We start from the raw sequence: 136903 nt of genomic DNA, 5'->3' as shown, positions 1-136903 counted from the left end.
TCTCTAGACTGCTGAGAAGGAACCTTATATAACAATAGGTAAAGAATACACCTGCAATCCAGGAAACTCAGGAGATGTGGGTTCAATCCCTGGGTCAGGAACATCCCCTGGATGAGGGCATGGTAACCTACACCAGTATTCTTGCCTGGGGAGTCCCATGGACAGAGGACCCTGGCAGGCTAGAGTCGGACACGATTCAGTGACTGAGCACTCACAGGCACACAATGATGGGAGTGACAGCCCCATCCCCTTCGCCATGTTCTATAGGCTACAAGAAAGTCACAAGTTCTACCGGCATTGAAAGTGAAAGTGAAGTTGCTCAGTCGTGTCCGACTCTTTGCGACCCCATGGACTGTAGCCTATCAGGCTCCTCTGTCCATGGGATTTTCCAGGCAAGAGTGCTGGAGTGGATTGCCATTTCCTTCTCCAGGGGATCTTCCCGACCCAGGAATCAAACCTGGGTCTTCCACATTGCAGGCAGATGCTTTACCATCTGAGCCACCAGGGAAGCCACCAGCATTGAGGGGATGGGATTATACAGGGGGGATGGGATTATACAGGGGTTATACTAGGGAGTGGAGATCATGGAGTCATCTAGGAATTCTGTCTACTCCACCGACCTCCAGGGGGCTCCACAGGGCTAGGGCAGGACAGTGTGGATTTTGAAGACTGAAAGACTTTTGCTTACCTCTGACTCTGTATATAACAAATCCCTTAGTCTTCCCTCTCTGATCCTCTTGTCAGTAGAATCCGAGACAGTGTGGTCTGTTGTAAGGTTAGAGGAAGTATTTGTAAAGGGAATGGGACTCAGAGAGTAGGAGGAATTGTTATGGAGAGCACAGGCCATTTCTCAGTCCATACGACCCATGGTTCCATGGATGGAGGATCCAAGTTTTATAGAAAGAACCACATGATAACATGCCTATGGGAAGAACTCACCATTATTGCAATGAACGGCTATAGGGATGGCTCGGCCCATAGGACCACAAGCTCAGGGGATTGCCTGCATCTCGACTACCTCATGCCCACTCCTTGCTTCCCTGTCTGTCTCAGCCCCGAGATCCTAGATCCCATCTTACAATTCTGGGCTTCTTCCCAGCCTGCTCTGAAAGCCCCTGTGGAGAGGAACAGAGCTTGGAGAGGCAGATCCAACCCCTAATCTTCTCCTTCCTGCTTCACCCAGTGTTTGAAATCCCAGGCATCTCAGTCAACACCAGCTACTCAGGACTGAGTGTAGACTCCATGGCTGCCATCTTCCAGACCAATGACACGAATGTCTAGTGGTTTGTAGGCTACACACAGGTGTCCAGCTCTGAACGCGTGACCATCTCTCCAACACTAAGACCCTCATCATCAAAAGGGTCAGGAGCAACGACTCACCACTGTAGTGTGGGATCCAAGTCTTGGGATCCAATGGGAGGGTCTATCTGACAGTGACCAGTCCATCCGAAGGTGACCTGTGAGTGTCTTGGGGTCATGGGAGGGAAGCCAAGCTGGTCTCAGGGTCTCCCACGGACATCATGACAAAACAGGCAGAGAGTGTGGCATGAGACACCGTGAAGACAGCTGTCCTGGTTTCAGATCCCAGTTCTGGCTGTTTGAAGCTTTGGACTTCAGAATTATCCTCACTGCTCACAACCCCGGTCCACTCAATTTAAACTGAGGGCCCTAATCCCTACTTCTCAGACAAGAAATACTATGAATGCACGCACATCTAACTTTTGTGTAAAGAAGGGACTGAGTGCATGCTCAGTTGCGTCATACTCTTTGCGACCCCATGGAATCCATGGGATTCTCCAGGAAAGACTGGAGTGGTTTATCATTCCCTTCTACAGGGGATCTTCCCAACCCAGAGATTGAACTTGGGTCTCCTGCATTGCAGGTGGATTCTTTACATTCTGAACCACCAAAGAAGCCTGTCTGCTTCTACTCTACACCTATTTTATTGTGACATGAAGGCCAGATAGCTGGCCTGTAGTAAGTCTCCATAACAGAAGACACTGTGATGACTCTCATTATTGTTGGCCCATCTGCCTTCATGGGGTGGGTCTGGGCATCCACTTGGGGCAGACTGGGGACACCCTTGGTAAGAGGGAGACTTCCTGTGGATTGAGAGGAGACAGGACCCCCAGCGATCAGAAGCATAGTCCAGGCATCCTGCCCTGTCTCTGCAGATGGACCCTCCTATGCAACAATCTTCAGCATGCCTGTTAACTACCAGGCATCCTGCCTGCTGAGATCAGCTCCCAAGTGAAGATGGAGTGTCTTTCTGATGGCAGACCGCAAATCAAGTACCACTGGATCCACAACATCTCTGTCCTGAGCTTCTCGGAGAAGAACATCACCCTCCCAAGTCTGACCTGGGACCAGATGGGCAGATACAGGTGCATCCTGGAGAACTCTGCCACCCACGAGATCTTGTATAATGAAGTCCAGGTCCAGGCCCACGTGCCCAGTGAGTGCAGCAGCTGCCCCTTGCTCTCTCCAAATCCCGTCACTCTCATGCCTCTGCTTAGGCAGTGCTTGTCATCATAAGTGCCCTCTTCATTGTGTGTTACCATCTTCACGATGGTCAGATGAAGCCCCCCCAACCTCCCAGGTCCAAGTCCAAACTGCCTCCTTTATGAGGTCCCCAGAGTCCTCAGGTCAGAGTTGGAGTGAATTCCAGGGATGCAGGATCAGCCAACACTGACTGAGCATTTACACTGCTGCTGCTAAGTCGCTTCAGTCGTGTCTGACTCTGTGCGACCCCATAGACGGCAGCCCACCAGGCTCCCCTGTCCCTGGGATTCTCCAGGCAAGAATACTGGAGTGGGTTGCCATTTCCTTCTCCAATGCATGAAGGTGAAAAGTGAAAGTGAAGTCGCTCAGTCCTGTCCAACTCTGAGCGACCCCATGGACTGCAGCCTACCGGGCTCCTCTGTCCATGGGATTTTCCAGGCAAGAGTACTGGAGTGGGGTACCATTGCCTTCTCTGAGCATTTACACTAGCAGCCACCATTCTAACCTGGGTGATTCTAACCTGGGTGACCCTCCAGTCTCCCTACAGTGTAAGTGACCATTATTAGCATCACCTCCACTGTACAGGCGAGAAAATGGAGCTGCAGAAATTTTGGATGCTTTGTTCAAGGCTCTAGTTCTAATAGGCAGAGGACGCAAGATTCAGACCCTGGCCGTCTGACCTCACAGCCTCTGCCCTCCACAGATCCGCGGGGCTGCTCTGAGATGAGGAAGCGGGAACACGCCAGGGCAGGTAGTGCGGAGGACGTGGGGAGCTGTCCATGGTGTGGCCTCTGGAGCAGGTTAGGAAGGCGTCTGCATGTAGGGGAGGCACCTATTCAGGGACCCCACGTCCGATCCTCTACACCACGGAGAGAGATAGGCAGGCTTGGGAGAGAGCAGGCATGCAGGGCCGTGAAGAGCAGGAGCTCTGGAGCTCAGTGACCCGAGATCAAATCCCAGCTCTGCCACTGCCGCTCTGCATGAACAGTGGCAGCTGCAGCACCTCTCTGAGCCCCAGTTTTCCCCTTTGCAGTTTGGTAGTGAGGGTTCTAGTCGATGGGGCTGCTGTGTGAGGGAAATCAGACGGCACGAGAAGCCGTCAGCCTGGCTCAGAATGACGTGAGTGGATGCTGAATGGGGGCTGGAGACATTTATTTCAGTCACTCCACACTATTTACTAAGCATCGAACGATACCATTTTTGTGTATGTATGATGCCTCATTTCATGCCACGTGACACCCACTGGACTCTGAAACTTCAAGGGAACAGAGGCTGGGCAAGTTCTTAAATCTCTATTTGTCCCCAGTGCTTAGCACGGTGCCAGGCACACAGTTGGAGCTCAGTGAATGAATCCCCGTGGAACAAGTTCATGACCCTGTGTAACCAGCACACCCTATACCCTGCTGCTCTCTCCCCCCAGCTTATGCTTTTCTGGAGGACTTACTGCTCCCCTCCATGACGTTGGACATCTTTTTGCTTTGTACTCCACTGTGCACTTCCCAGCTAGAATGCCAGCCCCATTAGGGCAGGAAGTTTGCTTTGTTCACTGCTGAGCCCCTAGTACCCGAAACAGTGCTGCTCACACATGGTAGGGGCTCGTGAGTCTCTGAGGAACAGATGTGTGGGTGAATGAAGGGATGAGTGAATGGCAGTCCTGACCTCCATGCCTCTTCTCCTCCTAGGGATTAGCCAAGACGTCACCATGCCAACACTCCTCCTGAACTTCCTCATGATGTGGTCAATCTTGGGCTATGTCCTCCTCTTTATACTCATCCTTCTGGGCCTCATCAGATGTTACTCCACCAGGTACCTATCACTCTGAGCCCAGGGTGGGACACTGACTGGGGACTGGGACTCTAAGACCAGCACACCCTTGAGAAGGGGAGGCAGACCAGAAGGGGAAGCAATCAGCCAGGAACAGGGCTGTCAGGGGTCATCTGGGCAAACAAATAGTTCTCAAGGAGCAGAGGTTTGTAGGGGAGAATAAGGGTCTGGGGTCAGCCACACCTCTAAACAGCGGTGAGATTTCCTCCAGTGACATCTTTTCAGCCCAGTTTGTTTGTGTTTACAGTGTAGATATTGAAGGTCAACCTAGAAGGGCAGGTGTGAGAATAACAGGGGTGCGTGCCAAATATCCTGCATGTATCTGGTCATGGTAGTCACTAGTTACCAAGAGAAGTTGGGCAAATGAGTGGCAGAGGTCAGTGGTGCAGGGGGAAGAGACTGGATGGAGATAATTAAAATCTAGGTTTGAAACTCAGCTTTGCCGCCAGCTGGATGGGTGACCTTGAGCAGATCATTCCTCCTCTCACGTCCTCCCAGCCCCTCTTGGAGGATGTGAAGAGTCGCACTGCCCTGGAGGGTGATGTGGGGATTAGACACACATTGTGGAGGATGAAGGGATTGGCATTAGTTATACGAACAGAGTGGAGCAAAGATTTCCATTCTCAGCACTATAAACATTTGGGGTCTGACAATCATTTCAGTGGGGCTTCCCTGGTGGCTCAGCAGTAAAGAATCTGCCTGGCAATGCAGGAGACTCAGGTTCGATCCTTGGGTTGGGAAGATCCCCTGGAGAAGGAACTGGCAGCCCAGTCCAGTGCTCTTGCCTGGGAAGTCCCAAGGATGGAGGAGCCTGGTGGGCTACAGTCCATAGTGTCGCAGAGTCAGACACGACTGAAGCAGCTTAGCATGGGTTCTGCGGCAGGCTAGGCAGGCAGGTCAGTGATGTGAGTCGGCTGTAGGTGAAGCAGGCACTGATCAGGCAGGGGATGGACTGAGAGCAAGAGAACAGCCATTCTGAGTGGCCAGACCATACAATCCACCATCCCATGACCCATGGCGTCTTCCTCCAAGAACTTAAGACCTCAGATACATTAAAAGTATGGGGGGAAAGCTATCTAATCACAAAGGCAAAAAAATCAATAAAAGTGTGGGGACTTTTGATGTAGAAGTCAAGCCTCTAGATTCATCACCTCCTACTCCTGGGGTTCCTTCAGGATGTGCGGGCTTGGAAAGAAGCAGTGACCTCTCATCCACCCATGACTCTCCTATATTCTTACAGTTTCCTGTGGATCCCAGATTTGACTTCTTCCCTAATTTCTCTCCATAGGGCAAATCGGTCTGTATGACTGTCCACCTCAGACATGGAGGACACGACCTTATGGGCAAGGAGGTGAGAGGTGAGTGAGAGACCCCATAGAGACGAGCTGGGCTGGAAGGGGCCCAGGGACTGGCTGGAACGGACAGTCAAGCAAAGGACTCAGGCCAGTCACTCTGGGATTGGAGGTGGAGGCTCCTATAGAAAGTCTACAGTGCGCTCCTAGGACTGGGTGGTGGGAGGGTGGGGAACCCCAGGAGCACATGGCTACTGACCACTCTATCTGCCAATCAGAATCAGCCAATGGGATGTAGACTGGGGCGGGGCTCTAATTCCCACGCCTCCTCCCCACAGTAAATAGGATTCCAACTTTTCCACTTCCTTAACCTGACCCTGTGGGACCATCAGAGAGGCTGCAAATATGCCCCATCTCAGCATCGCCAGTGACAGAGAGACGGAACCATCTACATATGTCCAACAGTCGAGAATTGCTTAAACGGGGCACAGCGCATGTCAGGTGAATCTGTCATGGTTAGAAACTTCGCTGGGCAACGAGACTCACTGGTGTGCAAAATGTTCAAACTTGATGCTGAGTTAGAAACGCACAATACAGACCACGTATTAGCTAGTGGATATGGATAAAATTTTACAGTTTGTATGACTGTCTCCACAGTTTTACATACGTATGTATGCATGATGTACATATAGATCTGTGCAAAAATTGAGGAAAATGCTAACTATCAGCAGTTCTGTCTCAGTTTCCTTCTTTGCACTTTACTGTATATTCTGAGTGCGGTTTTCTTCATCACAAAGTATATAATTTGTTCTCATAGTTAGAAAAGACAACCCAATACTTCGGCAGAAACCAACACAATTCTGCAAAGCAATTATCCTTCAGTTAAAAAAAATATTTAAAAAAAAATCTGAAAAAAAAAAAAGAAAAAAAAAATCTGAAAAAAAGAGAAAATATAACCCAATAAATTTAAAACATCATGGAGTTAGTTCAGACCCCATAATGCCATTTCTGAAACTTTTTTCTGAACTTTCTTCATGGGTGTGTCCAAAAATATATAAGCAATTTTGTTCATCACCATGGCAGTTAGAATGAAAGGAAGGCAAGGGGAACAAGGAGGGAGGGAGGAAGAAAGAGATCAGCTAAATCTCCAACAGAGTTTCCCAGCCCATCCTGGTCCTTCTTATGAGATAGAGAGGTTCCAGGTCAGCCTATTAACAACTATAGAGTTACAAGCTACCTGGTTGGAAGCAACATTTGCAGGAAGATCAGAATATTCTTTCAAATCTGAGGCTGATTGTGATAGTCCTGAATAGGTTCATCAGGTTTTTCTGTGCAAGCCTGAATTTTGTCCAATCAACAGGCTTTGGAAAAACCCTAGAAAGCACATGATAAAGTCATCTAGTGATTGCCCAACCCTGATTGTACAATAAATCAGTTGGCTGGTCTCTGGGTTCCTAGAGACCTCTCAGGCGTTTGCCAGCTAGTGGCTTTCACTCTGGTGCTGGAATCACTGGCAAGTCTTCACTGATAAGCATATGAACTAACTGATAAGTTGGAGAAACCAGGGTAATAAGTTAGTCTGACTCTATTAAAGGGTGTCCACTTAGAGCAAAACACAGAGCATCTAAGTTTTATTCAGGGTCTTCCTGAGGACTGTAGCCTGGGAGACAGCTCTGAGGAACTGCTCCAAAAAGGAAGGGGTGAAGCCAGTGTGTATTTGAATTTGGGGGCTGGGAAAAATGTGTCATCAAGCATACATCTTGGTAACTGATCACAGCTCATCACAAAGAACAGATATACCAAGTTAATGATTTTAGTGCTTTTCTTTTTTTGCATATGACTGATGCAGAATTCCTCTTGCCTGGAGAATCCCATGGATGGAGGAGCCTGGAAGGCTTCAGTCCATGGTGTCGCTGAGGGTTGGACATGGCTGAGCGACTTCACTTTCACTTTTCCCTTTCATGCATTGGAGAAGGAAATGGCAACCCACTCCAGTGTTCTTGCCTGGAGAGTCCCAGGGACAGGGGAGCCTGGCGGGCTGCCGTCTATGGGGTTGCACAGGGTCGGACACGACTGAAGCAACTTAGCAGCAGCAGATGCAGAAGTCATCAGTCAGAATTTATGAAATTCATCACCAGAATTCATGAAATTCTTCTTGAGTCATGCATATGCAGGCCTGATTATCCAAATCACAGAGTGCTTCATCCTGTTTTTTCATCCCTAAATCCTCTCAGGGTTCACTGTTGCTGGGAGATTGAAGCAGGTAGTGACTGAACCCTTGTACAACAAGGTGATGAGTGAGCTGTTTGTTCTCTTTTTGTTCTCAGGTGGTCCAATTCAGTTTTAAGAAAAGTCAGTTGGGGATATAAAAAATTCCTCATAATGATTATTGACATTCTAAATTGCCATGGGTCCACGGTCCTTCCTTTCGGGTATCAAGTCCTAAAGATAATCACCCACCCAGCAGAGTGTCTCTTCCCCAGCCCCTCCCACCTTGCAGTTCAGAGTCCATCCCTGAGCAGGAAGTGGGTGGAGACCACATCTGGGGCCTGAGAGGACACAGGTCTGTAAAAGGGCACAGGAGGTGGCTGGGTCCCTAGAGAGATCCCTCCAGCAGGAGGACCGGAGCAGCTCATGGACCTTTCCAGACCCAGGTGCAGACTCCGGAGGGAACTGGTCCTTGTGGGTAAGACAGTGGGGCTAGCAGGATGCAGGTGGGGTAGAAGGGAGTGACCCAGGACCCCAGCAGAACTCTCATGAATTCACACACCTGGGCATGGCTTGCCCAAGACACACACACACACACACACAGAGGTAGCATTCCTCTCTACCCACCACAAGGCATGATGAAATTGAACCCCAACACACAATTCCCAGCAACCACTTCCTCTGGGTTCACCTCCTCTGACCTGATCCCCTCACTGCCTCTCTGGCAGGACCCCTCCCAATCCCTCACTTTCCCCCAAAACACTCTGCTTCTTCCTGATACTGACCACTCTCATGTTGCCCTGGTGGCCACATATACTGTCCTTCAAAACCTCTAGGGCCCACACCTGGAACCCTGGAGCAGGGGGTCTCAGCTGTCTTTGCCTCCTCCATGGAGGCAAGGCTTAGGGTTCCTATAGCAGCAGACACCTGCCCCCCCACTTAGGAGATAACAGATACACACCCCCAATGGTGTTTGTGCCACTGAACTTAAGTGGTAAATTAAAGACAGTGTAGATCCTCTTGGGGGAGTTTAATCCCCCCAGATAACCATTCTGAGCCCTCCTGCTGGGCTCCACCCTGATCTCTGGGGAGCTGGGGACACAGAAGTGAGTCAACAAGGAAGATGGACATGGGGAGGAGAGAGCAGGGATCAGGGTGCTAGAAGTGAGGAAGAGTATGTGTGGTGGGTCAAGAAGAGCTATGTGTGTGACTGGGGTACACAGTCTGGATGCTGTGTCTTCTGATGAATGAATGAAGGTGGTAAAGTAGGGTGGATGTGACTCAAAAAGAGCCTACCTTGGGTCCTAGAGACCAGTTCTCTCTACGTGTTTCACAAGCTATGCTAAGGGTTGAACCTATAGTGAGAACACTGGGGAGCCATGGAAGATACATGAGCAGAGGGAGAGCAGGGTCACCTATGAGGCTTCACAAGGATCCACAAAACTGACCTGTGAGGATGGGCTGGAGTTCAGGGAGGAGGCCAGCCTGGAACAGGACGATAAAAGAATGGACCAGGGCAGGGGCTGAGGTGACGGAGAGCGGGGGAACAGACTGCCAAGTCCTTCAGGAGCTAGAAGCCCTTGACCCATTTTCTAAGGTCTCTGTGGATCATGATCTGCAGTGTAAACCTGTGTGCGTGTATGTATGTGTGTGTGTCTTTTTCTGTTTGTCTTCCTCAGCCAGTCTGCTGGCCTGTGGGATCCGCCAGGCCTCCAGCCAAATCTACATCGCCCCGGATTCACTCATCGGAGTGGAAAGATATTCAAGCTCACTGGCCATTGAGAACGCCCCTGAAGATGTTCAGGAATACAGCTGGCACCGGGGTGCAAATGACACTGAGGAAAATCTGATTATCAGCTACAACGCCACATCTCATTCCAGGCGGGATGGGCCCATGTACAGTGGCCGGGAAAGTGTGTCCATTAGAGGTACCCTGAGGATCTGGAGGTCACAGTTAAATGACACGGGGAATTACACAGTGAGGGTGGACACCATCAATGACACCCAGAGAGCAACTGGCTGGTTCAAGATTCTAGGTGAGTTAGCAGCGGCCCCACCACCCAACTGCAGCTGAGTTGGACTGGAGGTTTAGGGAATGGTGTCCCTTGAAGCTCACACTGTCCTGTCTCCACCCACCTCCAGATGACACTGGGAACCTTGGTGGATGGTAGCCCAGCGTCTCCCCAGAAATGGGACCCTCACTACCTTCAAGGGCTCCAGGTTCCCTCTCAGTGTATTAGTTATCTCCTGCTGCGTGACAAAGAGCCTCAAACTTAGTAGCTTAAAAGAACACCACTTCTTTGAGTCAGAAGTTCTGATGTGGCTCAGCCATTTCCAGCGCTGAGACTCACAGGGTGTTGGCTGGGGCTGTGTTCTTACATGTGACTCTGTCTACAGGATTTCACAACCTGGCTCTTTGCCTCTTCAAGGCCAACAAAAATTTCTCTGTCTAGAGAGGAGTCTAATACAACAAAGCTAATAATGGAAATGACAGACAGCCCATCACCTTAGCCATATTCAATAGGCTACAACAAAGTCAGGAGCTCCACTCGCATTGAGGGGATGGGATTATAGAGGCGTTATACCATGGAGTGGAGATCATGGGGCCATCTTGGAATTCTGTCTACTCCAGTGAGATCCTGGTGCTCCACAGGGCTAGGGAAGGACAGTGTGGATTTTGAAGGCTGGGAGAACTTAGTTCACCTCTGACTCTTTATATACCATGTCACCTTTTGAGCCTCGGTTTTCTCATGTGTAAAATGGCAGTATTATGCATAGTTGTGGTCTGTCTTAAGGTTAGAGGCAGAAATTTGTAAAAAGAATGGGAAAAGTTAATGGGAGGAATTGTTATGGAGAACAAACACCGTCGGTTACTTTGAGTTCTATCTGCACTTCCTTTGATGGGGGTGTCCTGATTTGGGGGTTCAGAAGCAACCATCAGGCCACTGGACAATAGTAAGAACTCATGGTTATTGTAATGGAGCCATAGAGATGGCTCAGAGCATTGGAAGACAGGTCAGTAGAGAACCCTCATTTCGACTGCCTTGTGCCCACCCCTGCTTCTCTGTCCCTCTCAGCCCCAGGGATGCTCTCTTGCCAGGATCCTAGATCCTATCTTAGAATTCTGGGCTTCTCCCCTCAACATACCCTGAAATCCCCATTGGAGAGGAGCAGAGTGTGGGGAGACAGATCCAACCCCTAACCTTCTCCTCCCTGCTTCACCCAGAGTTGGAAATCCCGCAAATCTCGGTCAACACCACCTCCGTCATAGATGGCGAGGATGCGGTGGCTGCCACTTGCTACACCAATGACGGCCACGTGCAGTGGTATGTGAATCACGCACCGGTGTCCAGCAAGTACCGGATGACCATCTCCCCGGACAACAAGACCCTCGTCATCCGAATGTTCAGCCGCTTCGACTCACCACTTCAGTGCGGGATAGAAATTCTCCCAGAGCTCATTCAGAAAAGTGACCTCGTCTATGTGACAGTGGCCTGTGAGTGTTCTGGGGTCGTGAGAGTGAAGCTGTGGTGGGGCTCTGGGTTTTCCCACAGCATAGCAATAAAACCAGCAGAACTGGAGAGAGCAACATGAGCTGCCTTGCAGACAGCTGCCCTGGGTTCGAATCCCAGGTTTGACTATTTAACCCTTAGGCTTCAGAACCCTACTGGCTGCTCAGAACCCTGGTCTCCACTCAGTTTAAAATGGGGCCTTAATCCCTACCTCTCAAGTTAGAAATAGTGTCAATTTGTGACACCTGTCCCTTGTGTCATGAGGGGACTGCTTACAACCAATTGTTTGAAACATCATTTTATTGATTTGTTTTTGGCTGTGCTGGGTCTTCACTGCTTCGTGCAGGCTTTTCTGTAGTTGCATCGAGCGGGCGCTGCTCTTTGCTGTGGTAGCTTCTCCTGTTGCTGAACACGAGCTCTAGGGTGGGCGGGCGTCAGTAGTTGCGCCTCCCAGGCTCTAGAGTGCAGGCTCAATAGTTGTGGGCTCGGGCTTAATTGCTCTGAGGCTTGTGGGATCCTCCCTGATCGGGGATGGACCCCACGTCTCCTGCTTTGGCAGGTGGATTCTTTACCACTGAGCCACCAGGGAATCCCCTACAACCATTTCTTAAAACGACATTTCATTTCTTAATTTTTCAAAACCCAACTGTTCACGAGTCTTCAAATTCAGCTCACTGATCATTTTATTCAGTTCTTCTAAATTTAATAAAATCACATTCACTTTTGCTGTTACTGAGATGGGACTGATCATACTCCCCTAAAGAGTTTGGTTTTCAAACTAAATTATGCATTTTATAGACATTCTGTTAAAATCCTCTGCTGCCCATCAACACAAGTTGGTATCCCACTAAGACCTGCTCAAATTTTCAAACAAGTCTTGTAAATCCAAGATACTGAACTTAGAAAGGCAGTGAAACTCAGATTCTTTGAAACATTCCAGGACTGTTCACACTGATTCAACTCTTTCATCTCTAAGTCTAGCGTCGTCATCACATTTAAATCTGGAACCACTCTTGTAGTGTCTCAGATTCCCTAAACTGAGAGCTGTGGACAAAGGGGTCATCATTTCTGACCTTCCCACACTGCTCACTGGCCAGAGGTTCAGAACCAAAGCCAAAGACACAGGGGCTGCAAGTGTTCAGGGAAATTCCTCCCAGGTCATAAGGGTACTTGCCTGGTCCTTTTGTAGGTCAACAGGGGACTCGTGAATCCCTAAACCTCTCCTCTGAGCCTCGTTATCCTCAGGCATGAAATGGATCAAGAGTGGCTGTGGTCACATGGGTTGGGTGGGAATTAACTGAGTGTGTGAATGTGTGACATGTTTAAAACAGTGCCCAGAGTGCAGTAGGTGTGATGCCTGCTTCTACTTTTATTTTCTATTTTATTACGAAGCGAAGGGCAGCCAGGGAGCTGGGCTGTAGTACCTCTTGGCAACAGAAGATGCTACGGCTACTGTCATTGTCGTTGGCTCAGCTGCCCTGGCTGGGATGGGTCTGGGAGTCTGCTTGGGGTACAGAGCGGGGGCATCTGGGGGCTGGGGAGGACTTCGTGTGGACTGAGGGAAGGAGTCGGGACCCCCAGGTGTCAGAAGCATGGTTCCAGGGGTCCTGTTCTGTCTCTGCAGATGGGCCCTACAGTCTGCAGCTCAGCAGCAGTCCCACTGACTTCAGTGGCATCCTGTCTGCTGAGATTGGCTCCCAGGTGGAGATGGAGTGCATCTCCTATTCCAGACCAGAATCCCAGTACCGCTGGATCCACAATGGCTCCCTCCTGAGCTTCTCAGAGAAGAACATCACCCTCCCGAGTCTGACCTGGGACCAGATGGGCAGATACAGGTGCATCGCAGAGAACTCCGCCACCCAGCTGACCTTGTACGATGAAGTCCACATCCAGGCACCCTGTGAGTGCAGGAGAGGCCCGTCGCTCTCTCCAAATCTCCCCACTTCTATGCCTCTGCCTGGGGGATGCCTGCCATCAGAAATGTCCCCTTCACCGTGTGTTGCCATGCTCACAATAGTCAGATGAAGTCCCCTCAACCTCCCAAGTCCAAGTCCAAACTGCCTCCTTTATGAAGCTCCCAGAGTCCTCAGGTTAGAGTTGGAGTGAATTCCAGGGATGTAGGATCAGCCAGCACTGACTGAGCATTTACTCTAGCAGCTACCTTTCTAACCGGGGTGATTCTAACCTGGGTGACCCTCCAATCTCCTTACAGAGAAAGTGACCATTATTAGCATCACCTCCACTCTACCGGTGAGCAAATCGAGCCACAGAGAGTTTGGGCGCTTTGTTCAAGGCTCCAGTTCTCATGGGCAGAGGATGCAGGATTCAAACCCTAGCCGTCTGACCTCACAGCCTCTGCCCTCCACAGATCTGCGGGGCTGCCCTGAGATGAGGAAGCAGGAACATGCCAGGGGAGGTGGTACGGGGGACGTGGGGAGCTGTCCATGGTGTGGCCTCTGGAGCAGGTTAGGAAGGAATCTGAACGTAGGGGAGGCACCTATTCAGGGACCCCACGTCCTATCCTCTACACTACGGAGAGAGATGGACAGGCTTGGGGAGAGAGTAGATATGCAGGGCAGTGAAGAGCAGGAGCTCTGGAGCCTAGTGACCTGAGATCAAATCCCAGCTCTGCCACTGCCCCTCTGCGTGAACAGGGGCCGCAGCGTCACCTCTCTGAGCCCCAATTTTCCCCTTTGCAGTTTGATAGTGAGGGTTCTAGTCGATGGGGTTGCTGCACGAGGGAAATCAGACGGCACGAGAAGCCGTCAGCCTGGCTCAGAATGACGTGAGTAGACGCTGAATGGGGGCTGGAGACATTTATTTCAGTTACCTCTCACTATTTACTAAGCATCGAACAGATACAACTTTTGCATATGAATGATGCTTCAATTCATGCCATTTGACATCCATTGGACTATTAAACTTCAGAAGGTCAGAGAGAGGCTGGACAAGCACTTTGATCATCGTTTGTCCCCAGTTTTTAACATGGTACCTGGCACACGGTTGGAGCTCAGTGAATGAATCCCTGTGGAATGAGTTCATGACCATTTTTATCCAGCACACCCTGCCCTGCCGCCCTCTGTCCCCTTACTTGGGCTCACGCGTTTCCAGAGCACTTCTCACTATCTGTGATGAAGTGGGATGTTTCTTTGCTTAATTGCTGACTGCTCCACTTCCCAGCTAGAATGTCAGCCCCATCAAGTGAAGAAGTTTCTTTTGTTCACTGCTGAGCCCCTAGCACCCAGAACAGTGCTTCCCACATAGAAGAAGGTGCTGAGAAATCGTCGAAGAGCAGATGTGTGAGCGTACAAAGGGATGAGCAAATGATGCTCTTGACCTCTATGTATCTTCTCTTCCTAGGGCGCCAGCCTGTTGTCAGCAGAAGTTTCACCATCTCAGGCTCCTTGTTGGTGTTTCTTATCATATTCACAGTTCTGGGCTTCACCCACTTCCTTATGGTCCTAATCCGTGCCCTGTTCAGACATTACTCTACCAGGTAGGTACCTATTGCATTGGACCCAGGGTGGGACACTGGCCGGGGGCTCAAACTCAAGGGACAGCACATCCTTGAGAGGGGAAGCAGAGCCAGAATGGGGAAGGGACCAACCAGGAACTGAGTATTCAGGGATCATCTGGGCAAACAAATAGATAACAAGGACATGAGGCTCCATCTGCTCACCGGTAAAGTGGAGGTGATGAAAGGACTGATGCTGAAGCTGAAGCTCCAATACTTTGGTCTCCTGAGGCGAAAAGCCGACTCATTGGAAAAGACCCCGATGCTGGGGAAGATCGAGGGCAGGAGGAGAAGGGGGAGACAGAGGATGAGGTGGTTGCATAGCATCACCAACTAGGTGGACATGAGTTTGAGTAAACTCCAGGATATAGTGAAGGACAGGGGGGCCTGGCATGCTGCAGTCCATGGGATCGCAGAGTCAGACACAATGTAGCAACTAAGCAGCAACAATAACAACAAAGTGGAGGTGATGCTGATAACAATCACTTACTCTGTGCCGAGACTGATAGTGTAACCCTGGTTACAGTGCTAGGCGCTGGCATGGAGGAAGTGCTCAGAAAATGTGAGCTCTCCTTATCTCCCTGGAATTTACCCCAACTCTGATCTTAGGACTCTAGGGGCTTCATAAAAAGAGGCAGTTTAGACTTGAACCTAGGAAGTTGTGTGACTTTGGGCAAGTGACTGCCCAGGAACCTCTGCAAACACCTGTTCTTTCAGCCACAAAATATATCTTATGTATCTGTTTGGTGAGTTCAGGACAATTTCTATACATGATCTACCATAGTGCCTGGCATAAAACAGGTGTGAAATTCATCATCATCAATAATCAAGCTAGGTAGTACCTATACCTTTTCCAGGAACACCCTGTCTGTTTTCCCTCTCCCCTGCCCCACAGCATTGCTCTCTAGCAACCTTAAGACCTCAGAAATATTAAACTGTATAAATGTTGGAGACACTCATTGTAAGGGGTAAGCCCCCAGATTCCTTATCTCTCTTAGGAGTACAGGGCCTTGGAAAGAAGAAGCTGACCCCTCATCTACCCAGGACTCTCACAGTTTCCTAAGGATCCCAGATCTGACTTCTTCCCTAATTTCTCTCCATAGGGCAAATTGGTCTATATGACTGTCTGCCTCAGACCTGGAGAATAAAACCGGACAAGCAAGGAGGTGAGGCGGGAGTGAGAGTCCCCATAGGGACGGGCTAAGCTGGAAGGGGCCCAGGGACTGCCTGGAGGGGACAGTCAAGCAAGGGACTCGGGCCAGTCCCGCTGGGACTGGAGGTGGAGGCTCCCAGAGAACGTCTACAGTCTGCTCCTAGGACCGGGTGGTGGGAGGGTGGGGAACTCCAGGAGCACATGGCCACAGACCACTCCATCTGCCAATCAGAACCAGCCAATGGGATGCAGACTGGGGCGGGGCATGCGCAGAGCTCGGGGTTCTAATTCCCACGCCTCTTCCCCACCAGTAAATTGGATTCCAACTTCTCTACTTCCTTAACCAGACCCTGTGGGACCATTAGAGAGGCTGCAAAGATGCCCCATCTCAGCATCCCCAGTGACAGAGAGATGGAACCACAGCGCATGTCGGGTGAATGTCATGGTTAGAAACTGCTGGGCAACGAGACTCACTGGTGTGCGGAATGTTCACAACTTGATGCCGAGTTAGAAACGCACAATACAGACCTGCATCTGATAAGACCATGTTGTGAAAAGTAGAGATTAGTTAATTGATATAGGTACAATATTACAGTATGTGTACACACACACACACACACACACACACACACATATGCTATATATATCCAGTGAGATGGTTGGATGGCATCGTCGACTCAATGGACATGAGTTTGCACAAACTCCGAGAGATAGTTAAAGACAAGGGAGCCTGGCGTGCTGCAGTCCATGGCACAGAGTGGGACATGACTTAGCAAGTGAACAACGATGACAATATCCACATATAGATATACCATATGTATCTCCATATATATATAAATATCTGTGCACAAATTGTAGAAACTGTTAACTCTTAATGGTGCTATCTCAATTTCCCTTTTTGCACTTTACTGCATGCTCTGAAGTGGTTTTTTTTTTTTTCCTTCCCAAAGTGTATATGTTGTTTTCATATTTAGTATAAGAACCAATAAAATTAAAACAACATACGGTTTATGGAGACCTCATAATGCCATTTCTGGAACTTCTTGAGCTCTCTTCATGCACGTGTCCAAAAGTATCGAAGTAAATTTGCTCCCCATAACAGAATAGAAAGAAGGGAGGGAGGGAGAAAGAAAAAGATCTCCTGGCCAGATCTATGGGAGTGTGGAGACCCAGCTGAGCCTCTGTGGTTGTTGCTGCTCTCAGGAAATACCTGACTGTTTGAAGGTTCGTGAAGCAGTTAGGGCCATTTCTGGACACAAGGCAGTCTCCTGGGCCCATTGCTTAAGACCTCTTTTTCCATCTTGGGGTCCTCTAGCCTTCGTCTCCTCATCTGTATCTGCCTGTCCCCAAGTTACTAGGTCATTCACTGCTGTTTCTTCAATAAAAATCAAAAGTCCTCATGGGAGGTTATTTCGTGCAAACACACGGCCAAGGGATCTGCTGGTTGCCTGACCCAACAACAGCCCATGAGGAAGAGACCCTCAGAACCCTGGAGGGGCGTGAGTCCCAATGCTGCCCTGAGTAGCTGGGTGACCCCGAGGCAGCCGCCTAACCTTTCTGAGCCTGGTTCCTCATCTCCATAACCTGAGTGACACTTTGCATTCCTCAGGATCCTTCAGCACACCTGGCACAGAGCCTCACACCAGCCAGGTGCTTGGCAAAGGTCCCAGGAAGCCATATGTGTGTCTGATTGTTTTTTAGAAGAAAGCTACTGTCAGACTCCACCGCCCAGCTGGGACCCAGCAAGGGCACAGACGACCTTCCACACCCCAGTTCATTCCCCAGCTTGATTCAGAAGTGACAACACCTCTGGGAATTTTGAATTAATGCCTGGTCTCAACTGGGGAGTGGGAGGTAGTTATAAATTCTGCTGTTCAAACCCGGAAGGCATCCTGGGTGGGGCTGGACAGTGGCCAAGCCATGTCACATAAACAGGGACCTTCCTCTGGGAGGAGCAATGAGGTTTGTTTTTTTTTTCCATCATGAGTGCAGGAAGGGAGAAGGAAAAGAGTGAGCGGGGCTTTCTGTCTGTCACTGCCTGGATCCACCCACCGGGCACAGGTCATTCCAGGATTGCAGCTGAGAGGCTCAGAAAAAACTGGGAGAGTTGTTATGAAGAGTGATTCAGGAGAAGGAGGCAACAGGGATCCCAGTCCTTGTTAGGAGAGAATCGGGACTGTGAGCTGCCCTGAGAAATTCTTCCGGATGTAAATTGTCAAGATTTGAGATGGAAATGTCTTCCCCTGTGCCAGGCTCCCAGCTCCCTCCCCTGTGGAGTCCTATTGGAAAGAAGTGCCTGCTATTGCATCTTGGTGCCATGTCTGTATGCTCTCCCTACACATCCCAACCCCTTTTTTGTGGCCTCTGTGCTCCATTATTTAACCACCATTGTTGTTGTTTCGGAGAAGGCAATGGCACCCCACTCCAGTACTCTTGCCTGGAAAATCCCATGGATGGAGGAGCCTGGTGGGCTTCAGTCCATGGGGCCGCAAAGACTTGGACATGACTGAGCGACTTGACTTTCACTTTTCACTTTCATGCATTGGAGAAGGAAATGGCAACCCACTCCAGTGTTCTTGCCTGGAGAATCCCAGGGATGGGGGAGCCTGGTGGGCTGCCGTCTCTGGGGTCACACAGAGTGGGACACGACTGAAGTGACTTAGCAATGTTGTTGTTTAGTCACTAAGTCGTGTCCAACACTTTTGCACCCCCATGGACTGCAGCCTGTCATATCTATGCATTAAGATGCATTAGATTCACAGGTATTTCCAAAAATCACCTGATGTGAATAATAAAAAACTAAACACATCCCTCATAGGCTTCCCTCATAGCTCAGTCGGTAAAGAATCTGCCTGTGTGTGATGCATGAGACCCTGGTTCAATTCCTGGGTTGGGAAGATCCACTGGAGAAGGAAAAGGCTACCCACTTCAGTATTCTGGCCTGGAGAATTCCATGGACTATACAGTCCATGGGGTCGCAAAGAGTTGGACATGACTGAACGACTTTCAGTTTCACGATACAGATTTCCCTGTAGCTCAAACGGTAAAGAATCTGCCTGCAATGCAGAAGACCGGAATTTGTTCCTTGGGTTGGGAAATTCCTCTGGAGAAGGGAATGGCAATCCATTCCAGTATTCTTGCCTGGAGAGTTCCATGGACAGAGAAGCCTGGTGAGCTACAGAGTCTGTGAGGTCACAAAGAGTTGGACACGACTGAGCGACTAACACAAACGCATCCCAAGTTAACCATTGCGTATTCCCATTGACAGAGATGGGCACGTGTTCTACGTCTGTATCTAAACCTATATCTCCATTAAAAAAAGTCAAATCACTCTATTGTACACTTGAAACTGATATAATATTGGAAGTCAATTGTGTGTGCTCAGCTGTATCCGACTCTTTGTAGCCCCGCGGACAGTAGTCCACCAGGCTCCTCTGTCCACAGAATTTTCCAGGCAAGAATACTGGAGGGGGTTGGCATTTCCTTCTCCAGTGGATCACGTTTTGTCAGAACTCTTCACTATGACTTGGGTCCGTCTTGGGTGGCCCTGAGCTATGGCTCATAGCTTCATTGAGTTATGCAAGCCCCTTCACCAGGACAAGGCTGCGATCCATGAAGGAGGAATTTCTGATACTACACATTAATTTTACCTATTCCTGAGCTTCATATCAATGGAATTGTAAGGTATGTATTCTTTTGCATCTGGTTTCTTTCATTCAACATGTATTCAAAATTCATTCTCGTTACACGTGTTGTTGTTGTTTTTGAGGACTAGTATTCCATTGTTTGGATATACCATACTTTGGTTATCCATTCTCTTCTAGTATTTGGGTTATTTCCACATTTAGGCCGTTATAAATAATGCTGCTATAAACAGTCACATTTAAGTGTTTGTGTGGCTATTTGCTTTTATCCTTCCAGAGTAAATTTCTAGGAGTAGAATTGCTGGGTCATAGGATGGATGCATTATGCGTAACTGTACACAAAACTGCCGCATCATCTTCCAAAGCAGTTGCACTATTTACATTCCACCCCAGAAATGTGTGGCTTCCCAGGTGGTGCAGTCATCAAGAACCCTCCTGCCAAGGCAGGAAACGCGGGTTCAATCCCTGGTTTGGGAAGATCTCGGGAGTAGGAAATGGCAACCTACTCCAATGTTCTTGCTTGGAAAATTCTACGGCCAGAGGAACCTTGTGGGCTACAGTCCATGGGGTCACAGAGAGTCTGACACGACTGAGAGTCTGAGCACACTCAGAAATGTACAAGAGTTCCAGCTCCTCCACATCCCCTCTAACATTTGGTATGCTTAGGTTTTAAAACTTTAGCCACTCTAAGAGTTGTGATAGAACATCTATTGTGATTACAATTTTCATTTCTCTGGCATCTTTTCAGCACTTTTTCACGTGTCATTTGGATCTCTTCTCTTACAAAAAAATATATATTTTTTTCCCAGCTTAAAAATTAGGTTGTCATTGGTATAAAAAGTAAAATTCAACTGAGCAGATTTAAATATCTAATTAGATATTTGCTTATTCATGAATCAGGCAACATCTCACTGAACAAGTAGAAAGATGTACAAAATGGAAGTCTTTTATATCGGAAGGGTGCAGGGACCAGGGAAGAATGAATTACCTCATCTTTCTTTGGGAGATAGAGATCTATATCGAACATCATCTCACTAGTGCTGACCAGAAAATTACAAGCTGACTGATTAAAGGTCACATCCTTGGGAGGCTGAAATTGCAATTAGGTTAGATAATAAGTGTTGTTTGCTGATATGGGGCTTAGCAGGTATGACTCCATTTGGGGCCCAACTTCTTTTTTGAAAACATCAGTTTATCAACTAGTAAGAATTCTTTATATATAAGTTCAACCTGTCTTTCAGGGATCTCTTGATAGATAGAAGATATAGATAGATAGATATGATTTTCTCCTACCTTATAGCTTCCCTTTTATATTATCAATTCTGTCTTTGATGAACAGAAGTGTTTAATGAAGTCTAATTTATGTATTTTTATGCTTAGTATTTTGGATGTCCTTTAAGAATTCTTTGCACATCCATAGATATTTTTCTAAGTTTTCTTCTAGAGTAATGCTGTCCAAAAGAAATAGAATGCAAGCCATGTATGTAATTTTAAAAGTCTTGATAGCCCCCATAGAAAAACAACTTGGTGAAATTACTTTTAAATTTTATTCATTTATTATTTTTGGCTACACTGAGTCTTCGTTGCTGCATGCAGGCTTTTTCTAGTTGCTGTGAGCGGGGGCTACTCTTCTCTGCTCTGCGTAGGATTCTCATTGTGGTGGCTTCTCTTGTTGCAAAGCATGGGTTCTAGGGTGCGGGGGCTTCCGTAGTTGTGGCTCGAGGGCTCTAGAGACTCAGGAGTTGTGGTGCATGGGTTTAGTTACCCCACAGCATGTGGGATCTTAGTTTCCCAAGAGGAAATCTTAGTTTCCCGAGGGATCAAACCCATGTCCCCAGCATTGGCAGGAGGACTCCTAACCACTGGACCACCAAGCTGCTAAGTCACTTCAGTCGTGTCCGACTCTGTGCGACCCCAGAGACGGCAGCCCACCAGGCTCCCCCATCCCTGGGATTCTCCAGGCAAGAACACTGGAGTGGGTTGCCATTTCCTTCTCCAATGCATGAAAGTGAAAAGTGAAAGTGAAGTCGCTCAGTTGTGTCTGACTCTTAGCGAGCCCATGGACTGCAGCCTACCAGGCTCCTCCATCCATGGGATTCTCCAGGCAAGAATACTGGAGTGGGGTGCCATTGCCACCAAGGAAGTCTGAAATTACTTTAAATTGTATTATATTTAATCCACCATATCAAAAATATTTAAACATGGCATTGTCAACAAAAAAATTCACAATGTGAGAGTTGTGAGTTAAGCTTTATTCAGGTCAAAATGAGGACTATAGCCCCAGAGACAGCCTTTCTAGGTCTAAGAAACTGCTCCAAAGAGATAGGGCAAAATGTGAGTATATATGTAACTTAGGAACATGCAAGCAAGCATTTTTTTTTTTGCCACTTCATTTATTTTTTTAATTAATCAGATATTTTTTTTTGAAGAAGGTTTCTGCTTGCCTCGTGAAGGTTATTGCTAGTCACGAGGAGCAGACATCACCAGGAAGGAATTGAGTGCTTTTCTAGACATAAGGAGATGCATGAATTGGGCTCATAAAATCATCTCCTGAAAATATCTAACTGTCTGAAGACCTGTCCTGCCAGTTTTTCCCACAACACAGATACCTCATTCCTGATCTCCACCCTGAACTCTTTTCAGGGGGTAACAAAGGTCAGCAGCTACAGCAGCTCAGGATTTGATCTTTGTCGAGGTAGATGGCAAGTGCCAATTTGTAGGGGACAGAATCAATATTATAAAGTATGAATGAGACTCTCCTTCAGAAATAGGGGTTGGGGTAAAACAGGAGGGGGGCCCAAGGGAGGTGATGGACCAAAGCCTGAGGTTGTCTGGGGGTCACACCTCAAACCCCGCTTTTAATCCCTCCGTCTCCCCATCTCCTCACCAGCCCTAAGCCACACACCCCACATCCTTATTTCTGGGATGCTGGAGCCCGGCTGCCCCGGGAACCTGACCTGCTCTGTGCCCTGGGTCTGTGAGGTGGGCACACCCCCCATCTTCTCCTGGACATCAGTTGCTGCCACCTCCCTGGGCCCCAGGACCCCCCTCTCGTTGGTGTTCACCCCATGGCACCAAGCTCCCGTCAGGTGACCTCGCCTGGAGCCGAAGTGAGCACAGCGAGGATTGTCCACCTCAATGTGTCCTGTGAGAGCTGGGCCAGGACGCCCAGGTCCCTGACAGGGTCTAGAGGGCAGCCATTACCCATAACTGGGGGTCACAGGCCTCGAACATCAGGTCCCAGAATTTGGCCTGGGAGGGGGTCAGGAGGATCCCTGCCCTATCCTTTCCCCATTTATGCAGCTCCTGAGGGCACAGGGCCCACGTCCACTGAGGCCTCACTACTGACACAGGTCCTCCATGTCTCTCTGTCACAGACTTTCCACTGAACTTGACCATGACCATTGTCCAGGAAAATGGCACAGGTAGGAAGGAGGACTCTCCCAGGCTGTGGGAAAGGGCTGCTTCCAGCCCAGGGCCCCACCTCAGTGATCCAAGACCCTCTTGTGGATGAACCCAGTAGTCCCTCCCCCTTCTCTGCCCCCATGACCACTGTGCCATCCAAGAAACAGAATGCTGATGGCCCCTTGGGATCTCCTTCTTGTTTCTCTTCCCCACTGCACACCCACTTCCCTCAATAAGCCCCAAGTGGAAAAAAAGGGCAAGTGTTAGCTCAGCTGTGTCCAACTCTTTCCCACCCCATGGACTGTAGCCACCAGGCTCTTCTGTCCATGGGATTCTCCAGGCGAGAATACTGGAGTGGGTTGCCATGCCCTTTTCCAGAGGTTCTTCCCGACCCAGGGATTGAACCAACATCTCCTGCATTGCAGGCAGATTCTTTACCTGATTTCTGAGCCACTAGGAAAGTCCCAATAAGCCCCTAGCCTCCCTTTAATGCCAACTGGTTCCTTGCTTTTCTCTGTAGTTTTATCATCTGAGCGTGCTGCCTTTGGTACTAAGCTTTGCACTTGTCTTTGTGTGTGTGTGTGTGTTACATTTATGTTTATTAAAAACTGTTACAAACAAACAAAGCCTGTACAAAAAACTTTAACATCCACCCCTGTGAAACAGCAAGCTTCAGCAACATTATCGCTTAGGACTTCACATTCCTCTGCCTTGGCCTCATAGTCTTCCTCTGTCACGTATCTGTCTTCCTGCCCCACTACTTTGAAATAGTAGTCTTGAGAGACATTATCGCCTAGGACCCCCTCTTCCTCTGCCTCGGCCTCGGCCTCTTCCTGCAACAGCTTCCCTTTTCTTAGACTTCACCTTTGGTTCCTCATCCACGAGTAGTGTATCCAGAGGTAAGCTGTCTGGCAGAATAAAATACTGAATGTTATTTCCTCGAATACTCAGTGGTTCCAGCTGTACAGGTTCTCTGTTCTTCAGGGTCATTTTGACTGCTTTAAGATGTGTATTCATACTGACATCTACACCTGTGATTGTTCCATGGACCTGTGTTCCATTCTTTAATTCAATGGTTACAGTTTTGTGACTCAATTTCATCAAAAATCTCACGTGCTTCATCCTAGCAGCGCCATCACCCTTTTGGCCCGATAGTACATGAAATCCGACCACCGAGAGCAGAGGTTGGACGTATGAATGGCCGGAAACACTTACTCTCAGGGCCTGCACTTGTTTTTCTTAAGACTTGATATAAAAAGAAAAAAAAATGCATCTGTTTTCTTCCATTCAGCTTCATGCATCTGCCCATCTTATACCCCTCACCCCTCTTGTGGAACCATTACCCATAGCCTGGGGTAGGGTCGGTGCTGTGATCACTGAGAAGGGAAGGTGCAGGGTATATGCATACATGGGCATGCCCACACCATCATCAACTCTTGCCTTTTCAGCTGATATCTTATCTTGCAGCCCCATCCCCTTCTTTGACCCCTTTTGTCCTGACCAACTCACTGTCTCCTAGCAGGGGCAGTTATAATATCTCAGTGCTCAGAAGGGCTGTTTCCCATGGTCCCTAATTTGCAAACAAAAACAGAAGAATCAGAGAAGAGACAGAGGGAAGTCATGGAGAATCCAGTGGTGGGTGAAAGAGGAACTTTTGACCACAAGCCATCAGAGTTTAGGAGGACTTTTAACCCCACTTATTCAATTTGCTGAAGAAGACACTGAGGTCCAGAGCGGGCAATTGCACAGGAAGTCAGTTCATCAGTTGACAGCTTAGGGTTCACTGGGCTGGGTGATAGGAAGTGTATGTTAATATGAGAGGGAAGAATTGTCAACTCTTACCATGAGGTGAGGGAAGAAATTTCATTCATTCATCAACCATCTACACTGTACCTTTAGGTTTTTAGTAAAGATTCAACCCTTGCCCTTGAGAAAAGCAACATCTGGTTGGGAGACAGATCATCCGACAATTCCAATGAGACAGGGAAAGTGCCTGTGGTGGGGAAACAAAGGTATGTGATGGGTGGGGCTCTTGCTTCTCTGGACTAAAGGGTGAGTTCTCAGAGAGGAATAGGCCAAGCAGACATATTGGGGACATTCAGGGTCTCACAAGTGATGTGAGGTCTGCAGATGACCCTGGACTCTCAGGTACCATGTTCCCAATCCCACTCACTCTCCCACTGTGCTGGGGATCCTCCACCAGCTACCAAGCTCTGGGCTCTGTCTGTGACCAACCCCACCTCTGCAACCCTTGGGTTCTCTCTGGTTTCTGGGGATCCCTAGGAAACGGCAATGCCACTATCTGTGGTGCTGATTCGGAGTTGATTGGTGACTCGGAATGTCTGCAGGCTTGGGGAGGGGGAGGGGAGGTTGAGGTTGACCACAAAGAACAAGGACCCTCGGTCTGGATTCAGGAGGGTCAACAATATGTCAGACGTGCCGGGAAGGGCCCAGGTCTACCCGAGAGGAGGGACTCCAGGGAAAAGAAGATCTCTATTCGTCTTCCTTGACCTTCTGGCCACCCTCAGGAATGTTCTTCGGAAAACGCTAGGCTGTTGACACACTGGTCCAAGCACTGGGTAAGGTGAAAGCTTTGTTCTATCGCTTAACATATATGATCCCATTTCATTTTCTGAATATGCCTGACAGAAAGGGCTAATCCCCCTCATCAAATAGAGGGAGCAGTTGACAGACAGATGAGTAGCTGTAGGTACTAGTCTCCAAAGAGCTCCAAACAATCCCACCACTTCCTTAAGGCAAAATAGTAATAAACTTATTACACAGTGAAATTTATTACGTCTTCCTCTTGAATCTGGATTGAGCTCATTACTGCTTTTACCAATAAAACGTGAAGGACGAGATTCACACGGCTGCGACCCGAACTCAAAGGGCAAAAATAACGTGCTCTATGAAAGAAAGTGAAGGTGAAGTCGCTCAGTCGTGTCCGACTCTTTGCGACCCCATGGACTGTAGCCTACCAGGCTCCTCCGTCCATGGGATTTCCCTAGCAAGAATTCTGGAGTGGGTTGCCATTTCCTTTTCCAGTGCATCTTCCCCACCCAGGGATTGAAACCGGATCTCCCGCATTGTAGGCAGACGCTTTACTGTCTGAGCCACCAGGGAAGTCCAATGTGCTCTATAATCCTTCTAAAAGCCTATCGTAATCCCACAAAAGCAGATAATCCGAATGCAGCCACTTTGCCTTTCAAGCGTCCGGCACGGTGACAGCTCACTACCCTAGTTAACTGTACGCGCTCGCCGTCCCTTGCCCATGCGCAGGCGCAGAAGGAAACAGCGCAGTGGATTTTGGGAGTAGCAGGCAGATTGAAATAAGGGGCCGCAGGGACTGCTGGGAGTTGTAGGCCGAGGGCCTCAGTAACCACCGCTGCTTCAGGTGGAGCCGTCGCGTGGGGCTATGGGAGCCGTAGGCAAGACAGCGCCCAAACCCTTGTGGGAGTCGTAGTTTCGGAGCCACTTCCGTACAGGAATTCCGCGTGTTAGGCAGTTTGGACGATCCAGCACCGCATTCTACTGAGGTGAGTTATTTCCTCCCAGAGCTGGTCGGCCCCTGAGCGCCGGCTCTTTGTTGCGATGCCGTGCGAAGGTTGAGGAACTCTCCGGGAGTGATAACATTCGCCTCTGACGTCCCAATGCTTGTATTCCCAGAGGCCTACTGACCGGAATCCTCACTGTGGGCTCTGCGGTCCAGCTTGTCTCTGGCCCGCCCACCCCTCTCCCCCGCGTGGGCTCGGGGAAATTTCCCTGCCCTCACCCCTAACTGGATACTTCCAGGAGGTCCCTACACTGTCCTGAAACCTGTCTTGATATAATGATGTTACTTACACACTACCCATCATTCTGACAAAGCTGCGATCCCGAGGCATGGCACTTGGGGTCTGGGCCCCGCCTTCTGGGGGCGCTTATTCCCTCAGCATACAGATCTTTACTGAGCCCCGATCCTTTGCCAAATCCCTTGCAAGGCAGGGGGAGTCAGTGGTGGCTGAGGCAGACCCTGTCCCTCCCTGCCTGTAGTGAGCTCATGTGACAGGGGAAGGGAGACAGGCCTGTCACCATGAAGGGTAGCATTGTGAGCCGGTTGGGATGGAGGCATACAAGGGGCTCTGCGACCCCAGAGGGGGCGCCTGAGCCAGCCTGGGGTCTATAAAATCTTCGAGGGGAAGATGCTTAATACACGTTTCAAATGTGACGTGTCCAAATGGAATTCTAGTCAGCCTCCTCAACTAAATGTTCCCATCATCCTCCCAAGGTGCTCAGGCCCAAGCCTCCAAATCATTCTTCATTCCTCTCTTTTTTCATGACCCCACCCCAATCCAAGTCTTGTGCAAGTCCTACAGACCCTACCTTCAAAACAGACCCCAAACCCCACCTTTTCTTGTCATCGCCACTGCCAGCACCCCAGTCCACGCCAACATCATCTCACTGACTATCACCATAGCCTCCTCTCTGGCCTCCCTGCCTGCCACAGTCTGTTCCCCATACAGCAGCCAAAGGGAAACTTTTAAAACCTAAGTCAGATCATTTGCCTCCTTTGCACAGAACCCTCCCATGACTCCCATCTCTCTCAGAATTAAAATTAAAGCTGTTTCATGGCCTATGAGCCACTGAAAATCTGCAGACTCATTTCCTGGCGGGGTCTACCTCATTCAGGAGGCAGGTTTCTGGGCCCTAGTGACTGTAGATTTAGGGGGAGAAGAGAGATGAGTCCACAGTAACTTTATGTCCTGTCCTACGGAGGAGCTGGGTGGAGATGTGGTACTCTCAGCAAGCAGGGAACAGCTGGGCAAGAACAGGTTTCTCTGTGGGGAGCAGGGGACTGGTCAGTTTGGGTACCTAGGATTCTGGAGAACTGGTGGGTATCTTCAATGGGACATTTGAAGGACGAGCCTGATGGACATCGTGATTCAGTCACCCACAAGGAAAACGAGTTGGGCAGGACCTGGGAACCATGAAGGTGCCTCTCCAAAAGAGGCTGAGCAGGAGGCAAACGAGGAGAGCGAGGGAGAATCAAGCCAGAGGCAGGGGTGAGGTGAGATGCATGGGAGGATGTAGAGAAGACCCTGGACAGTTTTGTGGACAATTTCGCGTGTAGAGGAGGGGAGGGGAGGGAGACCAAGGAGGAGCCTCCTGCAGTATCCAGGAGAGAGACATGGTTCAGACCAGGGTCGCAGCTGTGGAGATGCTAAGGAGTGCTGGGCTTCTGGGTCTGTTTTGAAGTTACAAACAGGATTTGCTCCGTTCTAGTTGGATGTATGGGGTTTGAGGTTTGAGGACATGCCCCAGGTACATTCTCAGTGGGGCATTTGGAGGAAAGGTTGAGACCTTACACTGCAATTTGGAATCACCTACAGGGAGAGTTAAGAGGGATGGAGAAAGCAGCCCAGTGTCCTGGGACACAAAGCTCCTGCCCTGAGTAGCTGGAGGGACAGAGCTCAGAGAAGCAGGTTTGGGAAGGGGAATCAGGAATCTGGGTTCTGCGATGCCTGTCAGACAGCTGAGTTGCATTGGCACCTAACTGGTGTTATAGACAGTAAGCATGCAAGTCACATAAAATGATTCCACACTATATGGGAAATCCTGGAAACAGGATGAACTGCTCAGAAGCTACTGCACTATGATAGTCCAGCCCGGAGATGATGGTGCCCTGGAGGGGAGGGACTCAGTCTGGTGGGTTCTTATGGGTTCCCCTAGCAGGTGGATCCAAGAAAAGAGGGAATTGTGGCTGGGTGGGGAGGAATGAGGCGGGGGGAACAGAAGGAGTCAAAGATGGGCTGATCCATCTCTTGATAAGGCCACAGAAGCTTGCAGGAGATTCTGAGATGACTGCCTTGCCTTTCAGAGGATACAATCGGGACCCATTCCTAGAGACAGCATCCCACCCCCACCAAAGTGAAATTCAGTTGGTCTTTCCTGTTTATCCCCCTTACCCTAACAGAACTGCTGGCAGTCCCCTTGCCTCCTTCTGTTCTTAGATCACTGACCCTTCCCAAGCTCTCTGAGCAGCCCTGGAAGCCCAGGTCAGTGACCTGTCCTTCTGATTAGGGTTGTAAGAGGGGTGGCTTCCCCGGAGACTGTGAAACGGGTCCTTAATATGCACCTCCATCCCTCCAAACAGAATCCAACCTAACTTGCCTCTCTCTCCCCTCCACCCTTCACCCCCAACCAGCTACTTCTCTCTCCTTGGTGTGTAATGGGTGTAATCCAAGAAGCCTTCCTGGAGGCACTAGCCTCCTTAAACCTTCAAGGGTCAAACAGTTGACCCTTGAACAACATGAGTTTGAACTGCTCCACTGAGACTCAGACTTTTTTTTTTCCCCCAATAAATACATACAATACTACACCATCCGCAGTTTAGTTGAATCCTTGGACTTGGAACAGGGAAGATATGGAAGGCCGACTGCAAAGTTATGTGGAATTTGGTTGTACTCCCAATCCTCGCGTTGTTCAAGGGTCAACTGTATACATATAACCCTCCCTTACTCTGGAAGATGGAGAAGGAAATTGCCTGGAGAATCCCATGGACAGGAGCCTGGTAGGCTACTGTCCAAGGGGTTGCAAGAGTCGGACACGACTGAGCGACTAAACTACTAACTACTACAACTACTCTGGAAGAAGCCTACCTGGTCCCCACTATTCTCGGCAGGGACACTACCCTCTGTAAGTAACGACCCCCTCAATCCGGAATCCACGTGTAACCCGCCTCCCCTCTCCACCCATCCAGGAGAAGCCGACCCCTCCCGCCTCTCCAGGACCCCACGATGCCCGCCCCGCAGTGCGCCTCTTGCCACAAGGCACGCGCCGCCCTCCGCCGTCCACGCTCGGGCCAGGCGCTGTGCGGCGCCTGCTTCTGCGCCGCCTTCGAGGCCGAGGTGCTGCACACGGTGGTCGCGGGCCGCCTGCTGCCGCCTGGCGCCGTGGTAGCTGTGGGCGCCTCGGGCGGCAAGGACTCCACGGTGCTGGCGCACGTGCTGCGTGAGCTGGCCCCGCGCCTGGGCATCTCGCTGCACCTCGTGGCGGTGGACGAGGGCATCGGCGGCTACCGGGACGCGGCGCTGGCGGCCGTGCAGCGGCAGGCAGCGCGCTGGGAGCTTCCGCTCACCGTGGTGGCCTACGCGGACCTCTTCGGGGGCTGGACGATGGACGCTGTGGCCCGCAGCACGGCTGGCTCCGGCCGCAGCCGCGCCTGTTGCACCTTCTGCGGGGTGCTGCGGCGCCGCGCGCTGGAGGAAGGGGCGCACCTCGTGGGAGCCACGCACGTTGTGACCGGTGAGCGCAGGCGCGACCCAGAGGGGGCATGGTGGAAGGGGCGCATGCGCAGGATAGGGCACCGTAAGGGCGCTGCAGTGCGTGCCCAAGTGGTAATGGAGACTATGAATAGCCTAAAGGAAAGCACCGAACACGGAGAAGGGGATATGCGCATGCTCCAGCATGGGGTCTGAAAGTACAGGTTACTGCCAGGGTGGTGGGGGCGGGAGGAAACAGGATGGGCTGGGCATTACAAAAACTTTGGGTCTTGGCCGCTCTCTTGGTCTGCACAGCTTGGCAAGGAGGGTGGGAGGTGGGAGAAGCGAGTGGCAGGAGTTAGTTTCTGGGTATTAGGTCTTTGAGTCTTTACTTATCTTTAATCATCTCTAATACTCTTGGTCTCATGGCCCCCAGCTGTCTCTCTTCAGAATCCATCTCTATCGCTGGAAAGTATCTCTCTGCCTCGTAACTTCTTTTTCTTGTTGGCACCTCTTCTTTTCCATAACTCTCTTTTCTTCTCTCGCTCTCATCCATTCCTTCAACAAACAACCACCGGGTTTCTGCCAGCTCCAAGCTGTTATTAATATATAGAGTACGCACTACACACATTTATATTATATATGCTCACATCCTCATCGGGCTATGGCTGAGAATACAGTGATGCCCAGGATAGACCTAAGCCCGCACCTTTGCACAGTCCAAATATAAAATGATAAACGATCATAAATGCTACTGGGAAAAATTACATGGAGCAAAAAGAGGACCTTATGGTGTGGAGAGAGGGGATAGGGAGGGCTTTTGAGATCCGGGGGCTCTGGGTGAGGAGGTGAAGAGGAGAGATGTTTGAGGAGGGTGGAGGTTGTTCCAGGCAGAGGGAACCATCTGTTCCCAGGCCAGTCTGAGGGGCCCCAGGAAGACCTGAGCAGTGGGAGGAGTTCAGATCCACTTTCCCCTTTTGATGGTGAGGCGTTAACATCTGATCCTTTGAGCAATGGGGAAATGGGTGGGCCTGACAAAGGCTCTGAAAAGCACAGTAGGGCAGGGGTGAGGCACCTGGGTTGGAGAGGCAAGGGCAGAGCAAAGAAGATGAGCCTGGAGGGTGGCAGCTGCGGGTGGTCCAGGCGAGAGACCATGGTTGGGAGAATCAGTGCTTTTTTTTTTTTTAATGCTGTGTAAATATTCCCTTACTTTCTCCCTGGTCCCTCTAAACAAAGATAACACAAAAACATTGCAGTCTATGCCATCAAAGGCACTTGTGTCAACAACTATGAGTTTTCTATGGCTGCTGTAACAAATCACCACAAATTGAGTGGCTTAAAACAACACAAATGAAAAAAAAAACAAACAAAAAAACAAAAAACCAAAAGTATTAGGTTGCAGTTCTGGAGATTAAAGTTCAGGCAGAAGTCTCACTGGTTGGCATTCCTCTGAAGAATCTACTGGCAAGTCCATTTTCTTGCCTCTTCCAGTTTTTAGAGGCTACCTCTTGGAGGCCTCCTTCCTCCAGCTTCAAAGCCAGCAGCTGAGTACTCATCTTGCATCGTCTGACCTTGCTTGTGTTCCCACATCTTCCATCCTGACTCTTTCACTTTAAGGACCCCTGTCATTACCCTGGGGCCCACTTGGCTCAGCTAGGTTGCTCTCCCTATATTAAGATCAGCTGATTAGTAACCCTCATTCTATATGCAACCTTTATCTCTTTCACCATGGGACCCAATATATTTTCCGGCTGAGGGCATGGGGGACTCTGCTCACTACAGCAGTCCTCTTTCCCATCTCCATTAAATGACTTCCGTGTAGTCTGAAGTACATTTTTGTTGTTCGGGGGGTGTCTTCTGGGCTTGTGGGATCTTGGTTCTCCAACTAAGGATTGAACCTGGTCTCTCAGCATCCAAAGCACAGGGTCCTAACTACTGGACCACCAGGGAATTAATTCCCTTAAGTACACTTTTAATTGAGACTGAAATGACAGTCTTCCTGACCCAGGGATCAAACCCAGGTCTCACGCACTGCATGCAGATTCTTTACCTTCTGTGCCACCAGGGAGGAGGCTCTGAAATGATAGTTGTAGCCTAAAGGACTTTCACTTGCTAGCAGAGGGCCTGGTCTGCGATAAGTGGGGGGTAAGTGAGGCACCCCGCGTTGCTCCACGGGAGCCTGGGTGCGTCACCCTCTCGTTTCTCGCCGGGTCCCCCAGCAGCCTCCTGCAGGCTGCCCCGCGGTGCCCCGGGGTCTCCTCCCGCGGCCCCGTCGGCCCCGGCCCCCTCCTCACGGCTCCCGTCTCCCCTCCCTCAGGACACAACGCGGACGACATGGCGGAGACGGTGCTCATGAACTTCCTGCGGGGCGACGCGGGCCGGCTGGCGCGGGGCGGGGGCCTGGGCTCCCCGGGCGAGGGGGGCGCCCTGCCGCGCTGCCGCCCGCTGCAGCTGGCGTCGCAGAAGGAGGTGGTGCTGTACGCGCACTTCCGCCGCCTCGACTACTTCTCCGAGGAGTGCGTGTACGCGCCCGAGGCCTTCCGCGGCCACGCACGCGACCTGCTCAAGATGCTGGAGGCGGCGCGGCCGTCGGCGGTGCTGGACCTGGTACACTCGGCCGAGCGCCTGGCGCTGGCCCCAGCTGCGCGGCCCCCGCCGCCCGGCGCCTGCTCCCGCTGCGGGGCGCTGGCCAGCCGCGCGCTCTGCCAGGCCTGCGCGCTCCTGGACGGCCTGAACCGCGGCCGGCCCCGCCTGGCCATCGGCAAGGGCCGCCGGGGGCTGGACGAGGAGGGGCCGCCGCGGGAGCCGCAGCCGTCCCGACCGCCGACTTCCGAGGCGGTCCCCGACTTCTAGAGACTCCAGTTCCCCGCGGGGATCCGGCGCCGTGGGGGCGCGGGGCCGCCTATAAATGACATGGAATGAACCCGAGTTACCTGAGCCCGGGCTTCGTGTGCAGCTGGGAGAGAGACGGAACCTGTTACCTGCGATCCTGCAGACGCTGGGGCTCTGGGCTCCTGGGCCTGGGGACTGGGGACTGCTGGGTCTCAGAGAGGGGAGCACTAAACGACCTTCCATTCCTGAGTGAGTGGGAATTAGGGGGCTGCTTGCCTGTACCTCTGTGGGATTCTGGACGTGCTCAGATAGCCCTAACCCTTCTCGATCACCTACTGCCCGCCTGATGATCGTGTTTGCCTGTAGTGGGATAAGCACAACCACGCAGCTGGATGGACATGTCAGTTACAGCACTCATGGTGTTTCTGTGTGAGCACTGCGTGTACTACAGGCGCTGGGCCATCTCATTTCACCCGCACCACAATCTCATTGGCTGTAGCCCGAGGCCCATAACTGGCCTGGGGTCACCTCTCTGGAGCCCCACCTGGGGCTCTTCAAGACGGTGGAATTAGCCCTTATCCCCACTACCACCTGAATCTCTGATGGATGAAGAGCAACTGGGGCGGCTCTCCAGACTTCAGATTCTAGAGGCATAGCTGGGTGAGCTTGGGTCAGTGACTTAACCTCTCAAATCTTCCGTTTGCTCCGCTGAAAATGGAATCAAGGCCTCCCACCAAAGCACTGTTGTGAATGTTTGATAAAGCGCTCAATAAATGTGTCAGACTTGGCTGTTCACACTAAGGTTTGGCCACCAGGGGGCGCTCGATTTGGGGGTTTCTGCCCTGCCAATCCAGACAGGTGTGAGGCTCACAAACTGCTTGCCTGACTCCTGAGGAGGCTTGGTGTCCTCAGTCCCACCTCCAAGCTTTGCTGGGCTGCTCCTTTGTTAGAAATGCCCTCCTTTCCCACCTTCCTGCTCACATCCTCCAGGGGCCTCCTGGAAGCGTTCCTGAATCTCTCCTCCCACCCTGCCCAGCCCAGGACATTGGGAGTCTCCCAAACCCCAGCTGCTGGGTCCTGTCCTCTGGCCATCCACACTCTTTGGGTCTCTCTTTTCCTATTTAGATTGGGCTGGAGGGCCGGGAACAGATGCTTGGAGTCCCTTGTGAATTAATCGAGCATTAGGTTAATTATTCGTTCAACAAACATGTATTGAGCACTTCATCTGTGGCCCATGTGCCAAGGGCTAGGAATACTGCAGTGAGCAAAAGACAAAATCCCCGGCTGCCATGAGGTTCACAGTCTGGGAGAAACAGACAATAAGTCAATGAATATATAATGTCAGATAGTGATTAACACAACAAATAAAAATAAAGCAGGATTAGAGAGAGAGAGTGAGCACCAGTGTCCATAGGGGTCAGGGCATGGCCTCTTTGAGGAGGGTTTGAGCAGAGACCTGAGTGAAGCAAAGGAGTGAATCATAAAGCTATCGGGACTTTCCTGGTGGTCCAGTGGTTAAGAATCTGCCTTGCAATGCAGGAGACATGAGTTCAATCCCTCATGTGGAAACTAAGATCTCACATGTCAGGGGGCAACTAAACCACTCTCCCCCACCCACACCGCAACTACTGAGCCCACCCTCCACAACTAGAGAGTCTTTGGGCTGCAACAAAAGATCCTGAGCTAACTAAGACTGAAGGCAGCCAAAAAAAAAAAAAAAAAAAAAAAATCATAAAGCCATCTTGGGAAAGAACTTTCCAGGCAGAAGGAACTGCTGATACAAGAGCCCAAGGGTGGGAATAAAGTTGATAAGTCCAGGAAACAACAGCCAGGTGGTGTGGCCAGAGCAGAGCAGGCAGGGAGGAGAATAGCAAGAGTTGAGATGCGGTGGTAGCCAGGGTGGATCCTGCAAGGTCTCACTTAGGCAGGAGCCCATTTCCCAGTTCTAGTTTGCCAGGCCCTTGTGGAGCACTCCTTCCTTGCGTTAAGTTCAGTGATAGGATAGACTGTGTTTTGATCCCTAATTTTACAAATGGTGAATTTTGGGCTCAGAGATGTGAAGTAACTTCCCAAGGTCACAAAGCCGTAAATCAGTGAAGAAGCTGGGGCTATTCACCCTTTTTGCTGTGCCGCCTGCTGGAAGCCAGGGGACTTGGGCCCTTGCTGCAGATCAGCCACTGATTCACCTTGTGGTTTTGGGCAAGGGACTTTTCTTTAATCGAGTTACCCCCTTCACATCAGGAGGTGGGTGGTTGATTAGACTTCTGTTGTAGTTTAGAACAACACTAACCAACAGAAATATATTAATAATATGAGCCATATATGTAATTTAAAGATTTTGTGTAGCCATATTTTTAAGGAGGGGAGGAAACAGGTGAAATGTTAATAATATATTTTATTACGGTGTATTAAAAAGTAGAGACATCACTTTGCTGACATAGGTCCATAGAGTCAAAGCTATGGTTTTTCCAGTGGTCATGTATGGATGTGAGAGTTGGACCATAAAGAAGGCTGAGCACTGAAGAACTGATATTTTTGATCTGTGGTGTTGGAGACTCTTGAGAGTCCCTTGGACTGCAAGATCAAACCAGTCCATCCTAAAGGAAATCAGTCCTGAATATTCATTGGACGGTCTGGTGCTGAAGCTGAAGCTCCAATACTATGCCCACATGATGTAAAGAGCTGACTCACTGGAAAAGACCCTGATGCTGGAAAAGATTGAGGGCAGGAGGAAAAGGGGGGTGACAGAGGATGAGATGGTTGGATGGTATCACCAGCTCAATGGACATGAGTTTGAGCAAAGTCTGGGAGATGGTGATAGACAGGGAGGCCTGGTGTGATGCAGTCCACGTGGTCACAAAGAGTCAGACATGACTTAGCAACTGAACAACAACAACAGATATCCAAAATATTACTATTTTAATGTATCAGTTCAGTCACTCAATCGTGTCCGACTCTTTGCGACCCCATGGACTGCAATACGCCAGACCTCCCTGTCCATCACCAGCTCCTGGAGTCTGTGATGCCATCCAACCATCTCATCCTCTGTCGTCCCCTTCTCCTCCCGCCATCAGGGTCTTTTCAGATGAGTCAGTTCTTCACATCAGGTGGCCAAAGTATTGAAGTTTAACCTTCAGCATCAGTCCTTCCAATGAAGGGAAGGACTGTCCAAGGGATTCTCAAGATTCTTCTCCAACACCACAGTTCCAAAGCATTAATTCTTCGGTGCTCAGCTTTCTTTATGGTCCAACTCTCACATCCGTACATGACTACTAGAAAAACCATAGCCTTGACTAGATGGACCTTTGTTGGCAAAGGAGTGTCTCTGCTTTTTAATATGCTATCTAGGTGGGTCATAACTTTTCTTCCAAGGAGCAAGCATCTTTCGATTTCATGGCTGCAGTTACCATCTGCAGTGATTTTGGAGCCCCCAAAAATAAAGTCTGCCACTGTTTCCCCATCTATTTGCCATAAAGTGATGGGACCATATTGAGGTCTTTTAATGGACCGGAACCTGGTGGTCCAGAGTTGACCGATAAGAAAGTAAAGGAGAAAGAAAAAGGCTGATATTCCTTGGTTTACACAGAAAGCCAATAAAGCCCGTGCACGGGGCTTTATTGTTCATGGAGGCCTCAGGTGCCCTCTTGATGGGGTGAAGGCACAGAGCGCCTTCTCGAGAGGGTCTCAGAAGCCCAGGCAGGAAAGTGAACTCAGAGAGCCTCTGTGCTCCAGAGGATCAGCCTGAGAGAGAGAGAGAGAGAGAGAGAGAGAGAGAGAAAGACATGGGGACCAGAGCTCTGATGGAGCAAAGGTGTTTTAATCAACATGGTGTGGGCATATATACTGTAGTCATTCTCAGCAAAGATAAAGATTAAAATTCCAGACTCACAAAACATAGGCAATCCATATTAAAGAGAGAGAGAGTTGTAAATAATCACTTTTACCATATGGTTCATAAAATGGAAGAGGGTACTTATCACCGTATAGAAAAACTAACGAAGGAAATGCCTGGATTCCTCAGTACCGCCCCCCCCCCAATTCCTGAATATTCAGGAATTAATAAAGAACAGAGAATTCCTGACAGATCCAAAACAGCACACAGGAAGCCTCCTGTTGAAAGCTTCCTGACAGGACCAGATGCCATGATCTTAGTTTTCTGAATGTTAAGTTTTAAGCCAACTTTTTCAGTCTCCTCTTTCACTTTCATCAAGAGGCTCTTTAGTTCTTCTTCGCTTTCTGCCATAAAGGGTGGTGTCATCTGCATATCTGAGGTTATTGATATTTCTCCCAGCAATCTTGATTCCAGCTTTTGCTTCTTCCAGCCCAGCGTTTCTCATGATGTACTCTGCATATAAGTTAAATAAGCAGGGTGACAATATACAGCCTTGACGTACTCCTTTTCCTATTTGGAACCAGTCTGTTTTTCTATGTCCAGTTCTAACTGTTGCTTCCTGACCTGCACACAGATTTCTCAGGAGGCAGATCAGGTGATCTGGTATTCCCATCTCTTGAAGAATTTTCCACAGTTTGTTGTGATCCACACAAAGGCTTTGGCATAGTCAATAAAGCAGAAGTAAATGTTTTTCTGGAACTCTCTTGCTTTTTCGATGATCCAACAGATGTTGGCAATTTGATCTCTGGTTCCTCTGCCTTTTCTAAATCCAGCTTGATATCTGGAAGTTCACCTGGCTGGGAGAATTCTGAGCGTTACTTTACTAGCGTGTGAAATGAGTGCAATTGTGCCATAATTTGAGCATTCTTTGGTATTGCCTTTCTTTGGGATTTGAATGGAAACTGACCTTTTCCGGTCCTGTGGCCACTGCTGAGTTTTCCAAATTTGCTGGCATATTGAGTGCAGCACTTTCACAAGATTCGAAATAGCTCAACTGGAATTCCATCACCCCCACTAGCTCTGTTCCTAGCGATAGTTCCTAAGGCCCACTTGACTTCGCATTCCAGGATGTCTGGCTCTAGGTGAGTAATCATACCATTGTGATTATCTGGGTCGTGAAGATCTTTTTTGTATAGTTCTTCTGTGTATTCTTGCCACCTCTTCTTAATATCCTCTGCTTCTGTTAGGTCCACACCATTTCTGTCCTTTATTGTACCCATCTTTGCATGAAATGTTTCCTTGGTATCTCCAATTTTCTTGAAGAGCTCTCTAGTCTTTCCCATTCTGTTGTTTTCGTCTGTTTCTTTGCATTGATCGCTGAGGAAGGCTTTCTTATCTCTCTTTGCTGTTCTTTGGAACTCTGCATTCAAATGGGTATATGTTTCCTTTTCTCCTGTGCCTTTAGCGTCTCTTCACAGCTATTTGTAAGGCCTCCTCAGACAACCATTTTGCCTTTTTACATTTCTTTTTCTTGGGGATGGTCTTGATCCCTGCCTCCTGTACAATGTCACGAACAGTCCATCTCCATTGAGACTCAACCACAGTTCTGTCGCCAGTGGGACCAGAGGGCCTCGAGGAGCTGAGGAAGACGCTGTTCTCAGCTCCAGCCATAAGAGGTCACTATGACCACACCGTGCGTCCGTGGCCGGCACCTTAGAACAGATCTGTTTCCTTCCCCTCCGCCTTGGTGAACTCTGCTGTCTCCTCCTCCCTCTCCTCGCCTGCCCCCTCCCCGCCACACACACACACACACACACACACACACACACACACACACACACCGGTCCCTCTGGCCCCAGCCAGCCTGGATCCAAGGGTGAGAGAAACAGTCTGGCAGAAACCTGAAGGTCCCATATGAACACTGGAAAAATTCCATGACCTGAAGACATGTGTCTGTCCATCCATCCATTCATTCTGTAAATATTTATGGATCACTCAATTTGTGACAGCAATGAACTAAACAAAAGCCTGCCCTCACGGGAGAGGCCCAAAAAGGAAGCAAATAAGTAGAATATGTAGCATTTCAGATGGTGATAAATTTATGGATCGATCATGTCAAACATTTAAGTAGGGTGGACGGGGAAGACCTCTGGTAGCTGCGAAACCATACGTGCAATCTCCAAGGGAAAGACTGAGGGCAGGAGGAGAAGGGGAAGACAGAGGATGAGATGGCTGGATGGCATCACCGACTCAATGGACATGAGTTTGAGTAAACTCCAGGAGTTGGTGATGGACAGGGAGGCCTGGCGTGCTGCGGTTCATGGGGTCGCAAAGAGTCAGACATGACTGAGCAACTAAACTGAACTGATGGTCGATATATCTATGTGTATACATGATATTGATAATAGAACAGCAACAACAGTATGGACGACTTTCTACATAATTACTGTTTTAAGCATTTTATATAAGTGGAACCATTTCTATATCTCTGACTCTATAAACATACATAGATACAATGGATAGATATATAGATATAATGGATCTAATGGATAGATATAGGTATAGATAGGTATGAATATATCTAGATATAGGTATGAATATATCTCTACGTATCATTATATAAAATTATATGCACCCCCCCCCAAAAAAAAAGCTCCAAGGGAGGCAGGGGAGTGGTGGAGGCAGGTGAGCAGAGGAGAGATGAAGGAGGGGCCAGGTCCCAGGGAGCCACGGAGATTTGGGAACAGAGGAGTGATAAGGATCATCCTTTATTCAGGAGACAAACATCTGCCCAGGCACCTCGCAGGAGCCGGGCCCTGCAGGGGGTTCGTGGGGATACAGCTGAGTCAGCCCCAGTCCCTGCCCTCCACGGGCTCCCTGTCTGATGGGGGGAGGCGGTGCGCACCGACTCTGGCAAATCAAGACCCAGAGGGATAGGCGTCAAGGCGGAGATCAGTAAGGGCCCAGGGGAGCCCAGAGGTGGGGCGGCTAACTCAGCGTGGGGCGTCGCAGAATGCTTTCTGAAAGAGGTAGTGTTTAAACCAGGATCCAGATGAGTAAGAATGAGCACGGGAAAAGGGTGGGAGGGGGACGACTGCACTGTAGCAGAGAAAACAGCCGGTGGAAAGGCCCGCAGGCTAGGGTGCACCATGAACCCCTGAGCCCCGGCGGAGGAATGGCTGCTTCTGGTGCCAGACGCCTGGAGAGGGGCCGATGGGGGTGGGCGGCGACCCCCCCACCCCTCAGGGTCAGAATGCCGTTGCACAAGGCAGAAGGGCTTAGAGCTGACAAGGCTTGTTCAAAAAGAGCCTTCTGGGGACTTCCCTGGTGGTCCAGTGGGTTAAGACGGTGCTTCCTAGGCAGAGGGGCGCAGGTTCATTCCCTGGTTGGGGAACAAGGATCCCACCTGCCTCAGGTCAGGGCCAAGACAAAAAAAAAAAAATTTTTTTTTAAGGCCTTCTGTGGCTGCCTCTAGGAGGACTGTGGCAAAGGAAGATACTTAAAAGCAAGAAAGCCAGGAAGAAGCCAAAACCATGAGGTGGGGATGGTGGGAACAGATATGAGGGCTATGTAAGAAGCCTGGAAATCCTGCTCAAGTCTAAGGTGTTGTTTTATAAGCCTAAGAGCTCCTGCATAACCGCTCCATGCACACCCCCCACCAAAAAAAAAAAACAAACAACCCTGTAAATACAAGAGAAGTTTCTCCTAAACAGAAATAAAGATGTTTGCCACTTAGGCAGATGGCAGTGGTGACCACAGGAGAGTCTTGCTGAGAGAGAAATCCGTGGTAAACATGGAGGGCGGGGCACGGGTGTTGCTGAGACAAGAAGCCCCAGTCACCGAGGAGCGGGGCTTTTCTGAGGTCTATGGCCTTGGAGAAGGCTGTGCTGTGTGCTACCACCCCAGGCACTGTAGCCCGCCAGGCTCCTCCGTCCATGGGGATTCTCCAGGCCAGAATACTGGAGTGGGTTGCCATGCCCTCCTCCAGGGGATCTTCCCAACCCAGGGATCGAACCCAGGTCTCCCACATTGCAGGTGGATTCCCTACAGTCTGAGCCACCAGGGAAGCCCAAGAATACTGGAGTGGGTAGCCTAACCCTTCTTCAGAGGATCTTCACGAGGAATGAAACTGGGGTCTCCTGCATGGCAGGCAGATCGTTTACCAGCTAGCCTACCAGGGAAGACCTTGGAGAGGCAGCTCCTACATAAACATCAGGGGTCCTTTATACTTATTGAATGTCTGGGAAAGGACCCAAGTTGATGAGCCAGAAATCCCCATGCCCTAGGGTACCACGACCTGGAGTCAGAAGCATTCTTTCCTGCAAGGATGGGGCCCAATCTCAGAAAGATGGGCTTCCCCATCTTCCCCACTGTGTGTGCTCTCTCAGGACTGCGTAACTGGAGACCACTGTCAGGTCTGAAGATGTAGAGGCATTGGGGGCAGAGATTCTGGAGAGAAGTCTCTCAATGCCCTTAATCTCATCCAGCCTGTTTTCACAGAGCCACTGCACATGCCAGGGATCAGAGTGGGCTCTAAGAATTCAGCTGTGAACTTGTTAGACAGGGTCCCTGCCTTCATGAAGCCTTGGTCTGAATGAGAGAAATGTTCCTTCAGTCCATAAAAGTTTGCTGAACACATACTAAGTGCCAGGGAAAAGAAGCAGAGAAAGCAGGCAAACCCCCCTTCCCTGTCAGAGTTGGCACTCAAACTGTGGGAGACAGACTACACAGAAAAGGAAGTAAATAAAAGATGAGGGACATTGGACCGTGATAAATGCCATAGAGAAGAAAACAAGAGCAACAATAAATAAGGCAGCAAACACAGAAGGCCATCATAGATTAAAATGAGGAAAAGAAAGCAGCAAGGGGCTGAGACAGAAACCAGAAGGGAACGTCAACTCCAGAGAAAGTGACCGTGGGCAGAGGGATGGGAAGTGTGTCCCAGGTGGAGGGAACAGCAAAGCCAGGCAGTGAGGTGGGGGGCCCTGTACCATGTCAGGAAAGTCAAAGAAGCCCAGGGGGCCCTGAGGCACAGGGCATGGTAGAATGGTGAGGCTGGAGAGACGGACAGAAAGCCAGACAATAGAGTGCCTTGGAAGTGTTGAGGTTTTATTATAACTGCAGTGGGAAATCACAGATGGGTTTTAAGCAGATTCTAACATGATACCATTTTATATTTTAAGAACGCACTGCCTGCCAAGTGGAGAATGGACTTAGTGTGGGGTGGGCGTGGGGGGGAGGTGGAAACAGGGTTCAAATTTGGAAGCAGGGAGACGAGTTTGGAGGCTATGGCACCTGTCCAGGTGAGAGATAAGGGTAGCCTGGACGAGGGTGAGTGAGAGGAAGTCAGTGGGTGGGTTTGATGTCTATTTTGGCGCTAAGGTGACAGGAATTGCCAAAGTGGGAAGTGGGAGTGAGGGCGGGATCAAGGACCACTCCCAGCTTTTGAAGGAAGCAATCGGGGAGAGGGTGGTGTCGTCACCTACAGATGGAAACAAGTGCTTGATGATGGAGACGGGAGAGGGAGGCGGGGCAGAGATATTCGCTGGTTGACAGAGCATCAGGGGCGCCCAGGCATGCACACAGAAGCAGCCTGGCACATAGCAGATACAGGTGCTGACTCAGAGCCATCTAAGGGATTATCCAGAGAGACTTTGGGTAATCTTAGGGACATGTGAGGTCAGCAGCAGAGGACTATGGAGCCAGACAGGCTGGGGTTCGAGTCCCAGCTCCACCTCTTGCTTGTTGGGCAATTGACCTTCTTTTCTCTCAGTTTCCTCATCTGTAGAATGGGAGTGATTATATGCATCTCTAGGGCTGGTGCAGGGGATAAGTGAGATGTGGCGCTTGGATGGCACTAGAGAAACTGTCAACCAAAAGCTGATGGGGGACAGAAGGCAAAGGTGAGGGACTGGCTCGTTTGTCTGTTTGGTAGCATGCAGATCTTAGAAGGATTGATGCTGAAGCTCCAATACTTTGGCCACCTGATTCAAAGAGGCGACTCATTGGAAAAGACCCTGATGCTGGAAAGATTGAGGGCAGGAGGAAAAGGGAGCGGCAGAGGATGAGATGGTTGGATGGTATCACTGACCCAATGGACATGAGTTTGAGTAAACTCCGGGAGCTGGTGAAGGACAGGGAAGCCTGGCAGGCTGCAGTCCATGGGGTCACAAAGAGTGGGACACGACTTGGTGACTGAACAAGAAGATCTTAGTTCCCTGAACCAGGATCAAACCCATGCCCCCTGAAATCAAAGAGTTAAGTCCTAACCACTGGACCACCAGGGAAGTCCCAAGGTCGATTTGCACATTCCAGACCATTCTCTGCAGGCACTCTCTGGGGCTGTACCAGGAGATAAGGATGCAGCTGAGAACTCCTTGCCCATGCGGCACGGAGACAGATTTGGAGACTGAATGTCATAGCGTTTAACAGCCAGATGACCCAAATTCTGACCCCAGCTAACGCCATTTGCACAAGGGACTTCTGTCTGAGAACCCGGTTTCCTCATCTCTCACATCATCCTAACACTAACCCTAACCCCAACTTCATACAGCTCCTGCAAGAATTAAAGGTGACAACGTGGGCAAAGTCCTAGACAACCTGCCAGATTTGTAGTTATAAGTGGAGGTCAAGACAGGCATTTGCTGACAGGGAGTCAGGAGCCCCGCTGGAGAGAGGACTCTCGCCCCACGGGGTTTCACAGTCTCCGGAGGCGGCCAGAGTCTACCTCCCCCATCACTTATTCCCAAGGTCACACCCTGGCCTCTATCTGCATCCAGAGGACCTCCACCTCTAAAAACCCACAAAATCCCACATCCCACTCCCTGACCACAGCCTCCGTCCCATGCTTCCAGAGCTCAGCAGGACCTGTTTGTCCACCTCCAAGACACCCCAACCGCTCCACCAACGGAGCCCCTTCTGTCTGCGCCTCCTTTACACTCACAGTCCGCCCTCATAACGCCACCCCCACCACCCCGCCCCTCTACTGTCTTAATCTCCCCTCTCTCAGCATCCCTCCTCCCAATCACCCAGCCCTGCACTTTGCTGGAGGCAAACGGAACAAGAGCCATCCAGCTGCTCAGAAGAGGCCGCTGTTAAATTCCTGGTCGCCAATCTTACCTGGGAACCTACCCGCCACCCTTACCTCCCCAAGCAGGTGCCCCCTGGAGACGGGATGAGCAGGCCCTAGCCTCCCGGCCACCTGACCCCCACCCCTTCCTGCTTCCTTCCCGAACAATGGGAGAGGCGTCCTTCCTTCCGTCTGGAGCTAATCCCCGCGCCGGGGCGGCTCACCCTCCGCCCCTGCGTTCTCAGGCATCCGGCTCCCTGCGGTGGGGAAGAGCCCGCCGCCTGGGTTCGGACGACGGTGCCACCGTTCCGCTTGGCGTAACCGTGGACGGGCTACTCCCCTTCCCCACCTGCGTGCGGAGGATAATAAGAGCACCTTTCTCATGAGGCCGTGGGAAGGGTTCGGCGAGGTAATTGACGAAACGCGTTAAAACAGCGTTGGACACACAAGTAAGGGCTCAGATGAAACTGACGCTCAAATCACGGAGACAATAGTGAGGGTTCACAGGGTCGGGGAGCCCAGTGCGCCGCGCCTTCCGGGGCTTACCCGCTGATTGACCTTGGACGGGCCACTCCCCACTCCCCCAGCCTCCTTCCTCAGGCTGTAAACCCGGCTCAGGATAGCACCTAGCCCAGGGAAGGTGGACTTTCCACGGTCTCACTGCACTCATTCCCTTCTCTTCTCTCCCCTGGCTCAGCTTCTCCAGCTACACTGGCCTTCTTGCTGGTCCCCAGGCACATCAGATCCCTTACACCCCAGAACCTTTGCAGGTGAGGCCATCCCCCCACAGGGTCTCCCCACTCCCATGTCCCTCCCCTTTAGGTCTTTGCTTAAAGAGTGCCTTCCCCCTGACCTCCTCCCTGCTTTCTTTTTTTAAGATTTTTTTTTTTTTTTGAAGTGGACCATTTTTGAAGTCTTTATTGAATTTGTTACAATATTGTTTCTGTTTTCTGTTTTTGTTTTTTGCCTGTGTGGCATGTGGGATCTTAGCTCTAACCTGACCAGGGATCGAACCCCTGCTCCCTACAGATAGTGGTGAAGTCTTAACCACTAGACCACCAGGGAAGTCCCCTCCCTGCTTTCTTCTTCTTAGCACTCATGACTTGTGATATTATATATTATATTTAACTTTCTTTTGCTTCCAGGGTTTAAATATCAGTGAGGCAGAGATCTCTGTCTACTTTGTTTATTGCCATATCCTCAGCCCTTAGAAGGCTTCCCTGATAGCTCAGCTGGAAAAGAATTCACCTGCAATGTAGGAGACCCCAGTTCGATTCCTGGGTCTGGAAGATCCACTGGAGAAGGGATAGGATACCCACTCCATTCTTGGGCTTCCCTTGTGGCTCAGCTGGTAAAGAATCCGCCCGCAAATGTGGGAGACCTGGGTTCTTTCCCTGGGTTGGGAAGATCCCCTGGAGAAGGGAAAGGCTACCCACTCCAGTATTCTGGCCTGGAGAATTCCATGGACTATATAGTCCTTGGGGTCTCAAAGAGTTGAACACACTTTCCACTTTCCAGCACTTAGAACCGTGACTGATATATAGTAGGTACTCAAGAAAAACTTATTGAAGGGAAGGAGGGAGAGGAAGAAAGGGAGATAGGAAGGTGGGGGCAGGGAAGGAGGAATGAAAGAAACTAACCCACATTAAGAAAGTTACCTGGGATCTCCCAGACCAGGGATCGATCCAGTGTCCCCTGCATTGCAAGGTGGATTCTTAACCACTGGACCACCAGGAAATCCCACATGCCATGGAGCAACTAAGCCCGCGTGCCACAACTGTTGAGTCTGTGCTGTAGACCGTGGGAACTGCAGCTACTGAGCCCACCACGTGCCTAGAGCCCGTGCTCCGCAACGAGAGAAGCCACCGCAATGAGAAGCCCATGCACTGCAGCAAAAACCCAGCACGGCCAAAAAATGCAAAAAATACAAATACAATTTTAGGGACAAATACTTGTCCCTAAAATGTCGATAACCTGAGCCCAAAATAACTCTTAAAAAATAGTTACCTGGATACACAAAATGTGGCCTATCCATACAAAGATGTATGATCCAGCCTTTAAAAGGAAGGAGAAAAGAAAAAGAAAGGAAGACTTCCCTGGTGGTCCAGTGGTTAAGGATCCACCTGCCAGTGCAGGTGACACGGGTTCGATCCCTCGTCCGGGAAGATTCCACACGCCACAGAGCAACTAAGCCCATGCACCACAACCCCTGAAACCCGTGCTCGGCAATAAGAGAAACCACCACAATGAGAAGCCCACGCACCACAATGAGAAGCCCACGCACCACAACTAGAGAGGAGCCCCCACTCATCACAACTAGAGAAAGCCCACGTGCAGCACTGAAGACCCAGCACTGCCAAAAAGAAAAAAGGAAGGAAATTCGGATGCGTTACAGCATGTCACGTGAACCTTGAGGACATTATGCTCACTGAAATGTGAAATACCTATTTCAGAGTCAAATTCATAGAGACAGAAAGTAGAATGGAGTCTACCAGGGCCGGGGGCAGGGAGGATGGGGAGCTGGTGTTTCATGAGGACAGACATGCAGTCCGAGAAGATGAAAAGGTTTTGGAGACAGATGATGGTAATGGTTGTACAACCAAGTGAAAGGATTTCTGCCACTGGACTGTACACTTAGTGATGTAATGAGGACTTTCCTGGTGGTCCAGTGGTTGAGAATCTACCTTGCAGTGTAGGGCACCCGGGTTCGATCCCTGGCCGGGGACGTAAGGTGCCACATGCCACAAGGCCAAAAGAAAAAACAAGAAACAAAGTTCCCAGTCCCAGTGGCCACCTCGCTGGGTCCAACCCTCGTGCCACTCTCTTCTTAAAATTCATCTCAACTTCCCTGACGCCATCCTCTCCTGGTTTCCTTCTTAGCTCTTCCATTTCTCCTTCTCAGCCCTTCGCCCCCTAAGCTGAGGATCTTCCTTGGGGTCTTGAGCAGACGCCCCGGGTCTTTTCACTCTATTCAGTCTCCCCATGTGAGTGGGACAGTGCTCTGGTTTCCAGCACCTTCCGTCGGTGCTAGCGACCCCCACTGCTGTCTCTAACGAGACAGCTCCCTTAAGAGGCAGCCCAGATCTGCAGTGAGGACCCTAAGGGCTCTTCTCTCCGCTGCTCAGAATCACTGGGGGATCACTTCTCCTTCTAGCACTCTGAGCTCTGCACCGTCCTCCCATCTGAAGAGCTCTACTCAGAGCTGCTCTCCTCACTCCGTCCATCCCCCTGGTGAACTCCTACTCATCTGCAGTGCCCAACTTAGAAAGCCCACCCTCTGGGAGCCCTTTCCCTACTCCTGGGGCTTCATCAGAACCTTCAATAGTCCCCTCCATCCAATCAGGACACACATCACACCGGACTGAGTTTCCCGTTACGTCTTTGACCTTTCCTGCCAGACTGTGAGCTCCCAGAAGGCAAGGACTGTGGCCGTATGTCCAGTCATTCACTCATCAAATATTTTTTGAGGACCCCGATAATGGGTGGAGTGGGAGCAAGGCAGCCAAGAACGGAGTGTGGCTGGAAGGGAAAGAATAACCTGGCAGCAACGCTGAGGGGGCGAGGGGCTGTGATAGGTGGGGGATGAGCTGGTTAACAGAGCCCTATTTGTGGCCACATCCCCAGCACTTTTGTCCTGGGCTCCCTGGGTTTCACTGAGGCCTTCTGCTTAAGCCGAGTATTCTTTCTAGGAAGAGATCTCGGGTTTATCTTCCAGCTCAGCAGAGGATCCCTGTGAGTCCTTCAAATTACAGCCTTCTGGGACCTCCCTGGCAGTACAGCAATGAAGAATCCGCCTGCCAATGCTGAGGACAGGGGTCCAATCCCTGGGTTGGGAAGATTCCCTGAAGGAGGGCGCAGCAACCCACTCCAGTATTCTTGCCTAAAGAATGCTGAGGACAAAGGAGCCTGGTGAGCTACAGTCCATGGGGCCACCAAGAGTCAGACACAACTGAGCACGTGTAAACGAGCTAGTGGGAAGCTGCTTTATAGCACAGGGAGCTCAGCTCAGTGCTCTGTGATGACCTAGAGGGGTGGGACGGGGGCGGGAGGGAAGCTCAAGAGAGAGGGGATATATTTATACATAAGGCTGACTCACGTTGTTATACAGGCAGAAACTAACACGCTGTAAAGCAATTATCCTCCAATTAAAAATAAATTATAAAATGGAATGTAAAACATTAAATAAAATTAAAATTAAAATAAATTATAAACAAAAACCTCCATGCTCTCGATGCAGGGAGGACAGGGGTTCAATCCCTGGTCGAGGAACTAAGATTCTGCATGCCAAAACAAAAACAAAATGCACTACAGCATCTGAGCCCTCCCAGAGCAGCTGCCTGTTCCACCCCCCACCCCATCCACCCCACCCATGCCTCCCCACTCCTCCCCACCCCTCCCCACCCCTCCCCACCACCACCTTGTCCACAGAGAATTCTTTCTTGGCAGAAGGGCTTCTATTTTTGCATTTCACCCTTCTGGTCTACCAGGGCCTGAACCAAGGTTTTCAGCCTGAAGTAGTGTGGCCTCTCTGAAAAGCCAGTTGAAGGGAAAACAGTTGAAGGGGGCACTGAGTGCCTCTGCAAGGGAGCGGGGGAGCAGCAGTCCAGGTGGAAAGGGGAGGAAAGTGGTATGGAAGCCAGACCCCCAGGAGAGGGGGCACTGGAGGGCAGTGGGGAGAGTGCAGACAGCTGACCTCCTGAGTCACCATGAGGTGGTCCAGACCTGGACTGACTGCCTTGAGACAAATTGCAGTCATTAGTGAATTTAAGAGGCTGGGGGAGGGGCTGCTGGTGGCGGGGCCCTGCCCAGCAGTTAGGATGGGTCCCCCAAACCCAGGCCCATCCCCCATCTCATCACTCTGTCTCTCCTGCTGTCCCTGAGTCTCTGTCCCCCTCTCCCTGGGTCTCTGTCCCAACTCTCTCTGGGTCCTTCTATCCCACTCTCCCTGACCTCTCTGCAGAGCCTGAGTTGGGAGGTACCTGTTCTGCCCTGACCCTTGCTCCCCTACCTTTCAGGACCTCAAGGACCACAGAACGTGTGGGAGACAGGACAGCCAGAACCTTGGTGCCCCCGGCACCTCCTGCCTCCTGCCAGCTCCCAGCCCCACCCCTTGCCCCCCCGTGTCCCTCTGCAGCTGTCATCTCTCATCCCTGCCTCCCCGTCTCCCCTTTTTCTCAAGTGCCCCCTGTGGCCTCCGCTCCCTCTCCCTCTCTCCCGTCCTCCGCCTGGTTTCTCCTCGGGATCTCTGCATGCTTCCTCGTCCTCTCTGGGTCTCCTCCTGTCATCTCTGCTGCCATCCCTCATGTGTGTGTTTGGAGGGTGGGGCACCTCTGCTTCCTTTCTCTCTGTGTGCTTTTTCCTCCTTCTCTTTGCCTGTTTCTGTTCTGTCTTCCCCTCCTTCCTTCTGTTTCTCTGCTTCTGTCTCTCACTCTTCCCACACTCATCTCTCCGTGAATCCCCGTCCCTGCGCCCCGCCCCCACCCATCTTGTCTTTTTCTGTCTGCCTCCTCCTTCCTGTCTCTAGTCTCCATCTCCCTAAATTCTCTCCACCTCTCACACGTCTTTCTGGCCCGTATTCCTCTCCCTCTTCCTCTTCCTTCCTATTACTACTTCTCTCACATTTCCTCACCTCTCTCTGCTGCCCGGGCAGCCTCTCTCTACCTCTGTCCCTCTGTCTCCCGGCCCCTCCCAGCACCTTCACCCGAGTCCCCCACCCCACACCACCCCGTCCACCCTGCCCCAGAGTTCCCCCTCCCTGGGTTCCTCCCAGATTATAACACCTTCCCCCGCCAGGTAGGCAGGTTCTCGTGAACGAATTGTGGCTGCTTCTCCGGCCAGAGAGGATATGGGAGGAGATGGGACAGGGATCCTGGAGTAGGAAATAGGCAATTAAAAAAAAAAAAAGAAAAAAAACCTCAGAAGGGTGGAGGAAGGAGCAGGGCCAGCTACTCAGACCAGGGATAAAAGGCCTCGGTGAGTGACAAGGAAGCCAGATGCCACCCCCACTCCACCAGACAGGAGACATCAAGGCAAGCCCTGAGCCTTTCTCAGTATCCTCTCCAGCCACCAAGGAGGCCCTCCACCCCACCCTGGCCCAGACCCTGCCCTTCTGGTCTCTGACCTCTATTCTGTCCCCCAATCCATGTCCCTAAGGGTCTCAGTCTCTAAGAGGCTCTCTCACCTATAACCTTTAGGTCTCTTGAAGCTTCCTTGGCCCTCACATTCTCTCTGCATTTGCCAGGATCCAGCCACCAGCTCTCAGAATGTTCTTCATGCTGATGGCTCTTCAGATCTTGGCTCTAGGTAAGACTGGGTGGGGGTGGAGCTGGACTCTGAGAAGAGACCGGGAGATGGGGAAGGGCCCTGGGGACCTGAGATGCTCACCTGGCAAAAAGGGGTGGGAGTAGTCTGGGGACCATGGTTGAGGAGCATGCTAGAGGAAGGCCCAGGTTCTAAGGGGTGGAGGTGTTGGAGTATCGCAGGGTCCAGAGACTTGTAGGAGATAGTGAAGAGTCAGACACGACTGAGCAACTGAACAACAACATCAAGAGATAGTGAGAAATCAAGGGAGGAATCGAGCAAAACAATCAGGTCTTGACCGAGTCGTATGAGAAAGTACCAGCAGGACACTTGCTGACTGCGTTGTTCGCTAGTCGCTCAGTCGTGTCCGCCTCTTTGCGACCCCATGGACTGTAGCCTACTAGGCTCCTCTGTCCATGGGATTTCCCAGGCAAGAATACTAGACTGGGTTGCCATTTCATCCTCCAGGGGATCTTCCCAACCCAGGGATCGAACCTTTGTCTCCTAAATGACAGGCAGATTCTTTACCACTGAGTCACCTGGGAAGCCCTGTTGATTGTATTAGGGAAGAACTAAGTGACGGCAGCAATGATGATGGGGTGGTGGGCTCCTGGCTGGGGAGTGGTGTGTCATGCAGAGCGGGTGTAGGGAGAAAGGGGTAACCTGGGGGCCCTGAGTGATCCTGGGGGACCACACACAGAGTGAGAAGTCTGGGGAAGGGACAGGGAGCTCCCTGAAGGTGTTGGAGGATTGCTGAGCAGAGAAGTGGCATGTTGCATAAAGTGATCGTAGAAAGCATGCGTGGGAAAGCAGAGTCAGGGGCAGTAGTGTCAGGACTGTGGATGAGGTGGTTCTGGGGCCTCATAATAGATGCTATGGGGTGCCTGGGAGTGAGGGGGTGTCAGAAAACTCCCTGGTTGTGTCTGGACAATACTGTGGGCACTGTTGGGCGTATCTCATACATGGTGGGGTACGTAAAGATGGGTGGGTTAAGGATTAGGCAGCATAGGGGGGACTTGTGGGTTCCAGACATCCTAGAGAGCTAGGGGGAGGGCGGGAGAGCTTTTGTTTACCTGCTTCCCCCACTCTAGCTCACCCTTGCCTTCTCCTAGCCATGGCCCAGAACCAAGGGAATGAGAACAAGATAATCGGTGGCTACACATGCACCCAGGGCTCCCAACCGTGGCAGGCAGCCCTCCTGCAAGGCCCCCTGCGTCGTTTCCTCTGTGGAGGGTCCCTGCTGTCCAACCAGTGGGTCATCACCGCTGCTCACTGCGCCCGCCCGTGAGTGGTCCCTTCCTAATTCTTCTGCCAAGTGAATTCCAGAGTCTAGCCCTGTGTACAACCCAGGGTACTAGCTGGATCCTAGTTTGGGGTCTAGATAAGAGCCTAGAACCACAGACCCAGAACATGGAAGCCAGCCATAAATTGATCAGCAGTTTAGAAACCATGATCATGTGCTCAGTCGTTCGGTGGTGTCTGACTCTTTGGGTCTCCATGGACCGTAATCTGACAGGCTGCTCTATCCATGGGATTTCTCTAGGCAGGAATACTGGGGCGGGTTGCCATTTCCTCCTCCAGGAGATCTTCCCGATCCAGGGATCGAACCTGCATCTCATACACTGGCAGATGGATTCTTTACCACTGAGCCACCTGGGAAGCCGGTTGGAACCCATATACCAGCTTAGAGTCCTGCACATAATCTAGAACCTAACACAAAACCTGACATCCATCCAGAGGCCAAGCTCCACATAGAGACTAAGATTGGGAGTGGTGGTTGAATTCAGGACACAGCTACCTTCACTCAGGACCCCCTCTTAGAACACTGCCTAGAATCCAGAGTCAGGTTCAGAGCTCACCATCCAGCCATGAAATCTGGAAACCTGCTTGTAGCTCAGAGCATGGGATAAAGACAGAACCTGGAGCTTGTTCTAGATCCAACATTTAATCCAGAGTCTAGTCTATAGCTCTTCTTTGAGCAGCCTAGAACCCAGACCTCAACCTGCTCTCTCCATCCCAGAATGAAGACCATAATCTAAAGCTTCATAGAGAGCCCAGAGCCCTTCCCAGATTCTAGACCTAAACCTGGACCCCACACTAGAAGTCAAAGTCCAGACAAAAGCTCACCCAGTGCTCATGAACCGGATCTAATGCCATAAACCGAAGTTCAGTGTAGAACCGAGGTCCTAGAGTCTAGAACATAAAGCCCAGGATGGAACCAACACCTAGAACCTGGGATCCTGACCATAGTCTGGAGCTCCTTCTAGAACCTAGAGCCCAGCCTGAGGTCGAAGGCTCAGACCAGAATCTTGAACCAAGAATCCGGACTATCACCTGTAATTTGATCGAAAGCAGAACCCAACCTAATATCAAGAATGCAGGCTGATGTTTAGAACCCTGAGTCCAGCTGGACCACAGAACTCAAGCCACTGTCTACAACCCACGTCATAAACCAGAGCTTCATCAAGAACCCAGAACTCAACCTAGAAACTACAGCGCACACCAGTATCTAGAAAGTATGCTAGCATCTGATTTTAATCTAGAACGCAACTCCTAGCTTCGAGTCAAAAGTTTAGGTTGTCTAGAGCCCAAAGGCCAGGCTGGAGCTTCAGTGGAGCTTCCCTGGCGCCTACTCCAGAAGATCAATTTGATTTAGAGCCTAGAGCCACAGCTCAGAGCCTCACTTTAGAATACAGGGTATTGACCCAGGCGCATACCCTAGGGCAGAGCCAGCAAGCACAAACCTCAGAAGGCAGGGCACAGCCCACCAGGGGAAGGGGAGGATATAAGACTGGACCCAGAGAGAGTGTCCAGGCTGGGGGAAAGGGTCCAAGAATCCAGGAAACCCTCTGCCTGTGGTTAGAGGGAGGGTTGTGTGTGTGTGTGTGTGTGTGTGTGCGCGCGCTCACGCGCGCGCTCAGCAGGGTCCAGCTCTTTGTGAGCCTGGACTGTAGCCCGCCAGGCCCCTGTGTCCATGGGGATTCTCCAGGCAAGAATACTGGAGTGGGTTGCCATGCCCTCCTCCAGGGGATCTTCCCAACCCAGGGATGGAACCCGCGTCTCTGGTGTCTCGTGCCTTGGCAGGGTGATTCGTTACCACTGAGCCACCTGGGAAGCCCAGGGGGAGAGTTAACCTGGAGGAAAACTCATCCCCAGGGGAGGGAGCGGGGTCTCCAGCTCACATCCTGAGCAGCACTACCCTTGGGGGTCGCGGGCCAGGATACTTCAAGTTGCTCTGGGCAAGCACAACCTGAAGATCCCGGAGGCCACACAGCAGGTGCTGCGCGTGGTCCGTAAGGTGCCACACCCCCGGTACAACTCGAGGACCAACGACAACGACCTGATGCTGCTGCAGCTGGAGCGGCCCGCCCGGCTGGGGCCGAGGGTGCGGCCCATCTCCGTCGCCAGCTCCTGCCCCCGCGTGGGCTCCTCCTGCCTTGTGTCGGGCTGGGGCACCATCTCTAGTCCTGTTGGTGAGGGGCCCTACATCGGGAACGAGGGGCTGGCAGCTGGACCCCTGGGTCTGTGGGAGGAGGGGCTGGGAGTCTGGACCCCTGGGTCTGAGTCGGGAGGGTCTGGGGGTCAGGACTTCTGGGTCTGGGGGAGGAGGGTCTGGGGGCCTGGATCCTGGGTGTGGGGGAGGAGGGGCTGGGGGTCCGGACCCCTGGGTCTGCGGGAGGAGGGGTCGGGGGCTGGACCCCTGGGTCTGGGGGAGGAGGGGCCGGGGGCTGGACCCCTGGGTCTGCGGGAGGAGGGGCTGGGGGCCTGGATCCTGGGTGTGGGGGAGGAGGGGCTGGGGGTCCGGACCCCTGGGTCTGGGGGAGGAGGGGCTGGGGGCCTGGACCCCAGGGTCTGCGGGAGGAGGGGCCGGGAGCTGGACCCCTGGGTCTGTGGGAGGAGGGGCCAGAGGCTGGACCCCAGGGTCTGCGGGAGGAGGGGCCAGGGGCTGGACCCCTGGGTCTGTGGGAGGAGGGGCCAGAGGCTGGACCCCTGGGTCTGCGGGAGGAGGGGCTGGGGGTCAGGACTCCTGGGTCTGCAGGAGGAGGGTCTCAGGCCCTGAGTTCTGGGTCCTATTGGAAAGTAGACCTCATTTTAACACCTCAATGCCCCCCTAGCCAAGTACCCCAACTCTCTGCAATGTGTGAACATCAACATCTCCTCGGATCAGGAGTGTCGGCAGGCCTACTCTGGCGCCATCACCCCGGGCATGGTCTGTGCAGGGGTTCCCCAAGGCGGAAAGGACTCCTGTCAGGTGAGCCCCAGGGAGAAAGCCTGGGGAGGGGGCTTGTTCCAGGCTGGGACTTAGGTACAAGAGGACCTCAGGAGCAGGAAGATCAGGGGAGGCCCCCCTCCCACCCTCAGAGATCGAGAAAGGTTGTCACAGCCAGGCTGTCTCCTAGCTGCTCACCCTTGGGTATGGACCTAACCTTCCGGGTTTCAGTTTCCTCACCTGTCCCATGGGGGCAGCAGGACTGGGTGGCATGGGATGAGCTCGTCCATGGCAAGAGTGCAGAGCTCTAATTGCTGCTGTCACTGCCGTCTTTACATATGGGGCCCTAGAAAGCTGTGCTCAGTGTCTGGAGGTCTTAATCCATCCCTGAGCAATGGCTCCAGAGACACGCGGTGTGGAAACACACATGCAGTTTTCTAGATGTAGAGCTAAGGTGAAGAGGAGCCCAAGAGACACACGGGACAAGGGACCCCAAGCCCCAGGGGCTGAGATCTCCAGGGGTCTCAGCCCACCCCCCACATCTTTGCCTCTTGGGTTCCCCACGGCCAGGGGTCTGGCCGTCGGTCCACGGATGTCTCCATCTCTGCCTCTCCCCATCAGGGTGACTCCGGGGGACCCCTGGTGTGCGGAGGGCAGCTCCAGGGCCTCGTGTCCTGGGGGATGGAGCACTGTGCCCAGCCTGGTTACCCCGGCGTCTACACCAACCTGTGCAAATATCACACCTGGATCCAGGGAACCATACGGAGAAGATCATAGCCGGCGGGACAGAACATCACCTGCCCACATGCTCCCCAGACCTTGCCCTTCCCACTCAAGACCCAGGGACCCTAGCCCCCAGGTCCTCCTCCCTCAGACCCCCAGCATCCTGATCCTGACCCCTGGCTCAGAACTCCCCTCTCCCAGAGCAGTTCCTTCAGGGGTTCTCTCTGCACCCCTACCTCCTCCCCGTTATCCAGGGTACCCCAAGACACCAGAGCAGGAGCATGAACACAAAGGCATTGAACTGGCACCGCATTCCAAAGAAGACAATTTTCAAGGCTCTCAGTGTCTCTAAAAACCAGATAAATGCTACTAATAAATTTTTAACAATCCTACAACAAGGACCTACTGTATATCACAGGGGACTCTGCTCAATGTTATGCGGCACCTGGATGGGAGGGGAGTTTGAGAGAGAGAGAATACATGTATATAGTAAGGCTGTGTCCCTTTGCTGTTCATCTGAAATTATCACAACATTGTTGTTAATCGTCTATGCCTGCGTGTTTAGCCGCTCAGTCACGTCCAGTTCTTTGCGATCCTTTGGGCTGTAGCCCTCCAGGCTCCTCTGTCCAGGGGATTCTCCAGGCAAGAATACTGGAATGGGTTGCCATTTCTCCTCCAGGGAATCTTCCCAACCCAGGGATCGAACCCAAGTCTCCTGCATTGGCAGGTGGATTCTTTACTCGCAGAGCCACCAGGGAAGCCCTAACTGGCTATACCCCAATACAAAATAAACAGCTTAAAGAACGTTTTTAACAATCTTAAATTCCATTCACCCATTCATTTAATGCACTCAACAGAGACATGCATAGAGGTCCGATCACGGCCAGCCAGGAGCTGTGTCCCAAGGAGCATGGTGTCCCCCGGGGGGTCCGCCCCCTCGCCATCCACCGTACCTGGTGTGCTGGAAGAAAACACCCCAGCCTTGCAGTGTGACCCCCTGAGCAGGACCACCCCTCTCCCAGCCTCTTCTCGGGGTCCTATGAGTAGGGACTGCTGAGGCCCAGGACAGGCAGGGCAAAGCCCGACCTTGTTTTCCTGGGAAAACACGGTGCAAATGAAGAGGTCCTCTTTTTCCTAATCAGATGTTAGGTGAGGAGAGTTAAGTTCATCACACCCTTGAGTTCAGGTCCTGCACTCGTTTTATTTACTTATTTCTAGTTGTCACCCCTGACTCCAGATACCCTCCTTTACCACAGGCACCAGCCCAGTTGGCCTGCGATAACATGCCTCCTTGGCACACGTCGGTTGTCACAACGTGTTGCTTCTAATTTGTACAACATCACTGTGTTACAAATCTCATTCTCTTTCTTATTTTCATTCAAGAACCTCTATTTACTGGGCACCTACTATGCGCTGGGCATGGTTCTAGGTACTGGAAGTAGGCCCACGAACAAGCCAGACAAATGTAAACACTTCTCATCACAGAGCTTGCATCCTAGCAGGAGGTGCCAGACAAGAAACAGTAAACTTCATTTGAAGGCAGAGAGTCTCTAGGAACAAAAAGGTCATTAAACCTGGGCTGGGTGGCAGGCCCTGTATGCACGCCAGAGCCAGCTCATACCAGCCCATAAGAGCCTCTTGGCAAATTTTCAGGGATTTGGAGCACCGGTTGCTCAACATAGCCATAATATAAAATTAAATTACAGAAACTTGCAATTAAATAATGTACGCTTTTGAAAAGTCAGTACTCAAAACTCAATTCCTAATTATCATTGCTGGTATCTATGCTTCGAGGCTGTTTATGCCTGTCATGTTACGTCTGTAACGGTGAGCATCTGGACATGTGTGCGTACCAAGTCACTTCAGGTGTGTCTGACTCTTTGCGACCCCATGGACTGTAGCCTGCCAGGCTCCTCTGTCCATGGGATTTCCCAGGCAAGAATACTGGAGTGGGTTGCCATGCCTTTCTCCAGGGGATCTTCCTGATCCAGGGATCAAACCTGCATTTCTTCTGTCTCCTGCTTTAGCAGGCAGGTTCTTTACCACTAGTGCCACCTGGGAAGCCCCAAGCAACTGGGCAGCCCTTCCCGATTCCATCTCCATCTTCTCGAGGTTCTGTGCTTGGATACTGCAGAACTCAGATACAGGGGAAGCCTGTGTGGCCACATGTGTCCAGCTGCTCGGCCGTGGAGGACAACCCAGGATCAGAGAGTTCTGAGGGGGCAGCCTGGGACCTGCCTGGCTACAACAGCTCATAAGACTGCTGGGGGAGAATAGAGTCAATACTTTACAAAAACTGTAAAGGCAGCATAACCTTTAAAATTGTGAATCAGGACTTCCCTGGAGGTGCAGTGGATAAGAATCTGCCTGCTGATGCAAGGGACACAGGTTTGATCCCTGGTCCAGGAAGATTCCCCATGCTGGAGGGCGACTAAGCCCATGTACCACAACCACTGAAGTCCGAGTGCCTAGAGCCTATGCTAGGCAACAAGAGAAGCCACTGAAATGAGAAGCACGGGCACCAAAACGAAGAGGAGGTCCCACTCGGCTGCAACTAGGGAAAAGCCCTCTCAGCAACGGAGACCCAGCACAGCTAAAAATAAATATTGAAAAAGAAAGAAGTCAGAGTCTTGGACTCCATCCCAGACCAACTGAACCAGAATCTGCATTATAAGAAGATCCCCCGCCCGAGCCACCAACCCCCACCTCCACCCCGTCCCGCAGTCCAGGGGATTCAATGCTTATTAGTTTGAGAAGCACCACTCTTGGTATACACCCGCCGCATTCAATGACCCAGTTCCCCAGTGATGGACACCCAGGCTATTGACCGCTGTGGGGCAGGCCCCTTATATATCTACAAGAAGGCTTCTCTGGAATACTCACCAAAGCAGGATCACTGGACCAAAAGTCTTACTCTTCATCGATTTCACCAAGTACTGGTAAGCTTTTGCTCAGATAAGGATTCATATCTCACCACACCCTCAAAAATGCCTGCAGCTCATTCACTCATCCAGCAAATAGTCATTGAATCTTATTATGTGCCAGTTACTGCTGTAGGAACAAAGCACACAACACCGTTGCCCTCAGGGAACTCACTTCTGGAGGAGGGGCAAACAAGGGGCAGATAAATAAGTAAAACACAAAACATTGGGAATTCCCTGGTGGTCCAATGGCTAGGACCCAGCACTTTCAATGCCAGGGCCCAGGTTCCATCCCTAGTTCTGGAAGTAAGTTTCCACAAACCTCATTGTAGGCAGATGCTTTACCGTCTGAGCCACCAGGGAAGTACCTCCAGGGAAGTATATATATATTACGGATGGGAGTAAATGCTTTGGAGAAAAGTAAGGCAGAGTAGGCAGAGTAAGGTAGAGTTAGCTTCCCTGGTGGCTCAGAGAGTTAAGAATCTGCTTGCAGTGCGGGAGACATGGGTTCAATCCCTGAGTCAAGAAGATCCTCTGGAGAAGGAAATGGCAACCCACTCCAGCGTTCTTGCCTGGAGAATTCCACGGACAGAGGAGCCTGGCGGGCTACAGTCCATGGGATCGCAAGGACTGGGACACAACTGAGCCACTAACACTTTCACTTTCAAGGCAGAGTGAGGGGATAGAGATGCAAAGAATGTCAGAGGAGGGTTATAATTGTAAGTGGGTCATGCACTGAGTGGTTAATTCAGCAGGACTGTTGTTTACCTTACAAAGAAAAGTTTGGCCCTTGCCCATTCTCTGGAAGATAACCTGTAAGCCCTTGGAGTATTCTGCCTAATAACAGTGTCTTTCTTTACCCAGGGGCCTTGGGCCACGACAGATAGTCTATCTCAATAAGGTGATTCGTGGTGGAGGTCTGGGGGCGTGCTGGACCTGCAGGGGAGCTGAAGACTAAAGCTAGCAGCGCAGGCAGATAGCCACGTGCCTACGGACCAACACCCAGTAAAAGCAACCTAGACACCAAAGCCCAGGGGGCTCTCCGGGGGGGCCATACTCTGTACGTGTTATCACACATTGGTGTTGGGCAATGTAAGCACCGTCTATACGACCCCAGGGGAGAAGGCGGTTGGAAGCACAGGCCTGGTCAGCCCTCGACCTAGCCCCGTGCGCCATTTTGTCTCACTGGAATAAACCAACATCCTGAGTAGAGGAGCTTTTCCGAGCTCTGTGAGCCCTCCTTAGTGATTCCCGGACCTCGTCTCAGGGATCTCCAGCTACAGCAATGAAGGAAGTCTTCACGGAAGATGGCAAGAAGGGAAGAACTCAGGCAGACATCTGGTGGGGAAGAGGGCTCCGGGAGTGAGAACTGAACTACTGAAGTTCTTTTCTGTTATTTATTATTTTTGGCTGCACTGGGTCTTCACTGCTGCGCACGGGCTTTCTCTAGCTGTGATCAGCGGGCTCCTCATTGCAGTGGCTTCTCTTGTTGTGGCAGAATGGACTATAGTGTGTACAGGCTTCAGTCGTTGTGGCCCACGGGCTTAGTCGCTCCACGGCATGTGGAATCATCCCAGACCAGGGATCAAACCCACGTCCCCAGCGTTGGCTGGCAGATTCTCAACCACTGGATCACCAGGGAAGGCAGTAACTACTAAGGTTCTGAGATGGGATTGTGCATGGCATGGGAAGGGTGGGAGAAGAGGAAGGGGTAAGTGATATCAGAGGACTATTGGGAGCAGAGGTTCCAGAGCCTTCTTGGCCACCATGAGGACACCTTCACTCTGAATGAGGCGGGAGGCACTGCAGGCTGTTCAGAAGAGGAGCGACCTGCCCTGACTTACATCTTTAAAGGGTCACACTGGCGGCTGTGTGCGATAAACAGAGAGTAGGCAGACAGGGATGAGAGCATGGAGACCAGATAAGAAAGTTGTGACAATCCCAGTGAGAGATGAGGGTGGCTGGGAGGGACTGGGGTGGCGAGGATGAAAAGTGTTGAGAAATGGTCTCGATTCCTGATCTGTTTCGGAGTGGGCAGGGTTTGGTAGCAAAACAGATGTGTGGCACGCGAGAAAAGAAATTCAAGGGCGAGACTGAGGTCGGGGCGGAGGGGTGGAACGGATGAAGAGACTCTTTACTGAGAAGACCAGGACTCTAAAAGGAGCTCATCTGGAACGAGAGAGGGGTGGAGGTCAGGAGCTTGGTTTTGAAGGTGTATTTGTTGAGTAGGCAGTTGGACGTGAAGTGGGGAATTTAAGAGTCAGATCTGGCTGGAGACATGAAAAGTGGGAGTCGTCAGCGTGTCGATGGTATTTAAAGCCACGATGAGATCACCAAGGGAGTGAGCGTAGACAGAGGGAAAGAAGAGGGCCAGATGCTTGATCATGTAGAGGTTCACAAGAAATAAACAGCACCAGGCACGGAGGAGAAGCAGTCAATGAGTTAAGAGAAGGGCCAGGAGAGGGTAGTGTCTCAGAAGTCGAGGAAAGACTTCAAAGGAGCAGGAAGTGATCCACTCGTTAAGTGCAGCCGATGCATCAAGTAAGGTGAACCCCAAAGAGCCAGCCACTGGCTTCAGTAACACAGATATCACTGGTGTCCGTCAAAGGGGCACAGTTGGTAAAGTTTAGCAGGGGAGGAAGCCTGCAGGGAGTGGGCTTAAGAGAACAGGAGAAGAGAAATGCCAGGCAGGACATGTAGCCAACGTTTTGGAGACTTGCAGTCAAGGGGAGCCAAAACTGGGAGGAGAGCAAGAAGGCTGAGAGCAGGCTGTTTAAAAAAAAAAAAAAAATCTTTTCCATGGAACATGGGAGAAATTGTAGTATGTTCATATGATAATGGGGAAGGAAAAAAATTGATGATGTCAGTGAGGGAGCAGAGAACTGCTGGCTGGAACAGTGTCCTCAAGGAGGTGAGAGGGGATGGGGTACCTGGCGCCAGTGGAGGGGTCTGTCTTAGAAGGGGGTGAAGATTGCTCATCTATAGAAATGGGAGAGGAAGTGGAGGATGTGGGCACAGAAGCAGGTAGATGGCAAGACTGACACTTCTAGTTTCTGCTGTTTCGATGGATGAAAAGTGGTATTTTGTTGCTGGGGAGAAAGATGGCGACCAGGGCCAACATCCTTAATAACACGGATCCAGCTCTAAAGAAAGAATTCACGTGAATTCACTGAATTTCTTGGGCATCTTTCTCTCCGAAAGCCCAAGTCTGGTTTCTCCGCAGGCGCCTCTCCGTCTTTTTCCCTCTTAAATGTCTTGCCGGTTTTTTTTTGTCTCTCCTTGCATTTCCTCTACCTGCCCTCTCCCATCCACCTTGTTTTTCTATCTCTGTGTATTCTCCGCGTCCTTCTCTGTCTCCCCTTCCCTTAGCGTTTGCACCGGGGCCTCTGCTCCAGGCCTGGGTGTGGGGCCAACTTTCTCGCTCCAGCCAGCACTTCCAACCAGAACTTCCAGTTCCTGCTTGACAAAGAATCCCATTTTGAAGCCAAGCTAGGGTGGGGCACCCCCCACCCCCACCCCAGGAACCTTGGGCTGCCTCCATCGCCAGATTTACTTACATAACAAGTCACGTTTGTGGCCTTTGGTTCATATCAAACTCTGGTCTAAGCATCTTCAAACATCATTAACTCATTTACTCCTTCTCTATGAGGCAGGTGCTACTGAGAGCACCATTTTACAAATGGGACCCTGAGTCAGAGTGGCCGAGTCTCTTGAACTCAGCTCTGAACCACCAGGAACACTCTGTTTTTGTCCTTTCCCTTTCTTTCTCTGATCCATGAGACCCCCCTGGATTCAGTCTAATTGGTACGTGCCTGTCAGCAGCTCACTGCCCTCCGTGGGCTCTGGTTCATCCCGTGAGGGGGTGGAATACTCCTAGTCCTTAGTGGGGTCCATGACCTCACTTCAGCAAGAGTCAGCCAGTCATAAGCCCTAATGTCAGTGTTGACCTGGTACTCACCCCTCAGCAAATACCAAAACCAGCCACCCCTACTCTAAGTTCCAGCCCTTCCCAAGTGAGAGGCTTTTTCTGGAAATGTGAACCCAGGCCACCAGAGGGCACAAGTACCCCGACTTCCCACGCAAGCCTGTCACCTCACTTAACCCCACATCTTCCCTCCTGGCACTCACCCTGAACCCAAACTGATTGGAAAAGAGTGAACTCGGGGACTTCCCTGGTCGGTCCAGTGGTTAAGACTCTGTGCTTCCAATGCAGGGGATGCAGGTTTGATCCCTGGTCAGGGAACTCAGATCCCAGTGCAACAACAAAAAAAAAGGGAGGGGGGCAGTGTTGCTGAACTCTGTCTCTACTCTGGGCCCAGTCCTGGGAGGTGGGCTAATTCCAAGGTGGGGAAGGACAGTGACCTCTGTCACCTTGAGCGGCATTCACAGCTACGACCCAGCCCACTCCCACCAAAACCTGATCCCAACACAGGCACGTCTAGTGCTCATTATCAGTGTCAACGCACAACACCAGCTCAACCGTATTTCAACACCTCCACATCCAAACACTCAGTCTTGGTCTCTTCTCCAGCCCCAACCCAACTGGACTCCATCCACAGCATTATTCCCAGACCCCTCCATTCTACAACTCAATCCTATCCCCTAAACCTACTCCAACCCCACCCTCACCCCAGGTCCATTCTCTTCCCCAAACTTGCCTGCTAGCATCAGATCCCCCCCACCCCCAACTACACCCCTTACCATCCTAAACATGACCACAAACTTTTCTTCCTTGTGTAGGGAAAATTTGTGAAATGCTTGAAGATGGACCCAATGATACCATCAATGGAACACTGGACGAGTTATGATTGGGTGGGGTCTCAGCTTCTTTTACTGTCTGAGCTACTTTACCACCCTGTGAATGATAAACAGTTGATAGCAGTGCAAATAATTCTCATCCATAACCGAGTAAATGACTTTTGTCTGGTGGAAGTACAATTCCCTCCCCTCCATATAGAATAGGGCTTCCCAGGTGGTTCAGTGGTAAAGAATCCGCCTGCCAATGCAGGAGACGCAGTTCCATCCCTGGGCCAGGAAGATCCCCTGGAGAAGGGAATGGCAACCCACTCCAGTGTTCTTGCCTGGGAAAGCCTGTGGACAGAGGAACCTGGTGGGCTATGGTCCACAGGGTGGCAGAAAGTTGGACACGACTTAGCGATTAGACAACAGCAACACAGGATAAGCCACTTTTGTATCTATTTGTTAGTTCGTTTCAGCACTTCTTATTGCCCAGATGTGTGTGGTTCTTTGTAACACCTTGCTAGCTCCATCACTTACTAATGAATCCAAATAACATCTTTGACATATGTTCATTTTATAGATGCAGGAGTGTCATGATTAGATCTTCTGTTTTTGTTTTTTTTTTTTTAACCTTTTAACACTAGATTTGACCCTTATATACAAACCTTTAATCTCTCAATATGGGTCACACCAGTTTTGAGATGAAGGCTTACTCCATCCATCTCAGTTCCTCATCCCCATGACACCACCGCTGTCTCTCTTTCCAGACCTCATCTGATCCCCATCCCTGGCTTTCTTTCAAATTCTGACTCCACCTTGGTCCTCTCTAATCCCTAATCCTGCCTCCTCCACCCCCTGGGATTAGCTCATGGGATCCACCCAGGCCCAGTTCCAGGAGACGCCTTCTCATTCCTCAAACACCTAAAAACACTGTCTCTTCCTCCTTCCTCTTCCCCCTCATCCGGCCCCCAGACGCCCCAGAGGTCTCTGATTCCTGCTTCTCCCTCCCCACCTACGCCCCGTGGACTGCCTCATCCCTGCTCCTAAAAGGCCACGTTTATCCAAAATGTTGCTTTCCCAGATCCAACCCCTGCCCACATCCAATCTAAGTTGACTTTCTATCCACCGACCTGAGGATTCCCTTCTTATGTCTGATTCGGAGAGAAGGGCAGGGTAAATTTCGGCATTCTTGTGTTTTCCAGAAGAAAAAGGGCTGGAGATGGAGTTGGAAGTGGCTGGAGATGAGGCTGAGAACTGGAACTTAGATGTGTTTAGCTTGACATGGAGAATTAAACTTGAGAACGGCTGTGGACGGGGATGGGTCTGAGGGATGGGCTGATGGTTAAGCGTGGAGAATGGTTAAAATTAGGTAGGGAGGTGGGAAGAGGATGGAAAATGGCCGGGAACTGATATATATTAAGAGTATGGGTAGGGTTGGGTAGGAGGGACTCCCCTGGTGGTCCAGTGGCAGAGGAACCTGGAAGCTTACACACAGTCCATGGGATCACAAAGAGCTGGACACGACTGAACAGCAACAAGGTTGGAGGGGAGATAAGAAAGTGGGATGGAAACTTGGGTTGATGTTGGAGAAGACCCCCCACCCCCACCCCAGGGGATTTAAGGTGGACCTGGAGAAGGAACTGGGCTCTTCCCTTCCCTCCCAGATGGGTCCTGCTGCCTGAAAGTTCACAGTGGGTTCAACTTGGGCGGAACCAGATCTGGGTCCTAGCTTGTCCTGGGAGCTCCGCCCCACTGAGAAGGGCCAAGCCCAGGCTGGGGGTGCCTGAAGACAGCCTGCTGAGCCATTGGGGGTGGAGAAGGGAAGGCCAGCAACAGGGAAACGATGAAGGCGCTGGGGGAGGGAGTTCAGGGGTTAAAAGCCATGGGTTGAGGCTGAAGTTGGAGGCAGCTGGCAGCAGAAGTCACGCGGGGCCCCAACCGAGGTAGGGTCCGCCTATGGCAGGGGCAGGAGCACTGGGAGGGAGGAGGGTTGGAGACAGCGGGAGACAGCTGAGTCAGGGAGATGGAGGCAGAGGCCAGAGGCAGGGTTCCAGACAGAAATTTGCAGAGGTTTGAGAGGTGAAGCGGACAGGGAGGCCTGGCGTGCTGCGATTCATGGGGTCACAAAGAGTCGGACACGACTGAGCGACTGAACTGAACTGAACTGAACTGAACTGAGAGGTGAAGCAGCAGAAAGATAAGATGCTCAGTTTTAGACCAGGGATCCGAGAGAGGAAAGGTGCCTGCAAAGGGTAGAGAGGGGCAGGAGAGTGCACAAGGATCCAGCTGGCTGGAGGGCTGGGGTGGAGGGACTGGCCACCCAGGGGGAAGGGCATCGAGAGAGCTGCAGAGAGAGCTGCAGCCCCTGGGAGGGATGTGCAAGCTGCCCCTCCCATCGCGTTACCGGGACCCCCACCCCACCCCCACACACACACCAAGAATGGAACTGGGAGATGGGGGGTCGGTGCAGCTTCCAAGGTCAAGGTTTTCAGAGTAAAGGAGAGGACACTCAAGACTGGGAAACCCGCAGAGCAGAGCAGGCAGGGAGTATCCAGAGGGTATGGAGTATCCAGAGATGGGGGATTCTGGCCCGCTCTTACTCCCTTTCAACTTCTCAGGCTCCGCCCGCCCTGCCCCCCACCACAAAGTCACCATGTGGCCCCTGGCCGCCGCGATCTCTTTCCTGACGGTGGCCTGGTCAGGAGGTAAGAATGCAAGGCGCCGGGGCGGAGGCGGAGGCGGGGTGGCCACTGCCAACAATGGTACGAGGCGGGAGCGGCAGGGAGCCGCAAGCTCCGCCTCCAGCCCGCTGGTGGGCGGGGCGGGGCGGGTCCCTGGGGTGCAGGCGTGATTCCTGCGTGTCCCTGCGTGACCTGGTGACCCAGCTGGGGTCAGTCCATGCTCCGCACCTACCCCAGACCTCTCCCTGGGGTATCCCGGTTCAGATGGGCTTGCCCTATTGTTAAGCCTTCTAGATCTTGCACACCAGCCCTCTCACTGACTGTCGTACTCTGTACCGGAAAGTCCATCCCCAAGACCTTCCCAAGTTCAAGAGTTAGAAGACATAGACAGGGGTTCAAATCCCGATGCCTGGGGTCACAGTGGGATGACTGAGTGAGCATGTGTATGAGTGTACACGCACACACACACACACACAGACAAACACACCCTGCTTTATCGGTAGTATTCTGTCTCTAGTCTCAGGCCTTTCCAGAACCTAGATTGTTCTTTAGTCCTTGATAATCATTACCGTGTTAGTTGCTCAGTCGTGTCTGACTCTTTGCAACCTCATAGACTGTAGCCTGCCAGGCTCCTCTGTCCATGGGATTTCTCCAGGCAAGAATACTGCAGTGGGTTAACATTCCCATCTCCAGGGGATCTTCCTGACCCAGGGATCCAACCCATGTCTCCTGCATCTTCTAACTGACAGGCAGATTCTTTCCTATCTGAGCCACCAGGAAGGAGACCCCAAACCTGATTCCACGCAGAGCTGGTCCCCAGATATTCCTCTTCTCCCATTTAAGTCCCCTTTCCCTGCCTTGGCAGGCGAGTTGTCTGGAAACCCCATTCATCCATTCATTCAACAGACAGCTGAGCAGCAGGCACCGTGCTAGGTGCTGTACAAGTAGACACAGTTGCTGTGTTCAGCACCCAGAACCTAGCAGAGATGGATGCTGGCATCATTCAGACAATTCCCCAAATAGTTAACACTGTGATGCAAGGTGATGGTTTCAAGGAGCCAACCTGGAAGCCCAGAGATGTGGTGGCGGTTCCTGGCCCAGAACCAGGGCCCCCAAAGGACTTGATGCCTGAGCTGGGACCTGAGGGAGGGGGTCCTCAGGCACCCATCACCACTCTTGGGCTGAAGGCAGGGTAGCTTCTGTCTTGTGGCGACACCCCTAGGACTCCCGTCTCCCCGCCTGGTGCCATGCCCTGAGCTAGGAGCTCCACATACATGTCCCCGCCTGGTGCCATGCCCCGAGCTAGGAGCTCCACATACGTGTCCCCGCCTGGTGCCATGCCCCGAGCTAGGAGCTCCACATGCGGGTCTTATGGAGCCCTCAACAGCCTGGTGAGGTAGGTGCACGGTAATTACTCCAGTTTCATAGCTGAAAAACCCAAGACTCTCAGACAGCAGGGTCCTGCCCCAAAGTCACCAGCAGTGCCTAAGTCAGGACCTTAATCCATGTTGCCCGCCCTGTCCTCCACACCCTGGACTTTATGCTCTGGTAAACCATCTCTGGAGTAGAGAATGGCAACCCCTGCCAGGACTCTTGCCTAGAGAATCCCATGTACAGAGGAGTCTGTCGAGCTACAATCCGCAGGGTCACGAAAGGGTTGAACACGACTGAAGGGATTTCGCACAAACCATCTTTATTTTCAACCTAATGGGCTTCATAAAGGCAACTTTTTTTTTTTTTACTTAGAGCATATTTGAAGTTAATATCACTATTCTAAGTGGAAAACAGCATCTTTTGCTATAAATAAAGGTAAAGGAAAAGGGCGACAGAAGATGAGATGTTTGGTGGCATTGCCGACTAAGTGAACACGAATCTGAGCAAACTCCGGGAGATAATGAAAGACAGGGAAGCTTGGCGTGCTGCAGTCCATGGGGTCGCAGAGTCAGACGGGACCTAGCGACTGAAGGACAACAATGGAAAAAAAAATCAGTTCTGCACAATGAACAAAAACAGTATTTATTGAATTGGACCAATATTGTTTTCAATTATAATATTTATTGAATTGCCTGTTGATGACAGGCAATTTCCCTTTATGACCTCCTTCAATAATAGGCAATTTCCCTTTCTGACGTCCCCCATAATAGGAAAGGCAGCTGGTTCTACTTAATTTGGGGGGTTGCCAGCCAAAGGCAACCTTCTGCTTCCTCCTGGTTTGAAAAGGTGACCTCAGCAAGACAAGAGAGATGTTAAAAGGATATGAGCGCCATCATGAAAACTTTCTCCTGTTAAAATCAGGTTTGAAAGAGAAGTGATGATGACTCAGTTTCTGAGGGTGCAATTAATAGCACTCCCTGCTCCCTGAGTGCTTGCTCCACACCAGGTCCTGTGTGTGTCTTGAATGTAGGATCTTATGGAACCTATGACTGTCCGATGAGAGACGAACTATAACTTTCCCTCCTTTACAGCAGAGAAAACTGAGACTAGTACCCAGCCAGGAAGTGGCACATTCAGGATTAGATGTCCTTTTATTTTTTTCAATTTCTTTGCTTATTTTATTTGTCTTGACTGTGCTGGGTCTTGGTTGGTGCACTGGGCTTTCCCCAGTTGTGGCGAGCAGGGGCTACGTTTCCTTGCGGTGCTCAGCTTTCTCAATGTGGTGGCATCTCGTTGCAGGGACTCTAGAGCATGCAGGCTTCAATGGTTGCAGTGCACAGGCTTAGTTACCCCTCAGCATGTGGGATCTCCCGGGACCAGGGATCAAACCTGTGTCGCCTATGTTGACAAGTGGATTCTTAACCACTGGGCCACCAGGGAAGCTCCAGGATTAGACCTTCTTTGTCTCTGTGTGGACTGCTGTGCGTCCAACCTGGGTCTCCTGTACTGCAGGCAGATTCTTTACCATCTGAGCCACCAGGAAAGTTCCCTTCACAGAGGTTATGAATGCTATTTAAGGTCATGAAGGCATTCAGCAAATGTGTTTAGAAAGGATGGAGGAATGGATGGATGGATACTGCCTAGGTAGGTAAGGTAGGCCCACCTCTACTCCTGGAAATCAATCCCTATGGTGGACCAAGACAGAAAATTCAGGTGGGAAGAAATCAGGCTTCTGCTTACATATCAGAAGCTTCCTCATTCCCCAAACCCTTCTTTTAATCTCCAGTGGAGGGTTTGGCGCTTCTAGAAAGAAGGGACATCAATCTCTTCGCCCCAGCTCATCTCCACTACGTAGAAAATGGCAATGCCCAGAGACCAATAAATGAATCATCAATTCCTGGCCACCCAGAGCAAAATTTTGACTCACTCCCCAAGCCCAAGAACCATAATGCCCAGCCTCCTTTCCCTGTGAACCCCAATTCTCTAACACGTTCTCTCCTCCACCAGGCATCTCTCAGGAGTACCCCAAGATTCTCAATGGGACCAATGGGACCAACAGGTTCCTCCCTGGTGGCTACACCTGTATCCCCCACTCTCAGCCCTGGCAGGCAGCCCTACAAGTGCAAGGGCGGCTGCTCTGCGGGGGAGTCCTGGTGCACCCCAAATGGGTCCTCACCGCAGCGCACTGTCTAAAGGAGTATGTGGGGCATGGGGGAGTGAGGGGTGGGGATGAGACTGTAACTGGCATGGTGCGTGGGTGGAGCAGAATTTGAAGATGAGGTTGGAGTTGGGTTGTGATGGGCATGGGGTGAGCATGAGGTTTGATGGAGATGTGGGGGTATGGGTATGGACAGGGAGTCCCAGCAGAGAACTTGGAGGGAACTGGAGTCAAGGATGTGGAAGCAGACACCTTTGGAAATAAGGAAGGGGGGTGGGGAAGGGTGAGACTGGGGATGGGAATGGAGACGAGCTCCTGGACCCCTCTGACCACCGGCTTCTTGCACCCACAGAGGGTACAGAGTGTACCTGGGCAAGCATGTCCTGGCACGTGTGGAGGCTGGGGAGCAGGTGAGGGAGGTGGCTCGAGCTATCCCCCACCCTCGGTACCAGAGCAGCCCCACCCACCTGAACCATGACCACGACATCATGCTTCTGGAACTGAAGTCCTCTGTGCAGCTCACCAGGCACATCCAGACCCTGCCCCTCTCCCACCATCACTGCCTGCCCCCTGGCACCTGCTGCCGGGTGTCTGGCTGGGGCACCACCACCAGCCCCCAGGGTACGCACCCGCACGGATGGCTGGCGGCCACACAGAACGGCTGGGGAGACTGGGGCAGAGACGGGAGGGCAGGTCAGAGCAGGAGTCTTTATAGATAAAACTAGATTATTAGACATGGGTTAAGTCATGAATCACATAGTGATATATAAAGGTATATATATCCTTCATGTAAATATAGAAGTGTAAATACGTAAAAATATAAATATGAAGTTATATAATGTCACATATAATGTATAGTTTTGTATATCCTTTATAGAATATATAAATGTAGCATATATAAATATATATAAACATAAATGTATATTTATAAAGAATATGCAAATGTGTGAATATATATCAAGTTATATTTATATTCTATATAAAGAATATATAAATATAATTGTATATATAAGGTTATATTTATATTCTATGTAAAGAATACTTAAATATATGTAAAGTTTTATTTATAAAGAATGTATAAATATAAATGTATAAGTATATATATAGTTATATTTATAGTACATATTTATAAAGAATATGCAAATCAATGTATAAATATATATAGCTATATATAATATGTCATATCATGTAAATGATTAGTTATATTTCCTTTATATAAATATGCATAAATTTACCAATACAGAGCTATAATTACATATGTTATATACCATATATAAAATTATGTTTCCTTTATATAAATATATATAAACTTATATGTAAAAATATATGTAATATATAGTATATGTACATATTTATTTGGATCATATTTATATGGATTGACATAGTAAAACATCTGTATATAAATATGTAAATTATAGAAATTAGATTTATTTCCTAAGCTATAAATGATATATTTATTTAAATACATTGTATTCAAATAACATATATTATACATAAGCATGTATTTAAATATATATGTATCATTTATAATTTAGAAACTAAATTTAATATATTGGTTATTAAGTATAATAAAATATAAATAAATACATCTTTTGGATATAAATATATATATATATGACTGTAAGTTGAGCTCTATAGCAGCAAGAGCCTTTTGCACCTCCTTAGCCATCCCTCGCTCTCCCCTCGTCTCATCTCCACATCTCTCTTCCCAGCGTGCCCCACCCTTCTTCCCACCACTCTTTCCTGCTCTCTTGCATCTCCTTCCGTCTCTCCTCTTCCCTGTGTTTTCCCCATCTCTGGTTCTCTCTCATCACTGCTGCCTTCCTGTCTCTTCCCACCACCTTCTCTCCATCTTTCTGCATCACTTTCTCCACCTCTGTCCTCACCTACCTCCCCACTTATATCTCTTGCTGAGATGTATTTATTTACCCCGTACCATTCCTCTCCATCTTTCTCTCTACTTCTCATCCTTTCTTCGAGCTGTCCCCCACCTTCTCTCCACATTTCTGTCTTCCATCACTTTACCCAAATACATATCCCATCTCTTCTCCCATTTTTGTCTTCCCATCGTTATTTTCTACAGACTTGCTGCCCATCCAACTTCCACCCCATGAACCTGTCCAGAATAGACATCCTTAGACCTTCCTCTCTCTCTCCTCCTCAGTGACTTACCCCCAAACCCTCCAATGTGCCAACATCGAGCTTCGCTCAGATGAAGAGTGTCGTCAAGCCTACCCGGGGAAGATCACACCCAACATGCTCTGTGCCGGCACAAAAGAGGGTGGCAAGGACTCCTGTGAGGTGAGGCCAAGGGGGTGGTGGGTTGCCACAAGCCAGGAGGTGGGGACTGATGCTTGGGGGGAAGGATTTGCTTCCAGCCTTGGGCAAACCAGTCTTTGCAATGTGAGATGTCTCTTAGCATAGAGGGTCAGGATAAAAAGAGGGTACCCACTGCTGGCAAACAGAATTCATCTTAAGCCTAGGCTTTGACTGGTAGTGGCTACCCAGATCCTTGTGTTGAGATATATAAATGTTGGATCTCCTTTGGTTGTGAGTGACAGAAACCCAACACAAACTAGCTTCAGCAAAACCTTGGCTTTTGTGACTGAAAAGTGCAGGATGTCTTGTTTCAGGCATGGGTGGATCCAGGTGCCCATATGATGTTTAAGAATCTCTCTAACTCTCAGCTCTTCTGTTTTGGTTTCATTCTCAGTTAAACTTTCCCCATGCCATATAGCATGTTGGCCCCAGCAGCTTTGGTCTTAAATCTTACCCTCTAAGGAACCATCTTTGAAAGAGAGAGGATCTCCTTTCCAACTGTGTACATAATCTCTGAGCGTGATTCTCTTACTAGGCTGACTTAGGATATCTGACCCTTGAACAACACGGGTTAGGACTGCATGGGTTCACTTATACATGAAGTTTATTTCAATAGTAAGTACTACAGTAAATACATGATTCAAGGCTGATTGAATCCGCAGATGCAGAACCTCAGACACTGAGGAACAGCATATATATAGAGGGCTAATTACAAGTTATAGGGGGAGTTTTATTGTGCACAGAGTCCGTGCCCTTAACCCTTGTGCCATTCAAGGGTCAGCTGTATTGTGTCTTGAGCCACCACTCTAGCCAGAGCTGTGGGGTTCTCTGATGGACCAAGTCTGAGTCATGTGACTAGCTGTGGGGGCAGACAGAGGCATAGACAAGTTGTATGGATTGTAAGTGGGAGAGAGGGCAGTCTCCAAATGAAGAAAATCAGGAGGCTGTCATCAAAATAAGGGGAAATGGGTACTACACAGGCAAAAAAAAAAAAAAAAAAAAAAAAAAACAAAAAAAAAAACAAAAAAACCCTATGCCCAAGAGAGGGGGGCTTCTTAAGATTGAGTTTTGGTTTCATGGGAAATGGTATGATAATGAAGTAGTAATATGAGCCTTATCAGTTAGTAATGTCTGCCCTGGGCCCAGAGGGAGAAGTGGCCCTTCAGGTGTATTGCATACCCTACCAGGAACACGGCTGGATTAACTCAATAGTAAGACGACACCAAGGAGCCGTAAAGTCGAAGCAGGGTTGAGAGGTGGGGAGGGGTAGCAGGTGAGATCTGGGGCCAGAGAACCAAGAACAGTGGTGTGAGGTAAGCCACCACCATTTTAATGGGACTGAAGAACAGAAAAACAGGGAGAGACACAGAAATGTCTGTCTGTTTCTCTGTCTCAGAGTTTATCTCTCTCTGTGTTCGTCAGCTTATCTCTGTTTCTCTCTCACACCCTCTCTCTGTATTCCTGTCTCTATCTCTGCCTCTATGTGTGTCTCTGCCTTTGTTTAGGACACCCCGCCTCTCTCTTTCTCCCACTTAGGGTGACTCCGGGGGTCCCCTGGTCTGTAATGGAACACTTCATGGCATCATCTCCTGGGGAGACTTCCCATGTGGGCAGCCCAACCGGCCTGGTGTCTACACCCGAGTTTCTCAGTATGTTCCATGGATCCAAGAAACAATTCAAAAGCGGAAAACTTGTAAACAGGAATGGACGAAGGGCCCACAATAAAAGTCGGGTTGGCGTTCCTGCCCCCTTACTCGGTTTGCCCAGCCCTTTCCTGTCCCTCCCAAAGCCTTCCACTTGCACCAGCAACCCATGTTCTCCAAACTTCCAATGCCAGCTGACACTGCATGTTTCAAAAGCATTCAGTCATTTTCAGCATCATGCTCTCCCAGACATTGCATCACTGAAACATCCCAGTCCCCTGAACGTCCCAAAGAAGACAACACTCCGGATGCCCCAACTGTTTCAACATAAACCTAGATCACCATCTGAATGTGCAATCTGTGGAACACTTGAATGCCTCTGTCTGCCCATCTCAACGATATTCTATGTTCTGTGAATGGAACTTCCTTGACAACATCCTATACCCCTTCAAGTATTTATTCACTGCCAATATTCTAGATCCGTCTATGTTTTGTACGCAAGAGAGTTCTAGACTCCCAAGACATTTCTTCCTGAAAATATTCTTTTGTCTGCAGCATCTTCTGCCCTGACAACATTATGTGCACCTCTGATTCGTCACAGCTAACGTTGGAGCCGCGTGATGGTTCGTTCATTCAAACGAACCTCGGGAAATTCCTGGAGACATTTCTGGGTCTCCCCAGTTGTCCTATTCCTACCTACATTCCATGTTCTACCAGTATTCCCTGTCTCTGAACCCCGGTGGGCATTCAATATCAACAGTGCTCTAAACTCTAGGGTGCTGGGGTTGACTGCTCCAAGAGGCCTCCGTGCTCCTTTGCTGCTGTTGTTGTTCAGTTGCTAAGTCTGTCCGACTCTTTGTGACCCCATGGACCGCAGCACACTAGACTCCTCTGTCCTTCACTATCTCCCTGAATTTGCGCATTTTCATGTCCGTTGAGTCAGTGATGCCATCCGAGCATCTCATCCCCTGCCCGCCCCCTTCTCCTCTTGCCTTCAATCTTTCCCAACATCAGGATCTTTTCCAGTGAGTCGGGCTCTTCACATCAGGTGGCCAGAGTACTGGAACTTCAGCTTCAGCATCAGTCCTTCCAGTGGATATTCAGGGTTGATTTCCTTGAGGATCAACTGGTTTGGTCTCCTGGCAGCTATTGTCCACCAAATCTTCTGTTCTTTTACCCACAATCCTTGTTCAGTACCCCGTGCTGTTACATCTTTGTCTATGACCCTCAAGTGCAGTGGTTAAATGCCCAAGTGGAAAGTATAACAAAGGCAAAGACCGTGAGGCAGGAGCCCACCTGATGTATTAGATTAGAGAAGAAGATGCAAAGGTTGGTGGGGAACGACTGCAATGGCCCAGGTGACAGCTGATGGTGCTTGGATCAAGGTGCCATCCTCGGAGGAGTTCAGGGATCAGATTTTAGATCTGTTTGAGGGGATTGTTACACAGCGTCTGTTGATTTCAGCCAGAGAATGTGAGAAAAAGAGGAGGATCGAGGGGGCAGGAGGGATAAATTAGGAGCTTGGGACTGATGTAAACACACTACTATATATAAAGTAGATAATCAACAAGGACCTACTGTATAGCACAGGGAAGTCTACTCAGTACTCTGTAATAACCTATATGGGAAAAGAATCTGAAAAAGAATGGATATATGTATATGTTTAACTGAATCACTTTGCTGTACACCAGAAACTATCTCAACATTGTAAATCAACTATACTCCAATATAAAATAAATTTTTTTTAATGTTCAACATTAAAAAAAAAAAAAGAGGAGGATCGAGGATGACTCCAAGACTCTGGCCTGAGCAACCAGAAGGATGGAGCTGCCATTTACTAAAATAGGAGGAAGCTGAAGCAACAGTTTTGCAGAGAAAGGCCAGGAGTTTTGGTTTCAAACTGTGTATCAGATAACTAAGCAGCCGTAAACTCTGCCCTCAGCGGTTTCACAGGAAATAACACAAAGTAAATAACTGCAAATGGTGATTGTTGTCGTTATTCAGTCGCTCAGTCGTATCCGACTCTTTGCGACCCCGTGGACTGTAGCCAGAGGCTCCTCTGTCCCTGGAATTTCCCAGGCAAGAATACTGGAGTGGATTGCCATTTCCTTTTGCAGGACATCTTCTGCCCAGGGATGGAACCCACGTCTCCTGCATCCTCGCATTGGCAGGCAGATTCTTTACTGCTGAGCCACAGCGGGGTTGGTGTGGGGGGAAGCCCACACTAGCAAAGGATATACAATAATAAAAAGCGATCACAAAGGATACGGAGTGACAGAAATACTAGCAAAAGATATACAATAATAAAGGTGATAGCAGAAGGAAATGAGGGCAAAAGGAAATAAAGAAGGAAAACAAAAGTGGAGGCTTGTACAGATCATTAACAATAATGTGCTACCAACGAATTCACTTTTCCCCATCCGAGGATGAAGAACCATCTCAGTGTATTAATAAAGTTAAAGAGAACATCATCTACTTCAGAGGACTCTTGAGAGGACTGATTTCATACGTGAAAGCACTCAGAACACATTCAGCACTCAGTACTGAATGAATGCTCCCTAAGTGGCAGCTGTCACGAGTATTATTGTTCTTATTATTGATGTCATTGTTATGGTGCGGTGTCTCCAAGAATCCAGCCCGGAGCAGGTCGCCTTGGGTGGCAGCTGCAGATCTGAGAACAGGAGGCGGCGGCCCAATCCTTCTAGCAGAACAGAAAATAATGACGTACCTGAGCAGGAGGCTCTGATTGCCAACAGGACTTTAATTCAAGAAGGCCAGCCAGGTGGCAGGCTGTTCGTACAGCCTGCCTCCCTTGCATATCCTGGGACTTTGTAACCTCTTGCCGACTCCTTCCTGTTTTGCCCCAGGGGGATTTTTAATAACAATGAGATCCTGTGCAAGAAGGAATTTGGAGGCATGTGGAGGAAGAGAGGAGGTGAAAAGATGGGTGGTGGGGAAGGGGGAGACCAAAGCAAAAAGAGAACAACACTTCTGTCATCAGTCCAGCAGATAACGCCCTCTCAGATCTTTCTCTCAAGGCCCCAGTTGGGGAAATATCAGCTCCCCCATTTTATAGCCGTGTGGACCTAAAGACAATCCAGCAGTGAGTCGAATCCCTCCAGACTGATGGAGACACCTTCCTGTATTTCTCCTCTGAGAACATCCCCAGGGACATTCCTTCCCATCCACCACCCCCCTCCTCGCCCCACCCCCACCCCGCAAGTCTGGAAGGATGCAGGTCCAGACCAAGCTGAGCCACTGCCCCACTTGTGAGGCCCTGTTTGGTTTCATTTTTTGCTAAATTAATTAATTGTTTGGCTGTACTTGGTCTTCGTTGCTGCACGGGCTTGTCTCTAGCTGTGCTGAGTGGAGGGGGCTACTCTCTGGCTGTGGCGAACCGGCTTCTCCCTGCAGTGGCTTCTCTTGTTGCGGGCCACAGACGCAAGGATGTGCAGGCTTCAGTAGGTATGTGCTCGGGATTAGTTGCCCCGCCACATGTGGGATCTACCCAGACCAGGGATCGAACTCATGTGCCCTGCATTGGCAGGCGGATTCTTAACCACTGGACCACCGGGGAAGTCTAGGTGAGGCCTTGTTTAAGGGACTAGGCTGGACTCACCAGGTGAATGGGAGCAATGGGCATATGAGCCCACAATTTCATCCTAACAAATTCAATGTTAAGATGAAAGAAGCAGATGGATTGTGACCGGGTTGAGGAGGTTGGACACTCAAGTCAGGCTTTTTGGAGGAAGGGAACACGCATGCGTGCTAAGTCACTTCAGCTGTGTCTGACTCGTTGCGACCCTCTGGACCGTAGCCCACCAGGCTCCTCTGTCCCTGAGGATTCTCCAGGCAAGAATACTGGAGTGGGTTGCCATTCCCTCCTCCAGGGGATCTTCCTGACCCAAGGATTGAACCTGAGTCTCTTATATCACCTGTATTGGCAGGTGGGGTTCTTAACCACTAGCCCCACCTGGGAAGCCCAGGAGGAAGGGATAATGAAGAATAATGTAGTTGCTCCCACAGAAATAGGATGGACTTCCTCATCCAAGGGTTGGTTCAGATGTCATGATTCATGATGCCGCACATGCACCAAAGGGTCATTTCCACCTCTGAGGGGTGACCACAGTTGGTACTGTGAGTGGGAGCCTAGCTAGGGCCACCACCTTGTCAACTGAAAAAAAAACACACAACCTTAAAGCTGAGAATTATGTTTTATTTGACAAACATACTGAGGACTTAGCCCCAGAAGACAGCCTCTCAGAGATCTCCAGGGGACTTTCCAAGAAATAAGGGAGGAGCCAGGATACACAGCAGTTTTTGCAACAAAAACCAGGTAGTTGAAGCATCAAAAGATTACTGTTAAATAAAGAAAAACAAACATCTCTAGTTAGTGAATTTCGTGCTTTTCTATGTATGTTGCTGTTTAGTCGCTAAGTTGTGTCCAACTCTTTGTAACCCCATAGACTGCAGCATGCCAGGCTTCCCTTCCCTTCACTGTCCCCTGGAGTTTGCTCATACTCATGTCTATAGAGTCGGTGGTGCCATCCAACCATCTCATCCTCTGTCGTCCTCTTCTCTTCCGGCCCGCAATCTTTCCCAGCATTAGGGTCTTTTCCAATGAGTCAGTTCTTTGCATCAGATGGCCAAAGTATTGTAGCTTCAGCTTCAGCATCAGTCTTTCCAATGATTATTCAGGGTTGATTTCCTTTAGGATTGACTGGTTTGATCACCTTGCTGTCCAAGGGACTCTCAAGAGTCTTCTCCAGTACCACAGTTCAAAGCATCAATTCTTCACCGCTCAGCCTCCTTCCCCTACCACTTGGGAAATTCCAAAAATTTTTAAAACCTCCATGACCAGAATCCAGGAGGAAAATCAAGTGCATACCAGGGACCCACAGGAGGGCTGTGAGCTGGACCAGAGAAGGCTCTAGATGTAGAAGGATCCCTCCAGGGCTTTCTGAGTGGTGGACTAGGTGGGGAGGGGCAGTCAGAGGCTGAGAATCCAGGTAGATGACTTGGGTGAGGGTCTAGGAGGAGGGAACAAGGCTAGTTGGGGCCAAGTTAGGGCTTGAGAGAATCAGAGACAAGAGGAACAGTGTGAGGAGGGGTAAGAAGGAGGACAGTGTCTGGATTCAGCCTAGTTAATCGGTAGGTGGTGGGGCCTCCTTGAGATAACCCAGGGGTAAGATGCAGAGCTCCTGGGGGACACAGAGGGAGATGGGCTGTGGGCATGCCCGAGGGCGACGGCTGCAGAGGGCCTGAGCTCGGGAGCCAGGTTTCAAAGATGCAGAGGAGGAAGTGTTCGAAGCCATCTTTGGGGAGGATGATGGCGCCAAAATCTTCCCTTTCTCTCCCTGCCGAAAAGACGGAAAAGAAAAACACAGAGTTCGGAGGGAATAGAAATGTGGCTTTAATCCTCAGCTGTTGGATGGGAGAACAAGTAGGCTTGCGCCTCAAGAACTGTGCCCTCCCACCCCCACCTTCCGTGAGGAATCTGGGGGATTCTGTAAGAGGAGGGCTCGCAGTTAGGGGTAGTGATGGGGAGCAAAGGTGGAAAGATCTTGTCTTCTTTCTCTTGCCTTGTTTCAGAAACAGTCATGGGCTGGCATCAGGCAGCCCAGTAATCGGGTGGTGATTGGGTCTGGCAGTCCTGTAGCCCACTGTGTTCTGTGCATTGTTCTTTCTGTAATGCAAAAACAGAAAAACTACAAGGGCTGGTCTGCGAAGAGAGTGAGAGAAAAGAAGCTGGGTTCCAGAGAGAAGAATCTGGGCAGGGGACCAGGTGGATGGTGGAGCCAACCACAAAGATGGAAAGTGTAGGGTCTGAGAACAGGTCGGTGAGGAGAGATGGCAAGGTAGGTTTAGCTTGTCTAGTGGGCTGTGGGATGCTCAGGAATAAAGCTGGGGAGAGACCTGAGAACCAACCTGCCCCAGGTGATGGGTGAAACTGTCAGCTGTACACACTCAGGGGCAGAGGGCACGGCTTAGGACAGAGCCCTGGGAACACCCTTGTTTGTACCAACACTGATGGAGGAAAAAGGTCCTATTCATGAGGGAGGCTGGGAAGGAGAGTCAGGAGTAGGAGGGAAACCAGAAATGCATGGTGTCCCAGAAGGAAGTCGGGAGAGGAGGTGCTGGCCGTGTTTTGAATCCTGCCCAAAGCTTGAGTAAGACGGGGACAGACAGGTGACCGTTGGATTGTGCAACATGGAAATCTCTGGAGACCCAAGAAAGACTGTGGCTGTGGGGTGCAAACAGTGAGTAGATCTCCATGGAAAAGTTTTGCAGGGAAGGATGGTAGAAAAACAAGGCAATGCCTGGGAGGGGGTGTGGCGCTATGGGTTCTGATTAAATTCTGTGACCCCAGCATCACCCAGCAGAGGATCAGGTAGGTACACAGGGCAACCGCAGAATGTCTGTTGAGTGAATCAATGAGACAGAAATAGAATGAGAGAGAGGTGTAAGGATGAACTGAAGACTGCAGAAAGATTCTGTCATCTGTCAGCTTTGAAAGTCCCTTCTTTATAAAAAGAAATAAATGGATAGGAGCAATCTTACTCATGTCTGCATTTAGCATACATGATATCCCATCCATCATTACTGAAAATTTTTTTCTTGATTTTTGGCTGTGCTGGGTCTTTGTTGTTGCTGTGTGTGGGCTTTCTCTAGTTGCAGCGAGCCGGGTTATACTCTCTAGTTGCAGAGCTCAGGCTTCTTATTGCGGAGGCTTCTCATGCTGCTGCAGAGCTTGGGCTATTGGGCTCGCAGGCTTCAGCAGTCAGGCACACGGACTTAGTTGCCCCGAGATATGTGGGATCTTCCCGGGCAAGGGATTGAACCCATGTCCCCTGGATTGGCAGACTGATTCTTAACTACTGGACCACCAGGAAAGTGCCCCCAAACATCTTTTTTGTTTGTGTACATTTTTTTCTTGAAGTGTTGCCGGAGTCCAGCCCCAGCAGGATCCGGGGTACCCTCAGGATGACGGCATAGGCGATAAGGAAAGTAAAAAGGGAAGAGAAAGAGGCTTGATCTTCCTTGGTTTACACAGAAAGCCAATAAAGCTCCTGTGTTCCAAGGAATCATCCTGAAAGAAGAACAGAGAGAGAAAAGGAGAGAAAAGAAAAAAAGAATGACACGGGGAGACCAAGCTTCAGTGAGCGAGGCCCATAACTTTATTTTGGAACTTTTATACCTTGACTTGTACATAGAGGGAAATGAAAGATACAAAGTCATACAGAGTCAGCCCAAACATTACATCTGTTTTGTCTTTATCGAAACCAGGATTTTTTCTGCATACCTTTCCCATAAACAATGTTGTGTACAATATCTTCTGGCCTTGGAGGCCTGTGGACATTTTATGACCCTTTTTTGATAAAGCCTGATCAGCCAGAAAACTTGTTTTCCCTTCAAGTGTTTCTTCTTTATTTCTCCCAGCCTCAGAAAGTACTAAACAGAGTTACATTCTCACGGAGCAAAGGTGCAGTGGGTCACAACAAAGAAAGAACCAATTAGCTCAAAGGTCTGATGTGGTTAATTCCAAGGCTGCTACATGTTTTTTTTAACATTCCAAATATGTTAACTGATGCACTCCCAGGTGCACAATGGATAAGGGATATGGGCACTTGGCAGCAAGCATTGGCCCTGTAATGAAGCCCTTTACCAGTACTATCTATTCTAATAATTTTTCATCCCTTAAAGGACTCTATGCTCATTAGGACTTTTAGAATGTTTTGGCTTCCCGTGCCTTTCAAGGTTGGGGAGTTGTGAACAATCATGTGTGTTAATTGCAAGAGTATGGATAAACCTGTCAGGCAAGCTAGAATGCCAACAGAGGGGTTAAAATAGAAATATTCCTTTCATGCCCTGGAGACTTATTAACTAAAGCCCTAAGTTGACTTTTTCCAGAGAAAGGTGGTCGGGGATAGCCCCCTGTTAATGACAGAAGAGTTGGTGAAAGGCACAAAATAGTAAGACAGACAGATTCTGGTTTTGGGGTAGATGCTCGAGCAGATCCAGGGGGTCCCCTGAGGCCTGATCCGCCTTTGCCTGTCAGGTTCTCTCTGCATGACCTTTGTCATGGGTGGGATCTCCCATGGTGGCTCCCGGCAAAGTGTGGTTTACATTGTTATGTTAGTTTGAAGTATACAGCAAAGTGATTCATATATATATATATATATATATATATATTCATATATACTTTTTCAGATTCTTATCCATTGTAGGTTATTACAAGATATTGAATATAGTTCCCTGTGCTATACAGCAGTCCTTGTTTGGGTTTTTTTTTCCTATTTTATATATAGTGGTGTGTTTATGTTAATCCCAAACTCCTAATTTATTTTCTCCCCTCCCATTCATCTTTTGTTGCCTTGTTTGATGACCCCAAGGGGAAGTGGTGGGTAAACATTTAGCTTCCTCCCAGACCCATTTTTCTGATGGGCAAATAGAGGACAAGACAAGAGAGTGTCCCATGGTCCCCAGTGAGTCACGAGAGGAGCTGAGGTTTCAACCCAGTCTGTACATTTCCATAAGCTCACCCTCTTTCTTTGAAACCCACAGCAACATCCACATGTATATTCCTTCAGTTAGTCATTCTTTCGTTCATTCGCATACTTGGGAAATGATTAACAATACAAGTTCTGGAGCCAGTCTGCTTGGGCTCTGACTCCAGCTTTGCCTCTTCTCAGCTGCGTGACTGTGAGCAAGCGACTTCATTCAGTTGCCTCAGTTTCCTCACCTATGGTGGTCTCCGTGCTCGGGGACGTCACCCCTGAGTTCTCCCTAAAAATGGGCTTCATAGTGAGCTTATGATGATGCCCAAGAGGAAAGTGTGAGGCACAGGGACTTGAGAGCTCTGGGGGGCTCCCTGGGAGAGGTGACAAAGGCTCTTGGTGCTTTTCTTGAAAGCAGGAGGTCTGTCCTCTTTGAGCCTCCAGCTACAGAAAGGAACTGGCTTTATGTGGAAGCCACAAGCTGCAAGTCTGTGTGTCAAAGAGAACTGCCAAGCACTCATTCCCCATCCCCACTCCCTGCAGCCCCAGGTGACCACTGAACCACTTTCCGTCTCCATCAGTTTGCCTTTTCTGGGCATTTCATATAAACGAGATCGTATGGTTTGTGGTCCTTTGTGACCGACTTCTTTCACTCTCCACAGTGTTATCAAGGTTTACCTATGTATGATGCTGGTTTAGTTGCTATGTTGTGTCTGACTCTTTGCAACCCCATGGACTGTACCCCGCCAGCCTCCTCTGTCCATGGGATTTTCCAGGCAAGAATACTGGAGTGGGTTGCCATTTCCTTCTCCAGGGTATCTTCCCCACTGAGGGATCTAATCTGGGTCTCCTGCATTGCAGGCGGATTCTTTACCAACTGAGCCACCAGGGAAGCCCTTCTCCATGTATAGCACACATCGGTACTTGTTCCTTTCATATTAATAGTTGAATATATAGTGGGCTTCCCAAGTGGTGCTAACCAGCCTGCCAATGCAGGAGATGTAAGAGACGCAGGTTCGATCCCTTGGTGGGGAAGATCCCCTGGAGGGAGACAGGGAAACCCACTCCAGTATTCTTTTTTTTTTTTTTTTTAAACTTTACAATATTGTATTGGTTTTGCCAAATATCAAAATGAATCCGCCACAGGTATACATGTGTTCCCCATCCTGAACCCTCCTCCCTCCTCCCTCCCCATACCATCCCTCTGGGTCGTCCCAGTGCACCAGCCCCAAGCATCCAGTATCGTGCATCGAACCTGGACTGGCGACTCGTTCCATATATGATATTTTACGTATTTCAATGCCATTCTCCCAAATCATCCCATCCTCTCCCTCTCCCACAGAGTCCAAAAGACTGTTCTATACATCAGTGTCTCTTTTGCTGTCTCGTATACAGGGTTATCATTACCATCTTTCTAAATTCCATATATATGCGTTAGTATACTGTATTGGTGTTTTTCTTTCTGGCTTACTTCACTCTGTATAATAGGCTCCAGTTTCATCCACCTCATTAGAACTGATTCAAATGTATTCTTTTTAATGGCTGAGTAATACTCCATTGTGTATATGTACCACAGCTTTCTTATCCATTCATCTGTTGATGGACATCTAGGTTGCTTCCATGTCCTGGCTATTATAAACAGTGCTGCGATGAACATTGGGGTACACGTGTCTCTTTCAATTCTGGTTTCCTCAGTGTGTATGCCCAGCAGTGGGATTACTTCCAGTATTCTTGCCTAGAGAATTCCATGGACAGAGGAGCCTGGTGGGCTACAGTCCATAGGGTCGCTAAGAGTCAGACATAATTGAAGTGACTTAACACCCATGAACCCCATAGTAGGGACAGACATTTTATTTGTCCATTCATCAGTGGATAGGCACCAGCTTAACAGGTAGAGGGTGTTCTTTGGGGGTGATGAAAATATTCTGGAATTAGATGGTGGTGAGGGTTGCAAAACATTCTGAGTACAGGAAAATTCACTGCATGGTCGACTTTAAACTGGTTCAAAGGCTGGATTTTTTAAAAGTATCTATTTATTTATTTGGCTATGTTGGGTCTTAGTTCCAGCACGCAGGATCTTTCATAGTGGGCTTAGTTCCTCTGAAGATTGTGGAATCTTAGTTCCCTGAACAGGGATCGAACCCATGTCTCCTGCATTGGGGACTGGACCACCACAGAAGTCCCCAAAAGCTAGATTTTATGTCATGTGAATTAAAAAAAAAAAAAGATGATGGCAGAAAGAGAATGAGAGAGAAGGACTCTGCCCTAAATCTCTTTCACCCTCCCCGTTTCCTATTCCATTTCTTTCTCAGTGGAAGTCCCCATGCAAAAAAATTTTCATGGAATTAGATAAATCGACCTGATATCATAAGACCTGTGCTCTGAAAGGCAGGAAAAGAATTGTTTGCGCATTTTAAGACTTCCATTAGAACCAGACTTCCTTGGATCCCGGTTTGGAAATTCCTCTGTCTCACCTATTTTGAAACCTCTTCCCTTTCCACCTCTTCTTTCTCGGGCTCTCTCTGCCCTCGGTTTCCCTGACTCTCATTTCCACCCTTCCCTGCACCTCTCGGAGGAAGAGTCCCAGGGATCCACCGCCCCAACCCTCCCTGAGGCTTGTCACTGGAGTCAGGATTAGAACTCGGCTCCCAGATGGCCGTGAGTCACTGGCTGCTGGCCGGTCTGGAGAGGAGGGGAGAAGGAGAGGGGCTGGGTCTTCCCTCCAGAGTCATCCGGGCCCCCTCCCCCCTCCACTCAACTGTAAATCTCAGTCAAGTGTCATTAGCCTAGAAGAGTTTCCCTGGGATTAGAGGGCACCCCACCCCATGACTTCCTTGTCCCCTTCCCTCAACCCGGAAAAACAGCATGGGCTGGGACAAAGAGAGTTAAAAGCTGTGTCAGCCGCTGGTCTGGGACAGACAGAAGGAGGGGGACAGGTGGACAGCATGACAGGTGGACCGCGGGAGCGTGGACTGGCAGGGTAGCTGGCAGATGAAAGGGCGAGCTGGTGGGTGGGCAGAGATAGCAGAGAGAGAGAGACAGACAGGCTGATTGCGACAGACACCTGGAGGAGTCGGCAAGCAGAGAGACCAGGTGAGGAGGAGGCAGGCAGACACCAGTGCTGGAGGCGGGGGTGACCCGTGGGGGGATGGCCACAGAGAAGGATGGGCGTGTGGACCGTCCCCTCCTCATGGAGTTGCTGGTGGAAGGGATGGGAATGGGAGGGTCCACTTGCCATCTCTGAGATGCTGCATCTTGTCCCCCCCAGAACCTGGAAGTGGTCCACCATGAGGGCCAGCATCTTTTTGCTCCTGTGTTTCGTTGGTGAGTTCCCCGGAGGGAAGGTGGGTGCCTCCCTCATGTGAATGCCGAGCACTGAGGAGGGGAGGGCGGCTGGCAGATCTATGCCTCCATTCATTTCCATCTCCCGGGGTCATGTGCCTCTCTCTCTTCCTCCGTCCTCCAGCCCATCTCCCCTCTGTCTCTCCCTGTCACCACATCTCTGTCCTTTCTGTCTCTGAATCTCTATTTCTCTCTGTCTTGAAGCATCTCTCTCCTCTCTCTTCCTCTCTGTGTCTCTGAGTGTTTCAGTGTGTCTCTCTCGGTGTATCATGGGTCTGTGTCTCCCTGCCTTTGGCCTGCCCCCCGGCCTCCACCATCTCAGTTTCTTGTTTCTTTCTCTTGCCTTTCTCTTGCCCATTCTGTGTCCCTCTTTTTTTTTTTCAAATTTATTTATTTGGCCACATCGGATCTTGGTTGCAGCACGTGGGATCTTCGTGGCTCATGCGGGATCGTTCATTGAGGCACGCAGACTACCTAGTTGTTGCTTGTGTGCACCAGAGCTGCGTGCCCCTCTTTCTATCTGATCCACAGTCTCTAAGCCTCTGACCCCTGTCTCTCTGCCCTGTGTCCCTGCCTCAGGGTTCAGCCACGAGGCCCAAGAGAAGATCACTAACGGCACAGAGTGCATCCCTCACTCTCAGCCTTGGCAGGTGGGGCTGTTTGAGGGCACCCGTCTGCGCTGTGGGGGGGTCCTCATTGATCGCAGGTGGGTTCTCACAGCTGCTCACTGCAGCGGCAGGTAAGCCCCCACCTGGGAGCCTCCCTACTTAGGGTGGTCAAAGGGAGTGTGATGGGGAGGGAAGGGGCTCACAGGAGTAAGGAGATGGTCCTGCAACAAGAGAGCCTGAGGTTAGACCGGAAGTAGAACTTCCTCACAATGGGCCTGGGGTGGACCTGGGTGGGGAGCTGTGGGGTGGAGGGCAGGGGTCTTGCAACCTGCCCACCCAGGCCCTACATTCCCTCATGGCTCATTTCCTTCCTACATGGTGTGTGTCACCAGTCCAGCGTTCCCTGGCCCAGTCTGAACCGTGGGCCCATGTCTGACCCAAACTCTCTGTGCAGTGTCAAAGGCTATATCCGGTACCTCTCTGGGCCTCAGTGGTCCCATCTGTAAAATGAGGGGATTGGGCTTTATAAGTCTGATGCTCTCAGATATGGATGGAGAGACAGAGAGATGTGGGGACAGGGAGGGACACCAGCAAGACAAACAGAACCTACTCATTATTTCCCCCTTCATTTGGCTGACAGTAGTGATGACCCAGGCCTTCTGCTGGGTGGGAGGAATGGGGCAGTGAACAGGACCAACGGATGCCCCTGCCTCCGTGGGCATCACCAGCTAAGAGAATCAGAAGCAGAAAGTGACACAGTGGCTTGGAGAGGACAAATAGGACGAACGCTAGAGAAGGAGAGACGGCAATGGAAATAGAGACCAAGAGATGGGAAGAGACAGAGAGAGTGAGAGCAAGGGAATGAAGGAGCAAGAGAACAGCCATCAAGATGCCGAGTGGTAGAGAGGGGCAGGGGGTCTGGGAGCCCTGGGACAGCCCACCACCACCCGCCATGCCCCCCTAGCAGGTACTGGGTGCGCCTGGGAGAACACAGCCTGAGCAAACTGGACTGGACGGAACAGATCCGACGCAGTGGCCTCTCGGTGACCCACCCCAGCTACCGAGGCAACCTGGGGAACCATGACAATGACCTCCGGCTTCTGCGACTGGGCACCCCTGTCCGGCTGACCACCAGCGTCCAGCCCCTGCCCCTGCCCACGACTTGTGCAACAGCTGGCACCGAGTGCCACATCTCAGGCTGGGGCACCACCAACCACCCATGGAGTTAAGGGGGTCCCGGGGTCAGGGGTCAGGAGGGACAGAGCTGGGGGTATAGGGTGAGAGGTCAAGGGTCTTGCCTTCTCAGAGGAAGGATGGGTAAATGGTCCCCTATCAGGATCATGCCCTGGGATCTGAGAATATGGTGCATCAAGGGCCTTGGGAGTCAAAGTGTTTCAGTGGTTGAATATAGAGTCGGAAGTCATGGGTCAGGGATGAGGTTAGAGGCAGAGAGATGTCAAGGGTCATCAGACTAGAGAAAAAGTCATAGATAATAGAATCTTGGGGTCATGGGTCATGGACTCTGGTGTTGGTCACTGTGGAGTTGAGGTCATGGGACCCAGATGTCGGCTGCAATCTGAGGATGGAAACTGGGGTTCCAGCAAGAGTCACCGGTCTGGGACTGGAAGCCATAGGGTTTGGTGTGTGGAGCCAAGGGTTAGAGGTCATGGAGTCTGGGGTCAAGTAAACTAGGATCAGAGGCCACTTTGGAGTAGGAACCAGTGGTTTACAGGATGCAGAGCTGAGGTCAGAGGTTAAGGTGAAGACAAGGAAGACAGAGACAGAGAGAAGACGTGAGGCCAAGGTGGGCTCAAAGGGTTATTTTAAAAGGTTGAAGGTCAAAGGTCACAGTAGCTGGGATTGAAGGAGAAGGTCAGGTCCGGAGTCACTGTAACTGAGTCACAGGCTAAAGGTCGGGGGGGACTGGGCCAATGAATGGAAATCAAGAGCCACTATGTAATCAAATCATCTGAAATTTAAAGGCCCAAGGATTGTCTTGGAGGTCACAGGGAGGGGGTGGAGGATAAACTTGTATCGGGCTTCCGTGAGGCCTCTTTGGGAGTGGGGGGGGTGGTGGCGGGATGAGGGAAGCACTGGGGGATCCTCCAGCATCCATCTTCCATCTCCAGGCCCGTTCCCAGACCGACTCCAGTGCCTCAGCCTCTCCATCGTCTCCAATGCCACCTGCCGGGCAGTGTTCCCAGGGAGAATCACTGACAACATGGTGTGTGCGGGCGGCAAAGCTGGGGAGGATGCCTGCCAGGTGAGCGACTTGCAGGCAACACCCAGGAAGGGAGGGAGGGGAGGGAGAACGGGGTGGGGTGGGGGTGGGGGGCAGAGAGGGCAAGTCAGGGGAACCGGAGAGAGAGAAGAGGTCAGAAAGAAGGAGAGGCACAGAAGGTGCCAGGGAGTGGAGGGCAGAGAGATGGAGCGCAGGTACAGAGCAGGAGAGATTTGGGGTGGGGCACAAAGGGAGGGAGAGCAAAAGGTAGCGGACATTCGGAGCTCAGGCAGGTGACCGCGTGTCTCTCCAGTCCTGAGTCTTCCCCATACCATCCATCCTCCTGTTGGTGCTGGCCCAGGTGAGAACGATTCCTGGATGGAGCAGGAGAGAGGGGCTGGAGGGCTCTCTCATCTCAATCCGGCTAGTTTGTCCTGTTGGTCCTCCAGCTAGAAGACTGCCCCTCCCTACTGGCCAGGGCCTCAGCCAGAGCCCTGGAGAGGACTCTTGAGATGTCCAGTCCTCTTTCTCTACCATTGGTCACTGGTACCGGTGTCCTCTTCCCTCATTGGTCAGGGCCCCAGCCATGTTCCTTGAGCCCGCATGGAGTCCCGCCCTCCCCCACTGGGATTGGTCATTGGTGCCCGTACTCTCTTCCTTCATTGGTCAGGGCTCAGCCATTGTCTTTGAGAGAACCCTCTGCCCTGGCATAGAGGCCCGCCCTCCTTCCCTGGGATTGGCTCCTAGGGACAACGTGTTCTTCTCTAGTCACTGTTGTCCTCTGGGAACGTGGCTATGCTTGTTTTCTCTGATGACAAGTCTTGGAGCCACCGTCCTCAAGGCCCAAGACATGGGTGAGGGGGCAGGAGGCAAACTGGAACAGGGTTTCCCCATGTTCATACCATGCTCCTTAACCTCTTGTCTTCCAGGGTGATTCCGGGGGTCCCCTGGTGTGTGGCGGGGTCCTTCAGGGTCTGGTGTCCTGGGGATCCGTGGGGCCTTGCGGACAAGAAGGCATCCCAGGGGTCTACACCAATGTTTGCAAATACGTGGACTGGATCCAGACGGTCATGAGGAGCAACTGACCTGCTGTCTGCATCGTCATACCTCAGCTTGGGGGCCACTCTGAGCGCCAACACCATCTCCATCGTCACCTCTAGCTCCCACTCTTCCTGAGCAGGGGATCTTCTTGGCAGAACTCCCAACTCCAGCCAGCCCTCCTAAGACCCACGGTTGAAGCGGAAGGAAGTGTGTGACTGTCTGGAATAAATAAACCTGGAGGAGGGGCTGTGTCTATTCGAATCCCTCTGCTGGTTGAGATTAGAGGGAGGGCTCATCAGTTACCCTCCCCATAGGTGCTGAAATAAAGATGAGAGAGGTTAAGGGTTTTCCCTCAGGAGCCTCACGTGAATGCACTAGAGAAAATTACATTAGAAATTAAGGCCATTTTTCTCCATCTGCCACAACAGGAACTTACAAGTTTAGAGCTTATAAACTTTTCAAAGGGCCATGAAGGACCTGACATGGGGCGGGGTGTGTGTGTGTGTGTGTGTGTGTGTGATGGGGGGGGGGGGGGGGCGGTGAGGGGACAAGGTTGTCAGCTCCAAAATACCAAATGAAAGCTGCCAGATCAAAATTCACTAGCATTTAATTAAATGTCTATAAAACATAACATTCTTCCCACAAGCCAGCTGCAACTTGGCTCAGCCGGAGTTGAGCATGTGTTATATTTAATGTGGGGTGCAGGTCTATTTTGATCTCTGTGATGATAGACAGGGGGTTTAGCCCTAGAAAGCAAGAGGACCCAGCCTTGGTCTTAAAATAGTTCTGCCCACCTCTTAGGGTCAGTCTTCATAACCTCTCCAGAAGTTAGAAAGAGAATTTCTTCTCCCCAATGAATGGAAGGGACACTTGAAATGGGAGAGGGAGAGGGGCGATCAGGACAGCCGTGGCAACATTTTGCTGGATGCCTGCTGTACCCGGCTCTCCCTGAGTCTTCATCCCAACCCCCTGAGGTAGGGCTGTCACCCCCACCTCACAGACGAAGAAACTGAGCCTCAGCCGGGTGGAGTCCTTCATCCCACGTCACTGTGGTAGGAAGAGGCAGTGCCCAGATTTGGGGCCAAGGCTGGCTGCTGTCAGAACCCAAGCCTATCCCCTAGTCTTGCTTCACATCTCATTAGGGGAGAGAGGAGGGCAAGACAGAGGGAGATCTAAGTGATAATAAACAAGCCTGCAGAAGTAGGGATCGGCACTTGAGTTTTGCAGAGGAGGAAGCTGAGCTGGCTCAGATTCCGGAAGTCATCGGACCTAGGTCACAGAGTGAGTAAGGGCCACAGCTGGCTCCCGAGGACCCTGGGAGAAGGGTGGGCAGGGAAGTGAAGCCCCAGAGGAGCCCTCGGAGTGGGGGGGGGGGGGTGCCCGCCCAGGGCGGATTTCCCTCTCCTGGGCCTGGAATCCCACAGGCCCCAACCTGCCTCCCCCACCCTCCTGCCTGCCCCTCCACCTGGCAGCAGCCCCACCTGTGTGATGCCCGAGTCCCCCCACCCCACTCCTTGGAACAGTGAAGGAAGGGGCCAGGGGGGAGGAGCAAGGACAGGAGACACAGACAGACTGGAAGAGGAGGAGGACTGAGAGGGATTTAGACATGGATGTGGGGAGAGACGAAAGGACAGGGATGGAGGGAGGCAGAGACGAGAGAGAGGCACAAAGAAAGATGGAAAGAATTACAGGAGACGTGCAGAGACTGGGAGGGAAAAACAGTGTTGGATAAAGAGAGAGAAAGGATCAGAAAGAAAAATGGCACACACACATACACACAGAGAATTATAGAAAAGTGGGAGAGATGAAGGCAGATTCACAGTGACTGGAAAGGAGCAGACAGACAGATGGGCGCAGGCGTGTGAGGGGACACAGATGCACAGAGCAGACAGACCTGGGGACGCAACAGTGGCAGGTGGGCAACACATCCAAGAGCCCGGGCCAGGCTGGGGCGTGCCCCCCGCACCCTGCCCGCCGGGTGCTAAGGCATGGCTGGGAGGCCAGTCATCCTGGGCCCGCCCTGGGCCACCCCCTGCCTGCTCACCTTCCTGGTGCCTCCCGCTCCAAGACCTGCTGCATCAGCCACACTGCTGCCCCCCGAGCCCCAGCCCCAGAGCCTGTGAGTCTGGTGGTGGGGTGGGAGGGCAGAGGGAAGGCGCCCTGCTGAGGGTAACAGGCCTCTGCCTGGCATCATTCCTCCTGCTCCGTCCTTCTCGGGGTGGAGGGATTGTGTCTGTCTGCCTTGATCTATGTCTCCAGCAGGCTGCCCCCCACCCCAATCTCAGTGTCCTCTGACCCCAGCTTCCATCACCTAGTCCAAGCCTCCACCCCCACCCCCACTGGCCAGTTGACCAGCTGCACTCTGCCCTGTCTAGCTGTTCTCCCAAGGGGCAGGGGTTCAGCAGGGGTGGGGGTCAGAATGCTGTCCCAGGCTGAGCTCCCTCTTACACCCCAGATAGCTCTGGGGTGGGTTCTGAATGGAGCCTGGTTCCCTTTATCCCCCCGTATCCAGCTGGCTGGGCCCTAAGTCTCAGGTGGGCAAGAAGGGCCTCTGAGGTCCCATGGCTGACTACACAGGGTCAGCCCATCCCTTGCCCTGGGCAAAGCCCTCCCCTAGCTTCTGGAGGTTCCAACTGGGATTGCATGCATATGTCCTCAGTCTCTCCAGTAGTGTCTGACTCTTTGCGACCCCGTGGACTGTAGCCCGTCAGGTTCCTCTGTCCATGGGATTTTTCAGGCAAGAATACTAGAGTGCGTTGCCATTTTCTTCTCTAGGGGATCTTCCCCACCCAGGGATGGAACCCAGTCTCCTGCATTGGCAGGCAGATTCTTTACCTCTGAGCCACTGGGGAAGCCCCCAACTGGGATTGGGCCCCTCCAAAGCCACCCTCCATAGTAGAGATTTATTTTTAAAATGTGGAGGTTGGGGTGCTGTGAGAACCAGGAAATTCCGCAAACCTGGCTGTTTCTCGCTGGGGGAGCAGGCGAGGGGGTGAGAGGGTCACAGACCAGCCCTCCATCTCCCCAGGAAGTGATGTGACTCCTTGCCCCTCTTGTCCCCAGAAGAACCTGGGGCCTGCCCCTCCCTGCTCCAGGCCATGATGACTCTGCAATTAATCATGTTTGCTCTGGTGACAGGTACGGTGGGGGTGGGGGTGGGGACGGGCAAGGGCCTCCCAAGTCTCTAGGATTCCCAGCCCTCTGTGTGTAGACACTGATGGAGCTGATATTAAAAATACAGAATAACAGGGCATCTGAAAGAGTAGATGAGTCATAATGAGTCCTGGATGCCCCCTGCCACCTAAAGGTGTATTCCCTTTAGAGCTAGAATAGGGAGAGGGCAAAGAGGGTCCCAGAGGAGGGGCTACTGGTATGGAAGGATTTCATTTAATACCCAGCCTGTCCACACAGTGCATCCTCCAGGATTATGATCCTCTTCCCCCCATTTCTGGAGTCCTCTCACGCCTGGGCCCCCTCTTTGGCTTCTCCACCCTCGTCTAGGGCACGTTGCGGGAGAGACCAGAATCATCAAGGGCTACGAGTGCCCCCCTCATTCTCAGCCCTGGCAGGTGGCTCTGTTCCAGAAGACGAGGCTGCTCTGCGGGGCCACGCTCATCGCCCCCAGATGGCTCCTGACGGCAGCCCACTGCCGCAAGCCGTGGGTGCGGGGGCCGGGGCGGGGCCGGGAGGGGAGGCGGCTGGAGATGGAGAGACGGGTGGAGAGGGCCTCGGGTGGGGACGGTGCGGTCAGGGATCGACGGTGGGATGGGCTGAGACTGAAGGTAGGAGGATGAAGGATTTCGGAAGCCGGGATGGCGCTGGGCTCTGGGGTCGGATGTCGGTTTGAGGATAAGGTCGTGGTGGGCGATGGGGACGAGGTTGGAGGTGGAGCCGCGCTTCCTCATTCTCTTCGTCTCTCCCCCTCCCCACCACGCCTCTCTCCATCTCCTGTGTCTCCCTCCCCTTCCATCTCTGACCGTAGCGTGTCTCCCACTTCAGCCGATACGTTGTTCACCTGGGAGCGCACAGCCTCCAGCGGCAGGATGGCTGTGAGCAGACGCGAACTGCCACCGAGTCCTTCCCCCACCCAGAATTCAACAACAGCCTCCCCAACAAAGACCACCGCAACGACATCATGCTGGTGAAGATGGTGACCCCGGCCCACCTCACCTGGGCCGTGCGACCCCTCACCGTGTCACCGCACTGTGTCCCCGCTGGTGCCAACTGCCTCATTTCCGGCTGGGGCACCATGTCCAGCCCCCAGTGTAGGGGCTCCAGAGGGGAACGTGATGGGGAGTGGGGGGGGGGGCACGGTGGTTATGATTGCGGAAGGACAGTGGGAACTAGAGGAACCTTCAAAGGCGAGAACTTGCAGTAATACAAGAGGCAGCGACCCGGGGGTGTCAATAGTGGGATAAGCCGAAAGGAAGCGTGGAAAAGTAGGGCTGAGGAGGGCAGAGACAAACGTTTGGGGCCTGGATTCAGCAGATCGGATGTGCAGTTTCAGATTTACGACCTGCAGAGCTGTAGGTCCTTAGGCAAGTGGCTTCTCTATAAGATGAGAATAATCACACCCACCTTCTAGGTCTAGATAAGAGATAATATTTATAGAGCAACTGACATAAAGAATTTTACTTAATGGCATTACTGTTACTGTCGTTACAAGCAGAGAGGTGAGTTGGCTGCAAGCAAGAAGGATGGGAGCTGGGTGCAGAGAAAGGGCCTTGGTTCTCTCCTGGGGTTAGAGGCAGCCCCGCAGAGAAGGGAAGGGGACCAGGGGTTCTCATTCTCTCTGCCCCCTCATGTCGTCTCTACAGTGCACCTGCCCCATACCTTGCGATGCGCCAACATCACCATCATCAAGCACAGGGAGTGTGAGGACGCCTACCCTGGCAACATCACAGACACCATGGTGTGTGCCAGTGTCCGCAAAGAGGGCAAGGACTCCTGCCAGGTCAGAGGGCAGGGCCTGGGTCTCTGACCACATTTCCATTTCCAACTCCCACCTCAGTTGCATCTTCATCAGCAACCAGAACCTTATTCCCCAACTTTCCCCGGCAACCCCCCAATCCCGCTCCACTCCTGGTTCCCATTTCTCACCTAAACACAATCTCCAGCTCTACTCCCATCCCCACCCCTATTTCCAGCCCCAACCATCCACAGATCATTCTTTCTCTAGTTGTGGACCGCAGGCTTAATTGCGTGTGGGATTTTAGTTTCCTGACCAGAGACTGAACTCACGTCCCCTACATTGGAAGGCTGATTCTTATCCACTGGACCACCAGGGAAGCCCCCCTAGTCAGTTTTCTATCCTATCTTTGTTCTCACCCGTAACTCTAACCTCATCCTCAATCCCACAGCCAATCCCATCTTCAATCTCCACCTCTCTTCCAACACCATCCCCACCTCCTCCCGAAGACCATGAACCTTTTCCCCTCTCACCTCCTTTCTAACTGTTTCTCTTTTCTCCATCTCCAGGGTGACTCTGGGGGCCCTCTGGTCTGTAACGGGTCTCTTCAAGGCATCATCTCCTGGGGCCAGGATCCATGTGCTGTCTCCAAAAAGCCTGGTGTTTACACAAAGGTCTGCAAATATGTGGACTGGATCCAGAAGACCATGAAGAACAATTAGCCAGGACCTGCTGATCACAGCCCAATCCCCTAATCCCTACTTGGGGCTGTGGTTTCCTGTTCATTCTATTAATAAGGAAACCTGAGCCAGGACCCCCTTCATGTACTTTGGAGGGGGGTGGGGGGCCTTCTTGACCACGAGAGATGCTGTTACTTAGTAATCAATGTGAGGTTTGGATTAGGAGACCTGGGTTCTATTCCTGCCTCATTGTAACTTGTGACTCTGGGAGTGAAAATAGCTAGCTGTCTGGTTCACTATTGTACCTCCAGCTGCAAACCCAATTCCTGGCACACACTAAGGTTTCAATAAATATTTACTAAAGGAATGAATCTTTTGAATGCTCCCTGTGTGACCCTGGTCTCAGGGCTTTTAAATATGTTGACCGACATAATCTTCACAAAACCGTACGAGGTTGGTGCTGTTATTATTACACCCATTTTGCAGATGAGGAAAACTAAGGCACAGAGATAGGAAGTTGCCTATTCACGGTCACACAGCCAGCAAGGAAGAGGAGCAAGGGATCATTTCTTAACAATACTGCCCTGATTAAGACTCCTTTCCTTACCTGTAAAATCGTGCGTGCAGAAGTATGCACACTACGTCTGTCAGCCTGCACACAGCTAAGACACAATAAAAGGAAGGGATCATTGTTTTCTTTCTAACCTTCATAATAGGTAGTTCATCAAGACCTGTGCAGGTCAATACAATAGCCCTAGCCACATGTGACTATTTAAAATTAAATTTAAATGGCCTAAAATCAGAAATGTAATCCTTGAGTCATACTCGTTGCATGTCAAAACCTCTGTAGCCACATGCGGCTGGTGGCTACCACCTTGGATAGCAAATACAGAGCCTCTCCATCACGGCCGAAAGTTCAATTGGATGGCACAAGAGCTGGACAAAACCTCTGGAATTAACCCACTTCTTGCTGGAGAAGATGCATCACAAATAGTCCAGAACTAGATCTCTCCTCACATTCTGCTCAGCTGGAAGGGGAGGTAGCTGGCAGGAAGAGTAAGAGCCCAGAGCTGGAACTGGGGCCTCTGGGTGGTTACCTGGACCTTGCTGTGTGACCTCCTGTGAGTCACTGCCCTCTCTGAGCCTCCCATTCCTCACCCGAAATGAGGGAGTTGGCTGAAGTGCCATGAGATGCCCCTTACAGCTTTCGGCCTCCTGTGACTCACGGGCCGGTGTGTCGCCTGGAGACACAGCTGGCAGGAAGGACGGGAAGTGACCGCACAGGATGCGGAACCTCCCCCTACACACAAGGACACTGCTCTGGCTGTGGACGGATGAGCACCCAAGCACAGAGCATCCCTCTGTGTCTGCACCTGCCTCTCTGTGTTTTCTTTTCCTTGTGTGTGTGTCTCTTGCTCCCACTCTTTTTCCTTCAATTTGTCTTATCTCTCTTTCCAGGTCAGCAGTCCGGCTTTTCCCATTACGTCACTATAAGTATGCATTTCCCTGTTTATTTATTTCCCCCTCTCTCTGCTTACAGTCATCTGTCTCCAACACTATGCCAGTGACCCCTGGGAAACTCCTGGGGATGTGGCCCCCCTCTCTTCTCACCTAAGAAGACTTCTGGGAACACCAGACCTGGGGAAACCCCACGAAATCCAAGTTTAGAAAGGGTGTTTCAGGCACTGGGAGAAGCCTGTATTCCCGGGCCCCTCCCAGAGCAGGAATCTGGGGCCCAGCCTCACCCACGGCATAATTAGAGAGAGGGAAAGGGAGTGGGTACCTCCCTGGAGGGAGGGTGGGGAAACAGGCTCTTCGGGGTTAAAAGGGGAGGCCTGCCCAGGGGTCCCTTGGCAGAGGAGTCCAGCGGCCCACACGGCAGGGCTTGAGGCACGTCTTCCCCTTTCCCCTCGACGGCTCCCAGGTGAGCGGCACGCTCCTCACCTTGGTGGGGGTGGGTCGCCAGAGCCCAGGTGGGCATCTTCGGATGGATGGCGGGTAGGAGACTTGTTGGAGACTCAGCTTCTTTATCCTCTTTATCCTCTGAGCCTCGAAGCTCCAGCCCGTTTATATGAAGGAGGGCAGGAACCCGAAGCGCCGAGAGGCTGGCACCCGGGCCAGACCGGGCCGGGAGGGCGCTGCCCTCGGGCGTGGGAAGGGGAGTGAGGGAGGATGCCAGAGGGGCATCATTAGGGTAATTGCGCCCATCACTGGCGGTTCAGGCCAGAATCGCCAGGCGACCCACCCCTGCGCCGGCCGGCCGCAGGTTAAACGGGTCCCCAGCGGTTGGGGTGGCCCAGGATGCGCGGACGGGCAGGCAAGGTGGGGGTCTCGGACCCGGCAAGTGTTTTGAACTGCCCCCGTCGCTGATCCTCCCCAGCATAGGTCCTGGCCATGACACACCCACATCTCCACCTCTCCGCCGCCTCCGGCGCTCAAGGCGGCCTGGGGAAGCTGCTGCTGCTGCCGCTACTGATGGCGCAATTCTGGGGTGAGGCGGGGAACGGGGCTTGGAGGGGGCCGCCGGGGAACGGGGCGGGCGGCGGGTGGGGGAAGGGGAGGCGATGGGAGAGTGGGCTGTTACCACCAAGCCTGCCGCGCACTTCTCCTCCCCTTGGGACCCCTAGCGCTCACCCACCGGTTCGGAAGGCCCGGCCCCAAGTCAGACCCGCCTCTCTTCTAACTCCGCCCTAGCTATCCCAACCCTCTTCACTCCGCTAGGATCAGTACCCCCCCGCCCCCCTCCCCCCGCCACACACACACACACACACTTTGTCCTCGCCTTTCCCTTCCCCGCCCCTTCTTACTCCGCTCTATTTTAATCCCAAGTCTTGTCTTTTCTTTTTTTTAAATATGTATTTATTTATTTGGCTGCGCCGGGTCTTAGTCGAAGCACACAGCTGCAACTTTTAGTTGGGGCATCTTTTTAGCTTCGACGTGTGGGATCTTTAGTCGCTGCCGGCGACCTCTTAGTTGAAGCCTGTGGAATATAGTTCCCTCCAGAGACTGAACGCCTACGCCCTCTGCATTGGGAGTGTGGAGTCTCAGCCACCAGACCAACAGGGGGCGGTCCCTATCCCAGCTCTTGCCTTGCAGTATTTTGCCCTCACCCCTTCTGCTAGCGCGGTAGCGTTACTCCGAACCCTAACTTTCACCCACCCAGCGCAGCGTTCTATCCCCGCCCTTCGCCACGCCACTATTAGCCACGGCCCCACACCCCCGCCTCCTCCCCTGTATTCCTGACCTTCCAGTACTCGGTTCAGTCCTCACTCCTCCAGAATTCAGCCTCTTAGGTCTCCTTGCAAGTGAAAGTGAAAGTGTCAGTCGCTCAGTCATGCACTATAGCCCGCCAGGCTCCTCTGTCCACGGGATTTCTCAGGCATGAATCCTGGACTGGGTTGCCATTGCTTCCTCCAGGGTATTTTCCCGACCCAGAGATCGAACGCGAGTCTCCTGCCTTGCAGGCAGATTCTTTTCTGTCTGAGCCACCAGGGGAAGCCTCTTAGGTCTCCTTTCCCCTCTCACGCCGTTCTCCGCCCACTTCCATTCGGTTGCTTCGGGACCCCCAATTCCCGCATACACCGTGGGGTTCAGGCTGTGCCCACCACCCCCCAAAAAGCCCCGTCCTATGGCCCCACTCGGATCCCAAACCCAGTGCTTGCCATACTGTCCTGCCTGCTCTAACCCCCACCTGCTTCTTTCTCCAGTCTCGGAGGCTCTGCTGCTCCCCGCAAACGACACAAGCTCCAACTTCGTGGCCTCCGGCGCCCCGTGCGCTCACGGCTCCCAGCCCTGGCAGGTGTCCCTCTTCAATGGCCTTTCGTTCCACTGCGCCGGCGTCCTGGTGGACAGGAGTTGGGTGCTCACCGCTGCACACTGCGGGAACAATAAGTAGGGGGAGCTCCTCTGGGGCGCTACGGGGGGCCTGGGGAGACGGGCCTCGGGGACCGGGCAGGAGGGCGGGAGCACGTGAGGGTATGGACCTGCCAGCTCCACCTGGGGGCAGTCCTCGAGGGCTTCCTGTACGAGGAGAGGTGGGGTTGTGCTGTGGCCACGAGGGGGCAGTGTGGTCTTTCTCAGCCTTTCTAGGCCCATCCAGAGTCACTGCCTAGCCGAATCTCTTAGGGTTCCATTTGTCTTGTTTTTGTTGTTCAATCGCTAAGTCATGTCAGACTCTTTGTGACCCCGTGGACTGCAGCATACCAGGCTTCCCTGTTCTTCACTATCTCCTGGAGTTTGCTCAAACTCATGTCCATTCAGTTGATGGTGCCATCCAACCATCTCATCCTCTGTTGCCCCTTTCTCCTCCTGTCCTCAATCTTTCCCAACATCAGGGTTTTCCATTTAGGTGTAGACAGTTGTGTGCAGCAGACAGAAGTTGGGGTCTAGTGTGATTAGGACTTTAAAAGAAGTTATTCACGTTGTGAGTCCTCACTGAAGGAGGAAGAAAAGAGTAGGTTTACCCCTGGAGACCCTCTGAGCTCAAATCCTGCAGAACTTAGGGACCCAAAACCTGTGATCACACCTCCCCATCCCCGCCACCTCAGGTCTCCAGCTCCCTTCTCCCCTACACACTGCTTCCTCAGACCTAGGAGTCCCAGCCCCCTCCACCATCAGACCCAAGAGTCTAGGCCTCCAGCCCCTTCTCCCTCAGACCCTGGAGTCTGCCAGCCCTCTCCCCTGCCAGGACCCGAGTCCACCCCGACCCCAGTGCCTGTACCCTCCTTCCCAGGGACTCAGGGTTCAGTCCCAGTCCCGATGAAGGTTTTGCCTCCTCTATGGCTCTTCCCTCCCCAGGCCCCTGTGGGCTCGAGTCGGGGATGACCACCTGCTGCTGCTGCAGGGCGAACAGCTGCGCCGGACCTCTCGTCCTATCGTCCACCCCAAGTACCAGCAGGGCTCGGGCCCCATCCTGCCAAGGCGCACGGACGAGCACGACCTCATGCTGCTGAAGCTCGGCAGGCCCGTGGTGCCGGGACCTCGAGTGCGGCCCCTGCGCCTGCCCTTCCGCTGCACACAGCCCGGGGACCAGTGCCAGATCGCCGGCTGGGCCACCACATCCTCTCGGAGAGGCAAGAGCCGGGGGTCCCAGGGTGGGGCCTGGATCTCGGGGAAGGAGTATGAGGGGCCGGGACTCCTGGACGGAGGAGAGGTTGGGACTCTGGGGCCTGGGAGGGGCACGGTCTGGGTGTCGGGACTCCTGGGGCCTGGGGTGTTGGGGGGCCGGGGCCCAGGGTTACCTGATGCTTTATCCCACCAGTGAAGTACAACAAGGGCCTGAGTTGCTCCAGGGTCACTATCCTGAGCCCTAAGGAGTGTGAAGTCTTCTATCCTGGCGTGATCACCAGCAACATGATGTGTGCAGGACTGGATCAGGGCCAGGACCCCTGCCAGGTACAGACTGGCCAGGGAGGGTCTCGGACTGGTGGGAGCAGGACAGGGAGGCTATGGAAAAACAGACACCCCCTACTCCCAGCCCAATTTCCTCCCCACGTCCAGCACTATCCCCAAGACTGCTACCCCAGCACTACCCCCAACATCAACTCCATGTTCAACTCTACTTCCTTGTGTCCACCTTCTCACGCCCAACCCTGTCTCCACCTCCACTCCCAAGCCCGTCTCCCCATCCTGTATGCGTTGCTCAGTCGTGTCTGACTGTGTGCGACCCCATGGGCCATAGCCCTCCAGGCTCCTCTGTCCATGCAATTTCCCAGGCAAGAATATTGGAGCCAGTTGCCATTTTCTTCTCCCAACCCCTTCCTACCCCATCCTAAACCACATCCCCATCCTCAAGCCATTCCTAAACGCCCGCGTGCCAAGTTGCTTCAGTCATGTCCGTCTCTTTGCAACCCTATGGATTGTAGCCCCCCTGGCTCCTCTGTCCGTGGGATTCTCATACCAGACTGGGTTGCCATGCCCTCCTCCAGGGGATCTTCCCAACCCAGGGATCGAACCCACATCTATGTCTCCTGCATTGGCAGGGGGGTTCTTTACCACTAGTGCCACCTGGGAAGCCCTCCTAAAGCCCGACCGCATCCTTCTCTCTAGAGCCTGCTCCATCCCTCACCTACCGTGAATGACAGTCTCAGCGCCATCCTATCTCCCAACTTCATCCCCACCCCATCCCACCTCAATCCAACCCCAACCTCAGCTTTATCCCAATCCAGCTCCAGGCCTACCTGACCCCTCCCTTCCTCATTAGTACCCGAAACCCCCAAGTGGCAGCCTTTCCGTTGGTGTATTTATTTGATCTCTCCTTCCTCCCACTCCCAGAGTGACTCTGGTGGCCCTCTGGTCTGTGACGAGACCCTGCAGGGCATCCTTTCGTGGGGCGTTTACCCCTGCGGCTCTGCCCAGCATCCAGCCGTCTACACTCAGATCTGCAAGTACCGCTCTTGGATAGAGAAGACCATCCGCTCCAATTGACGCAGGAGATACCCTGCAACTCCTTCTCCACCTGCCCTCTTCCTCCGACTTCCCCTCCTTCCTCCAGCTGGGCTGGGCTCTCCCCCTGCCCCACTCAAATTTCTGCCGCCCATGCACACCTGCTAACATCTCTCCTCTTTCCTCATACCCCTTGCCCACTGCTGCTCTTTGCCCGTGCTGAAGCTGAAATGCAAAAAGCGGTGGCCAAGTTTTGTTCATGAGAAATGAAGATGGTAGTCACTAGTCTCTGAGAGAAGTTATCCATCACCCACCGCTGCCTGCTGTGTGACCTTGGGCAAGCCAAGTACCTTCTCTGAGCCTCAGTTTAGCCTCACTTGGAAAGCCGGAACAATGAAGTGCTTACCTCATAAAACATGTCATGAGGAGACTATAACATGTGCATGTAGATTGTCATGGAAATTGCCACGTCAAGTATTAAAATGATGGGTGGTGAACTCTGACTAAATGGCACCAGGTCCTGGTGGGCATGTGTGTGATTTTTGTGACCTGGGGAGAAAAGCGCAGGGGAAGCCTCTAATCCTAACCACCCTTTGCATTCCCAGCCCCGTCCATCAGGACTGATGGGAGAATCGCATTTCTTTCTTCCTGTCAAGTTCTGTAGATCACCTCTTAACCACTTCCTTCTTCCCTCCCACTGTTTCCCATGTTGGGGTCCACCCAACACCTGTTCCTCCTGTCCCAGGAACTGGGCTGTCTCTGAGTCATCTGGTACCTTCCATGCCTTGCTAGGGCCACCAAAACTCAAGGGACCTCACCTTACAGGCATCTTAGCCTCTAAGACGAGAGGACCTCTCCCTACCTCAGTTGCTAAGTTTACGTGAAGAAACTCTCTGAAATTTAAGGGAAATGTTTCAGTTTCTTGGTTAGATCCATCCCCATCCAATTCCATCTCTACCACATCTCCATTCTCATTGGCCGATCTGACAACCAGACACTCCAACTCCATCTTCTCCCCTTACCTAAATTGGCTTTGAGCCTTTTGCCCTGAAAATTTGGGATGAAGGGGTTCTTGTCCTCTCCCTGAAACTGTTCTGGTGTAAATATTCCCATGCTAGGGGCTAAATGGGACTTCCCAGGTGGCGCTAGTAGTAAAGGATCCACCTGCCAAAGCAGGAAGATCCCCTGGAGGAGAAGATGGCAACCCACTCCAATATTCTTGCCTGGGAAATCCCACAGACAGAGGAGCCTGGCGCACTACAGTCTATGGGGCCACAGAGAGTCGGACATAACTGAGCACACAGAACAGGGGCTGTTATACACGGAATCCAAACAAAGCTAACAGAAGTCTGGGTGTCTCCTCCACTGAGCCTGGACTTTAGAGTGGTAACACAAGTGGAACACATGCACAATAGAAATTTTCTAACCTGCACAGGTTACTTTGTTTTCTCTTTCCAACATCAATTTATTGAGCACCAGTTGTATGGCAGGCTCACTGCTGCGTGCTGGGAACACAGTGGTGACCGAAAGGTCCCTGCCCCCCAACAGAGCCCATGGAAGACTGGGGCACAGCGTTTGAGCAGAGTCTACAGAGCTCTCTTCCACTGTTTCCTCACCCCTATTAGCACACCCAGGAAACGCCAGTGAGGCATATCAGCTGAGCTTATTATGCAAGAATCAGAGCGAAGTAGGTGGGAACTCAAAAACTCGATTCATTTTTAAAGGCAATTCACCCATTCCTTTAGTCACATCATAAGTGTTTATTGAGCTGTGTGCCATGCCAGGTCCTGGAGATGAATCAGACTAGGCTCTACCCTCAAGGAGCTGCTAGTCTGGTCCAGGAGACAGGCAAGCCTTACATTCTTGTCATTCAGGTCCCTATTCAAAGTCACTTCCTCAAGGAAGCCTTCCAGGATGTCCCTGGCTGAAAGCTTATCCCCACTGTACTCCTCCACACTGGTCACTAATCCATCACTCTGTTTATTTATTTTGCACACTTGTTATATCAAAAATGATCTCAGTATCTGTTTACTCCATAATGGTCTGTCTCCTTCCCCTCACCCAGTCAATTAGGGCAGGGACTCTGATTTATTCACTGTGGTTTTCTAAGCACCTAGTCTGATACCTGACACACAGAAGGCATTCAACACATTGCCAAATTAACAAATAACACAAAATGATCAATGCTGTAACAGAAGAAGGCCCAGGGTTTCCCAAGAGGGCCTGAAGACTCCTTCCGAAGGAATCAGGGAAGGCTTCTCAGATGAGGGGACATATGCATGGGGTTTTAAAGGATAAGTAGGAGTTCACCAGGTAGAGAAGGAAATATATTTCTGTAACTCACTGTGTGACTTGAGCAAAATTCTTGAGTGCTATCTCTAGCTCAGCTATTTCCACTGTGAAAGAGAGATTGGTTAGACTCTTGTGAGAATGTAGTGAGAAAACATACGTGAAATGTTGACCCAACTGCCAGCAAAGAGAAATTGTCCAAAAAAAAGCTAGCTATCAAAATATTCTATAAAGCAGTTACTATGGCATTTAGCACATAGTAGGTATTCAGTCTCTGGTCTCAAGGACCTCCCAGCCTGCAGAGGATATAAGGCAACTGCAGTCATGGATGATCTGTATTATGACGGAGGCAGCGCAGGGCTCTGTAGAAGGGGGACAGGCATGTTTATTGAATGCCTACCACTGCTGTGCTCCATACGTGTTAATCCTCCCACAACCCCAGTTATTACTGCTGCTTAGTAGATGGAGCAACTGAGAGAGGTTCAGTGACTTGCCCAAGATCACACACTTAATAATGACCAGCACTGAGGTTTGGACCCAAATGGTCCAGTTCCAGAGTCCATGCTCCAAACCACTACATCATGGTGAAGTATACACATTCAAGGGAGCCCAGACCCAGCTTGATAATCAGTCTTACAGCAACAGAAAGTAAAAGGGCCAGGGTGGAAGTGCCCAGTGTGGAAAAGATGTACTCTGCCTGGAGGAATCAGAGAAGACTTCCTGGAGGAGGGGGCATTTAGGTTGGGTTGTGAAGGATGAGTAGGAGTTCACTACTAACAAGGATATGGAGAAAGACATTCACTCACTCAATTAACATCTCCTGAGGCCTCCCATGAGCCCACCCCTGAACAGGGTGATGCGAGGAACACAGAGATGAGTCAGATCTGGGCTTGGCCCTCAAGGGACAGCTCATCTGGTGAGAAGGACGGATGGGGAGAGAGGCAGGGAAGATGGGGTGATATGAAGGACACTGGAAAGATGGAGATGGGTGGAAAAGAAACAAGACCATGTTCTCAGGACTTATCCAAGATCTGGTGGTATTAATGGGAAAAGTGCTGTACCAGCTAGGTTGGGCACCTGGATCCTTGGGGTGATAGAGATGTGGAAACGGAAGTAGGTTATGACAAGAATAGGTTAACCCAGATGGGATCATATTTCTCAACCTCCTGGGAGAGGCCTTTATCCTTGTGGGAAGGGGCCCAAGTCCCCGTGGCAGGGAGGGTTCTGTGGGTGTGCAGCTCCCTTTGTAGTCTCTGCCACGCCAGACAGCGTTTCTGTCTCTTTTTCTTTTTCTCACCTGCATCCTTCAGTGTCTTTGTCTCCCTGTTTTGTTTTTTTTTTTCCTTTCTCCCTCTTTCCCTACCTCATCCTGCCAGCTGGTTTGCCTTCTTTTCTCTGAGTCCTGATTCTTTCTCCCACTCCTAGTCTGATTCCCAGGAGGTCCTGCTAGGTAACACTCCAGCCTGCCCAGTGCGTTGGTCCTAGCCCACTGCAACTTCATTCAAAATGAACTTGCTTCCATGCTAGGACTCCGCCTTAGGGACCTTCCTCCTTTCTCTCTTCCTCCTCCAGGCCACAGAATATCCTGTAACCGGATGCTGCCACCCTGAAGTCAGGGTGAATCAGGGCTGCCCTTTCTGGAAAGCCCACCTGAGAAGGACAGCCTCACCCAGGGCTCCTCCCCCATTGCGCCAGATCCCTGATGCTGCCAGCCCCTGGCTCATCCTGATGAAGGGTCTACGGTGCGGTCTGCCTCCTCACGGCCCCCAGTGAGGGCCTCTGGGCTTCCCCCTCCTCCCTGGGACATGTCCCAACCCAGATTAATCATGGGGCGGCCCCAAGGAGGAAGACAGCATGGCTTACCATAAAGAAGCAGGGCCACTGAGCACAGGCTTGAAGATCCAGGCACCCCAGAGGCCATGTGGCTAGGATTCCTCTGTGCTCTGCTTTCGCTCCTGGAAGGTGAGGTTCCTGCCGTCATGTTCCCCTCCATGGCCCCCCCGGGACCCTTCCATCAGGCCCTTTGTCCAGAGTCTCTCCCCGAGCCCTCCCACCTGGCTCTCCGATAACCCTTCTGCCTCCCATCCTCACCCCAGGGCAGGGCTGGGCAGACACCCGAGCCATCGGGGCCAAGGAATGTCGCCCCAACTCGCAGCCCTGGCAGGCTGGGCTGTTCTACCTCACCCACCTCTTCTGCGGGGCGACCCTTATCAGTGACCGCTGGCTGCTTACAGCTGCCCACTGCCGCAAACGGTGAGTGACCCGGAGGGGGGCTGGAGGTCAGGAGAGAGAGGGCTGCGGACCTCTGTAGAGGAGGGAGGGAGCCATGGGCAGGAAGGGCCAAGCCTCCACTTCTGTTCCCCAAAGTTCAACTCCTAGAATGACAGAGAGCTGACTCTCTAAATTCTAGCATGCTAAAGAACCTGGTCCTCAGGGTGTAGATTTTGAAACTTTGAATCTTAGATGAGCTTCCCTGGTGGCTCACACGGTAAAGAATCTGCCTGCAAAGCAGGAGACCTGGTTCGATCCCTGGGTCGGGAAGATCCCCTGGAGAAGGGAAAGCAACCCACTCCAGTATTCTTGCCTGGAGAATTCCATAGACAGAGGACCTGGTGGGCTACAGTCCATGGGGTTGCAGAGTGGGAGATTACTGATCATCTTCACTCACTCAGACTCCTAGATGCCTAGACTTTGACCTGGAAAAATCCAGAGCTGTACATTCCTAAAATCTTGCATCCAGGAGATTTTACACTAATGTAAATAAGTAATTACATTAGTGATGTTGCCGAATTGGAGAAACGTAGATTCAGGGACAGGTAGAATCTGAGTATTCTAGAGCAGCACTATCCAATGGAAATAGAACCCTAACCATGTAGGAAAGTTTAAGTTTTCTATCAGACACACCAAAAAGGCAAAAAGAAAAAAAAAAGAGTACAATTAATTTTAATAATAGATTTAACTTACCATACTCAAAATGTTATTTCAACATGTAATCAATTTTAAATACTTATGAATGATATAGTTTAGTCTTTTTTTTTTAATACTAAGCCTTTGAAACCAGGCTTGCATTTTACAAGTATGTTGCATCTCCATTTGGACTAGTCGCATTTAAGTGCTCAATCACTGTGTCAGATAGCGCAACCCTAGGATCTTAGATTCAAAGTGTTCTAGCTAGGTTCATTGAGTAGGGAAGCTTATAGTCTGAATTACAGTGTCCTAGAATACTGTGGCGTGTAGAATTCTAGAATCTTGAACCAAGAGAATTCTAGAAACTTATGTTTATACATGTCTAGAATCTGGTGGATTTACTATTCCTGCATGCTATCATTCAAGATTTCTAAAATCCCCAAAGTGTTAACCAAGAGAATTCTAGAGTTTCAAATTATTTGAAACCTAAATTCTTACACTTCTAAAAATCAAAGATTTCTAGATTTCTATAATGATGAAATTCTAGTTTTACTATCCCAGAATATCAGAACCCTAGATTTTATGTCCTAGATTTAATTCAGATAATTTAAAAATCTTAGACTTTTTGATTCAGGGAAATCAAAAACATTAGAATCTCAAATTCTTAAGATACTAGAGCTTGAGCCTCATAGAATACTAAAATTGTGGGTTTCCAAGGTATTAGAACCTTAGAATTTTAGAATCTTAGATTCTGGGTATTCTAATAGAATTCTGGAATCTACCTGATGCAGAAATCCTTTTTATATTATCTGGGGAAAGGGGCCATGACTCCTGTTGGATATTTTCCCTCTAGAAACGAAGCATAGGGGCTACCCAGGCTGCTCTGTGAGAATTTCCCATCATACACCACTCCATGCTGGAGCCTCTTTAGCTCAGGCCTGTACATCAGGCTAGGAGAACAAGGGCCACATTTCAGTACCAAAGACAGAGGGGAGAAGCAGAAACATGGAGGTGCAGGAGATTCAGGAGCAGGGACAAGTCGGGGCTGCGGGGTGGGTTTGGGACTGACTTCCCAGACACAGAAACCAAGGCAACAGTGTGACAGAGAGGGAAAAGACAGAACTAACACCTTATGTTCCTCAAACCCTGAGTTCTCAGTCATTAGCCTGGTCCCTAATGTCAGAGGTCAGGGGTTGGGGGATGGACATGTAGACACGCTGAGCGTCCCTGGCTGTCCAGGGCATGAACCCAGAGCAGAGCAAGTGGGTTCTGCCACTGCAGGGAGAGGGTTTGAGACCAGATTTCAGGAAGAAGTGCATTGAGAGATGAGGGATGTAGCAGACAGGAAAAGTCTGAGGCCACAAATGAGCCTAGCTTGGGGATTTTCCATATCCCACCCTTTCCACATACACACACACGAAAACACAGAGCGCCACTCCCCACAGAAGCCACCAGACCTGTGCGTGCAGGTTGTGCGGCTGTTGTTGGGTGGTGGGCGGAGGCCTCGCCTGCCTCCATGGTTCCAGGGGACCCAGGTCACCACTGCGGCTCCAGGTGGGGCAGAGAGGAAGGTGGTTTACTTGACACGGGGCGAGGAAGAGGTGTCAGCTTTGGCGGAGAGCTACAAAGGTCGAGGCAAAGGGATGGAGTGGGAAGCAGGGCCCAGAGAGGGTGTGTGCCTTGCTCAAAGTCACGCAGCCCTGTGGGTCACAGACAGATGACCAGAGAGGGTGTGTGGCTTGCGGAGTCACACAGCATCCCGGTGGTCAGAATAAAGAAGATCAGGCCCAAGAAGACACTTCGCCTTCTCCCACCTTGACCTCTGACACCTGTCCAACAGGTATCTGTGGGTCCGCCTTGGGGAGCACCACCTCTGGAAATGGGAAGGTCCGGAGCAGCTGTTCCGGGCCACAGACTTCTTCCCTCACCCTGGGTTCAACCAGGACCTCACTGCCCAGGACCACAACAATGACATCATGTTGGTTCGTCTGCCCCGGAAGGCACATCTAGGCCCTGCCGTGCAGCCCCTCAACCTCAGCCAGACCTGCGTCTCCCCAGGCACCCAGTGCCTCATCTCAGGCTGGGGGGCCGTGTCTAGTCCTAAGGGTACAGCCTTGCCCACTGAAGACACCCTGATGTCTCATGCCAGGGGCTGAAGCCCCTCTCTGCCTCTGTCTCTGCTTTTCCATCTGTATGTTCTGTCTGTCTATCATCTGTCTATGCATCCATATATTTCATCAGATCTAAATGCTATGAATGATAAGATGCACCATTATCTTACAACCCACTAAGAATGAGAAAAAGAAAAACAGGTTTCAGGCATCCTTTTCTTACAAAATACACGGAAGTACCGATAGCTGAAAGGACATGTTTGCAATGTTTTTCACTTATCTTCTTTTTTAAAAAATTTTATTCCTTCTTATTTATTTTTGGTTTTTGTTGCTGTGCTAGGGCTTTCTCTAGTTGTGGCGAGCTGGGGCTCCTCTCTGGCAACCCACTCCAGTACTCTTGCCTGGAAAATCCCATGGACGGAGGAGCCTGGTAGGCTGCAGTCCATGGGTTCGCTAGGAGTCGGACATGACTGATCGACTTCACTTTCACTTTCATGCATTGGAGAAGGAAATGGCAACCCACTCCAGTGTTCTTGCCTGGAGAATCCCAGGGATGGAGGAGCCTGGTGGGCTGCAGTCTATGGGGTCGCTGAGGGTCGGACACGACTGAGCGACTTCACTTTCACCTTTCACTTTCATGCATTGGAGAAGGAAATGACAACCCACTCCAGTATTCTTGCCTGGAGAATCCCAGGGACGGAGGAGCTTGGTGGGCTGCTGTCTATGGGGTCGCACTTGTTGCAAAGAGTGCAGGCTCTGGGGTACATGGGTTCAATGACTGCAGTTCGCAGGCTCTAGAAAGCCAGCTCAGAAGTTGTAGTGCATGGGCTTAGTTGCCCCGGGACAAGTGGAATCTTCCCAGAGCAGGGATCAAACCTGCTTTCCCTGCTCTGGCAGATGGATTTATAACCCACTGGACCACCAGGGAAGTCCTTATCCATCCTTATATGACATCATTTACTGGAAGGCACATCTTGATTTCAGAGATGTTTACATGTGAAAATACGTGCATCTCAGAACTGAAATAAGGTCTATCTCACTCAGAGTCAGAAATCAGCACATCCATTAGTCAAATTTGGCTTGCCACAGCAGTAGTGGCTTTCAAAGGGCCGTGAAAATAAACAAAAACAAAAACGTCAGTTTGTGGCTGCCAACAGTTAAAACCTGAGTGATGTGATATAAAAGCCAAGTTTCTTGATTTGCTTGAAAAATTCAAAACTGACAATGCTGGGTCCATATTTCTAAAATAACGACCACTGTTAGGCAGAATTCGGCAGAATTCAGTGGAGGCTGTGCCCTTCAGACAACATGTGGGTTCTTTGGTTCACTGCATTTCTCCCCCAAGGACCGCTGTTTCCCTAGACAGTCCCTCCCCCACTTCCCCATCTCTAGTCTCTCCACGTCTTTGTCTCTGTCTCCATCGAGGGCCATCTCACTGCAAATGTCTCCTCCCCTTGATCTCACTACTTTCTCCCTGGATGTCTCTTGGTCTCTTTCTTTGTTAAAAAACTTTTTTTTGTTGTTGTTATATTTGTTTCTGTCACTGCATGTGGGCTTTTTCTGGTTTCAGAGAGTGGGGAGTTAGTTCCCCTGCGGTGTTCAGGTTTCTAATTGTGGTGGCTGATCCAGGCGACACACAGGCTTTAGAGCGTGTGGCCTTCAGGAGTTGCAGCATGGGGGATCTAGTTCTTTGCAGGGATCGAACCTGGGCCCCCTGCATTGGGAATGTGAAGTCTTAGCCAACTGGACCACCAGGGGATTCCCATCTCTAAGTCTGTTTCTCCGTATTTCTTCATTGCCTCCTCTGAGAATTCTCTTTCCCCTACAGTGGTCTCTATCTTCCAATCAAGGTCCCTCTTTTTCTCTGTGTGAGTTTTATACATATCTCTTCTCATCTCTTGGCTCTCTGAGTCTTTCTTTCTCTCTCTTCGGCCCTCTCCTCTTTGTCTCCATCTGTTTCTCCTCCACGCTGTGATTCTGTTGCTTTCTTACTTGTTCCTGTCTTGGAGAGTCTCGGGCTGTGGCGCGGTGGGTCCGCCTTCGGAAAGCGGGGGAGGGGGCGGTGCTGACTTGCGATGGAGACAGCTGCTGACCTTTCTCGACCTTCTTTCCCCACAGTGGAGTACCCACTGACGCTGCAGTGTGCCAACATCAGCATCCTGGAGCCCAGACTCTGCCGCCGGGCGTATCCAGGCCACATCTCCGACAGCATGCTCTGTGCGGGCCTGTGGGAGGGGGGCCGGGGCTCCTGCCAGGTGAGACGTGCTCTGAGAAGGACGGGGGTGGGCATCCTGCAGCAGCTCCGGGGTCCTGGGGGAGAAGGCAGTTGGAGCCCCAGACTTCCTAGAACAGAGCATGGAAAGATCTGGGATACCTGGGTCCTGGGAAAGGCGGTGGGGGGTGACCAGTCCTGCCAGGATTCCTGGACCTAAAAGAGGAGGGGACTGGGGGTTGGACTCTATGTCCTGGGAGAAGAGGGGTTAGGATCCACGATGCTAGGTCCTTGGGGGAGGTGGGGGCCATGAGATTTTACTCCTGCGTCTATGGCTTTCCCGGGTGGTTCAGCGTAAAGAATCTGCCTGCCAATGCAGGAGACACAGGAGACGTGGGTTCCATCCCTGGGTTGGGAAGATCCCCTGCAGGAGGAAATGGCAACCCGCTCCAGTATTCTTGCTGGGAAAATTCAATGGACAGAGGAGCCTGGCGGGCTACAGTCCATGGGGTGTCAAAGCGGTTGGATACGACTGAGGGAGGAGGGACTGGAGACCGGGACGCCTGGGTACTGGAGGAGAAGGGAACTGGAAGCTTCCTCGGAGGGAGCAAATGCCTTGTGTCAGGTCCTGAGTGGATCGGCCTAACAGTTTCTCTGCTCTTGTTCTGCGTGCAGGGTGACTCTGGGGGCCCCCTGGTTTGCAATGGGACCCTGGCCGGTGTGGTGTCCGGGGGCTCGGAACCCTGCTCCAGGCCCCGGCGCCCTGCCGTCTATACAAGTGTGTGCCACTACCTGGACTGGATTCAAGAAACCATGGAGGACAACTGAACCCTCGCGCCTTGGACGACCAGGATTGGAGGGTGGGGCAGGGCAGGTGGATTTGCAAGACTCCAGTCTCAATGGTCTAAGCCCCTGGCCTCTGCTGGCCTGGAGATGCCTTCTGGATATTCAAGTTCCCAGTTTCTGGATATTCAGACCTGGGGTTCCGCGTGAACTGTATAGCTGTCCCCCCAGTTGAAAGGAGCAGGGAGACACCTCTGCCCCTCTTGCCGCATCTCTGAGTCACCATGAACTGGCACCGCCCCCATTGAATAGCGTCCCCTGCGGTCTACCTTGGGAAAGACATCTACTAAATAGCTTCAGGTGCTTCCCTAGTGGCTCAGTGGTAGAGAATCCGCCTGCCAATGCAGGAGACGCGGGTTCGATTCCTGCTCTGGGAAGAAGAATCCCACGTGCCTGGGATTAACCAGAGTCCCGGAGCCACAACTACTGTGCCTGCGCTCTGGAGTCCAGGGACGGCAACTGCTGAGCCCACTGTGCCCGCCGCAGCTACAGAAGCTGGGGCACCGAGAGCCCGGGCTCCACAACAGGAGAAAAGCCCAGGCAGCAAGGAGAATCCAGCACAGCCCCAAATAAATAAGTTAATTAATAAATAGCGTCTCCCTCCAGAGCTTTGTCCAATGAGATTTCCCCTTATGGCCCCACCTCCTTCGTCAGCGACCCCGCCTTACTAGAGGGTCCCTTCCGCCACGTTGAACTCAGGCAGTGGGTCAGTCTCTGCCCACTCCCACCATCCTGCACCTTGGCCCCTTCCTGGGCATGTCCAGGGTGTTCATACTGGTGGGGACCTACCGAGAGGAGAGCAGTTGGGAGAGGCACTCAGTCCCCGCCGATCTAAGGGACAATTTTGCATTAAACGTGCGGAGTCCGGCCTTCCTTCTGCCAGTTTTGTAGGATAAAATATGGGCATCGCGTGGGCGATGGACGGCAGAGAGGGAAGACGGCCGCTGCGTTGCTATTCCCCATAAGCCCGGAGTTCAGTTCAGTTCAGTTGCTCAGTCATGTCGGACTCTTTGCGACCCCATGAATCGCAGCACGCCAGGCCTCCCTGTCCATCATCAACTCCTGGAGTTCACTCAAACTCATGTCCATCGAGTCGGTGACGCCATCCAGCCATCTCATCCTCTGTCGTCCCCTTCTCCTCCTGCCCCCAATCCTTCCCAGCATCAGGGTCTTTTCCAATGAGTCAACTCTTCGCGTGAGGTGGCCCAAGTATTGGAGTTTCAGCTTCAACATCAGTCCTTCCAATGAACACCCAGGACTGATCTCCTTTAGGATGGACTGGTTGGATCTCCTTGCAGTCCAAGGGACTCTCAAGAGTCTTCTCCAACACTACAGTTCAAAAGCATCAATTCTTCGGTGCTCAGCTTTCTTCACAGTCTAACTCTCACATCCATACATGACTACTGGAAAAACCATAGCCTTGACTAGACGGACCTTTGTTGGCAAAATAATGTCTCTGCTTTTTAATATGCTATCTAGGTTGGTCATAACTTTCCTTCCAAGAAGTAAGCGTCTTTTAATTTCATGGCTGCCCGGAGTAGGTCCTGCCTAAGTCTGGCTCCATCAGCCCTATTGCAGCAAGGCTCCTGAGCTCTGCTTGGGCCGGTCCCCACGCCCCCAGGGGAAGGGGAAACCAGGTCACAGCGCCTCCCAAACCTGCCTTCCCGGAATCTGGACCTCACAGGGGGCAGCCAGCAGGCGGGGCGCCCCGCCCTCAGAAGTTGGGACCCAGAAGACGGGCTTGTCTCCCATTCGGGTTATTGGCAGCACCCTCCTCCCACAAAAACCCAGGCTCCGAATTTCTCCTTCCAAAAAAATAACCTTAAGAATTCAGCCTCCAGCCCCTCCTCCCTCAGACCCAGGAGCCCAGGAGCCCAGGCCCCCAGCCCCTCCTCCCTCAGCTCCAGGAGACTGGGCACACATTCCTTTCTGTTTCAGACCCAGGAGTCACAGTACTAAGCTCCTTCCCTCCCAGACCTCAAGAGTTGGAGATTCCAGCCCCTCCTCCCTCAAGATTTCCCGTTTAGCCCCCCAGCCTCTCCTCAGCCATACCCAGGGTTCCAGTTCCTCGGTGCTCGCCGGCTCCAGGGTGGGAGGAGTTGAATCGGGAGGCGGGCCATTCCAGTTAAAAGGCTCCAGGATCTTGTACCAGGCACGCAGAGCTGAGGTACTGGGAGCTCTTCCTCTGGGTCCGAATCAGTAGGTGACCCCGCCCCCTCAATTCTGTAAGGTGAGATGCCAAAGTTCTCAGGCACAGGGTATCAGACCCCCGCCCCCTCCCCTAGAACCTCAGATCCCTTCCTCCTTGGAGATCCAGCAATCAGCACCCCAGCCCCATGCTTTAGACTTAGGAGTCTCAGCTTCCAGTTGGCTCTTCCTTCAGACCCAGGAGTCGGAGATCCTGACTCCCTCCTTCCTTGGAATGTGGGAATCCAACCCCTTGGGCTCCCAGCAACTCAGATTCAGCAATCTGGAGCCCCATCTCATTTTCCTTCAGACCCGAGACTGGGTCCTCAGCTCCTGCTTCCTGCAAGACCCAGAAGAATGGTTCAGGGTCTTGCTTCTCCCCACCCCAATCCCGAGATCACTAGGGTTTTGGTCTCCTCCTTCTGCCTCCGCTCAGCCCTGTCCTCTTGTCTCCCAGGCCCCACCATGGGACGTCCCTCACCTGCTGCAGTTTGGATCTGGATGCTCCTGCTCTTGCTGTTGGAATCCCAGGCAGGTGAGGGGGCCCAGAAGGCATCGGTGGAGCACGTGAGCCTGGGGGAACACTGTGATGGTGGCTACGTGGGTGCCTGTGGCGGCCTGTGGGGAGATGAGAAGTGCGAGATGACATGTGGGAGTTCCTGTGGGGTTTCCAGAGGGTGGAGGCCTGGTACACGTGGCAGCAGGTAGGAATGTGTTAGTTTCTGCTGGGTATTGCAGGAGCACACCAAAGCCAGCGGGGCTGCCTGCTGAAGGGCGCAGATATTCACGCGAGTCTGCGGGGCAGGTGCACGCAGGCTCAGGTGCGTGACTCCGTGTTTGGTGACTCATGGCCTTCCATGAGTGTACGTGTGCATCTGTGCAGCAGCATGTGCAAGCCGGGCGGCAGACGCCGGAGGAGGGTGTATGCGTGTGTATCCTTTTGAACCTACCGTGTTTTCCTGCCCCAAACTTCTCCCTCCTGCCTCCAGGACATGTGAGGGCACAAGAGAACAAGGTGCTGGAAGGGAAGGAGTGCAAGCCCCACTCTCAGCCGTGGCAGACGGCCTTGTTCCAGGGTGTCCGGCTCATCTGCGGGGGTGTTCTCATAGAGGACAACTGGGTTCTTACAGCAGCACATTGTCAAAAAAAGTGAGTGGATTCCTGCAGCGGAGGTGGTGGAGAAAGAGCGGGCTGGGGCTTTGCTTCAGGAGGGGCGAGCTGGGGAGCGGGTCTCTGAGAATGGAAGTCTGAGAGAAGAGGGGACCTGGGCCTCAGAGAGGAGGGCGCCGGGAGCCCGGATCCCTGCCTGGGTGCCCAACCACCCCCATCATCACAGGAAATACACGGTCCGCATGGGAGAGCACAGCCTGAAGAATAAGGATGAGTCAGAACAAGAGAGGGCCGTGGCTCGGTCCATCCCGCACCCCTGCTACAACAACAGCAAGAACGACCACAGCTACGACTTGATGCTCATTCAACTACGTGGTCGGGTATCCCTGGGGCCCAAAGTGAAGCCCATCAAGCTGGCGGATCACTGCCCTCAAGTTGGCCAGAAGTGCACCATCTCAGGCTGGGGCACTGTCACCAGCCCCCGAGGTAGTGGGAGGGAGAGGAGGAGCTGGTTGGCCCAGTGGACCCCAAGCCATTGGTGACGCTTTGCCTCTAGAGCAGATAAGGAAGGGAACGTGATTGTGAGGTTGACAGTCACGGGTAGTCCACGTTAGAAACCTTCAAGACCAGAATATTGATAGGCATGATGGGGAAAAAGGAAACAGATTGTTTAATAGGGCTCAGAAATGTGGATGGATGAATGAAGAGTGGATGAGTGAATGCATTCCTCCACCTTTAAGGTGGAGAGTTGTGAGATTTTCTGTTGTACAGAAAGTCAAAGTGTTCGTTGATAGTCCAGCCTGACTCTTTGTGACCCCATGGACTGTAGCCCGCCAGGCTCCTGTGTCCGTGGAATTCTCCAGGCAAGAATACTGGAGTGGGTAGCCATTCCCTTCTCCAGGGGATCTTTCTGACCCAGAGATTGAACCCGGGACTCCTGCATTGGCAGGCAGATTCTCTACTGTCTGAACCACCAGGGAAGCCCTATTTTGTTGTTTCGAGTTTTACGTAACCTTCACAACAGACTTGGGATACAGGGACTCAGTGGCCCAGGAAAACAGGCTCCCTCTTCTCCATCTTGAACCCAAGATTCTGGGCCCAGATCCTGCCACACCCAGGAGTCCGGGCCTTTTCTCCCCCAGGATACTCAGTCTAGATCCCCAGCTCCATCCTCTTTCTTGACTCAAGTCTGGACTCCACTGAGGTCCTCCCTCTGGGGCTTCAGAGTTCAGGGAGCCCTTTGCCCTGCTTCACAATGAAGAGATTGGGGCTCAGCTCAGAGGTGATGTGATTTGCTAGGAAAGCAAAAATCAGGATTCAGGTCCCTGCCTGTCTGACTCCTAAGAAAACAATGGGCTGCTATGGAAACCTACCTGCTCATGAATCAGGCAGGTCAGTTCAAACCATGGTTCTGCCCCTTTTCTCTGGACAAGTCCCTCCCCATCTCTTGACCTCAGTTTGCTCAGCTACAAAATGGGGATAATTATCCAATAGGTTTCTAAGCTCCACGAGGGCTCAGATTATATCTGTTTTCTGCATTGTATGTTCCTAGTGTTCAGGGTGGCGACCAGGATTTGTTGAAGGAATGCATGGATGAAGGAATGAATGACTCCCTCCTTCCAAGAGCTCATGTGAGGATTAAATGAGATTCTGGGCATATAGCTTCTGGTACCTAGGGGTACCAGGTAGAATTTTTCCCTCTGAAGTCTGTTTCTCAAAAGTTAATAAGAAAAACTAGTTCCACTGCCCATCATCTATTCAGCGCTTACTTTGTGAGCATCTGATATTCCTCAGGTATTGTACCATACAAAGCCTGTGGAGCTGGACGCTAGGTGGGGGGATAGACAATAAACAAATACATATAAAATGAAATATTAGGTGTAGCCAAGTGCTATAATGGAATATTATGGGGGGGTGAGAGGAAAGGGAGTGATGGAGATGTGGTGTTGTAGTTAGAATAATCAGGGAAGGCTTCTAGGAAGAGGTGATATTTGGAAGAAGTAGGACAGAGCTGAGATGGAGGACGTGGTGGTCTAGGAATGGGAAGCTTGGAAAGATTCAGAGGTGTCGCAGAGGGGCGCTTCCAGGTCCCCCAGTCACCCGATCCTTCATTTGAAAATGACCTCAGGGCAAGAAACAAACAGTAGGGTCCAAAGGTCCTTTTCTGGGTAGAGAAAAAGAAACAGCAGGGGCCGTGGCTTTGTTTCCTGTGATGAGAGGAGAACACGCCCTCCCGTGAGACGTCTCAGAAAGCCCTGTGCTGCTGTTGGGTGCACGGATGGGAGGTTAGATCCCGACAGGGATGGAGGGAAAGGATTGCTATCTCTGATCACTTACAACCTCTGCTCCCTCAGAGAATTTTCCTGACACTCTCAACTGCGCAGAAGTAAAAATCATTCCTCAGGATCAGTGTGAGAAAGCCTACCCAGGGCAAGTCACGGACAGCATGGTCTGTGCCAGCGACAGCAGTGGGGCTGACACGTGCCAGGTGAGCGCCTTCGGAAACTCTCTCTTTTATTTACTGATTTTTGGCTGTGCTGGGTCTCCGTGGCTTTGCTTGGGCTTTCTCCAGTTGCAGCGAACTGGGTGGGGTGTGTGTGTGTGTGTGGGGGGGGGGGGGTTCCTCTTCACTGAGGCGCGTGAGCCTCTCATTGCTCTCTTGTTGCCGAGCGCAGGCTTTAGGCGCGTGAACTCAGTAGTGTGGTGTCTGGGCTTAGTTCCTCTGCAGCATGTGGGATCTTCCCGGGCCAGGGAACAAACCCAAGTCCCCTGCATTTGCAGGCAGATTCTTATACACTGGGGCACCGGGGAAGTCCTGAAACGTCCTTCTTCCCTTGCTCGCCTTGCAGAGATGTGAGGCTTGGCAGTGGGGTGATCCCAAAGAGTCAGCACCCCTGTCTCTACAGAGTGGGAAGCGAGTTCAGAGGAGGCACACTCTCCCTGCAGGCCGCACAGTGCAGGAATCAGAATAATTGAATCGTCCTTGCTGTTTCTTTGGGAAGGCTTGCCAGCAGGGGGAAGGTGCAGGGAAGGGCAGGGGATTAAAGGGAGTGAGAAGCTAAGTCCTTGAGGGATAAGCTCCCTGCCCTCTTTCCTACCTGGAATTTGTGCTGACTTTCCTACTTTTCTCCGGGTCCTGACTGGGTTCCCTAGCATGGCTGCCTTCTCCTATGACTGGTTCCTTGGGGAGCAATGCTGTCTTCCCAACTGGCCAGAAGATGGCACCGTTGATTTCAGGGCTCCCTCAATGGGCTCCCCATCCTCAAGATGACACATCTTGGGCTTTGCCATTGATACGGCACTCTCTAGCCTACTGGCTTCAAGTTCAGTCCTCAGGGCTCCACTTGGATTTGTCCCCACCCCCTTTGCTAAGGATTGGTCCCTGAAGACAATGCTTCAATGCTCCCTTTCCTATTGGCCAGGAATAGAGTCATTCCCTTTCTTATTGGCCAAGAACAGAATCATTTCCATGAGTAGATCCTGCTATGGAAGCTAGTCTTTTCTGGATGATTCCTTAGAGACAATGTCTTCCCACATACTCCCCACCTTTTCCCCTTGGGTGTGTGTATATCCACAAGAACCTGGCTCCTTTCTCCTGTGTTTTGTAACCAGATGATCTCTTCCAGATTGGCCAGAAATTGTTGTTGTTACTGTTCAGTCGCTCAGCCATGTCCCACTCTTTGCGACCCCATGGACTGCAGCATGCCAGGCTCCCCTGTCCTTCACTATCTCCCAGAGTTTGCTCAAACTCATGTGTATTGAGTCGGTGATGCCATCCAACCATCTCATCCTCTATCGTCCCCTTCTGACGTCAGTCTTCCCCAGCATCAGGGTCTTTTCCAATGAGTCAGCTCTTCGCATCAGGTGGCCAAAATATGGAGGTGCTCAGTCTCCCCGATGCAATTGCTACTCTCTGCTCTCTGGATTGGACCCTCCAGAGAGCATTCTCTTCCACGTTGATCAGGATTGCCTCCATTGCCCTTAGACATCCTGTCTGTATCCCCACACATGGAAGCCCCACCCTTCTCTCTCACATTGGTCCCAGGATACAATGATCTTATGCCTGGGGAACCAATCATGTGACAGAGATGGTACAGATGCTGGTGTGTGTGTTTCCATTGGTTGCTCAGTCAGTCTGACTCTTTGTGATCCCATGGGTTGTCCGCCAGGCTCCTCTGTCCAGGGGATTCACCAGGCAAGCATGCTGGAGCTGGTAGCCATCCCCTTCTCCAGGGGATCTTCCAGACCCAGGAATTGAACCCAGGTCTCCTGCATTGTGGGAAGATTCTTTACCATCTGAGTCACCAGGGAAGCCCACGAAATGCTGGCAACAGCTGAGCAACTTAGGTGAAAATCTTCTATTCCCCCCTTCTAGGGAGATTCTGGGGGCCCGCTGGTGTGCAATGGCGTTCTCCACGGCATCACATCGTGGGGCTCAGACCCCTGTGGGCGGCCTGAGAAACCTGGTGTCTACAGCAAAGTCTGCCGCTCCCTGGACTGGATTAAGAAGACCATAGGCCGCAGGGGCTGATCCCAAGACAAGCTCTAAACCTCCCTCAATAAACTCACAGCATAAGCCTGGCTCCCTGCCTGTCTGTGCTTTGGCCCTCCTGGGAGGGGTGGAGGGGCAGAGGGTCTGCACCCCGGAGATGGAGAGATCAGAATCCCAATGGTCATTCTGCCCATCACCACTGTTCAAAATTGTTCCCCCCACCTCGCGTTGTTTTTTTTTTTTTTTTTTCTGGGAGGACTTGGAGAAATGGGAGGTTAGTTTCAGAGGATTTTCAGATGTCCAATGGACTGGCCTGCAAAAGACCATTAAAAGAGTTTCTGTTCATTTTTTCTGAGCAGCTAAACTTACTAAGCTCTGGGGGGAGATGCTGTTGTTGTTCAGTCGTTCAGTCTTGCCTGACTCTTTGCGACCCCGTGGAGTGGAGTATGCCATGCTCCCCTGTCCTTTGCTATCTCCTGGAATTTGCTCAAATTCATGTCCATTGAGTTGGTGATGCCATCCAACCATCTCATCCTCTGTCATCCCCTTCTCCTGTCCCCAATCTTTCCCAGTATCGGGGTCTTTTCCAGTGAGTCAGCTCTTCCCATTAGGAGGCCAAAGTACTGGAGCTTCAGTCCTTCCAATGAATATTCAGGACTGATTTCCTTTAGGATTGACTGGTTTGATCTCCTTGCAGTCCAAGGGACTGTCAAGAATCTTCTCCAACACCACAGCTTGAAAGCATCAATTCTTTGGTGCTCAGCCTTCTTTAGGGTCCAACTCTCACATCTGTACATGACTACTGGAAAAACCACAGCTCTGACTATGGGGAGATTTCTCCTTATAAACTGTGAGATATGCAGAGTAGAGTCCAGGAAATACATGAATAGCTAACATATGCACCCATGAGCATCCATGAGACTGAGGCAGCACAAAAGCTGGAAGGACCTATTTATGTCAAGGAGCTTTTGCATACAAGTGGCTGAGCCACAGTTCAAACTGGCTGTGTGCATAAAGGGGGATTGGCTGCTTTAGGTGCTTAGGAGGGCCCTGGAAATGATTCATAATATTAGAGGACATGACATGGATATCAGAGTCAAGTACCTGAGTTGACGTGTGTGTCTATGTGCTCGGTCACATCTGACTCTTTGTGACCCCATGGACTGTAACACCACCAGCCTCCTCTGTCCATGGACTATCTGTCGTGGGCTGTCATTTCCTACTCCAGGATATCTTTCCAACCTAGGGTTTGAACCCACGTCTTTTGCATCTCCTGCATTGGCAGGTGGATTCTTTACCACCAGCGCCACCTGGGAAGCCCACCTGAATTGGTGAGTTAAGTCAATCATCTCTCTGTCTCTCTGTGACAATTTCTCTGTCTCTCTCCCTGCTGTTTCTGTCTCTGTTTCTCTCTCATATGTGTGGACTGTTTCTCATCTTGGTTCATCTCTTTTCTTCTCCCGTGGATCTCATTTCAGCCTCTATAGACAAATGTCTTCACATTCAGGGAACATAGTAGCCTCAGACAGCCCCAGTTCAGCAAACCCAGCAGAAACAAAGATCTCTGTTCTTCCAACATCTTAATATGAATCCCAGGGAAGAACTCTGGTCCAGCTTGAACTGAGCCTACCCAATGGATCGATCATTATTTCTAGGGAGGAAACCATGATCTTGACTTAACTGGGCCATGTGTCTATACCAATGGGTGGGAGGGTTTTGGAAAACTATGATTGACGGTTTCACCAGAACTATATGCATGTGGGGGCAGCTTTCCAAAAGAAGTGGGGGCTGATGTTGAAAAAAGCGGGGAAGGGAATCCCAGAATTCAGAATCAATGGGCTTTCAGAACGTAAGAAGCTGAATCAGAAAGTTCCAGGATGACGATGTCTGGGATGCCTGAGGGCAAGGCACAGCTTCAGGACAGCGAGGTTCCAGTGCTCACGTGTGATGGTGAGCCGGACGATGAGTCTTCAGGCAGAAGACCAGGACATGAGTCTCAGGGCAAAGGAAGTATGGAACTGGGTGTCTGGGTGGGTCTGAAGAGCAGGACTAAGCACAAAGGGCACGCACAAGAGGGCCGGGATTTGGGGCTCTGGCCAACGTGGGGACGAGCATCGTGAAGAAGTCCATGGGGTTCCCAGTTCATTTTGAGCCAAGAGAGGTTCTGAGCATAGATGACGGTGTCCCAGAGAAATTTCCTTCTCAGACTGGGTCTGTGTGATGGTGATGGGTCATATGTGCTAAGTCACTCAGTCGTGTCCGACTCTTTTTGACCCCCTGGATGGTAGCCCACCAGGCTCCTCTGTCCACGGGATTCTCCAGGCGAGAATACTGGAGTGGGTTGTCATGCTCTCCTCCAGAGGACCTTCCTGACCCAGGGATCAAGCCTGTCTCTTCTGTCTCCTGTGTCAGCAGGCGGGTTCTTTACCACTAGCGCCACCTGGGATACCTTGGGCAATCAATCCTCAGCATTCCAATTCTGACCCTTCTGACTCCTTAGCTATTGCTTTTCCACAAGGATTCTAACTTTTTTTTTTTTTTCCCTTTGGTAGCACCTCATGGCATGTGGAACTTCCCCAACTGGGGATCGAGCCCACACCCCCTGCAGTGGAAGGGCAGAGTCTTAACCAGTGCACCACCAGGGAAGCCTCAGTCCTAACTTCATTTTTTTTTTTTTAATATATTATTTATTTGTTTGGCTGTGCTGGGTCTTCGTTCTGCATGGACTTTTCTCCAGTTGCGGCGAGCGGGGCTCCTCTCCAGGTGCGGTGCGCAGGCCTCTCTCTGCAGTGGCTTCTCTTGTTGGGAGCACAGGCTCTAGGCTCAAGGGCTTCAGTCAGCATGGCTCTTGGGCTGTAGAGGACAGGCTTGGGAGTCGTGCACATGGGCTTAGTTGCCACATGGTATGTGAGCTCTTCAGGGATCGAACCTGTGTCTCCCACATTGGCAGGCGGATTCTTCACCACTGAGCCGCCAGGGAAGCCCTCTAACTTCTTCTAAACCTCCCTTTTCTCATCTATAAAGTGGAGAAGACAGTCCTCGCTTGGACCCAGGAGAGGAACAGAGATGAGGGTCACAAGGCACCTGACACATCATACAGTAGGTACACAAGAAATAGACGCTGCTTCTTTCCCAGGAGGAAGGGGTAAAGCAGCACACAGGGACTCAGGGGTCAGTCCCTGGACCGGGAAGTCTCCACAAGCTGTGGGCAGCTTCCACAACCTCTGAGCCCACTCTCTAGCGTCTATGAGCCACAGATACTGAAGCCCAGGCACCTAGAACCTGTGCTCTGCAACAACAAACCTTTAGTATCTGTATTTTCTACCCTCAGATACCACGCTCCAAGCTTGGTCAGAATTCAAAGTGAAATCTATGTGTTGCCTTTTAAAATGTCTATAATTTGACCATATCCTTCATTAGTGCTAGAGGTGAATGAGAAGGTGGACTACCATCTTTTAATATGTTTCCTTGTTCTGTTTCCCATACAACATTTTAGAATATGAGTTAGGTGAGATTCAGGCTTATAATAAAGTAATTGCATTATTAAGAAACAAAAAACAAGACTGGTGTTAAGAATTATGTCAAAGTAAAGATTGTGCACGAAGTTCCTGGATTTCTCTTCAGCCTCCTCAGCATTCTGTGAAAAAGAGTGAGGTCTTTTCCTCTCTCTCTTGAGCAGTTGATCGTATCCAACCGTGTCTTCTCAGTGAATGGCAGCTCCATCCATCAAGCGAGAGACTTTGAAGTCTTAACATCTGTCTCCCTCTCCCCAGCTTCCATTTTATCCATTGCCAAGACCTGTTGATTCTTCTACATGCACCTTGAATCCCTCCACTTATTACCATCCCCACCTCCCAAATGGCTTATATCCAAGTCATCATCATTGCTCATCGAAACAATAACAATAGTTTTCTCATGTCTCCACACCCCCTTAAAATCCATCCTTCATGTAGCAGCCAGAGTGATTTGGAAAGTACAAATCCTGTTACATCACTCCATCCCTCTGCTTGACCATCTGCAGTGTTTTGGCTTCGTCCACCAGCCACTTCTCTCTCCAGTCCCAGGAAGGCTGCCATGCTTGCAAAACTTACACCCAGAGGGGGTGCTATCTAGAAGAAAGAAAAGAGAATTCTGCCAGTGTCTTTTTTTGAAAATAAGAAAGCCCCAGGGGTCTCCTCTTCACTCCTCATTGGCCAGACCTGCATCACATGTTCATTTCTAAACCAATCCCTGGTGGGTAGGATATGGTCTTCCTGCTTGGTGCAGTAAACTTCATAATCATAATGAGAATAAAAGATTATCCAAACAAAATTGGAGTTCTGATAGAAAGGCAGAAGGAGTGAATGCTTAAGTAGGCAACAGTAATGTCTATTGTGGGACAAACCTAGAGTCTGGTTAAGGGTCAGAATTGAGGTAAGATTTAGGCCCAGGGTTGAGGACCAGATCACATTTTGGGGGTCTGATTTAGAAGCTGGGGTCAATTCCACTTTTTAGGAATTGGCCTACAGGTATAATGGTTCCCATCTTACTCAAGGTAAGTGCCAAAGTCCTACACTGATTTTCAAGATCCTATGTCATCCGAGTCCTGTTACCTCATCACCTTGTCACCTGCCCTTGTGCTCCTGCTCATTCAGCTCCAGTCAAAGGGCTCCCTTGGACTTCTCTTGTGGCGCAGTGGATGAGAGTCCGCCTGTCAATGCAGGGGACACGGGTTCGATCCCTGGTCAGGGAAGGTTCCACGTGCCTAGGAGCCCACAACTTCTGAGCTCGCTCTGTAGAGCCCACGGGCCACCACTAGTGAAGCCCGCATGCCTAAAGCCTGGGCCGTGCAGCAAGAGAACCCACTGCAATGAGAAGCTGGAGCCCCGCAACAGAGAGCAGCCCCCATCCACCGCAGCTAGAGAAGGCCCTTGCACAGTCACGGAGACCCAGCACAGACAAAAAGAAATAAATGGAAATTTCCAAAAGGGCTCCCCTGCTAGAACATTCTATCCATGCCTCTTGCCTAACTTACCAGCCCATTTGCTCTGCCTAGAACTCACTCCCTCCAAGGAGCTACATGGACCCATCCAACAACTCCTTTAACATTTTGTTCAAATGTTATCTTCATGTGGAATCTTTCTAATAATACAACCCCAGGGGTCCCTAAGAGTGGGGGAAACCAGTATCTCCCTGTCCCTCTTCCCTGCTTTTATTTTTCTCTGCAGTATTTAACCAACATCTAACAAACAAAGCATACATTTTATATGCTTATTTTTGTATTCCCAGTCTCCACCCACTAGAACAAGAGCCTGTATGAAAGAATGCTGACCACAATGTCCCCAGGAGCCAGAATAATTTCTGGCACAAAACAGATGCTCAGTAAATATTTCTTGAATGAACATAATTAGCAAAGATGAATGTACAAGGAAGCGCAACCCAGCATTATTACAATTAAAACTATCCAAACATACTCTAATTTGAAACAGATTGCATAAATCATGATACAACTATAATATGGAATATTATTTTGCAACCCTTAAGAAGGTAGGGGAACCCATCTAAATATACTAAGAGGAAAAAAATCTTAAAGGTAATTTATAAAGAAAGGTGATATTAAGTAGATAATGTTAGTACAGACACTTTTTGTTATAAATACAGAGTATGTATAGAAATCTGGGTATAATATGAAAACACAGATGATATTGATAACAGTAAGCACTTATCAAGTTAGGAAAGAGCCTCTTCTTTTTAATTCATACCCTATATGAGTGTTAAATTAAAAAGAATCTGCCTGTAATTCAGGAGACGTGAGTTCGACGCCTAGGTCGGGAAGATCCCTGGAGAAAGGAATGGCAACCCACCGCAGTACCCTTGCCTGGAAAATCCCATGGACAGAGGAGCCTGGCGGGGGCTACAGTCCATGGGGTGGCAAAGAGTCAGACACGACTGAGCGACTAACACTATATGAGGTTGGGAATGGGTTCAGGTTCAAAGACGACTGCGTTCCAGCCTGAACGAATTCTCCCAAACTGGTGAGAATTAGGGTATAGCGTCTAGGGCATCCCTGAGAGGGAATGGGGGCAAGAAAATGGCCCCAGAGGAGGGCCCAGCCAGAGCCCATTTCCTGAGCCCCGCTGCCCCCTGAACTCCGCCCCCAGCCCTTGGGGCTGGAGCGTCTGGGTCCTCCCTTGGCAGCTGCACCCGGGATGCCGGCCCGAAGGTGCGGGGGTGAGAGGGTGGAGAGAGCCGAGTGCAAGCGCCTGGGCTGCCGCGGGGGTTCGAGATAACCGCGAAAGCTGTAGGGGGCGTCCCAGAGCCGGCCCCACCTGCACCCCAGGGCGCCGAGGGCGGGGGCGGGGTCGGACTCGGTATAAGACAGCCGCCGTGCGCCGGGCTGGAGACTCCTGGCTCCCAAGCGAGTCTGGCGCCCGGGTCGGATCTGACCTCCCTGAGCTGAGAAGGGGCTTCATCTACGGTAGGGGGAGACGGGGGAGAGGGGGCGGATGAGGCTGGCTGGACCCCTGACTCCTGTTCCTGAGGAGAGGGGACAGAGGAAAGCCTGGACGCCTGGTTCTGACCAGGGGCTGGAGGTCTGGAATTTGAGGTCTCAGGGGAAAAGGAACTAGGAATACAGATTGATGGATGGGGAGGGATGGGAGCCCAGATTCCTGGGGCCCCAGAGGAAGGGCGTCTGGGGGCCTGGAGTCCTGGGTCAGAAGGAGGAGGGGCTGGGGGTCCAGACTCCTGGGTCTGAGGGAGGAGGGGCTGGGGGCCAGGACTCCTGCTTCCCCAACTCTGTCTTTCTTAGCCGCACCACAAGAGACACCTCCCTGCCTGGCAGCCCCTGAGAGGCTCAGAGGGGTCACCATGACGACACCCTTGGTGATCCTGCTGCTGACCTTCGCCCTCGGATCTGCTGCACAGGAAGGTGGGGACCAGCCCGGGAGTTGGGGTGGGGGCTGCCCTCACCCCCAACCTCCCATCTTCAGCCCCGTTGACCCTCCTCAGGGGCTCCTCTCTCCAGGGTGTGCCTGCTCAGGGCCTCCCCTGGCTCCAGCAGCTTCCTCCTTTGGAAGACAAGACTCCTCTGCCTTCTGCCTCCTTCCTTCCTGCTTCCTTCTGCCTCCCGGGGTCTCTGTGTCCCCCAAACCCTGTCTCCGCACGCAGCGTCTCTCCCATCAGCTTTGGGGGTGGCCCCCCAGACAAGATGCTCCTCCTGGGTTTCTGAGCGGGCTGCCTCTGTCTCTCTCTGTCTCCATCTCTTGCTCTTTCTGCACTTTTCTCCTTTTCTGCCTGTCTCCTTGTCTGTCTGTCTGTCTCCATCTGTCTCCAAATCCCTCAGCAGCTGACTCAGTCTTCCTCTGAGGCTTGCTACCCACTTGTTCCTCCATGTCTCTGTCCAGACCAGGGCAACAAGAATGGGGAGAAGATTATTGATGGAGTCCCGTGTCCCAGAGGCTCCCAGCCCTGGCAGGTGGCCCTGCTCAAGGGCAGTCAGCTCCACTGCGGAGGCGTGCTGCTCAATGAGCAGTGGGTGCTCACTGCTGCCCACTGCAAGATGAAGTACGTGCAAGCACTTCCAGCCCTTCCTCTGGGTCCCTGTCCCCCTCTCTCTCTGGGTTCCCATCCCCCCCTCTCTCTGGGTCCTTGTCCCCCTCTCTCTGGTCCCCATCCCCCTCTCTCTGGTCCCTGTCCCCCTCTCTCTCTCTGGGTCCCCGTCCCCCTCTCTCTGGTCCCTGTCCCCCTCTCTCTGGGTCCCTGCCCCCCCCCCCATTTCACTCACAGCATTTCTCTGAACACTGTTGCCTCCTGCAGTGAGTACAACGTGCACATGGGCAGTGATCGGCTGGTGGGTGGCCAGAAGATCAAGGCCACGCGGTCCTTCCGCCACCCAGGATACTCCACACAGACCCACGCCAATGACCTCATGCTGGTGAAACTGAATGGCCGGGCCAAGCTGTCGTCCAGTGTGAAGAAAGTCAACCTGCCTTCCCGCTGCGACCCCCCCGGGACCATGTGCACTGTTTCTGGCTGGGGCACCACCACCAGTCCTGATGGTGAGGCCGCCTGGGAGACCCAGGGGCCCCAGACCCTGACCCTTCCTCCCCCAGACCCAGGATATCAGGAGTCAGCCCCTTTTTCATAATCTGAATGTGGAGTCCCTCCCCCCATCCCTCCTCCCCTCGTCCTTCAGGGTCTAGAATCCTGAACCCCCATCCTCTCCCCATCCGGACCCCAGCCCTCTGACTGACACCCCTCCCCATCCCGCAGTGACCTTTCCAGCAGAGCTCATGTGCACAGATGTCAAGCTCATCTCCCCACAAGACTGCAGGAAGGTTTATAAGGACTTGCTGGGAGACTCCATGCTCTGTGCTGGCATCCCTAACTCCAGAACCAACGCCTGCAACGTGAGACCCCCCTCCTCTCCCGCCCAGGGTCCCCGGCTGCTTCATCTGAGCACAGAGCCCCGGTTGTCCCCCTTCACCCAGAATCTCTGCACCTGACCTTGGTGCGGAGCCTTCCCTATCACCCCCGCACCCCCCGCCCCAGGCTCAGCTTTCCTAGCTCTTGCTACCCCATTCTCTGCTCACGTCAGTAGTGGGAGCCCAGTGTGGGCTGATGTGACCCTGAGGATGAGGCAGAAAAATGAACAGGAGGGTCTGAGGATGGGGAACCTGGGGGCTAAAGGGTAGGCATGTGTGGGCTTGGCTTCAAACACAAACTGTATTGATTTTTTAATTGACATCTTTGTTGAGTATCGCAACCCATGAACACAGTGCTGGTGAAACGTCATTCAGTCGTGTCTGACTCTTTGCAGCTCCATGGACTGTAACCCACCAGGCTCCTCTGTCCATGGGATTCTCCAGGCAAGATCACTGGAGTGGGTTGCCATTTTCTTGTCATAGGAATCTTCCTGACCCAGGGATCAAACCTAGGTGTCCTGCATTGCATGCGGATTCTTTACCAACTGAGTCACCAGTGAAGCCCCCAAGCACAAACTTTACAGGGGAAGAGGTGCCTAAAAAACTCAATAATCAAGATAAATCACATTCTAATGCAATATTTTTTGTCAATTCATGCAAAAGTCCACGATGAACAAAATATCATAATTTTCAATACAGAGGCCTCAGTCTTACTGAATTTCTCATCTACTTCAGGCTTCAATGAGTCTCAGCACAGCCTGGTACCTGACCTGACCCTTTATCTAAAATTGGGATACAGTGTTCATCATGAACTTTTTCATATTAAATTCAATTTTTAAGGTATTGCATTAAATGGTATTTATTGCATTACTGAGATTGTGTGCTTGAAGTTAAGGTCTTACTCCCCTCCCTTGGGACCCAGTCTTAAGCCAAGAATTCTCTCTCCCCTCTTCTTTGTAACCCCCTCTCTGTGATAGCTCAGTTGGTAAAGAATCCACCTATAATGCAGGAGACCCCAGTTCGATCCCTGGGTTGGGAAGATCCACTGGAGAAGCGATAGGCTACCCACTCCAGTGTTCTTGGGCTTGCCTGGTGTCCCAGCTGGTAAAGAATCTGCCTGCAGAGCGGGAGACCTAGGTTCGATCCCTGGGTTGGGAAGATACCCTGGAGAAGGAAAGGCTTCCCACTCCAGTATTCTGACCTGGAGAATTCCATGGACTATATCTATGGGTTCGCAAAGAGTCGGACACAGCTGAGCGACTTTCACTTTCACTCTGTCTCTGAACACCATCTTTCCACATCTCTCTTTTCACTGAATTTCATTTCATTCTTTCCATCTGTGTTGCCCCCATCACCCTCACTGGCAACCTCTTCTTCATCCTTTGCTATACCTCTCTTCCTTTTTTTTCTCTTCATTGTCCCACAGCATGTGGGATGTTAGTTCCCTGAGCGCCCATGTCCCCCCACATTGGAAGGTGGATTCTTAGCCACTCGACCACCATGGAAGTCCCCTCCGTTCCTTTTCTCTGTGACTCTTTGCCTTTCCTTGTCTCTCCCCATACCTCCCCACTCCTTTGCCTGTCATCTGCACCCTCAGCTGTCAGGAATGGGGGGACCATATGTGTGAGGGATGGGGTGATGATACAGGAATATGTGTCCCAAAGAGTAAGGCATCCTCTTCCTCCCCTAGTGACAGCCAGCTTCTTGAATGTGCGAGTCGTACCGTGACACAGGGTCCCACACTCGGGAGAGTCCCACGCTTGGTTTAATACATGCCTGTTGCTGTTTTGAAATTCTTAATACTTTTTGAGCTATGGAGCCCACATTTTCTTTCTTTCTTTCTTTCTTTTTTGGCAATGCCAAGTCACTTGGGAGATCTTAGTTCTCTCATTAGAGCTCAAACCCAGGCCACGGCAGTGAAAGTGCCAAGTCCTAACAAATGGACCGCCAGGGAATTCTTTGTATTTCCATTTTGTACTGGGCCTTCTGAATTATGTCATCAGTTTGGCCCCTGGGTTCCAGGGCCACCCCGTCCCCCTTTCGCACATCTATCCATCCCCTGGAGACATTACACCTCCCTCCCTTGGCTTGGTGCCAGAATCCCGAACCGTGGAAGAAACGGGGCTTTGACCGCCAGAAGCCCCGCCCCTTCCCTGTGATTGGGCCCATGGGCTGGGGCTCAAGCCAATGTCTTTAGAGAATGTGGTTTATCTTCTCCACGATGGCCTTAATTTCTGCTCTTCCATTGGTCCCCAGAAACAATGACTCTCTCCCCATTGGCCGTGGTGGAAATCCAGGGTCCGCCTGACAAAGATTGACAACTGAGGCGGAGGCAGGAGCTTCCCTGTGAAGCTGAAGCTAATTTGCTTTATCCCTTCCAGGGTGACTCAGGGGGACCACTTATGTGCAAAGGTACCTTGCAAGGCGTGGTGTCCTGGGGAAGTTTCCCTTGCGGCCAACCCAACGACCCAGGTGTCTATACCCAAATCTGCAAGTATGTCAAGTGGATAACAGAGACCATAAGAAGATACCGCTAATCTCTCCACTCCCATCTCTCCATCCCTACGCCCTGGAGCAGGAAATTTACAGAAATAAGGAGCTCAGTGACCTACAGTCTTACTTGACTTTATCTTTCCTCAGAGGCATCTCAAAACCTCAACAATATGTGTGTAAGCCAATCAAATCAGTAAGGACCTAAAAACCAAACAAATACAAAAACCTTGATGTTGGTAAGGATGTAGTGAGACCAGCCCTCTCTGCCACTGAAACTGTAAATTCATACAGTTTTTATGGAAGGTGATTTGGCAGTGTGAGTGAGGACATTTGTTTTATCCTCCACCTTTGACCTAGTGATTCTAGTTGTCTACTAAAAAAAAAAAAAAGTCCAAAATGTGGAGCAAAGTTGGAATTTATCACAATGTTATTTTTCATAACAAAATAGTGGAAACACAGAAGGTGTCTAGAAACAGCGGATTGTTCAAACGGTAGGCTGGTTTGAGGCAAGGATATTCTGAAGCTGTTAAGAATAATTATGCAGAATTCTTAGTATCATGTGAGGATGTTTATGCTATGTGATGTTAAATGAAGGAAGGAATCTACAGAAATATATGTGTGTGTGGTTCTCACTATGTAAAATGAAAATATTCACAAAATTAAACCTGAAGGACGTGTACCAACCTGCACACGGTGGTAGTCACGGGGCGCCTGCTTCCTTCCATTTACTTTTCTGTGGGTGTGCACTTTAATAGCCTGAAAAACAAAGGTGGAGAAGCTCTGGAGCTCCAAAGTGGAGGAGAAGACACCCTGAAGAGAGGGAGACGGGAAAGAAAAATGTATCTGATGTTTGGTCCTTTGTCCTGCCTCCCTGCCCAGTGGCATATTTTTCTCCATTTTCCAGGTCTCAGTTTTTCTCATCTGTAAAATGGGAGAGAGAAAGAACAATAAGGCAGAGAGAGTAAATGGGTGGTGTTAGAGAATATGCAACTTCATCAGGGTGTAGAGGGATGTGAAAGTGTTTCTAGGCATTCCACAGGTGATGTATTAGGAGAACGAGGTGGAAACAGAAGGTTGGCAGGAAGACAGGGCCCCTGGGTCACCCAAGGGGCTGTGTGACTGAAAATGAACACCCAGCCTCCAGGGTGTCAGGGGAGATGGGGGGCTGGGAACCTGGGTAGGTGGGCTCCTATCCTCAAGAAGGGGCCTCACGAAGGGAGGAGGGAGAAGCCCCAGTGACTCAGCCTGGCCACACCCCTGCTGCTGCCATCAGAGGCTCCCCGGGGAGTCACACATCAGAAGCTGCTGACAAAGGGATCCTCTCCTGCCAGTCTTTCCAGTTGCTCCTCCAGAACTCCCTCCCAGTCAACATTCTCCTCTTGTGGAAGCTCCACCAACTTTCCTTCTCTCCTCGCCTCCCACTCTCCCACCCCTCCGCGTATTGCAGGAATTCCACTGTCCCTGCAGAATGTCTTAACTTCCTCTGGCGTTCCAGCGCAAAGCCCCCTCCTCCCTCAGACCAGAGTCCAGACACCCAATCTCTTCCGGCCTCTGAATCTGTGTCAGGTTTCAGTTCAGTTCGGTTCAGTCGCTCAGTCATGTCCGACTCTGTGCAATCCCATGGACTACAGCACACCAGGCATCCCTGTCCATCACCAACTCCCAGAGTTTACTCAAACTCATGTCCATTGAGTCGGTGATGCCATCCAACCATCTCATCCTCTGTCATCTCCTTCTCCTCCTGCCTTCAAATTTCCCAGCATCAGGGTCTTTTCAAATGAGTCAGCTCTTCAAATTGGGTGGCCAACATACTGGAGCTTCAGCTTCAGTATCAGTCCTTCCAATGAATATTTAGCACTGATTTCTTTTAGGATGGACTGGTTGGATCTCCTTGCAGTCTAAGGGACTCTCAAGACTCTTCTCCAACAGTTGAACCACAGTTCAAAAGCATCAGTTCTTCAGCACTCAGCTTTATTTATGGCCCAACTCTCACATCCATACATGACTATTGGAAAAGCCATAGCTTTAACTAGACAGACCTTTGCTGGCAATGTAATATCTCTCTCTAGGTTGGTCATAGCTTTCCTTCCAAGGACTAAGCGTCTTTTAATTTCATGGCTACAGTCACCATCTGTGGTGATTTTGGAGCCCCAAAAATAAAGTTAGCCACTGTTTCCATTGTTTCCCATCTATTTGCCATGAAGTGATGAGACCAGATGCCATGATCTTAGTTTTCTGAATGTTGAGCTTTAAGCCAACTTTTTCACACTCCTGTTTCATCAAGAGTCTCTTTAGTTCTTCAATTTCTGCCATAAGGGTGGTATCATCTGCATTATCTGAGGTTATTGATATTTCTTCCGGCAATCTTGATTCCAGCTTATGCTTCATCCAGCCCAGTGTTTCTCATGATGTACTCTGCGTATAAATTAAACAAGCAGGGTGACAATATACAGCCTTGACGTACTCCTTTTCCTATTTGGAACCAGTCTATTGTTCCATGTTCAGTTCTAACTGTTGCTTCCTGACCTGCATACAGATTTCTCAAGAGGCAGGTCAGGTGGTCTGGCATTCCCATCTCTTTCAGAATTTTCCACAGTTTATTGTGATCCACACAGTCAAAGGCTTTGGCATAATCAATAAAGCAGAAATAGATGCTCTTCTGGAACTCTCTTGCTTTTTCGATGATCCAGCAGATGTTTGCAATTTGAGCTCTGGTTCCTCTGCCTTTTCTAAAACCAGCTTGAACATCTGGAAGTTCACGGTTCATGTATTGCTGAAGCTTGGCTTGGAGAATTTTGAGCATTACTTTACTAGCGTGTGAGATGAGTGCAATTGTGCAGTAGTTTGAGCATTCATTGGCATTGCCTTTCTTTGGGACTGAAATGAAAACTGACCTTTTCCAGTCCTGTGGCCACTGCTGAGTTTTCCAAATTTGCTCACATTCCAAATTTACTGGCATATTTGTCAAGTTTAAGGAATGTCAAAAGGCTTTGGGGGACTTTCCTTGGCAGTCCAGTGGTTAAGAATCTGCACTTCGACTGCAGGAGGCAAAGGTTCAATCCCTGATCAGGGAACTAAGATCTCCCATGCCATACAATGTGGCCAAAATCAAACAGAGTATTTGGCCACTACCTTTGTGAAGCTCCATCAACGTCCCCTCTCTCTAAATCCATCATTTTTAAAAGAACAAAACATCGCAGTTTCACTAGGTCAGCCTCGGGATAGTTGACTATGCCTCTGCTAAGTCGCTTCAGTCGTGTCCAACTCTGTGAGACCCCATAGACAGCAGCCCACCAGGCTCCTCCATCCATGGGATTTTCCAGGCAAGAGTACTGGAGTGGGGTGCCATTGCCTTCTCCGTGACTATGCCTCTAGGCGGATCTTTATGCAAATCTGAAGGTGGGTTGTTTTGCAATGATTTGAGTGTTCTCTCTTGTTGAATTTTTTTTTTTTTTTTAAAACAACTTCTTTTTTTTCTCTGGGCAGACAGTACACTGTATTCGTTAAAGACACTGACTCTAGAAACAGCTTTTCAATGCCAGTCCCGTTCTGGCAGCTGTAAGCTATTTGCCTTTGAGTGCTTCACTTCCCCACCTTTATTCGTTCGTCTTTTTTTTGAAGTAGAATAAACCAAGTTTATTGCTTGTTGGAACGGAGGAAACTGCACACAATGGGAATCATGGTATCTCAGTAAAGGGACGTTCAGAAGAATTTATTTGGTGTTTCCACGGAGGGTTTACAGAAGAAAAGATTTGGTGTTTCCATGGAGGGTTTACAGAAGTAGTTGTTGTTTCTGTTTTTGTTTTTTTCTGGTATTGTGCTTTTATTTTTTTTTTAATTAACTTATTTTTAATTGAATGATAATTGCTTTACAGTATTGTGTTGGTTTCTGCCATGCATAAGCATGAATCAGCCATAGGTATACATATGTCCCCTCCTTCTCAAATTCCTTCATCCTTTTTTTTTTTTTAATTTTTCTTTAAATTTTTGGCCACACCCCCAAGTGTGTGGGACCTTAGCTCTCTGACCAGGAGTTGAACCTGCATTGGGAGGGCAAAATCTTAACCACTGGACCATCAGGGAAGTCCCCCATTCACCCCGGAAAAGAGGCAAAAAGCATCTGTTTCCCATGGCTGTTACAAAGAATAAATTTAATATTCAGAAAGTGCATGAACAGTGTCTGACATAGAGTAAGCCTGCAGTGAGGGTTGGTTTTTATGGTTTGTGACTTCTGGCTCTTCTTCCTGCTTCTACTTTGGTAAAGTTTTCTAATAAAACATTTTCTTTTTTTTAAGTTTTTTTGTAACGTGGACTATTTTTAAAGTCTTTTCTTGAATTTGTCACAATATTGCTTCTGCTTTATGTTTTGGGTTTTTTGGCCCCAAGGCATGAGGGATCTCAGCTTCCTGACCAGGAACTGAGCCCGAACGCCCTGCACTGGAAGGTGACGTCTTAACCGCTGGGCCACCAGGGAAGTCCCAAACATTTTCTTCATTGAAGACTTTTGCAGAGGATAAGCATGCATGGCGTGTGGGGATGGCAAAACCATGAAGGCCACTGGCAAATGCCTAGAGTCCTGGGCACTTCACTCTCTCTGTTAGAGCTTCTTCCACTCCCCACTGCCAACCACCTCCCTCCTTTCCTAAGGGGCTCTCTGCAGCTCCTCAAAAATCCACCCATGCCATAGGGTAGTAAGGTGGATCCAGAGGTGGTGCCCAAGAGATGGGTCATGTCCACCGCCATGTTGGAAGTTGAGTTCCAGTTCAGGCTCCATCGTTTTCTGGGTGTTCGAGGTTGAGCAACTAAATTCCCTTCTCTGAGCCTCAGTTTTCTTTTCTGTAAAACAGGAGTGGGTGTAATGAAATCATTTAATCACTTGGTCAACATTTCCTAAGGCTTCCTCTGGGCCAAGTCCTGTGCTGCTACTTGGGACACAGGGATGAGTCAGCCCTAGGGTCTGCCCTCAAGGAGCTCATGGTCCAAGTGTGGGAAATGGACCCAGCTGGTGATATGTAGAAGCCGGAACTTTGATGAGAGTGACTAACCCACCTGCAAGGGGCTGGAAGTTGGGTGGTGTTCAGGGACACCTTCCTGAAGGAGGTAATGATGAAGCAATGACAAGCTGTTGCCAGGAGGAGGTGGGAAGAGCATTGTGGGAGAGGGGAACAGCATAAGCGAAGGCTTAGAGGTTAGAAGACATGTAATGAATGGTTCAGGAAAACTAGTCTCCATGGCTGGAGCCCTAGAAGACAAGTGGAGCAGAGCTGCTCAGGGCAATAAGGCAGCCACTCACCTTGGTGGCTCCACACTTGTGAAATGTGGCAAGTTCCAATCGAGGGGTGCCATAGCATAAAAGGGGTGTCCCTGGTGGCTCAAAGGGTAAAGAATCCACCTGCCAATACAGGAGACCCAGGTTTAATCCCTGAGTCAGGAAGATCCCCTGGAGGAGGGCATAGCAACCCACTCCAGGGTTCTTGCCTGGAGAATTCCACGGACAGAGAAGCCTAGTGGGCTACAGTCCATGGGGTTGCAAAGAGTCGGACATGACTGAAGCAACTTAGCATGCATGTATGTGTAAAAGGCACGTGGGATTCAAACACTTATTACGCAAAAAATAAGAAAGCGAACCACCTCCTTAAAATTGTTTTTTGATGTCACATTGAAATCATATTGTTTTGGATGCATTGAGCTAAATGAGATATTAAAATGAATATTTTACTTTAAAAAAATTGTGGTGGCTGCTAGAAAATTTACAAGTGCACGTGTCCCTGGCATTATATTTCTATTGCCCAGAGCTGCCCTGAATGCTGAAGGGCTGGGACTTTGTCCCGGTGATGCTGAGGGACCCAGGCCAGGGGTGTGAGCAGGACAGAGGCAGGGTCAGCTCTGGACACAGGGAGATGCCTCTGAGGTCATGTGAAGGATACAGAGACAGGGAAGAATTTGCGATAATGGTCCAGATGGGAGAGAAGCAGGTTTGACCTGGGACCAGGGACATGGGGACGGAGAGAGGGGATCACACAGAGAGAGGAGGTGGGGGGACAGTGCTTGGGGATCAGTGGCTGTGAGTGGTCCAGCCTGATATCTGGGAGGGTGGGGGTCCTGAGAAGAAGATGCTGAGTTCAGTGGCGAGGTGAATGAGAAGGGCTGGGGGAGACTGGGGGTGGGGGTGGGAGGAGCTTCCCCGGAGAGCATGCCTGCGTGCTCCGTTGCTTTCCACCCTGTCCGACTCTTTGAGACCCTATGGACTGTAGCTCTCCAGGCTCCTCTATCCATGGGGATTCTCCAGGCAAGAGAGAGCATATCAAATGCCAAATCGGTTTTCATCCCAGGGGTGACGGGGCCCGAGCAAAGGTGGTGACAATTTGATTTAATGCAAGAATTAAATGTTAACCTGTACTGCCTGCCAGGCCCATGCTGGTTGCTGAGGTAGACATTATTCATATCAGTTGGACTTATTACCCAATGACTTTCCCAAAAGCTTCCATTTTCCATCCCACCTCTCCCATCTGATCACCACACCCATTTCCCAACACGCGGCCACACACACCCTCAGGGCTCCAGCTCATCACCAGTCAGTTGCTTCCCCACCTGGGCCAGATCCTTGAACTACCCCCCATTCTCCTCCTGATCGCAAGCTCAAGTTCAAAGACACCTCTTCAAATCTTCCCTGGACACCTCCATGGCTTCCTGAATCCCCATTACTTATCACGTTCTCACGTAGCTCCCCAATCTTCCTGCATCCCTGCCTATTTCCATGGCCCATGCTTAGTTCCATATACATGTGAATCTTCAAGTCTTGAAGTCCCCTTGGTCCCACTAGCTCCCCTGGGGCTCCCACCTCCAGGTCGCCCCTTCTCCAGGAGTTAACACCCCTCTGTGCATACACACACTTCTCCTGGCAATGCAGGGGAAGCTAGGAGAGGTAAGAAGAGAGATTTAGCGTGTCAGTGGAAACACAGAAAATCGAGGGGGAAAGACAGAGATACAGAGAAAAAGATAAACAGGCAAAGGATGCTGAGACAGAAGCAGACAGACAAGAGATGGAGGCGCTGCCACCACCGCCAGGGACAG

The 136903-nt window shown here is 51.0% G+C and overlaps 10 protein-coding genes and 4 long non-coding RNA genes across 22 annotated transcripts; 11 read left to right on the top strand and 3 right to left on the bottom strand.

Annotated features, from left to right (window-relative positions):
• Window positions 1-8203: 8203 nt before the first annotated feature.
• On the top strand, window positions 8204-13363 carry CEACAM18 (CEA cell adhesion molecule 18). The gene is made up of 4 exons (XM_044931086.2): window positions 8204-8304; window positions 9506-9862; window positions 11053-11322; window positions 12963-13363. The coding sequence occupies exons 1-4, from the start codon at window positions 8253-8255 to the stop codon at window positions 13361-13363; spliced, it is 1080 nt and encodes a 359-aa protein (XP_044787021.2). The 5' UTR covers window positions 8204-8252.
• Window positions 13364-14517: 1154 nt separating this feature from the next.
• LOC123330278 lies at window positions 14518-16713 on the top strand. Its single transcript, XR_006546081.1, has 3 exons — window positions 14518-14834; window positions 15956-16018; window positions 16353-16713. It is a non-coding gene; the product is annotated as an uncharacterized LOC123330278 (long non-coding RNA).
• Window positions 16714-26426: 9713 nt separating this feature from the next.
• CTU1 (cytosolic thiouridylase subunit 1) lies at window positions 26427-33922 on the top strand. Of its 2 annotated transcripts, none has more exons than XM_044931374.2 (3): window positions 26427-26590; window positions 29794-30338; window positions 32613-33922. In XM_044931374.2, the coding sequence occupies exons 2-3, from the start codon at window positions 29831-29833 to the stop codon at window positions 33146-33148; spliced, it is 1044 nt and encodes a 347-aa protein (XP_044787309.1). In that variant the 5' UTR covers window positions 26427-26590; window positions 29794-29830; the 3' UTR covers window positions 33149-33922. The 2 variants fall into 2 exon arrangements, with proteins under 2 accessions (XP_044787309.1, XP_044787310.1); XM_044931375.2 differs by lacking the exon at window positions 26427-26590 and adding an exon at window positions 27946-28101.
• A 15865-nt stretch (window positions 33923-49787) lies between these two features.
• Window positions 49788-55841, top strand: KLK14 (kallikrein related peptidase 14). 2 transcript variants are annotated; one of them, XM_006080000.4, is made up of 6 exons: window positions 49788-50057; window positions 50270-50331; window positions 51441-51612; window positions 53548-53801; window positions 54444-54580; window positions 55160-55841. In XM_006080000.4, the coding sequence occupies exons 2-6, from the start codon at window positions 50292-50294 to the stop codon at window positions 55313-55315; spliced, it is 759 nt and encodes a 252-aa protein (XP_006080062.4). In that variant the 5' UTR covers window positions 49788-50057; window positions 50270-50291; the 3' UTR covers window positions 55316-55841. The 2 variants fall into 2 exon arrangements, with proteins under 2 accessions (XP_006080062.4, XP_006080063.4); XM_006080001.4 differs by having other exon boundaries at window positions 50223-50331.
• Window positions 55842-64719: 8878 nt separating this feature from the next.
• KLK13 (kallikrein related peptidase 13) lies at window positions 64720-74031 on the top strand. The gene is made up of 6 exons (XM_006080003.3): window positions 64720-64865; window positions 65541-65627; window positions 68985-69174; window positions 69488-69756; window positions 71300-71436; window positions 72991-74031. The coding sequence occupies exons 2-6, from the start codon at window positions 65576-65578 to the stop codon at window positions 73177-73179; spliced, it is 837 nt and encodes a 278-aa protein (XP_006080065.1). The 5' UTR covers window positions 64720-64865; window positions 65541-65575; the 3' UTR covers window positions 73180-74031.
• Window positions 74032-79127: 5096 nt separating this feature from the next.
• KLK12 (kallikrein related peptidase 12) lies at window positions 79128-89068 on the top strand. Of its 3 annotated transcripts, none has more exons than XM_006080005.3 (6): window positions 79128-79357; window positions 84864-84919; window positions 85517-85676; window positions 86513-86769; window positions 87675-87808; window positions 88696-89068. In XM_006080005.3, the coding sequence occupies exons 1-6, from the start codon at window positions 79308-79310 to the stop codon at window positions 88849-88851; spliced, it is 813 nt and encodes a 270-aa protein (XP_006080067.1). In that variant the 5' UTR covers window positions 79128-79307; the 3' UTR covers window positions 88852-89068. The 3 variants fall into 3 exon arrangements, with proteins under 3 accessions (XP_006080067.1, XP_006080066.1, XP_006080068.1); XM_006080004.3 differs by having other exon boundaries at window positions 79137-79357; window positions 86510-86769; XM_006080006.3 differs by lacking the exon at window positions 79128-79357 and adding an exon at window positions 84377-84688 and having other exon boundaries at window positions 86510-86769.
• LOC123330269 lies at window positions 87499-88820 on the bottom strand. The gene is made up of 2 exons (XR_006546070.1): window positions 88099-88820; window positions 87499-87729 (listed from the first exon to the last, which is right to left on the bottom strand). It is a non-coding gene; the product is annotated as an uncharacterized LOC123330269 (long non-coding RNA).
• A 640-nt stretch (window positions 89069-89708) lies between the features above and the next one.
• Window positions 89709-94438, top strand: KLK11 (kallikrein related peptidase 11). Of its 5 annotated transcripts, none has more exons than XM_044931396.1 (6): window positions 89709-90088; window positions 91874-91945; window positions 92309-92469; window positions 92790-93072; window positions 93625-93761; window positions 94286-94438. In XM_044931396.1, the coding sequence occupies exons 2-6, from the start codon at window positions 91906-91908 to the stop codon at window positions 94436-94438; spliced, it is 774 nt and encodes a 257-aa protein (XP_044787331.1). In that variant the 5' UTR covers window positions 89709-90088; window positions 91874-91905. The 5 variants fall into 5 exon arrangements, with proteins under 5 accessions (XP_044787331.1, XP_025125850.1, XP_006080073.1 ...); XM_025270065.2 differs by having other exon boundaries at window positions 89710-90088; window positions 91871-91945; XM_006080011.3 differs by having other exon boundaries at window positions 89713-90088; window positions 91871-91945; window positions 92309-92465; window positions 92807-93072.
• A 2332-nt stretch (window positions 94439-96770) lies between these two features.
• KLK10 (kallikrein related peptidase 10) lies at window positions 96771-101283 on the top strand. The gene is made up of 5 exons (XM_006080007.4): window positions 96771-96887; window positions 98104-98287; window positions 99194-99468; window positions 99657-99790; window positions 100670-101283. Exons 1-5 carry the CDS (start codon window positions 96791-96793, stop codon window positions 100820-100822), a joined length of 843 nt encoding a protein of 280 aa, XP_006080069.2. The 5' UTR covers window positions 96771-96790; the 3' UTR covers window positions 100823-101283.
• LOC123330275 lies at window positions 97180-98217 on the bottom strand. The gene is made up of 3 exons (XR_006546078.1): window positions 98088-98217; window positions 97641-97694; window positions 97180-97419 (listed from the first exon to the last, which is right to left on the bottom strand). It is a non-coding gene; the product is annotated as an uncharacterized LOC123330275 (long non-coding RNA).
• Window positions 101284-104894: 3611 nt separating the features above from the next.
• Window positions 104895-112130, top strand: KLK9 (kallikrein related peptidase 9). Its single transcript, XM_006080014.4, has 5 exons — window positions 104895-105031; window positions 105166-105322; window positions 107817-108082; window positions 110206-110342; window positions 110975-112130. The coding sequence occupies exons 1-5, from the start codon at window positions 104989-104991 to the stop codon at window positions 111125-111127; spliced, it is 756 nt and encodes a 251-aa protein (XP_006080076.3). The 5' UTR covers window positions 104895-104988; the 3' UTR covers window positions 111128-112130.
• A 1105-nt stretch (window positions 112131-113235) lies between these two features.
• On the top strand, window positions 113236-119021 carry KLK8 (kallikrein related peptidase 8). The gene is made up of 6 exons (XM_006080013.4): window positions 113236-113372; window positions 113787-113864; window positions 114319-114478; window positions 114666-114925; window positions 116794-116927; window positions 118815-119021. The coding sequence occupies exons 2-6, from the start codon at window positions 113795-113797 to the stop codon at window positions 118968-118970; spliced, it is 780 nt and encodes a 259-aa protein (XP_006080075.1). The 5' UTR covers window positions 113236-113372; window positions 113787-113794; the 3' UTR covers window positions 118971-119021.
• Window positions 119022-125240: 6219 nt separating this feature from the next.
• Window positions 125241-130518, top strand: KLK7 (kallikrein related peptidase 7). The gene is made up of 6 exons (XM_006080015.3): window positions 125241-125388; window positions 125722-125841; window positions 126317-126476; window positions 126729-126970; window positions 127185-127321; window positions 129718-130518. Exons 2-6 carry the CDS (start codon window positions 125781-125783, stop codon window positions 129871-129873), a joined length of 756 nt encoding a protein of 251 aa, XP_006080077.1. The 5' UTR covers window positions 125241-125388; window positions 125722-125780; the 3' UTR covers window positions 129874-130518.
• Window positions 130153-135224, bottom strand: LOC123330277. The gene is made up of 2 exons (XR_006546080.2): window positions 135123-135224; window positions 130153-130750 (listed from the first exon to the last, which is right to left on the bottom strand). It is a non-coding gene; the product is annotated as an uncharacterized LOC123330277 (long non-coding RNA).
• Window positions 135225-136903: the final 1679 nt, after the last annotated feature.

Source organism: Bubalus bubalis, chromosome 18, assembly GCF_019923935.1.
Source record: "Bubalus bubalis isolate 160015118507 breed Murrah chromosome 18, NDDB_SH_1, whole genome shotgun sequence".
NCBI lineage: Eukaryota > Metazoa > Chordata > Mammalia > Artiodactyla > Bovidae > Bubalus > Bubalus bubalis.
Note: the sequence above shows the minus strand (reverse complement) of the source record. Positions and strands in the feature narration are given on the sequence as shown.

Excerpts from the sequence above, each read along its gene's own strand:
- KLK7 (XM_006080015.3), top strand. The coding sequence starts at position 125,781 with ATGACGACACCCTTGGTGATCCTGCTGCTGACCTTCGCCCTCGGATCT. Across the intron at positions 126,971-127,184 it reads CACCACCACCAGTCCTGATG|TGACCTTTCCAGCAGAGCTC; the intron begins GTGAGGCCGCCT and ends CCCATCCCGCAG. Across the intron at positions 127,322-129,717 it reads CCAGAACCAACGCCTGCAAC|GGTGACTCAGGGGGACCACT; the intron begins GTGAGACCCCCC and ends TATCCCTTCCAG.
- KLK8 (XM_006080013.4), top strand. The coding sequence starts at position 113,795 with ATGGGACGTCCCTCACCTGCTGCAGTTTGGATCTGGATGCTCCTGCTC. Across the intron at positions 114,926-116,793 it reads CACTGTCACCAGCCCCCGAG|AGAATTTTCCTGACACTCTC; the intron begins GTAGTGGGAGGG and ends CTGCTCCCTCAG. Across the intron at positions 116,928-118,814 it reads GTGGGGCTGACACGTGCCAG|GGAGATTCTGGGGGCCCGCT; the intron begins GTGAGCGCCTTC and ends CCCCCCTTCTAG.
- KLK10 (XM_006080007.4), top strand. The coding sequence starts at position 96,791 with ATGACACACCCACATCTCCACCTCTCCGCCGCCTCCGGCGCTCAAGGC. Across the intron at positions 96,888-98,103 it reads ACTGATGGCGCAATTCTGGG|TCTCGGAGGCTCTGCTGCTC; the intron begins GTGAGGCGGGGA and ends TTCTTTCTCCAG. Across the intron at positions 99,469-99,656 it reads CACCACATCCTCTCGGAGAG|TGAAGTACAACAAGGGCCTG; the intron begins GCAAGAGCCGGG and ends TTATCCCACCAG.
- KLK9 (XM_006080014.4), top strand. The coding sequence starts at position 104,989 with ATGTGGCTAGGATTCCTCTGTGCTCTGCTTTCGCTCCTGGAAG. Across the intron at positions 105,323-107,816 it reads GCTGCCCACTGCCGCAAACG|GTATCTGTGGGTCCGCCTTG; the intron begins GTGAGTGACCCG and ends CCTGTCCAACAG. Across the intron at positions 108,083-110,205 it reads GGCCGTGTCTAGTCCTAAGG|TGGAGTACCCACTGACGCTG; the intron begins GTACAGCCTTGC and ends CTTTCCCCACAG.
- KLK14 (XM_006080000.4), top strand. The coding sequence starts at position 50,292 with ATGTTCTTCATGCTGATGGCTCTTCAGATCTTGGCTCTAG. Across the intron at positions 51,613-53,547 it reads GCTGCTCACTGCGCCCGCCC|GATACTTCAAGTTGCTCTGG; the intron begins GTGAGTGGTCCC and ends GTCGCGGGCCAG. Across the intron at positions 54,581-55,159 it reads GCGGAAAGGACTCCTGTCAG|GGTGACTCCGGGGGACCCCT; the intron begins GTGAGCCCCAGG and ends TCTCCCCATCAG.
- KLK13 (XM_006080003.3), top strand. The coding sequence starts at position 65,576 with ATGTGGCCCCTGGCCGCCGCGATCTCTTTCCTGACGGTGGCCTGGTCA. Across the intron at positions 69,175-69,487 it reads GCAGCGCACTGTCTAAAGGA|AGGGTACAGAGTGTACCTGG; the intron begins GTATGTGGGGCA and ends TTGCACCCACAG. Across the intron at positions 71,437-72,990 it reads GTGGCAAGGACTCCTGTGAG|GGTGACTCCGGGGGTCCCCT; the intron begins GTGAGGCCAAGG and ends TCTCCCACTTAG.
- KLK12 (XM_006080004.3), top strand. The coding sequence starts at position 79,308 with ATGGAAATCTCTGGAGACCCAAGAAAGACTGTGGCTGTGGGGTGCAAA. Across the intron at positions 85,677-86,509 it reads GCTGCTCACTGCAGCGGCAG|CAGGTACTGGGTGCGCCTGG; the intron begins GTAAGCCCCCAC and ends ATGCCCCCCTAG. Across the intron at positions 86,770-87,674 it reads CACCACCAACCACCCATGGA|GCCCGTTCCCAGACCGACTC; the intron begins GTTAAGGGGGTC and ends TTCCATCTCCAG.
- KLK11 (XM_044931396.1), top strand. The coding sequence starts at position 91,906 with ATGATGACTCTGCAATTAATCATGTTTGCTCTGGTGACAG. Across the intron at positions 91,946-92,308 it reads CATGTTTGCTCTGGTGACAG|GGCACGTTGCGGGAGAGACC; the intron begins GTACGGTGGGGG and ends ACCCTCGTCTAG. Across the intron at positions 92,470-92,789 it reads CCCACTGCCGCAAGCCGTGG|CGTGTCTCCCACTTCAGCCG; the intron begins GTGCGGGGGCCG and ends CTCTGACCGTAG.
- CEACAM18 (XM_044931086.2), top strand. The coding sequence starts at position 8,253 with ATGGACCTTTCCAGACCCAGGTGCAGACTCCGGAGGGAACTGGTCCTT. Across the intron at positions 8,305-9,505 it reads GAGGGAACTGGTCCTTGTGG|CCAGTCTGCTGGCCTGTGGG; the intron begins GTAAGACAGTGG and ends TGTCTTCCTCAG. Across the intron at positions 9,863-11,052 it reads TGGCTGGTTCAAGATTCTAG|AGTTGGAAATCCCGCAAATC; the intron begins GTGAGTTAGCAG and ends TGCTTCACCCAG.
- CTU1 (XM_044931374.2), top strand. The coding sequence starts at position 29,831 with ATGCCCGCCCCGCAGTGCGCCTCTTGCCACAAGGCACGCGCCGCCCTC. Across the intron at positions 30,339-32,612 it reads AGCCACGCACGTTGTGACCG|GACACAACGCGGACGACATG; the intron begins GTGAGCGCAGGC and ends CCCCTCCCTCAG.